This window comes from Semicossyphus pulcher, unplaced genomic scaffold (assembly GCF_022749685.1).
Source record: "Semicossyphus pulcher isolate SPU_LCO1_2020_fin unplaced genomic scaffold, fSemPul1.0.p SCAF_8, whole genome shotgun sequence".
In the NCBI taxonomy this organism is placed as follows: domain Eukaryota; kingdom Metazoa; phylum Chordata; class Actinopteri; order Labriformes; family Labridae; genus Semicossyphus; species Semicossyphus pulcher.
In genome coordinates this window covers 6,146,339-6,265,000 of record NW_027211759.1, presented here as the reverse complement: position 1 = coordinate 6,265,000, position 118,662 = coordinate 6,146,339, and the positions used below count along the sequence as shown (strand labels likewise).

The window sequence follows — 118,662 nt, the reverse complement described above, 5'->3', positions numbered from 1 at the left end:
ATTCTTGTCCCTCACAGGCTGCCATAAAGCTTTATTTACTTGACCCCTGAGCCTGGGGTCACAGACACTTTAAGGCAGAACAGCTCTCATTTGAAGTGGCCCACTTGTGGAATTCCCAGCAGACCTTTCATGTTGTAAAAATTCCTGTGTATCCTGGTAAACACCAGAGGAGTTTGACCTCGTCCTAACAGGAAGTTCAAAAGGTCGTCATGGATTTGGGAGGGGTGGAGGCTTCTCTCACACACACCTGATAAGCAGCAGATTACAGGCTCATCCTTCAGGGAAGGTCTTGGTGACCTTTGAACTCTTCTGCGGCTGACCAGAGACCACACAGCAACTAAAGAATGATGGTATGATGAAAATGCATAATTATTCATGTGCACAAATAAGTAATTTGTTCCCCTCACATGAATAATGTAATGTCATTCAATTAATCATATTAAGTAATTTGAGCATACAAATGATTAATTCATACCGGCAGATGATGGAGACTTTCACCCTTGGTAGCTGCTGGGGTATCACGTACCAGCAGAGGAACATGGCTGCCCATGAATACGGTCGTCAGCGGGGTCATAAAAGTGGCTCACTTTTAACACCTGGGGGATGAATCCTCACTCGACAGCGGAAAACTGTCCTTAAAGGCTATAATGCTAAACTCAAGCTTCCTGTGGCCTTTAAATAGGACCGTCATAAATCACAAGAGGGACTTTTTCGTGTGGCTGACTAAATCTGAAACACTCATCCCCTCTGTTTCAACCCTCCATCCACACTGAACCTTCAGTCGCACGAGCTCTTTCTGCAGCGAGCAGAGGAAGGAAAAGAACACTGTTGTTCAGCAGATGTATAATATTTTTTTCTTTGCTTCCTTCACCCACCTATTTTAACCCTTCTCCCAGCGCTGGCAAAATGATCCAAGACTGCTAAAGTCGAACATCTGACTCAACATGGCATCACTGCTCAGCGGAAGCAGAGGCTTGAGAGGGACTGAAATATTGATGCTGTGAAAAGAGGCGTGAGTTTCCAGGTTTTCATGTGCTCGGATATAGACCGCGGAAATGATGCACTTTCTACGATGCAGCTACGCAAACGGTTCTTAAAAAAAATGTATCCTTTACTCGGAAGTTGGTCATCTTTGACACCTGAAATTCTTTTACTGGCAAGAAACAACAAAACAATCTTATATTCTATTATAATTTTGACTTTATAAAGCAGCAAAGACAGTAAAGTTATGTGTTGCTGTCCAAGGCCCTAATAGGCCATTTTCACAGCGGACATATTTACATCCAACAGGAGGAAAAGCACAGGTGTGTGGCTGTATTCCATTTAGCTGCTTCAATTTCATGGTCATGGTTGTGTGCATGCTGACTGCCTGTCATGGCTTTCTCAGACACCTGAATTGAACAGAACAATTGTTAAAGCTATTATTAACACCTGAGCTTTTCCTGCTGTTGGATGTAAAAGCGTCCGCTGTGAAATAAGGCCTGGATCCCACAGGATCCGTGCCCGCCATGTTCCGTCTGCGCCTCGGTTCTGGTCCTTCAGGCGGCGTGAGCCTTCGCCCACAGGAAGCGCGTCCAATCGGAGCGCTGGCCCAAGCAGCTGGATTCGCGAGATCACAAGATTGCGCGAGAATTGCGAAATCACGCAATAACATCAATGTCAAACAAAAGGTCAGTTTGCACCTCAGAGGTTGACGATCGGCTCATTTGGAAATCATTCCATGATTTTTGTGCTTCTACCATGGAGGAGTGCACTACTTAAATAAAAGTGTTCTTTTTCGAAGATTTAAATGTTTTGTTTTTGTAAAAACTGAAAAAAACGGGAGTCTGTACCGGTCTGTACATGGTGTTTTATTTCGAAAATGACCGGATGCTGTATGCTGCTTTTGTGTGTGACTTCCTGTTTGGAGCGATCTGCTCTGTTCAGCTTGACGCGTGCTTGAAGCGGCCTCCGTCAAAAATAAACTTGGTGCGTATATTTAGCGGAGCAGAGCGGAGAGACGCTTCTGGGACACGCTGGAGACGGACCGCGGCGTGTGCTGTGGAATCAAGAGCATTGACTTGAATGGGCGCGATCGACTCCGGAGGTCACAGCGCACAAGTAACGCGCCGGAGACGGATCCTGTGGAATTTGAGGGTAAGCCCATTGCAAGGAATTATAACCTTGGCACCTCTAGTAATAGTATGGCTGAGGGCGTCTGTAATCTTTATCGCATGCATATCTGTCGTGTCTATAATATGCAAGTAAATATTGCACCACAAATTAGCTGCCATGTGTCAAATCATAGTTGTTGAACTCCAGCAACAGGGAAAACTTTCCCGACCAGCTGCTTACTAAGTTATAAGAGACAGAAGGAGGTGGGTGGAGTGAAAAACCATTGTCTGTATACAAACCTGCTTCATTGGAGTCCCCGTCACCTTGAGTCTTAAAAGCAAGGCCGAGACGCTCGACTGGATTTCAGGTTGAGTCTACAGAAACCAGCCCTTTACCTCATGACACCATGTGGCTGCAGTATGCAACTGTTCCTCCGGTGGTTGTCATCCAGCAGTGAGGCAGGAGCACTGCAGAGCCCTGCTGGTTGCGCCTGCTCTCCTGCTTCCCTCATTTTTCTCTAAAAGAAATGTGTTGCTTTTTTTAACCTTTTTTTTTTTTTACTTTTTCTTGGAAATTTTCACTCAAAACAAATGACTCAATTCACACAGGATCGGGATAAGATTATACTTAAGGCTTTCAAGTAGATCATGCGCTTATGGGAAGTTACGTAAAACACACTGAATGAGTCAGAGCAGCTTCAGAGGAAGAGTTAATGAAAACAGTGTGTGTTTTGTGTGTCTGTGTTGTAGAGTGAATGTGTGCTTCTATGTCCTCTGAAGCAGTATAAAGTATTGTAATGTAGCAGAACTAGTTTTGTGTTACGTGCAGCACACATGTATGTGAGTTGGACCTGCATGGAAAGTGGCTTCTGAAAGTGGTTTACATGTTTAGCGTCCATGCAGAGCCTCTCACGCACCCTCCACACAGTTACATCATGACTCATAATTAAAGCAAACGCCTTCAGCTGTCATACATGTTGCTTCTGTCCCTCCGTGTTCCCCTGCACTCCTGCAGATGTCTTCAGGTTATGCAACAGGTAGCTCCAACCGAACTATCTGATTTGTCAGAGCGGGAGCACACCTACATGCTGTTTTTGAGTACATACAATCAGGCTTTATGGCATGTAATTATGTGACACTACTGCATCTAGGTGCTGTAAAGATAATGCATGGGAAAACAGCTTCATGTAAATGTTTTTCTAACAAATGCATTTAAAATTAAAAATAAAATATAACATTAAGTCTGCACAGTTGGTCTGGTGTGTGCTTAGCATGTCATCCTGCAACTCTGCAATGTTTTAATCTTTGCTGCTCTTCACAATCAGCCTGCAAATGCTGCAGCCACTGGTTTCCAGAGTACATGTCATGGAGGCTATGCAGCCCAGGTAGGCGGTCGCAGCACGGAAACAGAGGTCGGTGGCTGCTCTTGTGAACCCAGATGGCTATTTGCATGTGCAATGTGAGTTAATAACAGCTCAACTTTTCTCCATTTGCTGCTGCGCACTATAAAAATATGTACCCTTCATGATTCAGTGGTGTACAAGTCTTGGATCTGTCACACATTTGTAAGGTTTACAAGAAGGTGTCCCTCAGGGGTCAGTCCTGGGACCCCTCCTATTCATTCTTTATATCAATAACATTGTAGTGACTATCCAACCCAATGTTCCAACCTTCAGCTAGTCACCATGCATAGGTGTATGAAAACAGGTCGTGACGCGTATCCAAATGATAAATGTCCAGATTGATATTGCATTTGGGTGATGTTCCCGTTTATTGCAATGACAGAACAGATGAGTGGTGATTACCAGTTGATGATGAATGTTTATTGCTCCAATGATGCTGTGATCCTGCGGTTATGTCTGTGTGTTACGGCAAGAACCGTATGTTCCCTCCACCTATACCAACTAACTTCCATTCACCTGTGACCTATAGACACATGACCTAGTCATGTGACCAATCACCCAACTCAAATACACACCCTAGTGGTCAAAGTAAATCATTATAACAACATATTCATCAAACTATTTACAACTTAAGACAACCATAACACATGCTCAAAATGGCTCCTACAAACATCAATCTAAAAGTTTTTAAAACTACTTTTCACCTCTACGCTGATGATACTGTAATGTATTACTCAGCATCCACTCCAGACCAGGCTCGCTCCCAGTTACAACTTGCTTTTAACAGTGTTCAACAACAGTTTTATAATCTCAAACTTGTTTTAAATGCAGAGAAAACCTAAGTCATGCTGTTCTCAAATACTAAAATCTCTACTTTCCAGGGTACACAGCTTGAGTCTGTGTCTCAATACAAATGTTCTCGGTATTTTAATTAATGAATCTCTCTCTTTAACACCACATATTCAGCAGTTGGTGAAAAGATTCAAACTTAAACTGTGTTTCTACTTCAGAATCAAATCCTGCCTTTCTTCCAAGTCTAAAAAAAGACTGGTTGTCGTCACTTTTATGTCCGTGCTGGACTATGGTGATGTTTTATACATGCATGCCTCTTCTCAAAACTTACATGCTCTGGACACTGTGCATCATGGAGCACTGAGGTTCATCACTCATTTTAAAGCCCTCACTCATCACTGTTTGCACGTGTTGGATGGTCTGCTTTGTCCACATGTAGACGAAACACTGGATTTTTCTTATTTCTTATTTATTTATTTCTTATTCTGAAGTCTATCTTAGGTATGCTTCCCTCATATCTTCATAGCTACATCAGTCAGAAGAGTGCAGGAGCTTATAGTCTTTGGTCCCAGGACCTGTTCTTACTGTCTGTCCCAAAGGTCAGAACTGAACTGGGGAAAAAGACGTTTAAGTTTGCTGCTCCGTTTACTTGGAGCGAATTACAAAAAGACCTGGAACTAAAGGAACTGGAGGCAGACACACCTGGCTGTAGATGTTCTGCCTGAGATATTTATGATTGTGGTTGTTTTAGACAAAGTATTACTGGTTTCACTTGTTATGTCTTTTATTGTATTACAGTCTCATATTCTGGCCGAGAAACTCTTGAAAAAGAGATTTAAAAAAAAACAAAAAAAGAATACTACGATATCTGATGCATCACAGATGCTATAGTTCATAGTCCACATTTGCTTTCTGCAACCCTTCATTAGAATAGAAGTTTTTTTACAACACACAGATTGCAGATCTGAGAAACCGCATGTTCAGGAAACTGCAAAAAAGTGAGAGACACTAAGAAATGTGATGCTATCATTTCACGTATCTGGCCCTTATCCTGAAAGATCTGTGGTGTGACACATTTATTTACGGAAAGGGAAATCATGTAGACTCATTTATCAGAAACGCTTACATAACAAAGTTTGTTTGCAGCCCAATCAAAACTTGCTAACTTCCCTTTTTTGCTGATACATACCAGTAAATCTTCCGCCAGAACATCATCATAAAGATGCACTACATATATAAAAAGATCTTTCGTGGTTTACGTTTTCAGGATGTTACAGCAAAACGATGCTGAATGTAATTTTAATCAGAGTTCCCTGAATTGTAGACGACACCGTTGCATGTAATAACCCAAACTGTCTTGCAGCAAAGTTTGACTGCTCGCTCAGGGCCAATAAACAATGTTACAGCACAAGTTATGGTAATGTGGCTATATTAATTGCGTCATCTGGAAAACCACTTCCTGTACTTTAAGCTGTTATTTCAGTACCTGATGAGATTACATTAGTGGGATTGTAGCAACCTGTGGTGGGAAGTTAACCTGTAATACTACCACTTTCAAAATAAAAGCTCAGCAGTATAGACATAGTTTGTGATGCATGTGTTGTTGCATCTCACAAAGCTTGCAAGATTTACCTTAAATAAATCTTTCATTCAGGAGTTCCACAGAAAGAAACACAGACTTTAATGTCTGACTGACAAACTGATAAATGGAACGAGCAGCACAAACAAAAATGCCACATCACGGCAGCTGGAGACGCGTTTTTAAACCCCAACAAACCCACTGCACGCCAGGCTGGTGTCGGTGTGAAAGCCTCATAACGGAGTCCACCCACTGTACCCAGCAGTCTCCTGCACCTGTCTAATTATAGTGCATGTAAACGAGGATTTGGCCGTGATCTCAGGGAGCTTTGGAACAATGAATCACATCGGATTGTGAAGAAAGATCATCATGTAAAAACAACAATTTAAAGATGGAAAGACTGAATCACTGAACACAGCTGTAAACATGTCAGGTGAGTCACTTCCTTTATAATCTGCCTCTAATCCCCGTCATTATAAAGTTGTGTTGTGCAAACACCTTCTGTGGCCTGCAGGTCCTAACTTTGTCCAACGAGGATGAGTCATAGTGCAGAAGTTACACCCTCGAACACGTCTAGAAAAAAAACACTGACTTCCTATTTGCTCTATAAAAGACTCTTTAATCTGTCACAGGAAAGGAAACACTGTGAGCATTTATCTATTGCAAAACAGCCTTGTGCAAAGCAGCTCATCTTAACTTTAAGCTGAGGAAGGAAGACAGTTTTGTCAGGATACTGAAGAAGAAATGTGTTTTTATTCTACTTCATTAAATTTTTCATTATTAAAAAACAACAGCATAAGAGCCCGATCAGACAGAACGCGTTTTAGCAGCTGGGGCTCTTTTGTCATTGTGTGCAATGAGAGGCTTTTTACGCGCTGCTCTTGCATTGCAGAGTGCCTCGCGTTTTTCCGCTCTGTGCCTTTTTGAGGAAACGCTCCGAGTGCCTCGAGTTGAAAAAACTTCAAGTCAAAGCAGAAAAGCGTCATGGGCCTTATCTTCCGATTGTCCAATCGGATGAAAGGAGATGCGGGCCCTCTGTCAGTAGACAATATAACGGTTAGGTTAATGACAGCTAATGATTCGATGGTTGCTTCAACAAAAAAGGCAGTGCGGCGCACCTCGCGTTTTACAGCCTTCAAAACGCGCTCTGTCTGATCGGGCCCCCATGCATGCACAAGCGCTTGAACAGAAACTGTTTTATTGTTGTTTTTGTCAGTGATTATTTAAAATATCAGTGTTGTATGATATTAAATTATTTATGAAGGATCGGCACAAATAAGCGTGGGTTTTACTTCTTCACACATTCTGAAGTTGTTCTGTCTCCTGCTGCATTGTGCTGTTTACAGTAAATACTCTGTTGCTACAGGACAGGTCAGAAAATGTGTGAAGGAATGAGGAAATGCACTGAAGTCCCTCCAAAGACCTGAATGCATTGAACTAGCCTGGGGATGTTGACTCATTTGTATAATAAACAGTGTATATACTAAATACTAATAATTGTGGAGGTCATCTGCGATCTTTATTCCTTTGCAAATCGTCCATGCCTGCAGTGTTGCATGTGCAAACGCTGCATTGCCTTCAGCTGTCAAACATTACAATGTTACAATGACGTTACAACAACGATCGAGACAGGAGGGAACGAAGTCAGTAAGAGCCAAGTAATCATCATCAGCAACATCAACAAGATCAGTACAGTCATCATCATCATCCTGAAAATCCTAGTCAGCATAAACTACATCCTCAATGTCATCATCATCAGTAGCATCAATTTCATTACGGTCAGAGGTGTTCATAAAGAGCTGGGTCTTTAGCTTCTTCTTAAAGGTGAAAGGGACTCTGCAGACCGAATGGAGATTGGTAGCTCGTTCCACCACCGGGGGACGACTGACGAGACATTACTTCTACGCTCTAATTTTAAACTTTCTCAGTCAAGGCCCCTCGGCTGTGGAAAAGCCTTCCATCCTCGGTCAGGTCTGCACCCTCTGTTGAATCTTTTAAGGCCCACCTCAAAAAAATACATGCACAGTAAATGCTAGATTTTGAATCCCTGTTGAGTTTCATTTGTTCAGTGTCATTGCTGATTTTTATTAATTAATTAATTAATTTCCCATGTATTCCTTCTTTTATGCTTTGTACAGCCCTTTGGTCAGCTGCTGCTGTTCTGTCCCTTCACGTTCCCCTGCACTCCTGCAGATATCTTAACCTTTTGCAACAGGTAGCTCCAACCAGTGTAACTATGTGACACTACAGAATCTAGATGCTCTAGAGATATTGCATGGAAAAAAGCAGCTTTATGTAAAAAGTTTTAGGCACAAATGCAGTTAATATTTAAAGTAAAGTATAACACGTCTTTGTCTGCACAGTTGGTCTGGTGTGCGCTTAGCATGTCAAAGTGACATCTCGAAAGTAGTAGATGGATGACATGCACAGCAGAATCAGGTTAAGAACAATTCGTTGAACTGGCTTAACAGTCTTTAAGTGCAGCCTATTAAAAAAGGAAGCTAATTTTACATGAGAGCATATCAGGGTCAATGTGAACACACAGCACCAAACTCACATATGGGGTGGGAGCTTGAGGTCTCCTTTAATACCCACAAGGCTTTACTCGATGGAACGTCCTTTGACTGTATCTTTAAGATCAGACCTGATTGAACCCACTCAGCACCGTCAGTCCCAAACCCAACACAAAACACCTGTATCAGGCTGTGGGAACAGAAGTGTCTGTTGTATTGTCTGTGAAGGTTCCCAGTCATCCAGGTCATGCTAATTCTAAGCTTAATCCAAAAGGACTTGGTTGATGTTCTTGAAGACGTTGGAGAAGCCTTTCAGATGAAGTTCTTCAAGAACTTCAAGCTTAGAGTTGTAAGTAAACCAAGGTTAATTTTGGTCTTTCCTTTTAGCGCTATCATTAAGTTTTTTGGTTTTAAGTAATATGTCTCCACAACTAGACTTCAGTTTACCATTTGAATTTGATTGACACATTGCTGTTCCCCTTGTGACAAACAGCCGATCCTACAGCTGCTATTTAAAACGGCATCATCACGTCACTGAGTGCTTGAAAAACTAATGACACTCTCAACCTCAGCTGTACTTTGTCAACATTTTCTTAGCATGCATTAACACTAAATTCAGAGGGTGAACATATAGTGCTAACATACTGATACTCAACAGGTGTTTACTGGCTTTTGAGAATGTTAGCATTTAGCTTATAGCTATGCTGTGCAAACGTAGGTCTCACAACAACCAGTTAGCATACATTAGTTTGAAAAATGAGGACAAAACAAGCTGATATTTAAATGTAATTCTTGTTCTCTATGATGATTTTTTTTATTGAAGTGACAGCATTACCTGAGAGCCGGTGACTTGCATGCACTTCCTCCAGAAGACTCTTGATGCTGTCATCTAAAAGGCACCCATACATAATGCAGCCTCCTGCTCACAGTGAGATCAGGTCTGTTCCGCTCTGACAAACATTAGTAGAAAGGAAAACACATTTTAAAAATCACTTATGAGTTTTCAATGATCTGCTGCGTTGCTGCTGAGGCGACATGCTGAGCCAGCTTTTCGCCGCCGCGTGTAAAGTGTGTGTGTTCATCCGTGTGTGTGAGTGTGTGTGTATGTTGTAAGAATGGTTGATAACTATCAAGCTGCTTGGATGCACCTAAAGTCAACAGTAAGACTAGGAAATGAGCCTGTTTCATCCTCCGTGCAGTTTTACTAATCTCAGGTCAGACTTGTTAATCTGCTCAGTGTGTGTGTACGTGTGTGAGTCAAACGTTGGGTGTTTCCTGCTGTCATCATGTGGTCTTTGACGAGCAATTTAAGGGCAATTAGTGGCCTCAAACTTCCTGCTGTCTTATTTAGTCAGATAATATAAGCAAATGTTTGTAAGCAGCTGTAATTATCCAAATGTCTCTTCTTTCACATCAGCTTTTTTTTTAATTCATAAGGGATGAATATGAGACGTGTGGGATCTGTGAGAGGACCTTTACATTTGAGGATGAGTAATGATCCCTTTTATCATTTCCACTTTGCGACGGTCACTTCAACCACCTGATGCAACTGCTAACCCATTTCAGGAAGTGCAGGGTTCATCTGCAAGAGGAAACACAGCATTCAAGTTCATCCTAGTTTTTTAATCAACCTTTAATATGAGTTTAAAACTGCATTTCGTAGTTTGGTGAGAGGAATTTGCACCAAATTTGCAAACAGTTAGCATGTTTCATTTGCCAATGAAGTCCACAGGGTGCAGTTTAAAGCGAACTCCTTCCTCTGATTAATGCTGAGTTATAAACTGTAACTGTGCCGCAAATCCAAACGGATACCTGTTGAACTTGCTTGCTGTTCTTTTAATTAGCTTGACGCTATTTATCACATCACAACACAACAACGGACACTTCCTGTTTTCAGTGTCCACAGAAGTGCTTCTTCGTGACCCTGTTGCTAAGCAACATAACAACACATTCTACATAAACTGTAGTTAGTAGATCTAGAGTTAAAGGTATAATAAGATTTTTCCTTACATTTTGTCAGCAACACATTTAAACTGGGCCCCTTCTCCTGGGCTCTTCATCACCAAAAGCTCACTCTCACTCTCATGCGAGAACACGCCCACCCCGCTGAGCTAACACCGACAGCATCACGGTTAGCTTTGCGCTAGCTTGCTAATTGCCGGTTAGCTTGTCCTACCCGGTTTGAGGCACCTACCAGTCCAACAGAAAGAAGGCCAACTCTGCATCAGTCTTTCGCCATGTTCGCCGGTCTGAATGGGGCCCAGTTGCTTCTTTGAAGCACTCCCACACTCACCTTTGCACTGTGATTGGCTCAGGGAACCACGACAGCGCCCCTCCTGAAAACGTCCCATGCAAAGCAAAACAACAGAATAGATGCAGAGGGAAGGGTCTCACAAGGGTCTGCACACACACTCACCAACACAAATTTATGGAGGCCCATAAGTGATGATTTATATTATATTTGTAAAAGTCTACATTTTATTTTTCTAGGAAATTCCTACTTATTATACCTTTAAGTTCTTGGAAATCTTTGTCAACTACAATTTCCAAGTTCACGAGTGACCTTTGATGCTAACTCAATTTCTATTAAAAGTTTCTCTAAGTAGAAATGTTTGTAAGAAGAGTTTCTGATCTTAAACAGATGCTATTTAAATCTTATTTCTGACCTATTAAACGAGACTCTGCTGACTTGAGCTCAGCAAACAACCAAGCCGTATGATCGAACGTCTTTGTGCACTGTCAACACAACTTACGGACTCGTGAGAACAAATAGAAGTTTTTTTCACTGAGACAAACTCACTGTAAACCGATAATGATGGACCATATACATGATGTATTGCCTTAAGATGAAAACTGTAGTGATAAACGGCTCACCACATCTGTTACAAAAGACTGATTATGAATTGGAAACTTACAGAAAGAATGCAGAGGTTTGGGGAAAGGAGGGCAGGACATACAGGGATGTGAAAGCACATGGGGAAGGGGTGACTCAGCCATGTGAGGGGGCTCTGAGTAATCGTGAGTGCTACATGACAGAGCCTGGAAAGTTTGTCCTGTCAAAGAATAATGTGACCGGGTTAATCGAGGCAAGGAACGGCCTAGGGGAATGAGGTTAGCAATACTTGAGCAGCCTTTAACCAGCCCTAACTGATACACTCATAACATCATTATTTACAGTACATGTCAGCATTGAAACAATCAGTTATATGTTGACAGAATGAGAAAAAATGTTATGTGGGTAAAATGGAAACACACTCAAGCAAGATAGACAAGACAAGTTGTTTGCGAAAATAAAATAACTTAAATATAAAATGATCCAGACAATCTGCCTTGCAGCTCAGATGGATCACGCTCTGTCTGTCCAATTTGGTCCATTGATTGATTGCACATTTGTTAGGGAATTTAAACCACTTAGGTCCAAGTTAAAAATGTCTTTAACTTACAAACATCCATCATTGTTCGCCAACTTTGCAAATTTCATTGCTCAAGCTTGCAGAAGGACTTTGTATAAATTAGCAGCAGTATATTTTTGCCAACTTAAACGTGAAAACAAAATACAAATTTGACTTGCCTGTTCAAACCGTGTGTCTCTTTCTTTGTCATGGCGTTTGAGCTGAATCATGACAAGACATCACAGAGCGGAGACAGTGTTTGCTGATGGCAAGCTGCGGCCTTTGAGCTCCTCATTACAGAGACACCAGATGTCTTTGGCCTTTGCTGTGGCGTTGGGCCTGAATGTAGACGTGGGTGGAGGTTTTTTCGTGAAACGCCTTTTCTGGACCACATCAAAGTCCTGAAGGCAAAGATGTTGCAGCCTGTGAGAACACACGGTCAAAGACAACCTCCTGCACGGGTCATCACTTTACACTTTAGATTGATGGTGAGGGCTTGGTTGTGGTTTAGGTTCACATGAGAAAACATGACAAGGATAAGGAAGGTTGAACGTCATAATAATGAAGCATTACGCTTATGTGGTATGGATTTATAATTTATAGCTTAACTGCACATGAGAACATTTCTGCAGAGTTTTCTCTGCAGGGTTGCTCAGCCTTAGAGATAAGGTAAGGAGCTCAGGCATCCGGATGGATCTTGGAGAATAGAGCCGCTACGCCTTCACATCAAAAGGAGCCAGAGGTGTTTCGGGCATCTCATTAGGATGCCTCCTGGGCGCCTCCCTGTGGAGGGATTATATATCCCACCTGGACTGGGAACGCCTCGGGATCCCACAGGGGGAGCTGGTAAATGTTGCTATGGAGAGGGACGTCTGGGTTAACTTGCTTAGCCTGCTGCCACCGTGACCCGACCCCGGATAAATGGAGGAAAATGTTTGGATGGATGGATGGAGGGATGGAGGGATGGATGGAGGCATGGACATCAGAAAATCAAGATTAAAAGGCAAAGAAAATAAAGGTTCGTCAATCCAACCAGTTGTGCTGGAATGGTCTCTTATTATAACATATCTGTTTTGACTATTGACCAAAGTAAAATCAAAACTAAATCTAACTAAGCCTTTCTACCTTCTTGGTACAAACAGAACCAACCAACTTATTGTAATTGTAAAGTGGTATTTTTAGGGGTTGACATTTCCACAACATTCAAATCACATTAGACCTACAAAGAAAAAGGTCTGGGACGACTAAATTATCTTAAACATTTGCTTACAGGACTGTGGTCCTTCTTTAAAATGTAAAGCAGGAAGCCTCACGTCACATTTGTTCCAAGAACGCTCATGAAGAATTCATACTTTCTGTCCACTCTTTGCTCCAAGCTGTGACTCCAGGATGGAGAACCGTGTTATGACTAAATATGTTTTCATGACTTCATAGAAGCAGATGTAAGATTTCAGAATGAGCCAACACGAAGGAATAATTGATGAGCTTGTGCTGGGCTCTGCTTAATTTTTTATTTCATTTCCTTGTTTGTACAAAGGCTTCAGTTTGCCTGTGTAGTGTGTGTTAGCTGGGTTAGGGTTAGCTGGTAGGGGTTTTAGACTCAGCTAACACAGGGTCTGTCTCCACAGGCCTCATTCATTAAAGCATGCATACAAAGAGCTCCTTATATGGGCGTCAAAACCACCAGTGGCCACAAGAAATGTAGTGTTTGTCACATGTATGTAAATCGTATTTACGATAACTTCCACACATTTTAAACGGCTGTTCATCAGCACAACAAGGCTCATTTACTAATAGAAACACCCCAACTCATCATGGTACAAAACCTCAATTCAATCAGGAGACACAAGTAAATGAAGTGAGGAAGAACATTTATTTTACAGTGATGATGCGGTAATGGATCACGGTCAGAAGTCTTTGGCCCTTGGACTCTACGCGGAGACATGGTGATCGAAGGGTGTCGGCCCTGAGCAGCAGCAGGTGGTGGAGGTGTTGGCTTAAGATGTCATCTTATGAAGCTGATGATGAAGACTGGGCAGTGATTAGGAGGTGGAGGGTTGCGCATAAGGATGGGTAACTGCATTATTAACTCTGGTTTTCAGTAAATGGACTGTTTACAAAGAGCTTTTTTAGTCTTCTGACCACATGTCACACTCACCCATTCACACACTGATGGCAAACTGATCTCCAATCAGATCTATGCCCATTCATACCCGGTGGCTACGCCTTAGGAAGCAATTCGGGCTTCAGTGTCTTGCCCAAGGACACTTATGTGTGTGAGCATATGCTGTTAACTCCGCCCCTTTTATGTGAATGCGTTCATATAATCCCTGGATGGACTTACAGAGTTGATAGCCTGCTTAGCAAGATCTCCTCTGTTAGGGTTCCTGAAGCCAGATCATCAAAAGATACCCTACAGGCCTCTGGATGACTACATCACTACTCTGCAAGATGGGTAACAACAGTCAGTGAGAAACGCTAACCAGCATCATACTATTGACAGAAAATGAATAGGTGCACTTTGACCTTTTTCAGACTTGTTAAGCATTCGGCTTTGGTTTCTTTTCTTACTGCCATGCATCACTACAGCAGGTTGTAGTCAGCCTGCTTCCCTGTGAGTTAACATGAGGTCATACGAGATCACATGTGTTTCTTCTTATGTGAGTGATGCAGACGGATTTTTAAATTGGTTAGGATTTTTTAAAAAAACGTAGTCTGAACCAGAGCAATGAAAATGTATAAGATCCCATTTCATCTATGCAGAGAAGAACACCTTACAAGACAAGTAATGACAAGTGATGATGGAGGAAAAGAAAGGGTTTGGCTACCCTCAGGGAGTCCGGCTCTAACCCTTAAAAAAAAATGTACCAGCGTGACGAACCTGTGATATCTCAGTTGCTCGAGATGAGTCGCTGTTCTGGCAGACTCTCACACGTTGCTGTAAGCCAGGAGCAGCTGCACTTTATCAGGAGGTTTATTTTTGTACATAAAACAATAAATCTGAAACAAAACAAATATTAACAAATGGATTTGGATGGAGAGAATTAAAAAGGTAGGCATCTGTCCAACATGCTGAGTGTACTGAACAGAATTCCTCTCGGCGCCTGTCACTTCACCTACATATGTGATTTTTAGTGAGAGGTCATGAAATGAGTGGGCGGATATGGTGTAAGTGCTGCGACTTCAGTGTGTGTAACTGTGGTCAACCATATACCATGAATTAGAACCTGTCTGTCAAGGGATGTGAAAAACTGAAGATGGGAATGTACTGATGGGAAGTAAACTTTACAGTTCAGTACAAACTCAACCAGAGTTTAACCAATTATGAATCCAAACCGTCTCATCATCTAATATACAGCATTTGGTCATCCAATGAAGATTCAACACGTGCCATCATCGGATCAAAATGTGTTCGTTTTATGACCAAATAGCCCCTACTTCCTTCAGCTTGTACTTTGTGTACTTTGTGTTAGCGTACAAACAAACTAGCACAGCATGCTAAGGATGCCCTGCAAATTTCCAAATTGATGTTAATAGGGCAGGCAAGAGTAGAAGGTTAACATATATACTGTTTCCATGAAGGGGTGTAGTTGGTCTGCAACAATGGCAGGACCCAAGGTTTCCCAGCAGAACATTGCCCAAAGCATCACACTGCCTCCACCCGCTTGCCTTCTTCCCATAGTGTATCCCTTGTGCCATGTCTTCCCCAGGTAACCGACGCACACAAACCCGGCCATCTACCTGATGTAAAAGAAAACGTGATTCATCAGACCAGGAGGCCTTCTTCCATCGCGCCGTGGTCCAGTTCTGATGCTCGCAGGCCCATTGTAGGCGCTGTCGGCAGTGCACAGGGATCAGCATGAGCACCCTGACCGGTCTGCGGCTAAGCAGTTACATATGCAACAAACTGGGATGCACTGTGGGATGCACACCTTTCTATCAGAACCAGCATCAATTTTTATTAGTAGTTTGAGCTACAGTTGCTCTTCTGTTGGATCGGACCGCACAGGCCAGCCTTCACACCCCACGCACATCAATGAGCCTTGGCTGCCTATGACCCAGGTCACCAGTTTTCCTTTCTTGGACTGCTTTTGGTAGGTACTAACCACTGCAGACCGGGAACACGCCACAAGAGCTGCAGCTTTGGAGATGCAGCCAGATCTGACCCAGTCGTCTGGCCATCACAATCTGGCCCTTGTCAAAGTTGCTAACTTCCTTGCACTGTCCCCTGGGAAGACTGGATTGAGGAGGCCAATGAGTGCAAAAGGGCCAAATATGCAGAGCTTGAAGCAGGACGCTGAGCAAAGGCTGGAGAGCCCGCTGTGAGCCTGTTGAAGTGTGCTAGGGCTTCACTGGTTGCTCACTCCAGCCTACACTTTAACTCCTGGGAGTGAAAGGACTGCAGTGCAGAAGAGCCACAAAAAACATCCTGGAGGCCATAGAAAGGGGCTCGCGGTGGCTGTGGATCCAGAGGGGAGCTCCATGGATAAGTGCGCCACTTGGACACAAGTTGGGGACAGATCAACCCTGGCTGGGTCGTCTGGGTGAGGGTGTCTGATGATCTAGGACCCAAAACACCCAATGACCCCGGGACTCATGACTGAGGATGTCTCCAAGTAGCACCAGCAGGTGTATATGTAGAACTAGTGGGTAAAGAATATACTACAACAAAGAGTAGAGAAAAAAAGTGAAATATTTCAGTTACAATTAGTAAACTAGAGAGACAGGCCAGCACATGAAATCTTATAAAAGTCTTAAATCTCTTACAAAGTACTTGATGAAGTCGTATCTTTATGCTACAGATAATATTGACCGAAGCAATTCCTTTAAATTTACAGGAAGCCTGCAGCCTGCGCCAGCAGCACATGAGGGCTAAAGACAAACACCTCGTCCCTTCAGAACACTGCAGAGCGGGAGACGAACCACATCAAAGCATTCTGCATCCAGCTCTGATTCCTGATGCTGGTAAACAGGACCGGCCTGAGCCAGGGGCCTGCATCATGTGTGGACCCACACCTGGCTGCCATGTTTACCAGGCGGTCTACATGCAGAGTGACACAGTGCTGCTCTTACATGGTTCAGTAAAATTATGGCATTTCCCATAATAGAAAAACTTTTAGCATCAGAAGTGATCAAAGCTTCTGTAAAGTTCTGGGAAATGAATTTCTGTTGCGCATGAACATTAGAAACATTAGATGAGGTTTCCAAACATGGTGGTCCACTCAGTCTGATGAAAGTTACTCACTCAGCACATATTACAAAGCTTTCTACTTTGAGCTCTTAACACCTGCTTCTTTCTCTGGATCTGCTTGGCTGCGTGCACTCACACATGGTTGATTACTGATCTTGGTAGCTTTTGTAGCTGTTAAAGAATATTGTACAATATAGTGTCTTCACTGTGAGGTTTCTGCATTAGTGTGGGAGCTACTTGTATACGTGATCAGTTACTTTTAGGTCCTTGTTGCAGACCTACTGTATGTTACAGTAGAAAGAAATCCTGCAGGAGCAATCCATCCAATATCCATACCGTCTCAGCGGTCATTGGGCGAGAGGCGGGGTACACCCTGGACTGATCACCAGTCAATCACACTGCTGACACATAGAGACAGACAACCTTTCACGCTCACACTCACACCTACTGGCATTTTCGTGTCACCAATGAACGGGGAGAACATGCACACTCCACACAGAAAGGCTTCCTACGCCTTTAGCTACAATTTGGTAGCAAGACAAAAAGGTCTTCTAAAAAAGTAACTGCTTTGAGCTTGGGTTTGGTTTGGGTCTGGGAATTTACAAGTGCATATGGTCTGGTTTTTTGCAAGTGCACACAGCCTGCACAGATGGAACCCCTTTTTTGGGGAGCAAATAATTATTACATATGATCTAGGTCTTTGTTTCATGTCTTTGCACACGTATTTCTTTGCTTTTCTAACTTAAGGATAATGAGAAACATCACTTATATAATTATATATTTAGATTTTTGATTATGTTCGCAGTTTGCCGACCTCCATCCTCGGTCTCTGACGCATCATCTGGTGTTTCCCATGTTTCCCTTAGACAGGCAACAAAATAAAATGCATGTTACCTGGAATAAACTTCGAGTTTGAATAATATAGGAAACATTTAGAAAGATGTAAGAACACAGCTATATAATATAAATATATAACTGGGTCTTGACAACATTTTGATGCTGATTTTTTGCACATGAAACCTTTAAAGTGAATTCCAGGGGAACTAAAGACAGAACTCCACTTTTGCTGCATGAATTTTTAAAGGACTCCCATTCATGAGCGAAGAGATTCCCCCGCATCACTCTATAAAGGGTAAGAGAAACGCAAGCAGAGAGGGAGTTTGACGGTAGGAGGTGTCTGATTCACCCACTCCCATAGGCTATTTATTTTGGTTGGATGGAGCAGAGAAATCCAAGAGGGAAGTTGGGCCGGCTCTGCAGGATGACGTAAAAGGGAAGTCTCTGTTTGGGAGGGTAGAGGAGTGGGCGACACAGACACAAGTAGGCCATCGTCAGAGGGAAACCTCAAGATAAAATACTGCACCGGAAACCTGACAGTACAGCACATTTAAGGTTTTACTGGAACTGATGCGGACTGTGTTGATTTTTCTGCTCCCAGTGTTTATTTATTAATTGTTATTTACATTTTTTTGATTGATTCTGCATGCAGTAATGAAATTAAAACGCTTTGCCTTCAGACATTTGCCCTACTTTTGTAACACACTAAATACTGTATGCGAACGCACAAAGAGATAACTAACTTTATTTACTGGCGTGTAATGGCCCATTTCTAAATGGGTCTTCATGGTGTACTTCCTGTTGATGTGGGACAGGGACTGAACTCAGTGAACTGACGGACACAGTTTGTTGCACACACACTCATTCCCTCTACTACAGTGTGTCAGTTTTATTGATTTTCTTACTTGTTCTTGTGTGAAACTTATTTTAGTAAATGAGCACCGAAAATGTATGTGTTATGCTAACGTGGCTAACATAGCATCGAGTCCTATAGAGACCTATAAAGGTCTTGCTCCTTTTTTTTATCTCCACAACCTGTGACCTTTTTAAACTTTGAACCTTGTAGTCTTCAGCCCCAGCACACACACGTGACAACACAAATAGGTCTTATCAAGGTGTAACTTTTAGCGACAGATTCACTGTTCTGTTGATGTGGTGCAAATGGACACAGACTGCAAAGAAGGGAAGACAACAAAAGAGCAATGTCCAAAGAGAGCTACAAAAAAGTACCTTTAACATTTGATAATGTATAAATTTGAAAGTTTGACATTGAAGAATGTCGCCCAAAATGCAACTTCATCACCGACAGTTTGACTGAAGATCCAGGTGTGTAATGCTAATAGCAGCTAACATAGCATTGGCCTTCTAAGCAGCTGAGTTAGAGACCCAAGCAGACACAAGTGACGTCACTCGAAGCAATTCATCAGATGCACCAAAAGCTTTACTTACTGGGAGTTCCCTCCAACACACTCTGATCTGTAGAATTAACCGAGTTCTGCTTTAACAAACTAAACACCCACCGTTAAGTATTTTTAAAATGATGTAACAAGTATGCGTCCTTAGTTCGGTGTCAAGGACCACAGTTACATGATTTGTTGGTTTAACCGGCCCTGTGGCCCTTGATGTTCACATAATCAGTGGCTCTGACCTCGCCAAGAACATGTCAATAGCTTTTGGTGCCGTAGGGCCCACAATGAAAACTCTGTCACCTACATTCAGCTGAATGAAGCATAATGTGCCAGTTCGGCTTTAGACCTGCCAATGTTTACCTATGAGGTAACTGATGGTGTTAGTGTGTTTGCAGGACTGGTGTGTGTGGTGGGCACAGTGGGAGGCTTACAAAACGGGGTTTTTGTGGGCGCTCGCTGACGAGCAATAGGAAGGATTCTCAGACTGGGTTATGCAAGACGTTAGTCATCATGGCATGATTCATCTTTTGGTTCACTCTGTCTCTTGAATGTCTCTTTTTATTCTCTTGTTCCTCCCCCCCACTATTAAACTCCCTCTCTGTTACATATCCCCTTTCAGCGGGGGGGGACAGGAGGTGGCACAGAATGAGACACTGGCCTCTTTTACTTTTTACAGTAGGTGGAAACAAACATTCTAGGTCAGGCAAGAAGCATGGGAGTAAATAAGTTGGAAGGGTCCAAGTTTCAAGGAAACCATTAGCTTATTACGTAGGTAACATGTAAACCATATGACTACATCTGCCTTCATAATGTTACATCTTTAAATTGTTCATGTTTTTCCCTCTTGCACAATATTCCATTCCACATTGCTTTGATCTTTCAGGCCTCTGAATCGCCGCCCACGTCTCCAGTTTTCTCAATGACTCAAAGATCTTGTGTTGCCGTCAGGAATGGCTGCTTCCCCTGGTTGCAGAAAGAGAGCAATTTAGCACATTTGTGAGTGGGACTAAAGTTGATTACATTTATCAAGTTGTGTTTGTTACTTTAACAGTTGAATCATTGTTCTAAAGTAGTTCTCATGATCTAACGTCGTTCCAGTCTTTGCATGCAATCAGGCTGCCTCTAATATTAGCTTGATGTGCAGTCTAGTAAGGACTAGAGGCGTGTTTATCATGAAGTGATAGCGGACACAAACTCTTATGAAGACTACACAGTTGCTGCCACGACCCCTCGATTTTTCTTCAACTATTCTTCAGGTCGGTCTCTGGATGAAAGTAAGCTAACGGTAGCTATGCTAAGAAGTTTACTAGCTTGTAAATGTTAGTCAGGCTAACCTATTAAAGGATTTCAACCTTAACCAAGTGATACTGTGTTGAAAATGACTGCAGTTGTTGCCAATGTTCTCTGCGTCTCTGGGGTAGAGCTCGGCAAAGCTTGACGCTGACGTAGCTGGTGCCCCGGAAAGCTAGGCCAAAACGAAGCGAAAAAGGCATCCTGATTATGAGTGCAGAGGACGTTATGGACGTGGATACTTAGCTGCGGGAAGTGTATGGTTGAAGAAAATCAGCAGAGCATGGCCAAAGCTGTAGCTGCTACACACACAATGCATTCTGGTATATGTAGGCAATGCTGGCAATGCTCTGCAGCAGGATAACTTAGCTCTAGTCATTATGGCACTCTGAAGACTGTTTTACTTCAATTGACTATATTAACAATCAATACTGATTGGGAATCCACATATAGTTTAGTGACAGTTCCCTTTAAAAGGGTGTTGTATGCAATCCTGGATAAAGTTGGATGATACCACCCTTCAGTTTTTCTTAAGAAGCTTCGCCCCCAGAAGTTCATGGACAAGCAATGCCAGGAAAACAACAAACGATTCTGCAGAATCCAGAGCGTCTGATGCCAAAGGGGCGAGTTAGCCTTAATAATGGGAAGCATTTTAACGCTGTCATGATGTTCCTCACGGGCAAAGATTGATTAGAGGGGGAGAGGCTGTTACCTGTTGCTAGTTCGCTGGAATCGTGTTGCGTGGCTCGCTCTTACACGCCTTGTTTCTCGCCCAGTGCTGTGTGCAAACCTCATATCATCATATAGAACAGACAGCTTGCTTCACCATGCATACCTCCTATTCTCTGCACCAAAAAAAGCAGATTTAACAAATAATTCAGATGTGTGGATGCAGGCTACAGCAGTTTCTCCACTGCCATGATAACATTCTCCTGCTTCTGTCCTTTCCATCTCTCTCTCTCTCTGCTTCTGAACAACCGTGCTCTCACTGAGGTGTCTGCAGCTGTTTGTGCACCGTTCCCACACGATCACAGAGTCTCTTCACATCTCACACAGTGTCAGTCATCCTGTGTGCCACGCCATCACGTGGATGCACACGTTCTCCTGCATCTCTTGCAAGAAGTCTGGTGCTGTGCCTTCATGCACTTGCACTGTGTGAAAAGTAAATTCCTTTGTGCTTTTTTTGCGCAGGACTACAGATCGGCACAGAGCTCACGCTATATTTTGTTTCAGTTAAAATGTATGCAGTTTTTTTTTCCCCCCGCGATGAAGCGCAGTGCACCACCATTACTCCGACATCATCCAGGCTGTATGCACCACTTCCCCCCTGCAGGTCTGTAACCATTGTGACATCACCAATCATCCTCATCATTCATAAGCCACACACTGATAGTGATGATAAGCAGGAAGACGATGGGGACGGGATTACTGCAGCTTTCTCCATTTTTCCTCCATGGGCACCCTCCTTCACCTGACCTCACCTCCTGCTGCCCCTCCCCCCTCCATCCCCTTTTTTTATCCCCTCTCACTCACTTACGTAACAGGGTGATCACAGCTATGCACCGGGCCGACGGCGATCTGAATGAAGAGGAAATTATGAATGAATAAGCAGCCATTCTTAATCTTGTCTCCCTCTCCTCGCTGCCTTCATATTCAGTCTCTCATCTTTCTGTTCATCTCCCTGTAACATTTATAGCTTCACTGTCTTCTGACATTTCCCCCTTTTTCTTCCTCCATTGCTTCCTTTTTCCTTTATTCCTTCCTCTGTCCTCTTCCTGTCTGTTTCCCCTCACAGTCAGCTCAGCCTTACATCAGCATGGGGGCTGTTGCCGTGCAGATTAAGTGCTGTAATCCTGAAGCGCGTGCATGAAATGAAGCGTGTGCTTGCGTGTGTGTGTACATGCACGATCGTCTGCAGAGGACCGGATGTTTCTTTTTTGCCTTATAACATGGCAACAGCAGTGTTTTATGACCGCAGCTCCCCCCTCCCTCCATCATCATCAGCAGCAGCAGCAGCACCGCCATCATTATCATCGCAGCTCCATCTTTCCAGTTTGGATGGGGGGGGAGGGGGCACAGCTGAGCCAATGGTGAGGTCATGGGATGTTTCAGCGCTCATTCAGGAAAAGCAGCAGCTGGATGAGAGAGGGAGAGGGAGAGGGGGAGAGGGGGAGGGAGGGAGAGAGAGCCTGAGCAGGAGGGGGAAAGCATGCCGTCATTAGAGGAAAAATCATTCAGAAAAACTGGATTTGACGGAGAGAGTGAGAGAGTGAATGAAAGAGGGAGAGGGAGGGAGGGATATAAAGATGGGTTTATAGCAGCAGCTAAGCTAGCATTAAGTCGGTGTAATAGCTTTGTGAACTCGCAGTTTCATGAATGAAGCAGATGTAGACGAAGGGAAGGTAACAGACAGACAGAGGAACACAAAGAACAAGGGAGGATGAAGATCAGAACATATACAAAAAGAAGCAATGAATTATAACAACACATTTCACAGCTAACGTACTGACCAACGCTACAAGACATGTTTAATCACGATGCTTTGATGGAGTGGACTGAAGAGGGAGAAAAATGCTGTGTTCGAAATGCCATACTAAACTAGCAGTACGTACTGTTGTGGCCTAAATGTATTATGCAGTATGACAAAAATACCCGGATGTCGTTCTGATTCAGAGAAAATCTCCAGTATGCATCAGACCAGTCTACCTCGCCTACTGTATCCCACAATGCAAAGCGCTGGAACGTCACAGCAGCAGTTGAAATGACGGACAAGAGCAGAAGGGGGCGCTATAGCTGAAGAAGCGGCAGTTATTGTTCTCTTCCGCCTGGCGTAGCATACTGCAAAATTTATTTGAAAAGCTCCTCCATTCTACAGACTACCGCCGAACGCAGTATGCAGTATATAGCATGCAGTATGTAGCATGCAGTATGTAGTATGTAGTATGGCATTTCGAACACAGCCAAACATTGAGAAAGCAAAACAACGAGTGAGAACATGTAGGAGAGAGGGCGTGATGACAGGCTTCTTCTCTCAACCTGATTTAAGAATACTGGATTGTTATAAGATACTTAACAAATCTCCACAGTGAAGTGAGCCGAAGTGAAACTTTCCTAATTACAACAACACAGAATGCTAAACACCCAGTGTTTAAAGGAAGTCTGATTTAAAAAATACATTTCTGGAAATAAATAAGAGACCTCATCAGCATCTCTCTCTACATGTCATGGTGCAGCCCAAACAAACATCGAACAAAGACGAGCTGCTACGTCACCCGGCAGCTCTGTGACAGACTGGTGGAGAGCACGCAGAGATGCATGAACACTGAAATTAAAAAACAGACTATTCCACCAGATATTGATTCTGAACTCTTCCTGAGTTAAAACATTAATATTCAGTTGTTGAAACATGAACATGGACTTGTTTTCTTTGCATTATATGAGCTCTGAAAAACATATTTTTTTGCATCTTAACTAGTCGTCATTTTGTGCAAATAAAAGACCTGAATGAGAATATTTGATTTGGAAGTATGGAGAAATGTTTACAATAAAACAAAAGTTCATTTTACACAAAAAAACCTATAAATAGAACCAGATAAAAATGATTTGCAGTGGTCTCTTAATGATCTCCAGAGCTGTATGCGATTAGCTTAATCCTGTTTGATAAAGGTTAAATAACATAAAAAAAAGCACATATTCCTGCTTTCAGCTGCATTTATGAGGCACAATTTCCTACAGGCCCGAGACTGCAGCTGTCTGAGCTGCAACAATAGAGGACCTGAAGACCTGGCATGAGACGTTCAATGTAAAAAGGCTGTCAAGATGAAGTTAGAGGACAGTCTCGGTGGATGTGATGGGTAGAGGGTTAAAAAAAACAGAACAATGACGTGCTGTATTTCACACACTGCCATGCTGCAGCTTTTGTAAGTAAATATTTTATTTCATGAAAATATTACAAATGCTAATGCCGAGTTTTAAAGTTGGTCTTGTTCGTAAACCAGGAGGACGTGTGAAGTTGTGCACTTCCTGCAACCTCGTCTCAGAATCAGTGTGGTTATTTGTGTGAGAGCCTGTTCTGTGCGGTTCACACCACGTTTTTTTCTTCAACATAAAATAAGGAAGAAATTACGCCACTCATGAATGTGGAAGCTTTTACATGTCTTAAAAAGGTGTCTAACAAGTGGCCTAACAAGATTTCGAAAGTTGTTGGGGCATTAAAAGTTAGTTTGAAGCTAAGTGGTGTTGAGACGTTGAGATTGAATTTTGCAGTTACATTAATTATAAAAGAGGTGTTTGTTTGTGAAGAGCAGCTTGCGGAACAAAACATGCGAGTATCACAACCTTTGGCTTTTCTCAGAGCTTGTTATCCATCCAAATCCTAATGAAATACAACTGCAACTGTTGACGACATCCATAGGCGGTAAATTAGGAAATGCTTGTGTGTGTGTATTATATCAACAAAAGAGCAGTGGGTCGGGGGACGTGCTGGACCAGAAAAGTTGAGGCCTCGTCCTGTTTTTCTGCTTCATTCAGCCTCGTTCATTAAACCCAGAGCAAGAAAAAGTTCGCTAAATGCCTGAAACATCAATGTAAACTGGGTCAGTAAAACTCAGTGAGGCCCGAGGCCATTAGTGCTGACCAGCGTTCACACACACGCACACATCATAGTAGGTCAGAGCAGAAGTCATGTGGGTGCGTGTGTGTCGGCGTTGGGGGTTAGATTGATTGTTCCATGGTCCATTTGATTGTTTGCGTCAGTATCGAGTTAGAAAGTGATGCAAGAGGAGAATGTGCTTCAAGATCAAACACCAGAAATCTGTTTGACTGGGAGTCAACGGAAAAATAAAACAGCCTGATTCATTAGAGGTAACATGTCAAGAGAAGCAAGTGAAAGTGTGTGAGTCCATGTTTTTCTGCCAAGTGTTTGTGATACGTGCGTGCGTGAAAAATCTGTCGACTAATGGACAAATTGTATCACACACATCCTCAATACTTACAGTCACACACAAACATGTAAGCACACACACACACACACACACACACACACACACACACACACACACACACACACACACACACACACACACACACACACACACACACACACACACACACACACACACACACACACACACACACACACACACACACACACACACACACACACACACACACACACACACACACACACACACACACACACTTCCTGTGACAGTGGAAAATAAGAGCACTGTTTACTGACACAAACACAAAGTCACACATACATGCCCCCATTTTTGCACATACAAGTGACGACCAAACACTTCCTCTCACACACATTCACTGAAAGCTGTGCCAACACACAGAACAGTCATTTCTTTATTTGAAAGGAGACTTTGCACATTAATAATAACCAGTGTTAATGTGCCTGAGAGGCTAATGTTCACATTCTCTTCGCCTGACGTTGTGAGGCATCCTTTAATATTACTCCATCATACACAACTAAAAACTTTTACATTACAGTCAAAAGCATAAACAATACAGATTAAATCAAATCATTAGCATGAAGTCCATTAATATGGTTAGCCAACCTGGGTTATACGCGAGGTGCTAATTAGCTTCATGCTACCCATGGTGTCAAATGCAAAGCATACACAGGCAAAATAGTGGACAGGTGAACTCAGCATTGTCTTATGAATCTATGCATATTTTAGTTAAGTGGATTTAATTTCCTGATTTTATTCACAATGTATTTGACCTACATCCATCCATCCTCTATCCAGGTTAGTCATGAGGGGGCAGGAGCCCATCCCAGCTGTCAGTGGGCGAGAGGCGGAGTACACTCTGAACTGGTGATGGGGCTGATACAGAGAGAGACAACCATTCATGTTCACATTCAGGCTATTTTAGAGACCCCAATGAACCTAACAGGCATGTCTTTGGATTGTGGGAGGAAGCCGGAGCATGCACAGGGAGAACATGCAAACTCCACACAGCAAGGCCTCCTACGTCCAAATTGGAATTCGATCCAGGAAGCTTCTAGCTGTGAGGTGACAGCGCTAACCACTGCACCACCATATAGTCTGCACTATAACTGAACGACTGCTAGTCTTATTTCTTTACACAGTGCCTGCACAATGGACACACCTAAATTCACAAGCGAAGTAACATTACAGCAGGTCTCAAGCCCAGTAAGGCAGAATCAGTGCATGGTTAACCCATCTTCAGTTCCACCAATATCTATAAAAGTGACCAAACATTTGCCCATTAATGTCCTGACTTTAAGCAAGGTGTTCAATGTCCTGACACATATCTGTAAAAGTGCGATAGCTGTTGTTTGTTCGTGGGTTAAAAGTGGTCTCTCTGTGTGTTTCTGAAGTTCTCACAGTCTTAAGTCATTTGGGTCACTGCTGCAGTCACTGCAGGTAAGGACAGAGTGATAGCCCACTTTTATGAATGGCTTAATTCTCCCAGGATCTACATGGTCTAAATCCAAAAGGTCTCAGTGTAGGATTACCTAAGATTATCTCACACTGCAGCAAGATGTAATGACCTCAAGGGGTTATTATTACCGCATATTAGGATTTACCATGTTTGTGCTGTGAATGCACCTTTGTAAACATTGCATGAATGGGGTGTATGTACTCAATGAAAGGGATTACAAGGGACTGAAACAAGCAGGCGATTTATGATACTCAATCTACTGGAGGAGCAGATGAGCGATTCCAGGAGTTTGGTGTTTTATTTGTAGGGGAAACATTTTCAAATCCTTTGCACTGCAGACACAAACAGGTGAAGCCAAATCAGTGACACCTGAGCAGAAGTCCAATCAGGCAAAATGTGGCAGAACACCTGCGAAGGTGCATCAAAACTAACGTGGAAATTTGTGGTTTGTGCACATTTTCGTATTCTGCTTCAGCACTTCTGTTCTCTCAACCTGGTGCCAAAGTGTTGCTGAACAATGTCTTGTAATCAGCAGTTTCTTTGTGTGTTCAGCCATTCAGGCAGTTTAGCAGAGGACTGTCACACCCTGGCTTAGGATATACCGCCATCTTGTGGACAAAATAATCTTAACTGTCTTAGAACCATAAAGCGATTTAATTTCACTGAATCCATTTAATTCAACATGGACACTGACCTTGGTACTAACACTTTTGCCTTCCTCCCCTCTCAAGACCCACTTACTGGTTAATAAGAGTGTCCCACTTCGAAGCAGGGTAGGCGTGCAGCGATGTCACCCTGTAAGAAGTGAATATGCTTAGTCTAAACCTGGATGGGATTGAAGGAAACTCTGGGCTGGGAAATATGAATGGTGTTTTGGATGAATGTTGGAGTTTGAGGAGCGATATAAGAGGCTGGGTGGAAACACTTGTCAAGGTTGGGAGTACAAGCAGCAGGGGAAGGACCCAAACACAGATGTAGGTAGACTGATGCAGGTCGACGATCTGATGTGCAAAAGATAGATTAAAGGCAAGGAGCTCAACAGATTCATGTGAATACAGCAAGAAAGGACATTGCAACAAGGAAGAACTTGTTCAGAGGAAGGAGGTGGTCTGGTATATATGGAGTGAGGCTGATGAGGGAAGTGGAGACAGGTGTGCAGGGAAGGTCAGGCCACTGCAGGACCGATTAGAAGTGGGAACAGGTGTGTAGTAGTTGAAAGGAGGGAAAGACAGCAGGTTAGTTATCGTGTGAGAATAACAAAAATTACACTGTATTAATAATCCGTATGGGTACACGAGACAACTTTAAGGTTCAAGGTTTTTATGCCAAGTGGATGTTTTGTCTATGATAAATTTATTGTTCATTATAAAGGCGGTAAGGACGACAAACAAAGTTGTGTAAAGTCATTGTCATTGAGAAATCACAAAACTGTTAATATCAATATTGAATTACTAAATCAATAGTCCAAACAGACGTCTCCACAGCTGCATACATAGGGTACACATTGGGAGTAAAAGCAATAAATATGATGCAACATAACTGTCTTTAGTGATGGACAAAGGTAGACCAAGTTACAATTGTGCTGTTCTCCTAAAAGGTTTCCTGCCACTTTAAAATAGTTATAACTTTGTTCCTTTATATTTCTTGTTTTATAAGTGTTATCTAATCCGCCTTAATAACTATTTTTATTATAAACCACACAAAATATGTTAACAGGTCATACCCCCATTGCATAACATGAGACTAACAGCTGACAAGCTAGCGGTAAAAATTACTATTACACAGAAAATGTTCTACAAAGCATGAAGTCTCAGGTCAAAACTAACATCCTATCAGCTCTTGGATCAGGCGACGTTCCCATCATGACAGGGGTCAATGGAATTAATTTCCACATGAACTGATCAACTTAGTCAACTAGTGTGTCACATACAGGAACAGTCAATGTCTTCATTACATCTATACAAAAAGACACATAAACATTACTGAATGACACACAATTTTACACAGTCATGTGGTCTCAGTGGTGGAAAACCTTGACATTGAACAAAGACACGCACAATAGTGTTGGGAATTACGTCTCTTTGAAGGGAGCCGGATCTTATGGTCATAAGATCTGAGGTGAGAGAGTGGTCAGACTCGCCAACATGCCTGCTTTATATTCTGTGTCAACACGCACACATGTTTAAAATTCTGCACTTTTATAATTTAAAAGGAAACAGCAAAATAATGTAGGAACAATTAATCAACGTAACTAATTTGCCAATCATTTATGATACGACTCTGTATGACTACAGAGAAGTCAACAAAGAACCAACAAACTTAGCGGAGGGTTGTGATGTTGCTCACCGTCAGCACTATGTTGTGGCGACATCAGTTGCAGTTGAAAAAAGCTGCCTTAAATTTTAGGCACATCCATAAAAAGAACGGCTCTCACCTCAACGACTCGGTTCCCCTCGTTCGCACCAAAGCGCCGTTCATAAGAATCGGATCGTTCGCAAACGTCTAGAGCACAACAAGTTCAATTGTTGTCATCTTGGCTTTCCAAAGGCTCATACGAAATTGATTTGTTCAACACAAGGTCTGACCCGGATCTTGTGGTGATTTATTTGTGCTGGTTGTTGATCAGAAGCCACCCATAATGGAACAGAATGATGTACGTCATTGCATCAAAAATACGCCACTGTTCTATCAACTCACGAGGGCTGCAGTTAGTTCCTAAAATAGGAACACCTTCGGTTGACCTTGAGTAGCTCTTCTGTCCTTATTCCACATCTGTGTATGTGACCCGACATGACCACAAGCTCTTACCGCCACACTACTTAGTGATGGCAAGTACATTTTAGCACCACTGAAACAAAGCCAATGTGAAGTGTATGTGGGAAAAGCATTTCTATTTGTGGTTATTGTTGTAAAACAGTTGCAATATGGTTAGATTTAGGCCTGACATGTGCTCTGAATCTACCCAACGCCTACGTAACTTTTAAATTTAGACTTCTGGACACTGTGTTTCCAACTAATCTAAGTGGCTTGTCAACATGTACCAGGTTAAGGTAAGCTTGGCCACATTCTCCGACAACAACTGATTTCACAATTGGGGTTTGCCGAGCTACCTCAATTAACCAGTGGTGCTCGAGCCTAGGGGCAGCATGGTTACTAATGGGATTATAGCTAACCTTTTTGATGTGGTGTTGTTAACACACTGCTGCATTAGCCTGGCAGCTGAGCAATGCCATGTATCCAGCAGGGTGACAGACTGGGCAGGGTTTTTATGCAGGGGGACATAACCAGGCGTAGCCCATTCACTCAGCCTCTCTGAGCCACACACAGGCAACAGCAGCAGCAAGGGTTGGAGTTGTCCAAGATAAATGTTTACACTTGTGATGATTACAGATTTTTTTCCTCTTTCAGAAAGATTTAGGCAAGTCAAGACACATTCCCAGCAGTAGCAATGAAGGCCAGATGTTGATGATGCCCATGTCTATAGCGTAGCTTCAACACATTCAGACTTTGGATAACAAAACTACTTGGTTATGTTAAGACAGAAGATCATGGTTTTGGCGATAAAGTAAAAGAGTTTAATTTACGCATTAATAGAAAAAAAATAATTAAAGGAATGGAAAGGGAAATTTGTGAGAACCCTATTGGAATTGAAGCAATCATTGCTACTTGAAGCAAGTAAATTGCATATCTGATTGCTTTAACAAAAGTCATGACAGTACACACATGCAGTGGAAGTGCAAGAAATGTACGTGTGATCGTGCTATTGTGAATGGCTGTAGCAGAATGCCTCCATAGCTAATTCAGCCAACCCAGCTGGTTTCACCTACATGAGCCAAATTTGGTACACATATGTATCACGTCAGGACCTACAAAAAAGTCTATTATGGACATACCCTAAACCCAACAGGAAGTCAGCCATTTTTTATTTTGTGGTCATTTTTGGCCTATTTTGCCATATTAACTGGGTCCATACTTTAACGAACTCCTCCCAGGGACTTGGCGGAAGGTGCACAGTCTAAAGCGCACGGCGCTAAGTGATTTAAGGCGTGTCTGATGCACTTTTGCAATTTACACGGCACACAATCTGGGTGCAAAGAGGTTGGCTTAAGTCCCTGGATTATGCATAGGCGTGTTTTCGGCATAACATGAATCAAACCAATAAGAGTGTCAGCTCTCATTCCCTTTAAGAGTCCAGTGCGCCTGCAGGCATGTTGCTATTTACACAGCAGATTTCGGTCATTCTTCTTCTATAAACCCGACCCCGGCTGGCGTATTTAACTTATTTCTTTCCACTGTGTGCTTGAACATGCAGAAAAAACACAGGTTACTGTACGATACATGTTGAAGCACGAATTGTTAAAGCCAGTGAAGCGATCCCACTGCCCAACAGAAACGAAAATGAAGAGATGTACATGTATGCTGTGTACATTTACGCACGAGGCACAGCGTGAATTATTTAAAGATAATAAGATAGCAATCACACTTGCGCTGCTTGCTTTGGTGCTTTGCACCAGGTGGACGATAGGGCCCTTAAAGTTATTAAAAGCTTGAGTTTTCATCAAGGGGTGTGGCCATGGCATGGCAAAGTTGGGGCAAAAAACTGAAAATCATTGTAACTAACTTTACGAAACTGGGTAGACATGGTCCCTGTAGGGAATAAACCAGCTTGGTTCACTTTGGGGAAACGACGCCTACCTGTCTGAAGTGTCAAAGTCAGATGCTTTGTATCCACTTTAAACACCTTCTTCGTATGACTTTTCTCTACGCTACCAGAACATCACGGTAGCCCACACTGTATCACTATAGGATGATGTAAACTGCCCTTGTGCAGAGGACATTGACCCTCGTGCTGACCGCTTCAGTCACAGTCGCTACTGTGTGACCTCCTTTTGTTTACAGGGACACAGAGTCTTCTTTATTTGTTTGGTCACAAGAGTTCATGGTTCATCAAAGCCTGGAAATGACGGTCTGATCAATTCTTTTCAATGCACGTTTACTCCGAGGTTTCATTCGTCACTGTCTACCAGGATCTGTAGGTTTGAAGCAGGTTCGACATCACAATGTTATGTTTGAACAAAAACAGTATTTCTGAGATCTTTTATATTGTATGTATTGAATGTATCATGTCTAGAACTTCATGATTCTATCGTCCTCCAGTAAATGAAGCTACATCTCGAAATCAAACTTTAACTTTAACGAAAAGGAAATATTCCCATCTCTGATTTCATCACGTGAAAGACTCACCACAACAATGTTGGAAACTCTCAGAGCCTGAAGGAACAAAGAATCCTTTCAGTCCAAGTACTACCATGTCCAATCCCTTCAGACACCTGCAGTAAAGAATCTCAACGGCAAACTTGTGGAGAAAAATCTGTGACTTTGCATTTGAAAGCAGAAGAAGTTGTATAAAACACAAAACGCAGTTTCAAAGACCTTCGGAAATACAGACCATGACTAAGGGGCCTCTTTGTGGTGAAGATGTAGGTAAATGAAGAAAGTGATAAACAAGAAAATCAAAGGGTCGCTGTTAAAGCCGGAACACTTACAGCCTTTGATTCTGATGCCTCAGAGATTTATCCTCACAGCAGGCAGCATGTGTGAAGCTCACAATCACAAACTGTCGTATCTGCTTTGACTCGGCTCCACATGATGCAATGACACACAATTTAGTGTCAAGTCTCAGTGGTGTTAAAAACCCAAAAGAACTGAACTGCAGGCGGTCCAGAACTGCTCTTACAAGCACAAGAGTATCAGTTTCTCAAGAGATGTCACGGACTCCGGTCTGTAGTCGTTCCAGAGCATGACGTCTCGGACAGTGTGGGGACTTTTTTCATTCAGGACTTTGTGTATATGTGTGCTAGGAGTTTTCCCTGTTGTAAACAGGGGCTCGTATAGTATATTCAAAATGATGGTGGTAAAGTCTTGTGCGTTTTAAGGTTTTGAACCATTAGCTAAACTAACGACTTGACCTTGTACAGCCCTGTCTCCTTGAAATTCATAGAAAACTAATTTGCAACAGTGAATATGTTTTGAGAGAAACCTGTCATTAGACATAACTTTTATTACATTTAACCGAAATGACGATATTCCACAAACCTTAACTTTAATGCTTTTGTTCCCTGAATCTAATCCATGTGAACCCTGGATTCCAGGTGCCGTGAGAAAGCACATATGAGAAAGTCTGTCATACTAAACGCTGTGCAACGTTTAAGGTTTATGCATCAATATTAAGGGCTCAGAATAACATATTTGATATAGACTTAAATACTTGGCACAACACCATACAGCAAACATTAACACCAATAGGAACATGTATGCATGCATGCTATAGCAGCTAGCTTACAGAGACAACAATAATGAGGTCAAGCACGAAATCTGCACAGAGATGATGAGGGTGTGACACGGCATGTGCACATGATGTGGCCTGTGACAAGTTAATCATGCAGCATGTTTATGGTAACACAGAGCACTGAGGATGCAATCAGTTACATGTGAGTATACAAGGATACCTAGCGCTTTCAGCAGAATTAAGACAGCATCAAGATGTTTTTGTTGCTGCACTTAATTGATTTTACTTGCGTCATAATTTCCAATGAAAAAAAAAGCAGATGATGCGCTGCTTCCTCGGACGTCACTACATTAGCCATTAAAGTGTGGTGGCCTAAAGTAAAGTAAATCAGAAATTAGAAATATAAATTGATTCTGATTGGCTGACTGGTGCCAATGAATTAACTGGACATCCCTGACAAATGTGCCTCTTTGCTGTTCTACATGAGAGAGACGATTTAACTGTGAGGATGTAACAGTTCAGCTTTCCCCAAAGCAACTACGTCGAATATGAGCCAGGTGCTTTGGAAGAAATCAAACTGTCCGCTCACAGAAGACGGCTAACAAAAAGGCATTGTGAGACGAAGTGCCATTGAAATCTAATTCTTGGATCTAAAATAAGATGTTACTTCAGACGCTGCCCATCGCAAATGAATGGTCATGCAAAGACGGAAAAGGACTCCAACAACCAACCAATAACCAGCAACATGGCTGAAAACGGAAAGTCTGTTTCCTCAGGGGAAGTAAATCTCAAAAGGGAGTAAAGCTTTATTGCTACCAGGGCAGAGGTTGGAGTGCAGCACATAAACTCAGTCATTGCTGAATGGCTGGAGTCGGCTTGTGTGACTCACTCCCAGCCATTGCCATTGTGCTGTAACAGAGCTGCGTACAAACACCTCAATTCCAGCTATCACACACCTCACCTTAAAAGACAGAATCTTTAAGTTACTCAGTTTGATATATTGTAGTTATTATGCATTAATTTCTTTCTACGCTACAATCTTCTGTGTGATTTCTTCTGCGTAAAGTCTGCTCGAATTCCTCAACATTTGTTACACGTGAGCGTATGAACATTTTCTACACAGCTGTTCCTACCCCAGCGAAACCTTCTTCTATGAATGCATCTCTCATGACGAGTCGCCCGAACATGCCGTGACATAGATGTGAATTGATTTCTCGTTTCGTTAGCAAGAAAATTGGTTCACATTGACACGCGGTACAGTGATGTTGACCTTGGTATTAGCAGTTGTATTCATACAAAGCGTGTCCAATTCTTGAGCATGCGTGGTAAAAGGATAGACTTACTGCTTCTGGGTCAGATGAGGTTTCAGCTGTAGTGACTTCTCAGAGATCTTAAAGATTTGAGAGTGTAGAATTAACAGAATTAATTAGAATGAACATTTAGCACCTAATGGATAAATAAAGTAACTTTAATAGGGGAATAAGACTCCAGACTTGCTAATTACATTTGTACTTTTTTAAAATGCATTAAACAGTACTAATAGTACTTATAGTACAAAGGTCGCTCTGAAGCTGTTTGTTGGCTCTTACTGACTGTGTTCCCTCCTGTCTTGATCGTTGCTTGTGTTGTATTAACTCTTAAATGTGCGTCGCTTTGGACAAAAGCGTCTTCTAAATGAAATTGTGACACTGTAAGTTGTTGGTCCATTAGAAGGGGTGAGTAAATTATATTTACTTCTTCCTAATAGTTTTTTACCGGCTGTGGCTCAGTGGTAGAGTCGGTCGTCTTTCAGTCGGAAGGTCAGAGGTTCGATCCCCAGCTCCCTCTAGCTACATGTCGAAGTGTCCTTTGGCAAGACACTGAACCCCAAATTGCTCCCGGTGGCCAACGGGTATGAATGTGATGACTGATTGACAGTTGGGCACTTTACATAGCAGCCTCTGCCATCAGTGTGTGAATGGGTGAATGTGATATGTATTGTAAAAAGCAGCTTTGAGTGGTCGCAGGACTAGAAGAGTACAGTCCATATCTACCTAGCTGTAACTACAGAAGGTGAAGATCACACATAACGGAAATCTGATTTTACATCCAGCAGTTCTGAACTCTGGGTCAATTTTTCAGTCCTTTCTGCTGCTGTGGTTTGGTGTTTCCCACTACATCAACTAATTCTCTGCTTCACGCCTCAGCTGGCTTCCCCTCCATGTGCATTAAAATATTAACATGCATATTGTGAAAAGATAAAAAACAGAAACGTTTTAAGTCTTTAAATTATTTAGTTTACATTAGAGAGTAAGTCCTTTTTTTACATTCTTTACGGACCTTTTTCAATGTTCTTCCACTTTGGTAGGTTCTGACCCCTGCAGATTGATGTGCACCGCACAAGAGCTGCAGTTTAGGAGATACTCTGACCCAATCGTCTATCCATCACAATTAACCCTTATCAGAGTCACTCACATCCTTGCGCTGGCCCATTTTTCCTGCTTCCAACACATCAACTCCGAGGGTGATTGGTGTATATTTATGTAGCAGCTGGAGCAGGCAGTAGAAGTAGCATAGAAGTTCTGTTTCACAATGTCTTCATCAAGATAAACTCCGGTCAGCCATAAAGCGATAACTGTGTCACGGGGTCTTTCTTCTCTAACCAACGTAACACAGAAGTCAGATGGTTTAATGTGTATCTATGTGTCAGCCCTGTGATTGACTGGTGACCTGTCCAGGGTGTCCTGGCTGCCTCTCGCCTGATCAGCTGGGATCGACTCTAGTCCCCTGGTGACCTTCTAATGATAAGCAGTATAGCATCCACAATGACACTAATCACAATGTCATCCTACTTAAAATATCTCAGTGTAACACGAGATCATTTGGTGCCCATTGTTGTAGAGGAGAACTTCTGTATCTTAAAATATATTGAAACACTAACGAATCAAACTAAACACAAGACGCTGATTAGTGCTTAAGGTCTAAAGTTTTGACAAGAGAAGAGCATGTTAATGGGTATGAAAAATCAAAGATGCATGTGACAAACGTGCTTGTCGTCACACAACAGCAGGCACATGACTGCAACTCAGAGTAACCAAAGCTTACAGTGCATTTGCTTAGCAGCAGACCACTTATGTCTTAGAACTGGAGAGGAGATTATAAAATAAGCGAGCCGCTCTCTCTTTTTTTTTGACTCAGTTTCCCCGGTGTGAGGTGGTCGTTCACGTTGCCCTCTCAGGTCTGCTGCCAGTCAGAGTTTTTCTCCCAACGTGTGTGCTTGTGTATCTGTGAGGAGCGCGCTTCGGTCCTCAGAAGCAACTGTGCGACACTTTGCCTGGTTCATCAGAATGCATCTCACTACAGAGGAGAGAATAGAGCTGGGACTGAAGGAGCAGGGGACAGTCAACCCTGCGTTTGGGGTAAGTTTTGTGACATCTTTATTAACAGTTAATTCTTCTGTTTGGCTTTCTGCCAGCACAAAATTAAAGTGTCAGTGGGTGAAAATCAAAAAGAGCTACAATCAAGTCTTCATTAAAATAATTACAATATAAAAGTTGCTTTTTATTTGTATGATTTTACTTTTACTTACAGACCAAGATAAAGAGATGTAGAGTGCTATTGCTAGTCATTACAGCGCTAAGAGCTAAATGTAAGCCTCAGTGGAATGTGTGCATGTGTTCCACAAACGACAGATATTTCAGTGGAATCGACTGAATGCTTCAAAACGTGTGGCCGTGCTCAAAATGAATGTAGTCGGGTCGGACGAAGACTTCAAGCTACAACTAGAAACTCTCTTGAATAAAATCTCAGCTAAGAGGCAGAAACGGGATAAAGGGCACGGGGGCAGGAATGTGTGGTTCGAGCATGTGAATTGTGAAACCACTGGCAGCGTGGGGCGTGCAAGTGTACACAGCTGAGCATGGGGGTTGATGTTTCTCATTCTCCCCCCCCCCTCATCTCAATTATCTGAAGAATTTGGAAAAAATAGGAATACCAAACAAACGGCACAGCTTCATCTACAGATGGGAAAACACGGCAGTCTGTCAACACCTGCAAAATAACACAGGGAAAGGCATCCGGCCTCATTAATTACTATTATCCCTGTATTGTACACTACCTGACACTCCTCGTCAGAAGCCCAATGAAAGACTTCTGCCAAACAATGAATTCAAAGATGTGGAATCAGGGAATATGTACTTAATAAATCCGTGTAGCTTTTGACATTGGCAGGCTGAATAAATGTTCATAAATCATGTTTTTGGCTTTGATCACTAACTTACATTTCACAATAACCTTTTTCTTTCGATGGATATCTTATTGGTATATCTATTACTACTTTGCAATGAAAGCACCCCATATGTAAGCTTTGCCACAGTTAAACCAGAGCAGTTATCTAGAACAAATGGGCGTTATGGTAATTGTGTTCCTTTCCTTTTTTTAGTGGTTCCTGCAGAGTCTACACATAACATCATTACACATATAACATGGGAGAAATCCCAGCAGGCAATTCTTCAGGCTACAAGTAGAAGATAACTGATTCAAAGCATGAAAAAAATCGAGGCGGAAAACTTCACATGATCTCGACAGTGAGACCAAACAATTCCAGCAAGTGCAACCGTCACGTTTAGATGGTTGAGATATCCGTTGGTGATGAAGCCCCCGGCTTGCAGAATACATTCCTCCTTCACTGTGCATGAAGATGCCTGTACGCATCGTGCACCTGATACACAGAGTGTCAGGGTTACATTAGGAACTCACCAGTGCAGAGTTTTGGTGCAGTTTTCTGGCTGATTATACAAGTGAGCTTTTGTTTGCCAGTGCAGAGGAAGTCCATTTAAAGTTTCAGGTGTCAACACAGGATACAGGCGTAACTCCAAAAACAAAGGCTCACTTCATTTGGCCGACCGTCTCCGGAACTCTCTCTCGCTCTCTCAACTTGTGCTTGTTTTTAAAGTTGGTGATGGTTAAAGGTTTTGTGGATCTTTTTCTCATTGTAAAAGAAGGGTGGAAACTTTGGTCTGTACAGTGTTTTAGTGCAAATGTTAAAAGGAAAGTGATGCATTCACGTGCAGAAAAGGACAGGTCGGAAAGAAGCAGCTGTATGAGGTTAATAGCAGAGACAGTGTTTCCACCGTTGATTATGCATGGCCTCCTCTCTTGTGGTCCCTGGATTGCAGGTAGATAACCACTAGATGGAAGCAAATGGCCATGTAATCACTGAAGCAGATGTCTGTGCGCTACCTGCTGAGAGCTAAGTGACATGAGAGTACATCAAAGACACACAGGAAATATGAAGCATGTGTGTGTGAGTGGTCTGTCCCATGTCATGGGTCTCTAGGGCCAGATGTAACACAATGCATTGGGGTGATGTGCAGTATACACAGTGTTTTGTTTTGCTGACTTTAAGCCACTTTCAGAATGAAGGCTGCAGCATCTGTAGTATCTTCCTCCTCATCATTTAAGGATCATTATCACAGGAGGAAATACTCCGAACCTTTGTTTCCTTTCTGCTGATTTCTTAACGTATGTCCCTGCAATGTCATCTCGCATAAAAGCTTATCTGCAATCTCGTTCACCTGTTAGACCACCACCATGAATACCTCACGTCACATTTCAAACGCTGGTGTCAACTTCAGACTCCCTTGCACATCAAACAGAAACACCCTCCAGAGAGTTTGTACAGTGAAAACCCTTCTGGAAACTGATCCGACCCATGTGGACCGTGTTAAGAGGGAGCTGACCTCTTTGCATTTGAAGGCAGCTCATGAGTCATCCCATAATGTACTGTAACCATAGACACACAAGAGAAAATGAACAATCCTGAAAACAGAAGGCAGATAGTTAATCGTGCGTCAAATCTGTTGCTCTGTAACTGTTGGAGCATTTGTAGCAATTCAAACTGACGTACTTACATCTCAAACTCGATGCTCGATAGAATCATTTGGAGTTAAAATAAATGTAACGCTCACGACTGCCACGATTATAATCGATTTTACCCAAAGAGTGTCAAAGGAAGTCCCTTAGGAGTCGGCTGCCTTCCCATCACAGGTATGACACACTAATAGGTATCTCTTCATCATGAGAGTTTCACAGGCTCTAACCTATGCAGAGAACATTTCAAAATGTATATAGATAAGTATAACCTGTATAAAAACAACAATGGACCATACTTTTGCATATATTTTGAACTTTAAAGCAGCTATGACAAACTTTCGTTTTGGGTTGGTTTTGGCGGCCCCTATGGACAGAAGCAGTACGACTGGTGTCGTAAAGATCTTTATATGGCTAGCGCGTGCAGTCGTTTGGGAACCGAGTTAAAGAAAGACACACCTGCTTTTAACTCCAAAAGAAGTTGTTAACGTTCCCTTGTCACGTTTTGTCTTTAAAACAATACGCCAACAAGAACGTGAAGCTTAAGTTAAAAGCCAGTTGTGTGACATTGATGCCCAGCGTTAACTTGTCTTAACTCTTCTTCTTATCCCTTTGCTTATCTTGCCTCCCTGTTTGTGTGAGCTTCTCTAGAGACAAATCTCCTCCTGCTTCTTGTTATCTGTCTGAGGTACTTCTCGCTGTTGAACTTTCCAGGGAAAAATGTAAATAAAATGTTTCCTGTGAATGTGTCCGCAATTCTTCTTTTAACTCCAAGTTAATCATCGGGGTGAAAAGCACTACAAATAACTGAGTTATCCATCTCACTGATGGTCGGGTTCGCTTTTGGGCATCACGTACAGGCAATCCTTCCTCTCTATATCTATCTAAGTACATTTTTCTCATGATGTATTGGCTGCATGTGAGTGCGAGTCGCGAGATACATGTGGACTTGGTTATATACATGGGTTGAGACTCGTGTAATGTCACAGGTTCACCAGATATGTGTTTGTGGGGAAAAAAAGTCTTGAGATGTAGAAATTAAATGTTTACAAAAGGTTTCATATCTTTTGACTGCTTCTTATTCTCTCTGTATTAAACCACCTGACCTATCTGTTTTTGGATAGAGGGAAGAAAGCTGTAGCCTTCAGTGTTACTCACCTGCAAACTAGAGGACCACACCTGACATCCATTTTTCTCACATTTAACTTGTGGTTCATGTGACCTTTATGATTAATATTGCAAAGAAAAACAAGTCTTTCCAGGAAAAAATAAAACCCTTTCAAGTAGAAGTACAATCCAGTAAGTGATGATGAGTTGGCCTCTCACAACATGGGTGGTAAGGGATTTAAAGGTACCATAACTTCAACGACCATATTGTACCAGCTTAACCAGAGAATTGTAAATCAACATAATGACAAGGGGGCCATTCTCCTCTGCTCACGCTGTGAGGTTCAAATGCTGTATTTAAAAGCAAAGATGAAGTGCTGCATTCCAGTTACCAAGTCATAAAACTGTAGGGAATCGGAAAAATATCAGTTAATCTCTTTGGTCAGCAAATGTAAAGACATTCATCACTTTAACAATGAGGCCCTGTTCCTCTGCCATCACACTCGGGGTCTGGAGCTGTTATCTTGTTGTAGGTTGCAAGTCTGCTAAAACAACACATTTGTGACTCATTCATTTTGACAACAGCTAACTTGAGCATTCAACCGCTTTCTAGCTAACGGTAATGTTAGCTTAGAATTTATGCCTTTCTTTTTTTCAGAGGAAGCCTCTTTCCACATTTCCAACGTAGTGGCGTTGGCCTTGTTCACCCGGGCTGTAGACAATTCAAGCATGACCACATCGAGGAAATTTTCCAATCACAATTTGTGCGGCGGCAGCCAGCGTTGTACTACTAGTTTTTTGGCTGCAGTTAGTCCCGCCAGCCATAACTTGCGCTGCTTCCCACTAAGTTCCTAAGAGTGAATCATCATTGCGTAAAAGAGGGATTGGTTCATGAGGTATAGCATTGCCAATTATCTTAGATAAAGTTGATGCCACTGTCTTCCAAACGTTATATACCTCTGGGCAGTCCCACATCATGTGTTTGAATGTTCCTGTTACATTAAGGGGACACGGGTCACAGTGTTTCATTAATTGGTGATTGGGGTTCTTTGAAGCCTGGAATGAATTCATGCCTATCTATTGAATCTAGTTACACTATCAAACCGCAGTGTTAGCGACTAGTGTAAGCAACTAGTGGTTGCCACTAATGGTCCTTTGTCACCTGCCGTGAAGCTCTCCGGCAGAGTCCCAAGTCCACCTGGCTGCCAGTGGATGGGGCAGCTCTCTCCCCCAGAACCCCCTTATTTATCCTTTTTTTTTAATTAAATTTTTTCTGTTCCTTTTTCCTTAATTATTTTTATTTATTCATTTTATTTATTTTTATTATTTTGTATTTATTTATTTACTTTATTTGTATTTATTTATATAATTCTTCCTTCTTCTTCCATTATGACAAGATTTGTACAAGAAATATCACTGATTTTGATTGATCTTTACTGACATCACCATAATTATTTCAACTTTTTGGACAATAATTACTCAACAATACTTACAATCCCACTACTATTTATCATGGATTGTCTCACCCTCCCCGACCTGACTGTACGCCACTGAACAAAGGCACACATGCACATGCACATGCACACATAACAAATGAACACGCAATACTACAATATCATTTGTATTATATAATGTTAAATGGCCTGCGTTCTGTGTTCCCTGCCCTGTTAGTTTTTGTTTTGTTTGCTGTTGTTTGTTGTTGTTTGTTAATGTCATGTCTGGCATATGGCAATAATAATAATAACAAAATAAAAAAATGTTTAAAAAAAACGCAGTGTTAGCTAGGCAAAAAACACATTTGATAATCCATTAGCTAATGTTACACAGCTAACGTTAGCCTTCAACCACTTTTTAGCCATCAGCACTATTTGAAAATGTCACACGATACAAAAGGAAAAGTTTAATTCTTAACATTCTTTTTTCCCACTCTTGTAAAACATTTCCTCACACATGCATTTTAAAAGTGCACAGAAAAAGTGTTGGGACGCTTCCTGGAAGCAGGCCTGTCTTGCTAGCTGTCTAGCAAATCATTACTGACTCAACCACAACACCTCTTAGGTCAATTGAGGAGACAGTTAACCTTACATATTAACTTTTACTTGCTTAATGTAAACGTTTACGAGACGTATCATGTAACACTATAGATGTTAAATGATATTGCTATCCGTTGTAAAATAAGTGGTTGACGTTGACATACAGCCCATTGTCCCTCCAGATTGCCATTAGACAAAGACTTGCGTAGTTGCTAATCAACCTGGAAAGCGGAGAAGCCACAATCGTTTTATGACCCATTTATAGAGTTGGCTTACAATACTCTTATGTCAGTTTAACTAAAAAGTGCTTTAGTACATACGTAAACAGTATTAATGCTGTCCGACCATCCACTCCTCAGGGTTTCACAGCTTTCACTGAGAAGCTAACCCCTCTCACCGAGTTGAACCCAGATCTCTGAACATACTGGGTATCGTTTGACAGTAATTTAGCCTCTGGGAACGTCAGTCAAATTTTAAGGTGTTAAAATGGAGCCTGACGTTAAATAGATAAACGATAAATCATTTCCAAGACTTCCTTTTTCATGCACTCGCTGTCATTTATTAGTCCTGCTTGCGTCTTGAGACCTGAGAATTTGTTTGGAGGTGAGAAACGGCTTCTATGACAGGATGGTTGGCTGAACGTACAGATGTCTGTTAAACGATGTTAATAAAAAAGTTATAGTGTCAGGTGATAGCCGACTGGTTAGGGGATCACATTAACGCTGATTTGTTCCAGAAGTTTTCATGCATACCTGCTGCAATGCTAGCGGACTTTGACCTTGAAACCAGATTGTTTCCGACACCCAGAATCTCGTCCCTTTCCGAACAAATTTTGCATTCATATTCACAATCTGTTTTGGAGATCAGCTGGACCCATACCCAACAAATTCTTCCTCCGCTATCAACCCACATGGATGCTCAGCACAGCATTGCTAGATAATGCCGTTATCTTTTATCTCTCTATATCTCAGTGAAGATAGGAGGGTTTCTCTGAACTACCCCCAGTTTCAAAGACGGAACAAAACCATTCAGATACTTTTGGCTTTACAAGAGTCTCTGGTATGTGCAACACATAGGCGAGTGTCTGGTTCAAGATATGCGAATGTGTATCAGAAAATCTAGCTCTGGGAGTTGGTGTCAGAATAGTCTTAATGGAGTTTAACCTGAATTGGTATGAACATATTGTGTTTTACTTTCTGTTGTCTGAAGAAATGTAATGCACTTGATTGATTGTCTTCCTTTGCTGTACTTCATGTCAGGTCAAAGACAGTGATGACCAGCCACAGCTGACAGTGGACATTGAGGAGCCACACATAGAGGCCCTGGAGGAGGCTGTGGACAACGGTGCAGATTTGGTTTACTCCCTTAACGACAGACCGCCCTGGTACCTCTGTATTCTTCTCGGCTTCCAGGTAAATTAATCTCACGCCTTGAACTGTCCACCGTTACTGGGTTTGAACCTGGTCTCTCAACCGTTTCAGAAAAAGTCCCGCAAATGAAAAAAGTAGTTTACACCAAACAGTACGAGGCAGTTGTATATAGAGCTAGAAAGTCCGCTGGGATAGTCGGGGGCCATCGATGGGTCAAACAAGTCAAACAAGGCTTCTGCCTATCTGAGGAATGTTACTCATTTTGTCTCTGTTTTGAACCAGCAACTCCTCAGCAAAATATATTTGTGTTAGCTGCCAGATGTTTCACCATCAGCAAGCTTCTTGCCAACTGTTAATCCAAGGCAAGTTAATGTGCTGCGAGTTTTTCAAAGATTGATTTCAGAAAGCTGCTGCCAGATGCCGCTGGAAATGTGGTTGATGACAGAAGGGAGGTGTAACGACAAAGTTGATGAAAGGTAATAAAACCTTTGAGGGAATGAGCTTAAAGATGATAAAGTAAGTCTGCCATGTTGGTGATAGGTCCCTGCAAAGGACCCTCACCAACCCACCTGCTTCCATGAAGATAGGTTGTTAAAAGACATGTTGTCACCATCCACTCTTTATAGGGATCAAATATTTAGCTTTGTTTGTTTCAGAGGACTTCACCCTGTTTAGTCCCAACAAACATTTTCCTCTTCTCAGTTGCAGCATTATTCTCCCATAACTACAATCATGTGGTAATAAACTGTCAAGTCATTCGTATTACAATGTTAGCCTGTTTATTGCTTGTTATACAGTACTTAAGAAAAGTTTCAGTAATTGCAGCAGCTGTCACTTTCGTTAAGTCGGTAATCTGGAAGACTTTGAAATTAAACCTTACATCCTCTGTTCCAGCTCTACTTAACATGCCACCATGAATTGTATTTCTAAACCTCATGTTGGAACAGAAAACTCTTTGTTAGAGTACTTTATTTTGTTTGATACAGGCACACGAAGGGTCAAGGATGGTGTTCTGCTCAGACGCATTAGCGATCAAGAGAATATGTTTACACTGGAGACCAATGTTGAGGAGAAAGAGCATAATAAAAAGTCCTACACACTGATGCTCGAGCTTACATAAGAAAATCAGAAGACCACAAGGTCATGAATTTCAATTCAGTGAAGAGCAGCCATGACATGTGAATCATGCAGTAAAATTAGTTGCAATGAAGCTCTTTAGAATGGATAAACTCTGAAGTGTTGTGGTATAATACAGTCTCGAGTATAATATATTCTGCTTTCAAAGGCCCCACTGGAGTGAACGCAGGTAAACGTCAAAGGACATGTGTTTTTCAAGTTAGTAGTTCTTTTTCACATATTGGGACTGTAATAAAACGGTGGTTATTCCTTCCAGCTGGGACTTTAAAACAAGAATTACCAGTTAAAAACAGCTGCAATAATTACAACAATTGGCTATTTAGCTTCTTGTTTTTTTCACATATACTTTTCTTTTGAGAATACAGTCAGAAAGGGAACATTTCCTTGTATCTTATACATTATTGCATTATATCTGTAAGTGACCCCTTATTTTTATGGCATATTTGCTTTGAAGCTCTCAGCTCTTCTGCACGTAGAAATCAGCAGGTTATCTCGAGAGGGTCATGGTGTTTAAATGCCGTGTCCCCAAACAAAGAGATCAACAGGCTCACTTCCCTGAGTTTAAAGCATGCAGGCGGAAAAATTAAAGAAGAAACTAAAAGTTTATTGTCCACCCAAGGGAATCGTCTTGTTTTCCATGTTTCCCCAGTTGAAGTTTTTACTTTGACAGCTGCAGCCGCTTCTTTTCCCACTGGGATCAATACCTTTCTACAACCCTTCAATTTTTGCAGCCCTTTACACCTCTTGTTGTCACCTCACTGTTTTGACTTGAGAACAAACTACATCTGTTTCCCAGAAATCAACATAATGACCTCAGGAAATGGGATGTTTGCTATCCATCCTCCAGAGATTATATTCTTTTGACAAATTATGTTGTTTTTTTCTCTTTAAAAGCGTATTATATCCTATGTTGTATTTTGGCTATTGTAGCCAAGTCAATTCTTTAACCAAAAATGCCAACGCGCCTGTGGTTCAGATTTCTTTAATAAACATATTTGTTTTCTCAGGTGTCTTTGGGAGTGCATTCTTGCGGTTTGAACAGTTGGTTAAACAAAACAAGACATTCAGAGATAACATCTTGGACTCATTTATCATTAGCTATTTGCGGAAATTTTTGCAGTCCATTGAAAACAAAGGGATTGTTAAGGATTATCTGATCACAGTGTTCCTGGAAGTGCTAGGAAGGCCCTGCAACTTTCACGATAAGGCTTTTGGCTGATACTGGATGGGATCTATTGACTTTATTGGTGTTATTGTTGGTGTCAATTCGTGTCTTGGTTCTAAGTATGTGATTTGGTCCTTAGAAGAATAGAAATTATGAAAACAACCAACTAATCGCGGACACATGATAGAGCCTGATAAAGTTTCACACCGTTGATCTCAGTAGGAGGCTCGTTTCACTTGACACTTTAAAGACAGTCTTTTGCAAACAAAAAATGTGTAAACGGAAGAGTCCATGAGCTGTAAATGTCCAAAACGGTTGCATATAACAAGCCAAAAGACCGCATGTCCATGCCGTCTGGGTCAAGTTACAGTCTTAGCAAAAGCCTCGACGTTTGACTTTCAAAGCAAGTTTTATAACAAATATCGCACGCTGTATTTCGTGATAAGTCTGCAGGCAGGCAGTACCATCCAATGGATGCTATAAGGCACGTCACCGGGTTATCAGGTTGTATCCTCCCTGCATGATTCTTCCAGAAAGTTCTGTAATTATTACCATCATTTGACCCACACTATCTCCCACCCACACTTACTGTAATACTCCCTCGCTCCCAGCATCAGGTCACTCATATCTCTTTAAACCTTGATTTCAACAAGCCAATCGGGCACCTTACTGATGCTGCGGTTACATTTTAATGTACTACAACTGTAAACTGATCAAAATGATCAATATATCAATATTAAACAACTTAACCTTTTTTCTGGAACAACTACAATTCCATTTAAAAAGTTGATTTAAACTTATAGCATGATACCAAAAAATTATTTTGATGCAACCACATCAGGAATTTGAAATTTTAAGTGTCATAATAATATAATTCTATGTTTCAGAGCAGTGGCGTGCACAGGCTTTTTGAAGGGCAGGGGCGAAAAGAAAAAAAAGGGCACATACAGCGCGTTCTCGCCACTGAAGGGGGCACTAAGTTCTGCATGTTTACGAGGGCACTTTAGACGTGTTTATATGTTATACAAATGGCACTTTATATAGCCTTAAAACAGACTAACTAGACAGACTACTCAAGTTTGTAGTTAGGATCAGCATCCACGAGAACTGTGTAGATTCAACGTTGGACTGTGAAGAACACACAGGAATAAATAAATAAATCCCTAGGGGGTCTGTGGGTCTTCCCCCAGAACATTTTCAATTAAGTAGATGCCATTTCCTGTATTCTAGTGCATTTTAACACCATATTAGCACCAGATAATCCAAACTGGTTCTGTGAGATATAGTTCTGGTTCAGTATAGATCAAAAAAGGGCCCAACATAAAAGTCATTGCAACAGTAATGTTTCATAGTATTTTCTTGGTCCTAATAGTCTTCTGGAGTTTAGTGTGTTTTTCCACCAAAGAGAGCAGTTGTGTTTTTCCTACAAGGAGTGCACTTAAGCACACGTTTTTTAACCACCCAAGAGGGCAGTTTATCATGTTTTAACCAGCCAAGAGGGCAGTTTAGTGTTTTTTCCACCCAAGAGGGCAGTTTAGTTTGATTTGCCAACCAGGAGGGCACTTTAGCACGCGTTTTTGCCTCCCAAGAGGGCAATTTAGCGAGCGTTTTTCAACAATTGGGCCACGAGGGGGGGCGACTGTCTCAACCGGGCTTTTATGCAGAGCAGAGTGTAGGTGGCTTGGTCGCTGGGTCTACTGGTTTTAACTGGGAGACATGAAAGGATGCGGAGGGTGTTTGGTAGCTTGAGGCGAACAGCAGATTTTCTCGATCTTGAACGGACCAAGATAGCGGGGTGAGAGCTTGCGGGAGTCTGTCTTTAATGGAATATTTTTGGAAGATAACCAAACTGACTGACCCGTCTGATACGGAGGGTCTGGGACTCTGTGCTCGTCAGCGGCTGCTTTGGTCTTGGAGGCTGTGTTGATGAGGCTGGCTTGAGTCCTTTTCCAGATGTTCAGGCAACGGCGTAGGTGATGCTGAATGGATGGAACAGCAAGTTCTTTCTCCTGAGAGGGAAACAGAGGTGGTTGGTAGCCTAGTGAGGCCTCAAAAGGAGATATACCTGTGGCAGAACACACGAGGGAGTTGTGTGCATATTCAACCCAGGGAAGTTGTGAGCTCCAAATAGGAGTTTGAAGAGGTTACACAGCGGTTTATACAGTTTGTCCATTTGTCTGTGGATGAAATCCAGAGGTTAAACTCCCAGAAGCTCCCAGGCCCTGACAGGAAGCTCTCCATACCTGTGACGTGAACTGTGGGCCTCGGTCTGACACGACGTCCTGGGGGATACCACGGATGCGAAAGACATGATTAGTAACAAGGTCTGCTGTCTCTCTGGCAGTGGGAAGCGCAATGAAATGAGCTGCTTTAGAAAAATGATCGACAATAGTCAGAATGACAGTGTTGCCTTGAGAGAGGGAAAGGGAAAGACCGGTTACAAAATCCAGAGCTAAGTGGGACCAGGTACGGCAAGGAATAGGAATTGGACCGAGTAACCCCGTGGGAGGAGAGTGTCTTGTTGCGGGCACACACAGAAGAGGCTGATACAAATGAACGAGTGTGTCTATCTACAGTGGGCCACCAGAAGTAACGCTTGATGAGAGAGATGGTTCGGTTAATACCGGGGTGACAGGCGAAGCGGGCCGAGTGAACCCACTGTAGAACCTCAGACCTGACTTTTTCTGGGACAAACAATCTATTGGGTGGACCCATTCCAGGATCGGGCTGGGAGCGTTGTGCCTCTTTAATGAGAGATTCCATCTCCCAGGAAATGGACGCCACCACACAGGAAGGAGGGAGAATGGATTCTGGACTAGAGGAGGCTTCTTCAGAACTGAACTGGCGAGAGAGAGCATCGGGTTTAGTGTTTCGAGAACCTGGCCGATAAGTGAGGGTAAAATTGAAGCGCCTGAAAACAGAGCCCAAGCACAAGCACAGGAGCTGAGGTGAACAGAGACTTAAGTTTTTTGAAAGCCACATCAGCTTCAGGAGACCAGGTGAACTGCACAGGGGAAGAAGTTAGACGAGTTAGGGGGGCTGCATCACGGATTAAATCCTTGATGAACCTGTAGAAGTTTGAAAGCCCGATGAATCTCTGCAATTGTTTGCGGTTATGGGGTTGAGGCCATTTAGTAACTGCCTCAAAAAATCTTGGAAAACGGCAGGAGCATTGGTTAACCCGAAAGGCATGACAAGATACTCAAAGTAGTCTTCCACTCGTCTCCCTCTCTGATCCTCACTAAATGGTAAGCATTGCGCAGGTCCAACTTATTGAAGATCATGGCGTCTTGTAACGGGGCAAAAGCAGAGTCGATAAGTGGCAGTGGATTTATTTTTTACTGTTATGTTGTTTAACCCTCTGAAATCAATGCATGGTTGCAGAGAAGAGTCTTTCTTGGAAACAAAGAAAAATCCAGCCCCCACTGGAGAGGAGGAGGGCCGGATAATACCTGCAGCCAGGGACTCTCGGATGTATTTCTCCATCGCCTCTCTCTCAGGTCTTGACAGGTTGTACAAACGGCTGGACGGCAGAGGAGCACCAGGAAGGAGGTCGATGGCGCAGTCATAGGGTCGATGAGGGGGCAGTGAGGAGACCTTACTCTTGCTGAAGACCTCCCCGAGGTCATGGTAATCCTCAGGGACACTTGACAGGTCTGGAGGCGAATGCTGGGGCATTGGAGGTGAGAATGCGCTGGGGAGCTGGGCGCGGAGACGGTGGAGACGGCAGGAGAAGGTGGATCTAAGCACAAACACAGAGTCAGCATGACAAATAAACGGTCCAAAAGCTTTCAAAAATCTTTCAAAGAGCAGCCTAGTCGAAATACCACATGTGGTGAACGGACGAACTGGCGAGGAATGACTGTCTCAATCGGGCTTTTATACAGAGCAGAGTGTAGGTGGCTTGATTAGCTGATGAGCGGCAGGTGTGGAGGCTTGTTCTGAGAATGAAGTCAGCAAGGCCATGCCCAGCTCCGACCGACACACAAAGAGAGAACATACAGGCACACAAGGGAGGGGAAACACAGGGAAACACGGGGAAGACAGACTATGACCCTGACAGGAAAGATCTGCTCCCTCCCTCCAAGATCCAAGGGACTTAGAGAAAGCAATTAAGATCAGACTTGGAAAATGGATATCCGGATTTTGTTTTCTCACCTGCTTCTCGTGGATGAGGCTGGCTTGAGTCCTTTTCCAGATGTTCAGGCAACGGCGTAGGTGATGCTGAATGGATGGAACAGCAAGTTCTTTCTCCTGAGAGGTAAACAGAGGTGGTTGGTAGCCTAGTGAGGCCTCAAAAGGAGATATACCTGTGGCAGAACACACGAGGGAGTTGTGTGCATATTCAACCCAGGGAAGTTGTGAGCTCCAAATAGGAGTTTGAAGAGGTTACACAGCGGTTTATACAGTTTGTCCATTTGTCTGTGGATGAAATCCAGAGGTTAAACTCCCAGAAGCTCCCAGGCCCTGACAGGAAGCTCTCCATACCTGTGACGTGAACTGTGGGCCTCGGTCTGACACGACGTCCTGGGGGATACCACGGATGCGAAAGACATGATTAGTAACAAGGTCTGCTGTCTCTCTGGCAGTGGGAAGCGCAATGAAATGAGCTGCTTTAGAAAAATGATCGACAATAGTCAGAATGACAGTGTTGCCTTGAGAGAGGGAAAGGGAAAGACCGGTTACAAAATCCAGAGCTAAGTGGGACCAGGTACGGCTAGGAATAGGAATTGGACCGAGTAACCCCGTGGGAGGAGAGTGTCTTGTTGCGGGCACACACAGAAGAGGCTGATACAAATGAACGAGTGTGTCTATCTACAGTGGGCCACCAGAAGTAACGCTTGATGAGAGAGATGGTTCAGTTAATACCGGGGTGACAGGCGAAGCGGGCCGAGTGAACCCACTGTAGAACCTCAGACCTGACTTTTTCTGGGACAAACAATCTATTGGGTGGACCCATTCCAGGATCGGGCTGGGAGCGTTGTGCCTCTTTAATGAGAGATTCCATCTCCCAGGAAATGGACGCCACCACACAGGAAGGAGGGAGAATGGATTCTGGACTAGAGGAGGCTTCTTCAGAACTGAACTGGCGAGAGAGAGCATCGGGTTTAGTGTTTCGAGAACCTGGCCGATAAGTGAGGGTAAAATTGAAGCGCCTGAAAACAGAGCCCAAGCACAAGCACAGGAGCTGAGGTGAACAGAGACTTAAGTTTTTTGAAAGCCACATCAGCTTCAGGAGACCAGGTGAACTGCACAGGGGAAGAAGTTAGACGAGTTAGGGGGGCTGCATCACGGATTAAATCCTTGATGAACCTGTAGAAGTTTGAAAGCCCGATGAATCTCTGCAATTGTTTGCGGTTATGGGGTTGAGGCCATTTAGTAACTGCCTCAAAAAATCTTGGAAAACGGCAGGAGCATTGGTTAACCCGAAAGGCATGACAAGATACTCAAAGTAGTCTTCCACTCGTCTCCCTCTCTGATCCTCACTAAATGGTAAGCATTGCGCAGGTCCAACTTATTGAAGATCATGGCGTCTTGTAACGGGGCAAAAGCAGAGTCGATAAGTGGCAGTGGATTTATTTTTTACTGTTATGTTGTTTAACCCTCGGAAATCAATGCATGGTTGCAGAGAAGAGTCTTTCTTGGAAACAAAGAAAAATCCAGCCCCCACTGGAGAGGAGGAGGGCCGGATAATACCTGCAGCCAGGGACTCTCGGATGTATTTCTCCATCGCCTCTCTCTCAGGTCTTGACAGGTTGTACAAACGGCTGGACGGCAGAGGAGCACCAGGAAGGAGGTCGATGGCGCAGTCATAGGGTCGATGAGGGGGCAGTGAGGAGACCTTACTCTTGCTGAAGACCTCCCCGAGGTCATGGTAATCCTCAGGGACACTTGACAGGTCTGGAGGCGAATGCTGGGGCATTGGAGGTGAGAATGCGCTGGGGAGCTGGGCGCGGAGACGGTGGAGACGGCAGGAGAAGGTGGATCTAAGCACAAACACAGAGTCAGCATGACAAATAAACGGTCCAAAAGCTTTCAAAAATCTTTCAAAGAGCAGCCTAGTCGAAATACCACATGTGGTGAACGGACGAACTGGCGAGGAATGACTGTCTCAATCGGGCTTTTATACAGAGCAGAGTGTAGGTGGCTTGATTAGCTGATGAGCGGCAGGTGTGGAGGCTTGTTCTGAGAATGAAGTCAGCAAGGCCATGCCCAGCTCCGACCGACACACAAAGAGAGAACATACAGGCACACAAGGGAGGGGAAACACAGGGAAACACGGGGAAGACAGACTATGACCCTGACAGGAAAGATCTGCTCCCTCCCTCCAAGATCCAAGGGACTTAGAGAAAGCAATTAAGATCAGACTTGGAAAATGGATATCCGGATTTTGTTTTCTCACCTGCTTCTCGTGGATGAGGCTGGCTTGAGTCCTTTTCCAGATGTTCAGGCAACGGCGTAGGTGATGCTGAATGGATGGAACAGCAAGTTCTTTCTCCTGAGAGGTAAACAGAGGTGGTTGGTAGCCTAGTGAGGCCTCAAAAGGAGATATACCTGTGGCAGAACACACGAGGGAGTTGTGTGCATATTCAACCCAGGGAAGTTGTGAGCTCCAAATAGGAGTTTGAAGAGGTTACACAGCGGTTTATACAGTTTGTCCATTTGTCTGTGGATGAAATCCAGAGGTTAAACTCCCAGAAGCTCCCAGGCCCTGACAGGAAGCTCTCCATACCTGTGACGTGAACTGTGGGCCTCGGTCTGACACGACGTCCTGGGGGATACCACGGATGCGAAAGACATGATTAGTAACAAGGTCTGCTGTCTCTCTGGCAGTGGGAAGCGCAATGAAATGAGCTGCTTTAGAAAAATGATCGACAATAGTCAGAATGACAGTGTTGCCTTGAGAGAGGGAAAGGGAAAGACCGGTTACAAAATCCAGAGCTAAGTGGGACCAGGTACGGCTAGGAATAGGAATTGGACCGAGTAACCCCGTGGGAGGAGAGTGTCTTGTTGCGGGCACACACAGAAGAGGCTGATACAAATGAACGAGTGTGTCTATCTACAGTGGGCCACCAGAAGTAACGCTTGATGAGAGAGATGGTTCAGTTAATACCGGGGTGACAGGCGAAGCGGGCCGAGTGAACCCACTGTAGAACCTCAGACCTGACTTTTTCTGGGACAAACAATCTATTGGGTGGACCCATTCCAGGATCGGGCTGGGAGCGTTGTGCCTCTTTAATGAGAGATTCCATCTCCCAGGAAATGGACGCCACCACACAGGAAGGAGGGAGAATGGATTCTGGACTAGAGGAGGCTTCTTCAGAACTGAACTGGCGAGAGAGAGCATCGGGTTTAGTGTTTCGAGAACCTGGCCGATAAGTGAGGGTAAAATTGAAGCGCCTGAAAACAGAGCCCAAGCACAAGCACAGGAGCTGAGGTGAACAGAGACTTAAGTTTTTTGAAAGCCACATCAGCTTCAGGAGACCAGGTGAACTGCACAGGGGAAGAAGTTAGACGAGTTAGGGGGGCTGCATCACGGATTAAATCCTTGATGAACCTGTAGAAGTTTGAAAGCCCGATGAATCTCTGCAATTGTTTGCGGTTATGGGGTTGAGGCCATTTAGTAACTGCCTCAAAAAATCTTGGAAAACGGCAGGAGCATTGGTTAACCCGAAAGGCATGACAAGATACTCAAAGTAGTCTTCCACTCGTCTCCCTCTCTGATCCTCACTAAATGGTAAGCATTGCGCAGGTCCAACTTATTGAAGATCATGGCGTCTTGTAACGGGGCAAAAGCAGAGTCGATAAGTGGCAGTGGATTTATTTTTTACTGTTATGTTGTTTAACCCTCGGAAATCAATGCATGGTTGCAGAGAAGAGTCTTTCTTGGAAACAAAGAAAAATCCAGCCCCCACTGGAGAGGAGGAGGGCCGGATAATACCTGCAGCCAGGGACTCTCGGATGTATTTCTCCATCGCCTCTCTCTCAGGTCTTGACAGGTTGTACAAACGGCTGGACGGCAGAGGAGCACCAGGAAGGAGGTCGATGGCGCAGTCATAGGGTCGATGAGGGGGCAGTGAGGAGACCTTACTCTTGCTGAAGACCTCCCCGAGGTCATGGTAATCCTCAGGGACACTTGACAGGTCTGGAGGCGAATGCTGGGGCATTGGAGGTGAGAATGCGCTGGGGAGCTGGGCGCGGAGACGGTGGAGACGGCAGGAGAAGGTGGATCTAAGCACAAACACAGAGTCAGCATGACAAATAAACGGTCCAAAAGCTTTCAAAAATCTTTCAAAGAGCAGCCTAGTCGAAATACCACATGTGGTGAACGGACGAACTGGCGAGGAATGACTGTCTCAATCGGGCTTTTATACAGAGCAGAGTGTAGGTGGCTTGATTAGCTGATGAGCGGCAGGTGTGGAGGCTTGTTCTGAGAATGAAGTCAGCAAGGCCATGCCCAGCTCCGACCGACACACAAAGAGAGAACATACAGGCACACAAGGGAGGGGAAACACAGGGAAACACGGGGAAGACAGACTATGACCCTGACAGGAAAGATCTGCTCCCTCCCTCCAAGATCCAAGGGACTTAGAGAAAGCAATTAAGATCAGACTTGGAAAATGGATATCCGGATTTTGTTTTCTCACCTGCTTCTCGTGGCTTCCGTAGACAAGCCATGATCCATCCATCCGTCCTTAATTTATACCGCTCATCCTGCTCAGGGTCGCAGGTGACTGGAGCTGATCCAAGCTGTCACTGGGCGACAGGCGAGGTGCACCCTGGACTGATTCCAGTCACTCACAGGGCTCAAACTATAATCGTTTTCTGTGTTAACATGACTTTACTCAAAACAGAATTAGCACATAAAATGTGACAGAGGCTTTAGTCATTTGCTGTCCCACCAAGAATTACTCTTTTGTGTCCTTTTAGAGGGCAACACTGTCAGTTACCACACTGAAATTGGAAACACATTGAGTTCAGCTGCAAGGAGAAGCTTCTGTCACTGAGTCGAACATATCATCACTGGAGAAAGCAAGAGGCCTAACAAGCAGGAATCCTCCTCCGTTTCCTCTTTCATGACACTGACCTTCAGCATTTTGATCTGACCTATGGGAGTTACACGTTCGAAAATACCCTCATAAATCTGCCGAGGCCTATCAACATCTGTCTTTAATTTGTTGTTTCATGGCAATCTCCACCAAAACAACCGTTCCCAACCCCATCAACACACACGTGCACACAGACATGAGAAAGAGTTTGCTTTTGTTTGGGAGTTAAGCGATTGGAAGCTGCAAAAGCACAACTATGTCCCACTTTGACTCATTAACCTCAAAATGATTTTCTCTCTAAACTGCATGTGTCAGAATCCTTCAGTCATATAAACATGCGATGCAGTAATACAATAATATAGAATGGACCACTTCTCATACAGCCTGTGCCGTGCCTGTGCCCAGACAACGGTTTTAAGCTCTGCACTTGAGAACTGACAGGGACTGGACGACATTAAGCTCCATTACCTCTTATATAATACTAAATGACAACTGGTCGGGGTGTCAGAAACATTTAAAGTGTACTGAAATTGTTCCCTGGTTCAATGTTTGAGTGACAACAAAGAGGTAATTGTCAGGTAAACTTTGGTTTTACTGAACTGCGAGAAATATTATCCATATAAGAAAACTGCCAAAAGTTTTCACTTTGTTTCACTTTGAAATTATTTGGTGATAGCAGGATCAGTCAACGCTGACACCTGGTGTTATTTATGGCTTTATTTAGTAGCCTTTAAAAAGTGAGATTTTTTTTCTTGCCTTTATTTGACAGGACAGCTGAAGATAGACATTATTATATATATATAAATATATATATTGGAAGTAGAGAGGGGGGTGGCATGCACCAAATGATCGGCAGGTGGGGAGTCCGCTCTACCAACTGAGCTAAACCAGCACCCCATAATCTCTTTTTTAAGAGTGACCTGAGAGTGGTATATTGAGCCTCAAGCCAGAGCTTTGAGTGTTACAAGCTTGCTCCCTTTTAACCTTTTACCCTTGTAACAATTCTTTTCCTGGCGATATTCTCTGGGACGGATAGTTTTACAGTTAATAGAGTACGTTATAGAGCAGACGCCGACCTGTGGCCCCTTGGTGCAGTCTCTTCCCCGTGTTTCCTGTCCGTCTTCAGCTGTCCCGTCTGATAAAGGCAAACAGCCAAAAAGAGAATCTATAAAGCTCACAATTACTCATCCAGGTATCAGCTGTTAGTGTTTTAGCATCTTATTTCATCCATTACATTGCGTGATATTTTACCCAAATAATACCCAACTAATCAATGATGAAATTCGTTGCCAACTATTTTAATCATCGATTTTAATTGATTTCCTCGATTAGTTGTTGCAGCCCTGGAACAGTGCGATCCCTTTGTTTTCAACGGACTGCAAAATTTTCCGCAAATAATGATAAATGAGTCCAAGATGAAGATCGCCTTGATGTAATGAAAAATGTTTTAGCCCTTTAAAGAGATCTTCACTGTCTCCACTTTTATCTGTCTCCACAGCATTACATCCTGGCGTTCGGCGGCATCATCGCCGTCCCGCTGATCCTGGCCGAACCCCTCTGCATTAAAGACAACAACGTCGCCAAAAGCCAGCTCATCTCCACCATCTTCTTTGTGTCGGGATTATGCACGCTGCTGCAGACAACATTCGGCATCAGGTAAATCCCACAGTGCCAGTAAACACAGGCAGAACCAGGCGAGACAGAGATGCTGATGGAGTACTTCGGAAGTGTCCCACACATGACCTCGGCTATGCTTGCGTGTGAATCTTATAGGCACTCTAACACTGTGGTGAAGAATGATTTTGCATGTGTACAAGTGTGTGTTCAAATTTCAGTCAGGTTTGAGATGAAAAACAGGTTCAAGTGAAGAAATGATGGAGGTGGAGTCCCATCCATCTGTATCTACAGGATTTAAACCAGCTGTGTGCAAAGCTCACTGAACCGCACATGATCTTTGGGTGAATATTAAACTGGAATCATAATATATAATAACTTAAAATGCATAAACCTTGAAAATAGGCTTTGTTATGTGTTAATGTCCCGTCTTATTATGTTCAAACCAACGTCTGTGTTGAGACTGAAGCCTGCAGTTACAGCTCAGCTCATGCAGTCACCCTGCGGTGGTTCAAATAGAGTTAAACAGTGAGTAAGCCCACTGCTGAGCTCCACATGACTCTATCAGTGGATATGAGATTTACCTCTTAAGATAAGAAACTGACGCTGTCCCTTAAAGCTTTATGGTCAATAGTTTGCGCAGCCTGCTTTGCGTCTTCCGTTTTACAACAGAGAGGTGGACAAGTCCTGGGAGCAGCACTTTGATAGGAAAATCCTTCTGAAAGTGATGCATCAATCTCTCTGCTCTAACACAGTGCCGCTGCCACCCACACACAGTGCAGAACAAAACAGTGCAGGGCTCCACACATACTTTCCTGCCCCCTCAGCACTGCTGTAACATTAAACCTAAGCAAATAGCTAATGCTTTTGTTTCAGTTCTCCACCTACACAGTTTGGCAACAGCTTAAAAGGACAAAACTAAGATCCCTGAAAACCCTTTGACATTGAATAATAAGTTATAATCTTTATTTTTATTGCACCCTTCAACACTGTGAAGGTTTTCAACACTGGCTTTAAGAAAAAAGGGATACAGGGATCGAAACAAAAACATGCAGACAAAAGTGCATAGAGACACGTTTGCTGCAAAACAACAGAAGCTTAGAAAATAATACGCACATGCACAGTTCCCATTACTTCATGCAAAAACACTGTGAAAAATGTAATTCCTCTGAGGGATTAAAATAATTCTTCAAAAGTATGAAATGATGTACAGCCGCAGATCAGTTCAGTAATCAAGGGTAGATTATCTTGTAAATGCGGTGATAGGTCTACATGCATGCATGACAAAAAATTGCAACGTTGCAAAAAAGGGGAATCAGAAAATATTCAGAGAAAACGAGGAGTTTTATAACTGTGCAGAGGACAGGATTAGTGCAGATTACAGGTAATGTTGATGTCCTGCAGAGGATGATGCTGCACTGGTTCCCAATCTGAGATGTCCACAAGATGGATTACCAGAATCCCACACAGGATCAATGGTTAAAGGGCAAGTAACACATTTTTTCCCCCTATGCTTCTAAAAATAATGTGCTCCGATGCTGACCTGGTCAACATACCAGAGTAAACTGTTCTGTTTGAAGGGTTCCCAAAAGGTCAGGTACAACCGCTGTAAAGCTGCTTTATTTGGTTTAATTAGAACCTAAATCTCTGTAAAGTGTTAGAATATAAATTCTGCTCTTGTGTTAAATCGTCATGTTAAAAAATACCTTCCGTGAGCTGCTTTGGGTCACCTAAAAAGCACTCAGACTACCACTGTATTGTTTTGCTGCCTGGTTGGACTCATTGACCTCCCATCTGCTCATCAATGTTTTAACTTTATCTAGTCCACAGAGACATCATTAAGTCTAGTGACATCTGACCTCTGACCCTGTTACCTTACTGACTTGCAGGTTACCAGTCCTCCAGGGTGGGACCTTCAGTTTCATCACACCGACCCTGGCCATTCTCGCTCTGCCCAAGTGGCAGTGTCCGACCCCGAAAGCATCTGTTATGCTGTCCATGCAGCTGCAGAACAGCTCCAGCCCTCTGCACATGGAACACTCTGATGAGGTGTGGATGGCAAGAATGCGTGAGGTATGTTGAATACTCACGTGAGCCAGGAGATGATTCTCTATTCCCAATGTTCCCTCACAGGGATTGTGCAATTAAGCTGTGCTAACATATGAAAGGGGAACAATAAAGATCCTGTATGGTATTTTCAAACCTTAATGATTGTATGCTTTGATGCTTTTCAAATAAAACTGTGTTTGTGTTTAAACTTAGGAATAATGAGGTAAAACAGCACCTTTTAGTTTAGTTTAAACGTTCAAAGCTCTAATAAAACCCTGTGAAGTGTGGTACAGTGTAAATGGAATTTGTGTTCAAAAGAATAATCCAGAATCTACAAAAGAAAAAAAACCTAAAAAAGTTTGATGTGGTCAAACAGGACCGAAAAAGAAGACTAACAGCAGACCCTAAAAATGTAGCTAAAAACACAATAATATTAAAAGTCAAGTGAAAGCTCAAAAGCAAATGTGAAAATGTTTTAAATGCAAATATTTCAGGTAAAGGTTAAATGACACTGACTCAATATTAATAATTATGTCACTCGTGCATATCAGGTATTCTCCACCCTTATATCTCCTCCTCGTCAGCAGGCTTTTACGCAGCATAGCTTCCCCCTCTGGCAACATTTACATCAATCAGAGATGTGTGTTGACGTCTGATGGTGAATGATCACGATGTTACCACGCCTTTACATAGCTTACGGTTGGAGAGATTTATGAAGTGCTTCAGCTCTGCTGGTTTCTGTTGTAGGGTATGTTTCGCTTTCGCATGCACATGACTCTAAAGTGAAAAATAGTCTGACAAGACTTACAAATGTGCGATTTCAGAAAAGAATAGTTGAGAATTGTACCTGTGCAGGTTGAACAGGTTTCTGTCACACTTTTTGCAAACATGTCAGGTATCGAGTTTCACATCCGAAGTTAGATTTTTCACGTCTGCAATTCTTCTAAGTTTTCACACAAATTAAAATGTTTCAAACGGGTTGCAAAGAACTGGGATAAGGTGGAATTTGAAATTGATTTAGTATCATGTTCATCCTCCTTTTCAGCCTTCCTCGAACAGATTTTCACTACAGGGCGTTTTATGTTGGCACAGTTCTTCCTGAGAATGGAGTTGGCAGACGCGGGAAGATAGCGTGCCAAGAGACGTGCAATATGAGATATCACATACAGCAGGGCTCTGCATTTCTACTGTAGCCTGACTGTATTCATTGAAATTATAATACAACGTTTTAACAAGAGAAAACATTTGTATTTAAGTGTTAGAATATTTATTTTGAGTAATAAACCTTCCTGAAAGGGGTTGGACAGTAAATAACCAGTAAAGGCACAGTTTTTTTCAGTGGTTAGATTATGCTGTTGAGTGTTAATAGATAAGATTCCAGATTCAAGATGTTTATTGTCACTGTGGTTATAAAAGTACAACTGTGTGAAATTCTTATGCTGGGAGGCTCCAATTAAAAGGGTTACAATGAAATATAAGGGACAAAAGGGATAAAATATATTGACAAAAAAAGGATGCAGTAATAAAACACGAATTATTTGGTGTTTGTTTTGCTGCAAAATGTAAACTTGTGTCATGTTTAAACTGATTGAACATTTGGAAAATATGTTAAAAAACCAAGCAAGGAATAATGATGTATGTATTTTGCAAAATACTGATTAGCTTTCATTTAATATAATTCCATGTTTGCCATTTAGATCCCATTCACACCTGGTATTTAAATGTGAGCTGTATCCTGAATCGTTCTGCGGATAACAAACGATCCAATCTTGCTTTTGTGTTTACACTTCATGCAGATCTGAACTCTGTCCTCCAGAGGCAAAGGTCAGAGAAGAATGTTGACCTATGTTACATTTTTCCAGAATTTACATTTTACACCTGCTTAAGATCCAAACACGATGACCCCAGTTACACCTGGTATTAAAATCCAATCTATATCTTAAGAAGCTATCAGGCAAAAGGAAAACTTCGTCAACAGAATTTTTTCAGATTTTATGTAGATGTAAAAGCCACCTGAACAACATGCTGGCGTCCATGCCTACAGTATAACATCATACTGCACTGGCCTCTGACTGCAGGTTCTTTTTTCTGAGGGACAGAGATCAGATCTCACAGAGGATAACAAGAAAGCATTTGATATACAGGTATGAATGCAAAAAAAAGATTGTATTGTTTGTTATCTGAATAATGAGTCCGGATACAGATCATATTTTAATACCACACTTTCTTCTAACGTGCAATTTTCCTTATCCGGATCATCTGCTCGGATAGAGATTTAATACCACGTATAAATGGGAACATGAAGCGTAAACACAACTTGTTTGCTGCTTAATAACTGAATGCAGATCCGGATAACTCATGCTAGGAAGGAATCCGAGGAACATCAGAGGAACTACATCTTGGAACATGCAGCTTTATTTTGGTTCTCGTACCTTGTCGCCCTCAGATCCAGGGAGCCATCCTGGTGTCGTCTCTGCTCCAGATCGTCCTGGGCTTCTCCGGGCTGGTGGGCTTTGTGCTGCAATTCATCGGCCCACTGGCTATCGCTCCCACCATCAACCTCATCGGCCTGTCGCTGTTTATCGAAGCTGGAAAGAAATCAGGAGGTCACTGGGGAATAGCAGCTCTGTGAGTGTATTGTTTGAAATGTATATAGGGAAGGACATACTGTATGTGTGTATGTGTGCTGCAATGCGTCTACTCATCGGTGACAAATCAAAGGAAAAACCAAGCAAAAAGAAGCGTCATGGATTTCCTCTAGAACAGCTTCGCTTCTTGGCATAGATCGTCTCTGAACTCTGAAGCAATGCTCCATTCCTGCAAGAGATTTTTTTTCACTTGGTGATTTTATGATGGTTGTGGAGGTCCAAAATGTCCCCTTGGGTTGAGATGTGGGGATTGGGAGGTACATAACATATGATTCATATCATTTACATAAAACTTTTTATGACCCCTTCGCAGCCTGTGTGGAAGTATCTGTAGATGTTATGTTTCTCAACACATTTATTTACCTTTTTTACAAACACCTTCAAATCGTAGCTTCATGAGGATTAAAATGTTAAAGAGAAGAGATGAATGAAATCAAAATGTCTAATTTTGCATTAAGTCAGAATTGTTTGCCTTTTATCCAGCCCCCCTTTATTTCTTTTATCAAAGCAGTCATGCCCAATATTCAAATCCATATCCACTGCTACTCACTGACCACTTTACCTTTGCTCCCACTGCGTCCAACATGAAATCTGTCTTCATTTACTGCCGCCATGTCTAGATAATGCAGACTAAAGACATTACATTGAGGGATAGGGTTTTAAAAGGTTAAGCACGTCCACGTCCCGGTGCCATATATGGATGGTAATCGGTCATATCCTTCTTAGCCCCAATGCCTTGCCCTATTGGCCCCTGCTCAGCATTCTCTGCAGAGGATATCCAGCAGCTTACAGGAGTGCAGCCATAAACATGGCATGGTTGTAATTCAACCCTTGCAGTCTGCCAGAAGGAGATGAAGAAGACCATTTACAAAACACGATCAATATAATCAGCTGAAGAGCTATTAGTTCAAGTTCAGTGACCATTGTTTAACTCATGACTGGAAATTGTAACACCACTGTACACCCAACTCGGGCCCCAAAATGTGAAGCCAAAACCTGTCGATGGCATCCTGGGGGAGTGGCCGTTAGTTAAGGGAGCGTTTGACTTGATCTGCAGCAGTTTTCAGCAGAGCACGCTTCTTAAACTGCAATATCCCAGTCAGTCATGTTTATTTAATCATGGCAAGCAAAAAAAGTTAGTCATTGATATTACATTAACTGTGCAGCCCTACTTCTTAATTTTCTTATAAAGATTGTCGCTGAATTTCTGTAAACTGATACAGGGTTTTAATTGGCCGTGCATGGTAGTATCTTTATTGCATCATTCATGAATGAATGATACTAACACAGCAGCTATTCGGCAGTTAACACCCAGCATGCGGCCCTCTGCGAGTCATTACGGTTTTCATTGTCGGTTGTGGTTGGCAGTGTTTGGCAGCGGGTGTTTAGTGCCGGCTCTTGATGATATATTTTCAGCAGCAGGTGTTGAGTGTCAACGAAAGGCGTATAGCTCTGTAATAAGCTAATGCTACACAACAGTAATTTAGCATGGCAGTCATAGCTTTAAGAAGAAATAGGGGCATCTCAGCTAATGTTGCATGTGCTAACTGCTAACTATGATATGCACAGGAAGCATTTTGTAATACGAGACTTCCATCAGTGGTTTTATTTGCTGTTTAACTGTTTTAAGCTACTTTTCCTCAGGCTATGAAATCCAAAATGACCGCAGGAACTTGTTCTTTTCTCTAAAGGCTGCAGACTCGTGCTTTATAACACTCATGTTGGTGCTGAATAGTAGTTCATGCACAGCGAGCAATGTTTCATTCACAGCATGCAGTGATTCCTGCTCCACATGAAGGGCCATTCAAATGCAACCAGCTGAGAATTTTACAATCTTCAAATAGCCCCTTTCGCCACACTTTCACTGTTACGTACCCATAATGCTTTCAACGATTACAAGTATCATATGTGCATGCCTACTGTGTAAAATTACATGTTTTCACTTGCTCCCCCAGACTGTGATGTATGGACATGCCATGCTTAAGCACAATTACACAAGTAGCCGTGAGCGAAGGCCAGGCCTTGGGGGAAACGAGTTTGGCTGACACATTTCGCTCTGTCTTCTGTTTTTTTCCCACAGCACGGTCTGTCTGATCCTCCTGTTCTCTCAGTATCTCAGCAAAGTCGATGTCCCAATGATTGCCTACAAGGATAAGAAGTGGAAGGTTTTCCAGTACCCGCTCTTCAAGCTCTTCTCTGTAAGTTGCCGACATCATCAAAGCCTCGTACATTCCTCTTGTTTCCTGCCGTTGAAAAATTCAGAAAATCTAAATTTTGAGAACTATGCCTCATAACACCTGTTTGTAACCTCCACTCCTGGCTCTGTTACTACAGATTTTAATGTAGATGCACTGAACATAATCATCCATTATCAAATCAAAGTTTGCCACTCTAGACCGCAACTACTGATGTAAAATCTGTGCAGGTTAAGTTTGAGTTTTGTTTTCTTATCTTGTGTCTGTGCAGATACTGCTGCTCTCATCTTATATAACAGTAAACATATTGTGCACAGTGACTCTTTAGTCACACTTCATTCACAGAATCAGAATGGACAGACGACAGGTTTTCAGAGAAAAAAGGGGTTTCACAGCGTGTAACATCCTCATGTCAGGGTGGGCCTGGAAACGGAAACCCTACTCATGTGGAGAAGTTGTACTGAAGGGTCTTTGAAATCTTTACTATACAATAACAATCGTGTGGATCAGGCAAAATGCTCACCCTCAAATAACCATCCATGTGACTGAGAAAAACTACTTGAGCCATGGCTGGAGTCATTGTGTCCGTAAGTCACTCCCTTTCTTGTGAAAGCGATATTTCAGAAACAATTTGAGGACATGTAGAACAAATGTCCACTTTGACTCAAGGATGAAGCTATTGGCTTTCGTTCAAGTTCAATGTGACTGTTGTGTGTGTGATTTTGGCACAGACTGTATATAAGAACTCTGCGTAACCTCTTGGTTTTAAAAAATGAATAATTCAAACATCATAATTCAGCAACACAAGTGGAAATGTGTCCATATTTCACGTTTGGTCAGATACTGAATAAAACTTATCTTGGGTGTGCACCTTGAAACAGTGGTGACTGTATAGATCTCCTAGTTTATCTGGGGTTAAAAAGTCAAAGCCTCCATTGCAGCAACATAAGTATTTAAGGCATAGTTTACTGTCATGGCTACAACTTGGTAAATTACCAGAATCTGCTTTGTTGGTCAAGCATGCTTTTTGTTTCCCTCAACAAACTTAGACACTAAAAGACCTTCTGTAGGAAAGAACAACCAACTTTAACAAAGTCAAGTCAAATAAATTACATTTTATATATCTCTGTGCCCCTTGAGGCAAACATGAAGAAAGACAGATGCGGAGATTATCACAAACTTGACTAGGCATCCTTGAATCTGAAAAAGTTTATGTTCAATTGTAAATAACCCCCCTGAAAAAACAGATATCTAGTAAAAACTGAAAACTTTTGGATAATTCCAAACAGATGGTGACACAAGGCTGACCTGTGTTTGAGAAGAAGAAGGGACTGGGTCCTCTTTCGTTGGTTTCTATGTCGAGGGTCTTTGCTCGCCTTGCGTTCAACTTAAGTAAACACAACCTCAGTCAAAGTCTTTTGTGGGATTATTTGAGCCCAATTTCTAACCCCCTCAACTGTGACTACCTTGTGATTACAGTAATTCTCTGTCAGGTAGAGATTGCCCCTGGTGATGGACACACGAAGAGAATTGTTTTTATGTTTTTTTAAGCTTTACCTAAGGATGGCTTTTTAGTCAAGCACACATGCTCTTTTAAACATCCGCCCATCCGCTTCACATTTGTAAAGTTACATACCTTAATGCGCTGACAAGCACAACCACAATCCTTTACCAGTCTGTCAATCAAAACTCAGTGGATGCTTTTGCTGCTTTGCGTGCAAAGGTTATTTACACTGTTACAAGAGATCCATATAATTATGACCAAGGAGTAATGCAAATTAATACAAATAATAATATAATAACCTTTAAGGTAAATGGGGTGAATATTAATAAATGAGAGAAAAGCAACAGATAACAGTGGAAGAAGAGATAAAGTGTCTGTTAGCAATGCAAATATTAGCACTGTTGCCTCACAGCTAGAAGGTACTGTGGGTGGTCTCCAGGTACCCACAGTCCAAAGACATGCTTGTGAGGTTAATTGGTAGTCTGTCTCTGTGTGTCAGCCCTGTGATTGACTGGCAATCAGTCGAGGGTGTACCCGGACTTTTGCTCAATGAGAGCTGGGATTGGATGCCACTGGGCAACTTTATCAAGTGTGTTTTTAACCAATTAAATGGGGCAAGAATTCATCATCTGATCCTCTCAGGCAGGGCTTTACATGGTCTACGGGCTCTAACAGCAAATCAGGAGTAGGACACTAGGCAGTGTGTTTCATCATATTCGAGTTCAAGAAATTATTTCCTATGGGGAGAATAAAGTGTCGTACCGCACCGTACCGTACCGTACCGTATCATACCGCATCATACCGTACCGTATCATACCATACTGTATCATACCGTACCAAACCGTACCGTATCATACCTACCGTACCATACAGTATCATACTGTACCGTATCATACCGTACCGTACCGTATCATACCGTACTGTATCATACCATACTGTAGCATTCCATACCGTATCATACCGTACTGTATCATAACATACTGTAGCATTCCATACTGTATCATACCGTACCAAACTGTACCGTATCATACCGTACCGTACCGTATCATACCGTACTGTATCATACCATACTGTAGCATACCGTACCGTATCATACCGTATCATACCGTACTGTATCACACCATACTGTAGCATACCGTACCGTATCATACCGTACCGTACCGTATCATACCGTACTGTATCACACCATACTGTAGCATACCGTACCGTATCATAAAGTACTGTATCATACCGTACCATACTGTATCATACCGTACCGTACCATATCATACCGTACTGTATCATACTGTACCATATCGTATCATACCGTACCGTATTGTGTCATAGTGTACCGTATCGTATCGTATCATACTGTAACGTATCATATCATATCATACCGTACTGTATCATGCCATACAGTATCATATCATGCTGTACCGTACCGTACCATACTGTACCGTATCGTACCGTAATGTACCATATCGTATAATACCGTACTGTACTGTGCCGTATCATATCATACCGTACTGTATCGTAGTGTACCGTATTGTACCGTACCGTACCAAAGTGTACCATATTGTATCATACCATACCGTATCGTATGTGACCAACAGGGACTTGAAATTTTAAAAAAAGATTCTTAAAGATGCAGGTTGACAATGTAAAAAAGCTTTGGAGTAGACACATTTTTTAAACACAGTTTAAAGCTGTGCTGCTGCAGGATTTTATATGAGTTGGAGGCAATGGAGAGACTATAAATTGTTTGACAATTGTCCATGTAGAAAGAGGACACTATTTTTCTTTCTGTTCAACATTAGCCATGAAATTGTTGGCTGCAGCCTTGGTGGCTGTCCGCCATGCTTAGAAGCTCCTGGGTATGAATTTGTATTTCCCCCAAAGTTAAGAAGGATGGTGAGGAATGTGAATATAGAAGCAAAAGACCTGTGAGTCAGTTTGGCTCCAGAGCTTTATCTTTGGAATGCTTTATGGATAGCAGAATGACTCACATCTTGTGAAATCCAGCAATATGTTAAAAGACAAATAACCCCCCCGTATCCCAGCAACCCCTACCAAAGGTCTCTTTATCTCAGAGTAAACACAGTTAAGTTTTTACAATTCATAAGGATTAATTGTCTATCATCAAATAGAGCTATAAAATTTCAAAATGCCACGGTTTTTAGCGTTAAGGAATGAAGCTTATATAGCGGCTCAGAAAGAACCCACCTGCTCTACAGAAGTACACACAGTCTCTTGCCAAGTCCCATTCATCATTAATTAATTTATAATTCATGACGCACTTTGGCTTTTAAAATCACATTGGATGAACATTTGTGGTTTAAATATGACACCTACGGATCCCACTCAATTTATCTTCCTTGTGGATCCTGGGGAGATAACATCAAAACAGAAATCAAGTAGTTACAAAGAGCACTTTTTTTTGGCATGTTTTTCTGCCCTCAAGCTACTGTCTGGCTTTCCTTGAAGAGTCCTGCATATGAAAAAAGCTGCCTCTCTGCTCCAGTGTAAAACCTTTACTAATGCAAACAGAGCTGCACACATGTGCCAGAGGTGTGCTGTACAGAGATGCTCAGATTTGAAGCAAATGATGAACAGCTCGCTAATGGAAGTCAGTGCTAAAACACTCTATTCATAATCCAGTCCAGTGAAGTTGCCCTGCAGAAACCCCTGCTCCGCAAGATTATTTCCCAACAGCTGCGGTTGCAGTTAGAGGTGGACTAATACATAGTTTTGAAGTGGGTTAAATAAAGGTAGGTATGAGGGAGAGTAAAAATCTTACTCAATAGCTTCTAGTTTCACTCTTCAAAACAGGCAAGATAACACTCCCTCTGCAGGCCTGTAAAGTTCCATAATGCAACTCTAACATTATATTTGCACCGTTTATGTATGTCCTCTAAATACTAACAAAATTCCTCTTTCTGTCACTGCTACACACGGTCAGATTCTGCTACTAGGATGAAGTAACTGCCTCAGCAAACACTCTGATTGGCTTAGCGCAGATGAACTCATTAGGCGGCCTGGGGTCATATTTTGATGGAAGGATACTGTAAAAATCTGAGCCCGGAAGGAAGGAGACGATGCACAATAATTTCCTGTATCTGGATTTTGCCAAGGACCTGCCTTTTAACAGACATGAGCAAGTCTGAATGTGAGCAATAGATTATTATGAGTGATTCTTTTGCAAAATAAGCAGCACAGTAAATAGTGGACACATTTTTCATACGCCACATATCTTCTGAACATAAAGGCGGGACAATGAGGGGATAAAAGGGCCCATGCCTACTTAGGAGACAGGAATTGTATTGCATCATTAGCTCTAAATTTAACGCACTACAATAGTCATCAGAAAGTCCTTGGCAATATCACTACAATCAGCAAAATGTATCTACACACAATTCTGAAACTTTGCCAGAATGCTTCATTTATTTTCACAGTGAAATTTCAATCACAATATTCATGTTTAGCTCCCCAGCTCTGAGCTGATCTGAGCCCCTCTTTCTGCTCTGACTGCAGCCACTCTTCTAGTTTATCGTTAGCTAATAGCCTGGACACCGTAGCAGGTACCTAAAATTATCAAGACCACGATCTTCAACACAACACATCAACACAACTGTATATGTTTTTCATATCCAATTGTAGGCTCTGTTCGGGATGTGTGGTGCCTGGCTGGTCTGCTTCTTGCTGACCGTCTTTGACGTCCTTCCTTCAAAGTCTAATGAGTACGGCTTCTCAGCCAGGACAGACATAAGCCTGGATGCTGTGACCAACTCCCCCTGGTTCCATGTGCCTTACCCCGGTAAGTGCATAAATATCAGACTTGAAAAGATTACGATTGAGCCTGGAAATGGATATATTCCACAAAGTCTTTAAATATACATATTCATTAATGATTGATGCACAACCCTCATATGTAGGGATGAACCAATACCACTTTTTTTTTTTGTACAAGTACAAGTACTTACATTTGGGTACATGCCGATACCGAGTAGCAATATGAGTACTTAATAATATCGTTACAGTTCTCATAATGACTTTAAAAGCGTGTTTAGTTTTCATCAGTTGGTCCTCACTTTCTGACTGTAAGAAAGTAAATCGACAGAATGATGCAACTGTTGCTGACATTTGTTTTACTTAACAAACAAACAAGACACTGCCACACATTTTACTTTTGTGTAACCTATAACACGTTCAGTGGATTTCAGTATAACACAACATACCACATATAGTGTTAAAAAAAGGTCACGCGATGACCGCACCTGAACGCAACCCTACACAGCGCATCCCTCTGAAACACGGCAGCGAGGGAGACATGCCCGGACTTGTCTACTGCACTTACTACGGAGACATCAGTGATCGCCAACGGACTTATCGTGTGTGCATCCCTGAATATGTAAGTTAGTTTGTCTTAATGTTTATGGTACACTCTGTTAGCTTCAGTTTGGCCCTGAGTAGACATGTTAGTGCTGTCTGTGAGGACGAAGCCTTTATCTGAAAAGTGCTCCTTCTCCGCCTACCTGCTTAGATAACGGGAGGCTAACGTCAAGCCGTAAAGTGGTATTCGGCTGCGGTACTCGTCGTAATTTAACGAGTACCGAGAACGCGTACTTGAGCTCCGATACTGCCCGATATCCGATACTGGTTTCGGTATCGGTGCATCCCTACTCATATGTAAAAAAGATACATCTTATTTTAAAGTTTGGTCTGAAACTAAATATTCTGAACTTTAGTAAGCTCCCCTTACGAAAGCACTCCTTTTTTTTCATAGTCATCCAGCAAAAAGAAATCAACAAGATTAGAATCATTTCTCTAAAAAGCACACCCCTTTTGTCTTCATAGACAGGACAATAAAACAAAAATGAACCTCATTCTTAATTTCACCTCGCTCTAACAGCAAACACGTTCCTGAACACACCTGAGCACATTTAAATTATACTTAACATGAGGTTCTACTCTGAAGCTGTTTTATATCAGACGTTTTTAATTCTTCATTATACCATATAAAATGTTATAATGTTACAGTTTCATTTAGCAGACGCTTTTATCCAATGCGACGTGCATCTGAGAGTTAATACGACACAAGCAACGATCAAGACAGGAGGGAACGAAGTCAGTAAGAGCCAACAAACAGCGATCAGCAGCAGTGTATAGGGAGTTTTTAAAATAAAATCATCATCATCAGCAACATCAACAAGATCAGTATAGTCATCATCATCATCATGAAATCCCAGTCAGCATAAACTACATCCTCGATGTCATCGTCATCAAAAGGGACTCTGCGGACCGAATGGAGTTTGGTAGCTCGTTCCACCACCGGGGGACGACTGAGGAGAAGAGTCTAGTTAGAGACTTTGGGCCCTGTTGTGATGGGAGTACCAGGCGCCTTTCATTGGCAGAGCGTAGTGGGCGGGACAGAGTGTAGAACTGGATGAGGGCGTTCAGGTAGGCAGGAGCCGTTTTTGTTGCTGTTTTGTAAGCGAGCAACAGGGTTTTTAATTTGATGCGAGCGGTGACTGGGAGCCAGCGGAGGGATATGAGCGGTGGAGTGACGTGCCGTTTTGGGTTTATTGAAGACCAGTTGCGCTGCTGCGTTCTGGATCACCTGCAGAGGTTTGATTGTGCGTGCAGGAAGGCCTGCCAGCAGGGAGTTGTAGTAATCAATGCGTGATATCTTGGGAGCCTGTACATGCAGTTGTGGTGCATGCTCTGAAAGGTAGGGTCTGATCTTCCTGATGTTGTACAGGGCAAACAAACCATCTGATACAGTAATGACTAATCATTTCATAAAACAACTATTTGCAGATATATATTTGTATATAGGATGCATTTTACAATGATATGTAAACATTTGCTGTGAAGATTGTCAGTGTATACTTACTGTCAAATGTTGTTTGAAACTGAAAGGGTTGTGATCTATTCATTTTTATGTAACCTGCTTTCTGCTCACCCTTAATAGAATGTTTGTCAAACATCCAGACCACATGTACACAGAGGACATTTTGTTGCTCCGCTGAGGGTTGCACAACTGCCCTTTAATGAACTGCCAAAATGTTGAAGTGAAGGAAATTTATTGCCTGATATATCTCTTAAAATCTTAGTCTATTAAAAGGGATGATACGGGTCCAGTGGGCTCATGAGAACAGCCAATTTGCGATGACTACACAGACACAACTGGTGCAGGATGTACATGTGGCGCAGGAAGGGTTTCATCTTGTGACAGTAATGAAGACGTGCATTAAATATTTGACCGAAGACAGAAGATGTACAGAGATTTGTCTGATGTATGTGTGGCAAGTTTTTAACGCTGAGGGGCAGAAATGGTGAGCTGATTTCACAGTGAAATTAGGTCATTTAGTCATCCGGGATGAGTCATGCAATAATATTTACAAGTAAAACTAAAGGCAAATTTTGCTCTCTGAAGACCTAATATCTGAGGATGGTTGATGAACATAAACTGATGTAGTTTTGATCATGTGTGTCTCGGTGTTTGTAATGTTTTCTAAGGTGGTGGATGTAAGCCATTAAGAAAAAATGAGGAACTGCCTCATCAACCATAGACGTCAACATATGTGCTTGAAGAGATTAGATGCTATCTCTTTAGGAAGCTTAAACAGTTGATGCCTGTCTTCAGGAACATTCTGGTCTTAAGCTTTAAAATGTATTTTTCTTTGAATGTGCTGAAGGTAAGATTAGGATATACTACTCTACAGAGGGGAAACTGTTCCTGCAATGACATGCATATAAAATACCACTGTAGAAAAAGATTGAACATGTCAGTATTACTCAATACACATCCTTTAACACCTGATTCACAGCACAGCGCCTCAGGATAGATAAGACACATGCCAGCTGGGTGATTCAAGTACTCTTTATGTATGAATGTATGAGCATTGAATGTTCACATGGGTGGGACGATGTTTACATTTGAGCTTCCAAGACTGTAATGACCTCCAAAAGAAACTTGTTAAGCGTGACGGTCTAAAGGAGCTGTCTTGAAGGAATAGCATGCAGGAGATGAGTGTGACAGGAGCCTGCATTAGAAGTGCTCCAGATTATCTGAATGTCATGAAGCAGGAACATGCAACTGCAGTTTTTTTTTTTTAAAGATTATATTCTAACAGTCATTTTAAGACTGTATGTAAATGAGTGACTCGTTGTAAATGTGTTTGATCATTCTGCACTCAGTTGGCATGTCGTCAACCAACTTTTGAATTGGTTTAATTTGTACATAGAAAATAAATAATGTGTTTCACAATTACATTTTGCACTTCAGTGAAATAGAAAGTTGATGGAAAATCAGAGGGAAACAACAATCTGATTATTCATTTTCTGCAAAAAGAAAAAATGCAAGAATGTTTTTTTCAAGTTTTTGGTTGTCTTTGAGAAAAAAAAATTTTATCAGGTAGGGGGAAAAATTTTGTTGTTGTTGTAATATGTATTTTGGCCACAAGAGGCTGAAATCCAACACCGCATGTTCTCAATAGAACTTAGAACAGAATTATTTTTCTCAATGCACTAAAATACCTTTATAGCAAAAAGATACAAAGACACAATACACAGTTGGTAGCTACCTTGTGTTTAGAGAGCATGGAGGAATAAACTCATCGAAACAAACAAAAACACAGGAATGCTTTCAGTCACATTTAGCACATCGGGTACTGGTGGTAAATGTGACTGCAAAATAATTGTACTATCAAACTACTTTTTAACCTGCTTAAAAAAAATGTCTTTACCTGTTGTCACAAATAAAGATAGTAAGCAAGAAAACATTTTCACAATGAAAAGGAAGACCACGCTGAGGGCTTCCATAGAAGGGTTTACACATCAAAAAATAAGATGCAGTAATCACTCTTCAAAATACATGTGAATCCAGCAAAGACCATTGTTAAACCTTATTGAGTTTCTTGACATATTTGTACTATGATTCAGTGAAAGTGAATCACTTGTGCATCAGAAGAACATGAAGCCCCAATGGTTTCCTACGCAGATATACAGGGGCTGTTTGAGCCAAAAGCATCTCCAGGCATTTCAGTCTGTGTTGATGCTTCCGATGTGACCAAAAATCATTTTCATCATGTCAACGAAAAAACAAAAGACTCAACTACAGGTTAACCATGTATCACGCTTCCTTATCGAGATTAAAAATTTTAATGCAAAACAAAATCTCTTTATTATATATTGTGTGCTGAGGGTCACAACTAGTACGTTCAATCCTTTACAGCTGTTGAGCTGAAAACAAAAAGCACCAGAAACAGAGAACAGCCACGTGGAGAGCCATCGTCTCACATTCACTTTTTGAGCTCTTCGTGTGAAGCTTTCCGTTTTCCAGAAAATCCGGTTTCTGCTGTGACTGCTGGGATGAGTTCACAGTATTTAAATCTTTCAAAATATTAGGAAATAAAATCTAGCATGATTGGTCCAGATGTCTGAATAACAGAGAAAGTCAGCACGGTGTCATGTACACCTTTGGTCAGGCAGATGTCTATAAATCTGGTCAGGCAGACAACAAAAATATTTGTCTTGTAACATGGGAACCCTCCTGGTGTCTCCAGTCATCTGGTAGCAGTCTGACAGCCAGTCCTTCACAATGAATATATAGGCCATCCAGTTTTTGTGTCAGCCAGAGCTGGAAGAAATCGACAAGATTTAAATGCAGCAGGACTTTTGGAAGTACATAAATCAGGCACATTCTTTAAGTGTAAGGTTCTGTCTCTGTTCCCGCAGGTCAATGGGGTGTGCCCACAGTGAGTGTGTCTTCAGTGTTGGGCATGATGGCTGGCGTCTTGGCATCTACCATGGAATCAATCGGGGACTACTATGCATGTGCTCGCTTGTCCGGCGCCCCTCCTCCGCCGACTCACGCCATAAATCGAGGCATCGCCGTGGAGGGAATTGGCTGCATCCTGGCTGCACTGTGGGGAACCGGAAATGGAACCACCTCCTACAGCCAAAACATCGCCGCACTTGGCATTACCAAGGTACGCATCAGAATAGCCCCGTCTTCTGTTTTAGGAAGCCTAGCAAAGTTTGGCTGGGATCAGACTACAAGACTTTTAAAATCCTATCCAGTTTGAAGTTTAGCACATAAATAGAAACTTTACAATTGTTCTTCTCTCTAATCCCAAACATGCACACACTACACGATTTATGATGCATTACACACTACATGATATTAATACGATTATTCTGGGGCCGGATTCATAAACATATTCTTAAGATAAAACTATCTTCTTAAGAACTGTTATTTCGTATGAACTTCTCTAATTTCGTACTCACAAACTTATTAGATGACATGATGTAAATTAGGCCTCGTCTGTCATTAAAGGACTGAAATGTTATTTGAATTTATTAAAATAAGCATGCGTGTCAACAATATATTACAAATAATAACAATGAAAATAATAATAATAAGATGATTTATCTGTCCGTTGATTCATAATAGAAAGTACAGCTAAGTACCTAAGTACAGGAAAATATTCAAACATTAGTTACTGGCTTTGCTTAAAGGCCCTTTAAATGTTAACTGTCAGGTTTGCTAGCTTTACTTTAGTAGATATGAGATGTACACAATAAACAGTGACATGCCAACATTCTAAATAAATGTTTAACTAAATGCTAGGTACTGCTGTAAGTGAACCTACCTCTAAATTCAGTGAGTTGATTGTCTAAAATATGTTTAAATGAATGAATGTAGAGGCCTTACCTTTTCACCGTCACAATTTTAAGACATAAAAGTTTTCTTAAAGTTGTGAAGAAACTTAAGAAGTAGAAATTTAAGAACGTTGCTTTCAAGAATCTCATGTATTCTTAAGTTTTTTCTTATGAAGAAACATAAGAAGAAAGTTAGGGGGGAAAAAAAGGCTTTTAATTTTGTCAGAGTTAGCATGCTAGCTAACATTAGTGTAAGGGCTAAAATGTTTCCTGTTAGCGAGATAGTAAGCAGCTTTGTTTCCCCCCTTTAATTTACTGTGTTTACTGACTCCAGATTTGAATCATAAATATCAAACACATTTGAAATTGTGTTGCCCAGATGTCTCTGCGGGCGGTCTGCGAGTATTAAGACCAGATCCGTAAAGTCCTCGCACAACCAGACAATTAGGGGCATCGGAACTGACCAAGGTCTCCCACCAGATGTCTTTCAGACTGTTGGTCAGACATTCCTGTGATCTGAGCACTTCCTCAGATATTAAGTAGTGCAGCTTTGATATAATTTTGTGAGAATCCTAAACTCTGGCATCATCTGGTAGTAAATAACATTTACTCAGTGGCAAATATAATTCAGATGAGTAAGATGAAAGCAACACAAACAAAATAAAATATTATGCCATCACAATAATTCAAAAGCTTTTATAATCACTTTCAAATGTTCACAGTATCAATGTAAACAATGTGATGTGTCCTGACTCGGACCACTTTACAGTATCCTGACAGGCCAATGCATGTCACTCCCTGGCATGGCGCTGTGCTTGTTTACTGCCCTTTGGCTGTTCTCTGAAGAACCAGCTGTCTCTGTCTGGATGTATTATACTGTAAAACTCAAGTGGACTTAAGTGAGCTCAACCTTTCGATGGCCTTGTCAGAGGGAAGCTTTGTGATCTGAACCTCTGAAACTTTCCAAACACGAAGATCAAGTGATAAACGATTGTAGGTCATGAAAAAGACGCACAGGTTTAGATAATCGGATAAAATGTTTGGATAAGTATTATTCAACATTTTCTGAGTAGCAGTAACTTTTCTAGATTCTTCAGCCTGTTTGATGGCAACTGTGATCGTCATGCTAATTCCAGACTTTACCCACAGTCACACTGTAAGAGCATGTGACATACTGTCGTACCTCTGCACATGTGATGCACACAGTTACGTACCCTGCGGAGGTGAAGGAGGGAAGACTAAATTACTTTTGGAATGCATAAATAATGTTGATTTATGGGGAAATCACGTCTGTCTGGCTGAGGGCTTTGCATGCTGTGTGGCCCTCCTTTGTAACGACACTGATTTTATGTTTAGGGTGTAAAATACACATGATAAATGTATCTGAGGCATCATTAAGAGTAATGATGTTTAAATAAAATGCTAGCTAAATCTCAATTGAAAAATTACATCAATGTGGATTTCCTTGACTTTAATGATCATTAGATTGGGATCGTTGGAACTCAGGCAACCGCATGTGTTTCCTGTCTCTCCAAAAGCTATTTTATTTGTTCATTAAAACCAAAATCAAGATACTTACAGCAAGACATTAAACTGAAACGATTGATTTGATCAAGGCGTTATGGATGAGTGAACGGATCAGACTGACTTTATTACCCACATGAAATACAGATGTCTTAGAACTTCTTTTCAATGCGTAGAACACTTCAATAAAACTTGAATTGAATCATGTGGGCCAAACATAATAATCACATTTTAAATTAAGTTTTCCAGTTTCAATTATATTTAAAAACTTTTTCTGATCTGTTGTGTAATACTGCACATTATAAATGAAACATTCAAATGCATAGAAAGAAGTTTTATTTTCTCAGAGATGAAGAAGACCGATAAAGTCAGATAAAGGGAGTTTGAGCAGCCACAGGCACAGGATGTTCATTTAGAAGCATGTGGTTTTAAGAGGGTGCTTTACAAAGGAGAAAAGTTCCGTTTTTATTTTAAGTGGGTTTTTATGAGGTACTTCTCAAAAGCCAGTACATTACCTACATAAAATAATGGTAAGCCTTCAATTTGACATTAGACAGCCCTGTGCTCTGGCACTGTTTTTTATATCTGTCACATCCCACACACTGTATCAGATCAGCTGTTTGGGTCAGAAAGTTGTGAGCTCAGAGTTCATTCAAACTTCACTTCACTGAAGATGGTTTTTGTAGGCTCTTGAGACAAAAGGGGCCCTATCTTGCACCTGGCGCGAAGTGCTGCAGCGCGTTGTGCAAGTGTATTTCTATTCTATTTCTATTTCTATTTTCCACCTGACGCAGTCGTCATTTTCACGCCCAGCACCCACATTGTGTAAATAGCAAGTGATCTTGTGCCCACATTAGCGCCCATGGGCGTGTTGGTCTTAAAATGAGGTGTGGTCAGGCAAACGGGTGGCGTGTTGCTATCTTGAGGACGCTGAAAGCGACTGCCCCATAGACCAAAAAAAACCTGGTCTAAAGTCTATGGCGCAGTCGCTCTCTGCCATTTAGAAGGCGCATCATCGCCATACATCTGCGAGTTCACAACACGAGTCTCTGCTTGTCACTTACATGGGGACACACAGCAGCGCTTCTACTAACAAGGAAAAAGCAGTGTGTGTTTGTTTTTGTTGGGCAGTGGGATCGCTTCGGTGGCTTTAACATCAAGTTGTGCTTCGACATGTATCGTACAGTGACGTGTGTTTTTTTCTTTGTGTGCAGAGGCACAGAGGAATGAAAGGAGTTAAATATGCCGGTCCGAGCTCAGTTTATAGAAGAAGAATGACTGAAATCTGCCGTGTCAATAGCAACACGCCTGGCTGCAGGCGCACCTGGCTCTTAAAGGGAAAAAACAACAGGTTTTCAGTGTTCGACTGTCAGTTTTTCCAATGAGAGCTGCTGATGTGCATGAAAATAAATGTTAGTTATTATAACAAGTCACCTTTAGATGTGTACTGTGTGCCCTCATTACTGTTTCATAGTTCTCTGCCAGCCACTTGACCTTACTCTGATACATTCCTCCGTAAGGAAACTTTGTATTAGAACAATCACAAAGTCAATGACTTTGTCATAACTTCCTGAAATGGAGAAAATAAACACACCGATTTGTGAAACCACAAAGCTAAACCATCTGTTTAACACCCGCACTTCACAAGACAAGGTAACACAAGCAAACAAAAGAATCATAACATTACAGAAACTGCATTTGGATAAAATGACATAAGCCAACATTAGCATCACACAGAGAGCATCGGCAAAGATACTTCCTGTATTCTCTTGGCAAACACGGATGATTTTTTCCCTGCAGTAGTGGGAGACTTTACATACAGTATTGACTGGAATGGTATGTGAAAAGTATATAGTACTGAGCAGAGGTGTGACACTTTGATGTTTTGAAGCCTGTCTAAAATAACAGCCTGTCTATGGACAGCTCAGCTTCTCCTGTAGATAAAAGACAATGCTACCGCTGTGTGTTTTATGGGCTCAGCAGGCCTTCTCTTTCTGAAGCCAATTACTCTGTTGTCTCATGCCTGCCTCCAAACAATCACAAGAAGAGATTGATAGTGTCCTCTTTAGATCCTCAGCATGTTTTTCAGAGCTTTTCCACAATCCGCATTCTTGTGAACCCAAAGCTGGCACGGTGTGAACGATGGAAAAAACAATCTTTTATGCACTGGATAATGAATCCCTGTTGTCTTTTTATGCCAGGTTGGCAGCAGACTGGTCCTCCAGACAACCGGCATTCTCATGATCGTCCTGGGAATCTTTGGGAAATTTGGAGCTGTTTTTATCACCATCCCGGACCCGGTCATCGGAGGCATGTTTCTCGTTATGTTTGGAATGATCGCAGCGGTGGGGATATCCAACCTCCAGGTAAAGACAAATAAAGATTTTATTTGGTGAAAACTTGTCTCAGGCACCCGATGTATGGAGCATCGAGATAGCTTCCTTTTCTTTGAAAGTCGAAACCCTGAGATACAAAACATCCTCCCATCTAAGGCATTCCTTCATTGAACTAAACACTGATTCTAAAGGATTTTACACAATCTCATATCAGATATTAAATACCCTACCATTGCTCTCTCTGCATGCATTCATGGCATTTGTAGAGTGGGAGTTACTTGGCCTTGTTGGGAAAGTTTGCCATTGGGAAATAGTCCACGCAACATGCAACAAAACGAACTGCCATCCAACACAGACACGGGGAAGTTATTTAGAGCAGCGTTCCAGCTCTCTTTATTCCCTTCATAAATAGCAGTTTGCTATTTTGTTTGTCAGCTGCTCCTTAACTAGCTCAATAAACATTCAAAGTATGTCTGTTAAGGGTTATTCTGATGTTAAGCAGAAGGCAGTTTGAGGAAGAATTTGGAAATAAAACGCAAAATACATAAATTTTTTCTTTGTACTGAACAATGCCACTTAAATATTCCATCAGTCATGAGTACAGATTTACTGTAATTACTTTGTTTTCATTCAGCATGTGCTGCTCCCTTGACGTAAAAGTGTCAAAACGCTGTGGTGTTACAGTATAGTATATTACCAAATTAATGGTTGCCATGACGAGGTGCTCAGACTTTACTCCGATTATGGACGGATAACGCCTGTATCACATTTCAGTTTTTTCAGACAGACTTTGATGTGCTCAGAGATAACATGACAGAAACTGATATACAGTACGACTGGAATTTGAACCTGTCATGACCAGATAAATGTGAATCCTTAACCAGAACGTAAATCAGGTTTTAGTGGAGTGACAGATAATGTTTGATATCTCTATTCTCTTTCTCTCTTTGCAGTATGTGGACCTTAACTCGTCCCGTAACCTCCTCATCCTTGGCTTCTCTACCTTCAGCGGTCTCGTATTACCTTCCTGGTTTCACTCTAATCCCGGCATCATTGACACAGGTGATTTTCACAGACATACACTCACTCTTGAACACACACAGTAAGAAGTGCATTTTGCTAATGGCCCACATTCCAAAAAGTAGTCTGAATATATAGAAGTCTATGAGAAAATTACCTCTGTTGATTTATCGCGTCAGTAGACAGTCACTCGTTTCAGGTCTCTGTCATTACAGCATGATGGAGTAATATAGATGATAAAACATGGTATACTTCAGGGTGTGGCCATCTTTTTTTTAGATAATTTTTTGGGCCTTTTGCAGAGGAAAGTGCATAGTGTTGGAAACAGGGGAAGAGAGAGTGGGGGATGACACACAGCAAAGGGCCGAGGGTAGGAGTTGAACCCTGGGAGAATTCTAGCCTCTGTACATGGGCCTCCAATTTAACCGAGGAGCTAAACCGACGGGGGCGTGGCCATCTTGTGATTGACAAGTTGCTGCCAAACTAACCGTCAATCTGGAAAGAGGTGCAGCAATGCATATCCTCCGTCACGTCCAAATATGGTCACTTCCGGTGCCAAAAAAATAAATACAAGATGGCAACCCAAGTGCCGACAAAACAATAAATGACGTCACGATGGCTTTGTCCTCTTTTATTTACAGGCTGTGAAAGACTCACATACAGTTCATGTGCCTTCACTCACTCAGACTCTTACACCGGGAACGACCACTAACATTGTTATAATAAATCTACACAAATGACATCTGTTTGTCCATACACACCTGATGAATTAACTACAAGATACAGTACAGTACTACTTTTTTTGGCAGGTTGTAAACTTTACAAAACAAGTAAAGTCAAAGTTTTGTATTACACAGCCAAATCTGTTTCGACTGACACAAGTCTGAATCAGACAAAGCCCAAACATTTTTTGACCAACTGTTGACCAACTGTCTCGTATGTTCTGAAAAAAGGTTTATAAAAAGAGACACTGCTCCACTTCCAGATTACCCTGGAAAAGATGGCTGAGGTTCTGCCAGCCTAAGCTGCTATAAGGTCAAAGTGTTCCCAAATCCCACAGGCCTGTGTGGCAAGCACTTGGGAACCTTTAGTCTGGATTTAAAAGCAACAAAAACAGCAAAGCCCCTTTGTAATTGTCTTATTCCTAAAACCTAAATTAGTTTGTTTGTGTCACCCTAAAGCGTGGAGGGATTTGTTGGACAGTCAGGTCAAACCAGATAGGGTCAGTTAGGTGTAAGAAGCTATTTAGCCTGTAGGGGGCACTGGTGGGGCTTTTACACTCTTGGTTTTAATACTCATTGACACATGCCCTTCAGCTGGTTATCACTTGGGGTGTTTGTTTGATTTAAATAGTGTTGGAGTTGTCAGTCCCTTGGAGAGAGTGACTGTAAGGGCTTGTTTTGATTATACATGTGCTGGGAAATCTGCAGTAACACCACCAGGGATGTGCAGATTGTTAGGGAAAAGGAGAAGTTCCTGGAGGTGTGTGTGTGTGGTGGTGGTTCGACACTCATCAAGTTATGTTTTTCTGCTTATTTGTCCTTCTTTTGCCTTAATGGCTTGGCATTATAAACCCATTTGCTACAGCTGTATAAAAAAAGTGTTTGTGAAACTGATTTATAACCTGGCAGTTCTTGAGAAGGGTTCAGGGGAGAAAACGAGGGTAAACGTGGGTCAGAGAGGGCAAAATTCTCACACTTCGCCACAGGGTTGAATCCTGTTTAATCCGGGTTTAGTGGCAACACTGGGTTGGTTACAGTATGTGTTCTAGTTTACACAAATGGCAGTGGTTGTGTGAGAAAAGCCTGTGGATTATGTCTTTGTCACTTCATTAGCGTTACTTCTGGTTGGTTAGTACGAAGAAGAAACCAGAGGAAAACTTTTTCCACTTTGCATTACATAAACATACATACACACAGAAACGGTAGAACCCATTTACACTAATCAAGCCATGACTCATTGCAATTAGACAATGTGAGGCTTTTACAAATACGTACATAAGTCTGATCGATCAGAGATCTTACAACCAATCAGAGATAAATCACTTCCCTGCTTTTGAAGAGACATCGATTGTCTGCAGGGCGTGTATGCGGCCACCTCCTACGAAGCACCATCAAAAGAGCAATCCTCAAGATTAAACGGCTCTTCTCTGCAGACATAAGACCTTGATCCCATGAGTCATGTGATGCGAGTGTCTCCCAGGAAAGTGCTAATTAAGTGCAACACCGGGCATGAGGGCTTGTCTGGTTTTCGCAGGTCTAGGCTGCTTACCTCCCAATCCTCTTGGCTAGCCCCCATGTCACTGGCTGTAATCTGCCCGGCTCAGATAAAGCACACTGGCCCCTGAGTTTTTCTCCAGCCTCAACACTCCACTGATAGCTCAACACAAGAGGGGGCCTGTCAGCATACAGTGTAAACAAACTGCTGCATATCCAGACTTCTTAGATGTACAGGCTGTGGGATTTAAAAATCCACTCGGCGGGTGCCTTGAACTTTTGACTGCTGGCTCACTGGGCAGGAAGTGTGTGTGTGTGTGTGTGTGTGTGTTGGGATAGGCTCTTTGAACAAGATTGTGTTCAGAGTCAAACAACGTCAGGGCTGTTTGCAATTCTTGATTAGATTCAATACAATTTCATTAGGAAATTTGTTGCCCGAGGGGCATTATGAAAGCAGGGAGAAGCAGGCATCCACAGATTCAATGGCGCTCTGTGTTCGCCCATGTGCTGGTTAGCACGTATGCCACATGAAAGGCCAGATCTTACCCAGGGAAATCACTCTGCCACGGTGGCCAAGTGGGTACAGAGGCTGCCCTCCTGTTACCAAACCCTTTCATAACTACAAATATTGGTCTGTCTGTTTGTGTTCCTGCAGACTTTACATGACTCTCCTGAGAAGTTCTGCTGCCTTGATGCTCCACACTTTCACAGCTAATAAAGTCTTCCAGGCCTGTCATGTGGTCATTAAAGGGAGCTCAAATTTCCAGCACATGTTTTATTTTTATTGTCATGTTATGTGATTTCTTTACTCGTGTACTTTAGCAAACGAGGATATTTCAACGTACGTATGTCAGGCTTTAAGGTAAAGGGTAAATTCACCCACTTTAAAGTTATTATTTTTAACTGATTTTTTCAATCTTTTTGTGAAGACAAATACTTTTGTTTAACAACACAGACTAAGAATATCAGAATATCTAAACTTTCAAAAAAAATCTTTAAACTAAAGTTTTTTTATAAGACAGGAAAGGAAGTTTTAGGCAACATCTGTGGCCACACGTTGGAACTTTAGCCCTTTTAACATAGCACTTCCGTCACAGTGCCGTGACGGAGCTCCGCCGTTATGCCACCTTTGCAAGCAAAACTTGCTTGAGGTGTAAACAAACAGCGTGTGCTACACAAAACACACACACGGCGATGTTACTGCCTCCGATGCCCATCGTCTGCGTTTTACATAGAAGATGAGGCATACCAGAGGGGTGATAATCCCGCCTTGAACTGGCAGTGTAAAAGGGGCTTTTTTCATATTTTCTTGTTAAAATTGTTTGCATTGATGTTAATATTGAATTTGTACTGTAAAAAAGGAAGGTTACTTTAATTATATATTAATAAATAGTATGTATTCTTCTATTCTAATTCTATGTATACATTAAAATAACAGAAAAACATTTTCTGTTATTCTGAAGTGACTCAAACAGTCTTGAAATCATAAACAAGTTTAAACATGTGGATGGAAAAAAAAGTTTAAAGTCAAGAGGCTTCAAAACACAGAAATTTGCGTTTTACAGCCAAGGAAGCCAGACAGCATGTGACATCAATCCAACAGATGGATCGGAGCCGGATTGGCAGTTATTCTGTCCTGCGTGATTTAGTGTTAGGATCCTGTCGCTGTTGGTTTTGCTTTGATGGTTTTTCTTTAAGTTTTAATAGACAAACTAACCTCTGACCTCCATTTGAAAACACACGAACAAAGAGACCTCTCCACAATATTCATTTGCATTTCACAAGCAACAAATGACACTTCTGTGTTCTCATCTCTGTTTGCAGGAATCAAAGAGCTGGACCAGGTGATCGTAGTGCTCTTCACCACGCACATGTTCATCGGCGGATTCTTTGGGTTTATCTTGGACAACACCATCCCCGGTATGACAGAATACTCACGTAGATGAGAACAAACTAGCCATACCATCATTATCAGCTAACACCGTCTTTCCTTTTCCCAGGTACTGACAAAGAGCGAGGCATCAAGAGCTGGACGGAGAAGGTGCAAGGGGAAGGCAAAAACATGTGTGACCAGTCCTGCTATGATATCCCTTTCTGCAACGGCCTTTTGAAAAGGTTTCGATGCTTCCAGTACCTTCCCTTCCTTCCTTCTTACAAGATGAACCAACAGGGGAACTCCAAGTAATGACGTGTCAACGTACAGGGCAGCATTGGTGCCAGAAGTAAAGCAAAAACAGAGAGGTTGATATGTTGATTGGGTTCTCGTCCACTGCTTTCTGTAGGTATGAAACCTCACTGGGGAGTGATAACATTAACCAATGAGAAGCCGTGACTGTGTGCGTGTCCGATGTAGTAAAAACTGTTGAAACTTTTAATCTAACTAAAACTTTTATTCTTTAAAACACATATAACCGGTAACTAATTGCCTTTGCCGTGTTTTTCTACAGCCTGTGGTCAACAGGCCGTGTTGTTAACCTTCCAGTATGTGTTGGAAGCCTTCATTAAGACTGCACCTGCAGACATCAGGATGCAGATGTGCGACCTGGCCTGGCTCTCTTACCCATTTGTAACACACTAATCTAAGGGATTAAAGAATGTAATAATCCACGATGAATAAGGCTGTATTAAAAAATAGTATATAATCTAATCCTTATTTGTTCTGTAGCACCTAGACAGCATTATTGTTTAATAGTGAAACACTGATTATATTTCTATTCGTAGTGATACACGGACACGCAAAGAACAGTAAGATACACTTCTATAGTTTTTAAATCAATTTTAACGTGCATTTTTTACACATGTAATGTAATTAATTTAATATACATTCAATACACTGGTGCACTTTTCCAGAACAAAGTCGGACCTGACTTTAAAGCTGGTGTAAAGACCGGGTCGGTGTTTAATTCATGCGTCATGAAGCTGCACTGGAGCTTCTGTTCAGGTGGGATGGATGTGTTGTAACCCCTGCGTTTTCAGTAGGATCACTGCTACTTCTTTAATAACAGTACCTCACAGAAAGAGATTGTTAAAATAACATTATGTGATGTTATAACATTACTGCTTTATACATATAATTGTGTTTTGTAACTGTATAGAAGTGCATTTCTAATTTAAACATGATACTTTAATATTGTGAATATGCGATTTGTGATTTTACTAATTTTTATATCATCATTTTAATCAGTCGTACACTGTGACAATGAAGGGTTGTTGTTGAAGACGTTTTGAAGTTAATAAAGTCTTTTAATATTTTAAATTATCTGAACGTTTCATTCTGAACTGAAATACTGTATTCAACAGGAAAGGTCGGGGGTCATCAAAGTCAGAAGGCTTGAAGTCTGTTCAATCAATTCAGTCTAAAACATGCAATAACTGATTTTTGTCTATGAATGCTCTGAGAGTGAGCCCAAAAGTAGTTAAGTAAAGTTGTAGGTCTGACAGCTGAAGCTCTATGGACTTGACTCCATAATGCAGACTCTATGTTCATCACCACAAGCACTCATTAGAAATGCTGTTCTTTTTTAAGTATCGATACCGGTTGTTTAAACATCTGGGTGTGCCGATTGTCTCTGCAAAGCAGTTTTGTAGAAGGAAGTAGTTTATAGCCAGCGACAGCTGTGTGGCAAGAGGGGCAGGTTGGCGGCGCTGGTTTACCTCAGTGGGTGCAGCAGGCGCCCCATGTCCGGAGGCTACAGTCTGTGGAGCACTGATCCCAGGCTCGACTCCTGGTCATGCGGTGCGTGCCATCCCCAACTTTCTCCTCCTCACGCTTCCTATCTCTCTTCAGCTATCCTATCCAATAAAGGCAAAAGCCAAAATAATAATCTGAAAAAAAGAGGGGTAGGATGGATTTCTTTCAACATTCGTCAGTGCTCTTCCTGGTCTGCCTGATCTCATCCCTCCGAGCACACCTGCTGCTCGGCACCCAGCGCGCCCAGTTGAATCATTCATCCACCTCTGTGCAGGATACCGAGACAAATTGCGGACCATGTTTACACTTTGTTAAATGTGATGACAGATTTGCTGCTGAACCATCAGTGATGAGGAGTATAAGTGATGGGGCAACAGAAATACATCTGGGAAATGTGAGACTGGCTCGCCCACCTAGAGGCCATCCCAAATTTATAATATAGGCAATAACTGTAGGCCAGGAAATTGACCTGTAGGTGCCGGCCCTCTTGAAGTACACAATCCTAAAACAGTCACGAGGCTACCAATCCTCTGGTGTAGTGGTACCCACAATCATCACCTCCCCAGACCCCTTCCATCAGATCCATCTAAGGGCCAAGAGGAAATTAGTCAAACATAAATCAGGAAAGATGACGCCCACCACTAGCTGTCATCATTCTAGTTCATATATTGGCAGAGGAGAGGGTTAAATTGGTTCATAGCTATGTTAATATGAGGCTTCTTATGACGTGTCACTTATGAAGTGTCTATGTGTCTTTACTCACTGATGCATGAGTATGTGTCTACATGTTCTGGCATTTCCAAATTCTCCCCTCTAAAAACAAGCTTTGAAGTTCATGTTTGACTGATGTTTTGTCTCGCTCTTCATTTCTCACTGATATTGAAAATCTTGACAATCTCCCCCTTTCTTGGGATTAGGGTCTGCAGTATTTCCGACACCACAGATTATCCTGTAGTTTAGCCTCTCGTCTCTTGATCAGGAACAGCATCATGCAACAAAGTTCACAAGTTTAATCCCCTGTGGTATTTGCTGTCTGTCTGTAAGGGCAGTGCGCCTTTGTTGTATGAAGACAACAATGCAAAACACATTTTTTTAGACCATTTTGCTTACAGTGAAGCTGGGGCCACAAAGGGCACTGACATTAAACTAAGGTTTTCTATGAAAGAAGAAAAAAAAAGAATTCATTTTTTCAAATATTAAGGGGGAATTCACTAAAGGATTGCGATGCTTTTGAGCCGGCTAAACCTGTGCAAATGACACAAAAAGACACCGCCTCATTCTCGAAGCACACAAAGAGGGTTAAATGCACCCCAAGGTGTGCTCCGGTGCTGTTTGCACGTATTTAAATGAGTCATTATGCAGACATTCGGGGCAAATTTTGCCCCTTTCTATGCAAATGAGCTTTGTGGCAAAAAGCACCTAATTCACAAACGCCAGCACTAACAGCACCGCGCAGTTAGAGAGAAACATTACTTATTAGTCTGCAGAGAGCTGGTAGTAACTGTGGCGCAGTATTATAAGGGCTGTCACGGTCTGAGTTTACACCAATCATGACGACAATTCCACCTTCTGTGTGATCAAAAAATGTAAAAAAATCAGTCTGTTAATAATATATTGTCTTTATTATTATTATTATTATTATAAATGGGAGATGAATCAGTCCAGTGCTGTGCGAGGCTCAACCCCGGCACATGGGCACACTTTGTCCACATGTGTGGAGACGGTCTGGAGCGGTTACGCAGGACGGGGATTATTATATGGACGAGCTGCTGTTGCACGCTCGTTTAAAAAAATGAAGCAGAGAGTGAAACTTTACAGAGAGTGAAACTAGTAAACACCTGTCGAGTCTGGACTTTACAGTAAACTGTTAAAAGAGCTGCCCCCTCCTCTCCCTGCTCATCAATGATCTGTGCATGGAGTTGAGATCCGTCAGTGTGCGCTCAACTACTGAGAGCGCAGCTCCGTTCAGCAGTGAGTGGAGCTGCAGACAGCTTCTCTCCACAATCAGACACAAAACAAGAGCAAACTGCACGGATCTGCAAAACTTAATGGGCGTGTTTGCGCTTACAAATCAGCAGTGCAATTTGCTTTGTGAATCGGACCTTGAGACGGAGCAGATAGCGGGGGCAAATGATGCGCAATTTAGGGTGCTATCAGCAGGCGCAATTCAGTCTTAGTGAATTACCCCCTAAATTCTTGCTTACCATACAACTCAAGAATTTGGCAATTTATAGTACAGAGCAGTTAGATGTCATTTACACACTCTACACAGTGGAGTGCGACTATTTATCGAAGGTGCAAAGTTCCGCATTTATATGTAGGATCATTCACTGGAATGGTACTTGACCTGGGGGTTTGCAGTGTCTGACCCCTGACTCCCATGAGAGATTAAAACAGCAGGTCAAAGGTGGCTAGTTACCTGTGAGTTTAAGTATTTCAATATGTTACACATATTCATTCACAAAATCGCTCTAATTATTGTCAGAAACCACCAAAGTTAGACATACCATGTCCTTACCTTGATGTTGGTCATATGCCTCGTCTGCCAGTCTTAGTCCCATCGCTGAAGTTGTTTGTGTTTTGTCTATGCTCACATTGATCAAGCAAGCTAAAGCTGTAGTTTAATGTAGGAAGCTGGCAAGTTATTTTAAAACACTTTACTTTCCTTCTTTCAGGTTTTCTATATAACAATGTTTCAGGTGTCAGTGCATGAATTCTAATGTCAGCTAGTTTCTCACTTTGGCTGCAAGTTACTGCTCAGCTAATGAATATAAGCTTACCTTTTCCTTACCTAATGCTAGCTATGGTTCGGCATTTTTATTACCTACATAAAATGTCACAAATTATCTAATGTTAATGGACTTAGATGTCAATTCACTAATACACGTGGCTGGGCAGCACCACGCTGGGAAAAATGAACCACCCTTTGATTGTCTTTGTGCAATTGTTACTCTGAACCAAGGCTGCCTGCTTTCACAATGACACATTTGTGTTGCTATAGAGAATGCAATAGTGATTCATTGTGATTTGCATGTAAAAGCAACAAAGGTGTTATGTCCAAGCACCTCAGCAAGCGTTTTGAATGAAAGTTGATACTAACATTAGTCCGCGGTGGCTGAAGTGGTTCATGGAGTGTTTTCTTCATTATGTATATTTTTGTTTGTTGCTCGTCATGTACACCTCCTGCTTGTTTGCACTCACAATATGACAACATAATATGTACATCGAAGCTTTTGTGATGGAGCATGTTAGAATGGGACCCCACACTGTGAAAGCCATGTGGCATGGCCAAGTACCAATTTTGACACTAAGACCTTCAGCAGGTCAAGGAACAGACCAGTTGCTCAGATACACATTTAAGTCCGTTGTCTAGTCTCACAGCTCGGTTGGCATAAATCTAACAGGATTACTAAATCCTAATCAGGATTGAGTTGTATTGACAGATGCGAGTGTTCATTTGATGAAGAGGCACCTTCAGCCACAATGTTCTGAACGTGAGGCATTAGAGAAAGTCTGTCAAGGCATTACCAGCCCTTGGTTTTATCATCCACTGGAAACGTGACTCATCTTGGAGAAGTGCCAACTCCGAGCTGAAGGTCTTTTATCTGTGGGCGGAGAAGTAAAACTGTCAACCCCACACATAGAATCTAATCAATACGACTTAGGAAAATCAGCTCTGGATGTTTCATTCATTGCAATTAATACCAACCATGCAAAAAAACGTATATCTAAGCTTTAAAAATTGCTTCCTACTCGTTAAAAAATAAAAGCAGAAAAATCTAAAGTATATATTCAAGATATAAAGTTCATTTTGCTACAGCGCCCAAAACTAGTCAAAATTCGAAACTGTAATACTTTGAAATCAAATACTGGCTGTTGTGTTTTATTTAAAACAAAGTAACATGAAAGTAAATTATATTTCTGTGCACTATTTGGAGTTGCAAGAAAATCAGGGAGAGTAAAACAAAATTCTCCAAATGCCACTGCGGAACAACAAATCAGGGATTAGAGCAAAAGATGGTACAGGTTTGTACCTCTTACTTAAGCTACTTTATGCAGCTTTACTCCAAGGTTCACCATATTGAATTACAGCAGTCCATGTGTCCCAGAAGGCTGGGAGCTGTTATCTATCAATCTTAATTGGGTCATGATAGTAATGGAAGGTCTCCAAGTTGGTCAGTATCAAACAAGTTGAGGAGAATGAGTTCACTCCCTGACACTGGGAATGTGTTGGAGCTCACAGTCCAACATCTCCTCTTGACTTTGCCAACTAATTCACTGACATATTTTCAGAGTTGACCGTTTTTTCTACAGACAAAGTAGAAGTATATTTAAGGTTACTTCCTGGTGAGTATACACAGTACACTGATGTAATTGTATAGTACTAATCTATTCTTATAGCAGGAGCTTATACATCTGCTATGTTCATGTAAACCTGCTTCTACAGATATGTCATGATATTGCTTACAATATATGTTATTGTTTTACACCACTGTGTAGCCAAAGCAACCTTGACTCGTATTAATTACATTCATATGACACTAATTTGCATTAGCTAAATGTAATGCAGCTTGTGATATGTTCACTTGAACATTTAGCATGATTTTTTTATAGCACAGGTCATACAAAGAGGTCAATGCTAGGAGCATTAGTGGGACAGCCTCCCAGGCAAATGCACATAACTGAAGGATATTAATGATTTCTATTATTATTATGAAATAATATTAATACATATTTTTATTGATTTCAAAAGTTCATAAAATGAATGACTGTGGTTGAGACCTTGGCGACCTCAATGAAGGCTACAACAGCTACTTTCATATATATTTTGGCTAGTCCTGTCCTGTCAGTGGCTAATGTCAAACTTGCACGGAGCTTTGCTTATCTCTCTTAAGAATAACTGAATTTTTGGGCTTTTTTTTTTTTCAGAACGGGAATCTGCGTCAGACTTCTTTCTTTGTAATTCCACTCCTGTTATTTGTTCCATGGCCTCTTTACAAAAACAAAGACACTGTACTTCAAAAGTTACTCATGAGTAAAATAACAAGGCTGTAACTGTGTTTTAACAGAAGCTTGATGGGAAGCCATGTGTCGTGAACTCGGAGCTCATGCCAAATTGTTGCGATTACGGGCAATGACTTACCTAAACCACATTGTATTGCGAAAGTCCAACGTCTTACGAATGATACTGGACGAACCAGTATACTGTTGGAGGCATGCCAACAAAAACATGTCTCTGTTCCTGGCCAAATTCTATGTTTTTTTATTAAATTCAATTTTAATTTCACAGCACATATCTTACATTGATAGGTAGCCAGAGAAACAGAAATGCTTTACAAGAAAACATTTCTCAAAGTCCAGTTATTCATGATGTACACATACACGGGTGAATAATTGAGCCAAGAGGGAGAGTCAAAAAGTGCATGTTTTCTGGAGAATTTGTTCTCTTGTTTAAGAAATTAAATTTCACCATGTATTTAATGAATAATCTTTAAGTAAATCATCAGTGGCCATCAGCACTGTGGGAGCAGACAGTAATGCAATAATGTGTAGGACATTCAAACATTTGAACAATTGTCTGGGCACAATCACATTAAATGCAGTGTGCCAGTTTGAACAAATATATTGTGCGGCTGAACTTTGTTCACTCTAGATTTTAACTACTAGTAGGATCAAATGTGTCCTCGCCCCCTGGGAGTTTCTGTTTGAAAAGGTACAAATATTGAATATTCCCCACAATTAGTGTTTGTGTTACCTTTAAAACATACTGGCCATAATTAGAACAAAAGTGTGTATTGGTCTCCTACAACGCAGATATCTCCTGCTCTCACTTTTCTCCTGCAAATTTAAGGTTCTACTAAAGAGTTGATACGGACTCATCTGATTATGGTGGCCCAGAGAGCTCAAGACACAACAATTTTAGAAAACACATGACAAAAAACACAAAAATACAGAAAATCCAACCAAACAGACAACACAACCAAATACAGACAACACAACCAAATACAAACAACACAACCAAATACAGACAACACAACCCAAATACAGACAACACAACCAAATACAAACAACCAAATAATGACAACACAAGCAAATACAAACAACACAACCAAATACAGACAACACAAACCAAATACAGACAACACAACCAAATACAAACAACCAAATAATGACAAATGGTAAATGGTAAATGGACTGTACTTATATAGCGCTTTTCCAGTCTTTGCGACCACTCAAAGCTGCTTTTACACTACATATCACATTCACCCATTCACACACACATTCACACACTGATTGCAGAGGCTGCTACGTAAAGTGCCCAACTGTCAATCAGATAACACATTCATACCCGTTGGCTATGCCACCGGGAGCAATTTGGGGTTCAGTGTCTTGCCCAAGGACACTTCGACATGTAGCCTGAGGGAGCTGGGGATCGAACCTCCGACCTTCCGATTGACAGACGACCGACTCTACCACTGAGCCACAGCCGCCCCAACACAACTGCCGACAACACAAACCAAATACAGACAACACAACCAAATACAAACAACCAAATAATGACAACACAAGCAAATACAGACAACACAAGCAAATACAGACAACACAAACCAAATACAGACAACACAACCAAATACAAACAACCAAATAATGACAACACAAGCAAATACAAACAACACAACCAAATACAGACAACACAACCAAATACAGACAACACAAACCAAATACAGACAACACAACCAAATACAAACAACCAAATAATGACAACACAAGCAAATACAGACAACACAAGCAAATACAGACAACACAACCAAATACAAACACAACCAAATACAGACAACACAACCAAATACAGACAACACAACCAAATAATGACAACACAACCAAATACAAACAACACAAACCAAATACAGACACAACCAAATACAGACAACACAACCAAATGCAGACAACACAAACCAAATACAAACAACACAAACCAAATACAAACAACACAACCAAATGCAGGCAACACAACCAAATGCAGGCAACACAGTCAACTACAGACAATATAATCAAAGATAGACAACACAGCCAAATACAGGCAACATAACCAAATAGCTAAATAACAATTAGTGATTATGACAGAACTGGAAGAAGAACCAGAGTCAACTGATGCGTACGTGTGATCCATGTACCAAGGCTGTGTCCTTACAGCACGACCCGGGTTGTGAGTGACGCAAAACATATCTTCCAGTGGCTAACAGCAACAGTTTCAGTATGCCGCACCAAACTCAACAGGACATGGAAAATAGCCTGCCATCAGTTACAGCAACATTGTTATTTATACTTCTTAACTTTTTTCCGTTCCTGCAAAAGAACAATGACGCTCCTTATCAGTTACACCCATTATGAAAGCGATCAGTTTGATAAGAGCTCATAAGCAAAAATTCTGCAAAATATTTGAACTTGTGACTGGAAAAACTGAGACTCAGATGGCAGATCACCACGGTTTTCCCAAACCACATTGGGTATGGTTCTAAAGTTCTAAAGGTTAGTCAGTCAGTACAAATTAAGCAACAACTCAACAGCCAAAAAAACCCCCTGTATCATTCTTACAAGAGTAAACAGTAGCTCTATTCCATGAGCAGAATAGAATCCAGACTGAGATGTGACAAAAACAGACAACATAACATTAGGGATTGCAAGTTCCACCCTGAGTTACTGTCCTAATGGCAGACATCTTTTTCTCAACAATATAGCAGTTTGGTAGCCAAGATCATTTTTGAAATATGGACAACAAATCTTTCAATAGCTGACAGCACGACTTCGGTTTGCCATTAAAGGGTCATTTAAGGATTTATCAAAACCATACTGAAATCCATCTGCTGCAAAAAGACATGAAGGAAGTCTGATTCCAAACCTCCTGAACACAGTGCTAACAGGCATGGATGATGATGAGGTGTGACTCCTCGATTGATGTCTTAAACACAAGGGTCAACCAACCTCCAGGGGTGAGAAATAAAGCCAACACGGAAGTGCTAAAAACTAGGTCCCAAACTTGTCAAAGTTACCCAGAGGTGTCGATCGCCTGCTCTCCCGGTGGAGATGTAGCGAGCGAGTGTTCCACTCCACCTCTTAGCTCATAATGAATAAACAACTCCCCTCAGCCACAACCACAAATGGAATCTCATTCTTGGAAAAACACAATGGTTAACTAGCTTGTTGCCCAGCTAATGAATGAGCCACATATAGGGACAGCATAGCTTTGATAAGTTGGCGTTTGCCGACCCGCCACTCGTCTCCAGTGCCCCCCTCTGGTCCAAATATGGTCAGGCGATTTACATTTTCACAACACCTACAATCCTTGTTCCCATCCATCCATCCATTATCTATACCACTTGTCCTGTTCAGGGTCGCGGGGGGCTTTAGCCTATCCCAACTGTCATTGGGCGAAGGGCGGGGTACACCCTGGACTGGTCGCCAGTCACAATCCTTGTTTGTTTTTTTAAACAAAATAAACATTCACTATAAGGTGATGATATCCTACTAATTTGTTGAGACATTCAGGTTCGTACGAGGTGATACCATTAACTGGAGACATTTTAAAGGTTAGATCCATCATCACTACTCGTGTCTGGCAGTCTTCAGGCACAAGCCTGACCTCCACTTGACATGGAAAATGAAAATATGTCAGTTCAACAGTGCTTATAAGTGTTTCCTCATTTTTGGTATCTCTATCACAAAGAACCAAGAAATTACATATTAGTTACATCATTGCAGATTAGTTTGACTGGAGCTCATGAGCAGAAGTGCAAACTTTTGAACTCATGACAGGAAATAACTGGGGCAGAAGTTTGTTTAGATCAGTCAAAGAAAAGTCACATCTGTAGTCTGAAGTCTTTTAACCTTTAGAATCTTTTCTTTTTTTAATTATTCTGGTGAAAATTGTGAACCTGTGCCTTACGGTCAGTTCCATAAAAGTATATGATTTATTTCAAGTCATTTCAGGTCATTTTAAGGACCCCCTGCTCACTTTATTCAGTCTTTAATTTGCTTTCAATAGATTTTGCTCCCTTGAAGAAGCAAAACTACAAGTTTTTGTCAATCAGCTTCAGTCTAATTTGGCCAGCTTTCTGGTTTCTTGTTCCTTCTTGTTGCTTTCTCAAGATTCATGATAAATGACAATAGCAACAGTAGCATTGGTATCGACTTTGCAAATTACATTTTAAATTTTTCTGACCCCCTGAGAAATGCTTGATGCCAAATCATGCCAACGCATTGTCTTGTAAGACCTTTTTTTTTTTAAAGGTCTCACATGTTGATGTCTCGACAAAGAGAGTTCGTTGAAGCTTTCTTGTGATTTAATGTCTTCATGTACTTCTATCTAGAGAGCATCTTGAACTTACTCTATTTCAGTCCAGGAAGCGCTCCTATCCTTACATTTCTTTGTACATTTTATGTTGATTGCTTGTTGTTTATGTTTGTATTTGTTCATGTTTTAAATTGATGGTTGTTGGTTTGTTTTTATCTAACTTCCTGCAAAGCAAATTGTGGGCCTGCGTCGACTCTGCAAACCATTTGAATCCATTGTGCGGACTGACAATGCAAACTGCTGTGTAAAGAGGTAACTGCTGAGTGTAAATGGCTTTACATCTGAGCATGTTTCAGCTTATCCTTGAACATTTAAGAGCGTGTTATAACTGCAACGGCAAGTTCAGTCTTAAACCTGTGGAGAAAAAAAAAAAAAAAGAATAAATCAGAAAAAGTCAAATGTCTGAGTTACACTATCTGTGAGCTACTTTAAAGTACATGAAACTTTATTCTGGACTTTATACTAGACTGAAATGGACCACCTGATATTGTGTTGATATCTACATACTGTACTGTAAATCAATAAATAGCAAAGGATATTGTTTTTGCTATTGTTAGCATCAAATCTTAGATTGATCTTTGGACTTTTGGACCTAAGCATGCATTAAGTAATCAATCATTATAATCAATTTATTGCATTATAGCCCTGATAAATGCTCATTCCCCCAGAAGCCACTTTATCTAATCAATCAGGCTCCAGAGAACTGCATGTCTGCAATGCCTTTGTAAATACTTTTGTGTTTTACCTGCCAGTTTCCTTTAAATCACATGCTAATGGCTCTGGCAGACTGACTACATCAGATATGGATCCGGTTCCAGGAAACTTTTCTTCGGTGTTGAGTTAGCCCATTAAAGCGGTCGTCGCCGGCAAAGATTTAAAATCAGGAAACAAATACGAGAACTTTTGAGTTTGGATTACCTAAAGACTCAACACGCTTTAACGTGTCTGTACAAATCCATGTAAGTTATCCGCGGCAAAAAAATGAGTCTTTTTGAAAAAAAAAAATCACCATTATTTACACAAAAGATAAGATCAGTTTGTTGATCCCACACTAGAGATATTAGCTTGTAACTGCAGCTCTCTTCTTACAGTGCATTAACAGTTGAATTTATCTCACAACTTCTTTTAAGTCTCTGATAAAAAAGCTCTGTACAGTACCTGCCCAGCAAAAACAAAGTCAGTGACCAGCTGCTGATAACAAGGCTTTGTTAACACCACACAGGGACTTTTTCCCTAGAAATGATTCTGCCAGAAATCTTGGTCATAGTGCTCGCTGGGCTACCCGGTGAGATTCTGTAGGATGTAAGATAACCAAAAGCCTTCTTTACTTCCTCGTGACATTTAGTTCGCCAAAACAGGGAAGTAAAAATTGAAGACTGGGAGGCTACAATGTGATTTAGATATCAAATAAAGTCATTAAGTGTCTTCTCTAGGGAAAAAAATAGACTTGACCTATAAACCAACCATGGGATAACTCATTTATACTGAGCAGACCGATACGGAGGGTTACTAGAACATTTTTAGCTAAATCCAAATGTTTTCTCAGAACGGTTACCAAGGTGACACAAAACAACTGATATTATGGAAGCATCTTACACCACCAGTAACAGTTTAAAACACAGAACACAAGACACAACCAATACTAATCTCTTTGGTTTATCACTTTATAAAAGTTATTGCTACAAAAAAAACTTGCTAAACTATTTCATAACCACTGTTCCCAAGATCACTGAGCATGTTTGCCTTTGTAATATGAGAGAAGTAGATGAAGCCCATGATTTATGACTTGTTATGTTATGCACGTGTTTTGCTCCGTGTCAGAGGTCACAAGGTTATTGTCTGAATAATGTTAGCTGCCATGTTTGGTCACTTTGAGTCATGAATTTGACCCGTATTTGGAATTTCCTGCTGGCAAAAAAACCACAGCCTGTGTAAACTGGAGGAAACGGGTAGGTAGGAATCGATATGACTGCTTGAGCAGAACAATAATGCTCAACTGTTGGAAGAACTCCAAAAAGCCTCCCTGTGAATAGCTTACATGGTGTTCACAGTGCATGCAGCATCTGTCAGTCTTACCAACGTAAATGACACATAAAAACTTGCCTAAGGACATGTACATGTGGTACCAGTTTGTGTAAAAGAAGAATTGCTACTAGGCTGGCACCTTAAGTAGTCTTCACTCTTCAGCTGCTCTGTATGAGCTATAGCTGCAGTGACTGATAAATGATGGGATATAACACCCTTGTATTATCAAACATGCAGAAGTTCCGGTTAGTGCTGTTGTAAAAGTGTCAGGTGCCTAAAGCTTCAAGGCAAACTAACCCTGAAGGTAAAAGGCAGAACACCAAATACAAGAATATGGGCATATCCTGATTATTAAACAAATATATAAACTGACAGAAATTCACTTTTATCCTAGATTCCCAAAAGCAGACACAACGGGAGGCACATTTCTGGAATTTCACTTGTTTCGGACAGTGCACAGAGAAGTTACATGGTACTTCTCGTCCCCACATGATGGTACTAGCCAAATGCTAATCATGCATTATGTTGCTATACATGAAGTGTTGACCACACACTCAATCGGACAATACCTCTCACTAATAGATGGCGCTATGACTATGACTGAATCTTGGCATGTAGAGTTGATCAGGTGAGGGCTTTTGTAAAACATGTAAAGAACTGTGCAGATTGGATGCTGTATGTTTTATTTACATCAACTTATTGTTTTTTGGCGAAGATTTTGTTTTGCCACCCCGGCCAAGCCCTTCACCAAAAAGCTCAGATGTGGACAAATTTTTCAATACGCTGACACATTTCAGGTGGGTAGGATGAAGCCCCTAGGAGGAGCACGTTAAAGAACGTCTCTTGTAAAAGTCTGAAACATTGTTTGGTTAAGGGTATGGCTCTGGTTTTTTTGTAGGCTGTAATATGCTACATGGCTTTCAAATTCTAGGTGAAACCTAACCTGGACAAACTTTTACTGTGACATTTTCCAGAGACACTATTGAGTCATTTTGTCATGCCTTTATCTTGGACCTATATCAATGCAACCAACAGCTTTCAGTGAAACTCTGAATCATTCATCATCATCAAGCATTATATTTCCTATTAGTTTGATTAGAATGTGTGATTACGCCTTAGGAGTAGTTGTCACTGTCATTTCAAGACAGTTTTGCTGTTACGCACATACAGTGTCAGTTAAATCACACCCAGTGTGTCAAATTAGGCAAAAAATTTTGATTTAGATGCCAGTAAGTGTGTGATCAACAGATAAAGGCTGTTTAATGTAATGGAAGCCAAAAAAGGGCGAGCCTGAGATACAGAGAATGTTCACAAGGACAAGGTCGGTGAGCAGGTTAAGAATGCCTCATGTCATGAGTCACAAACCGTTGTTAACTACTAATCTTTGAATTGGTGGAAGATTGTTCTATGTTGGCGGTCACTAAAGGTTTGCTTTTTATAAGGCTCTGTTCAACTGCATGTGAGAAAACATCTGTGCGCAATAATTATTGCGGAAGGCATGGAAATAGAAAATCTAACATTGCCGGTGTCCTTGGAACAAATGAAAAGAGATGACAACCGGTATGTGAACATAAGGCCCGAATTATTCTGCAAGACAGACTCCGAACTTTGTCAAAAGCAATGAAAGAGTATGAAAAGAAACAGTTTCCTTTTCGAGGGCTGGAAAGAAGAACAAAGAGCTTTCTACTTAAAATGTTAGCCTCTGTAGAAAAATGTGGCTGACTGTTTCAGGTCAGTGTGTGCTTTTGTGGGCAACACTGGAAGCATGGCGGGTGCATGGCAGGTGCGTGCCAGCTGCAGGACGTGATCATTTTCATTTGAAATGCATGAAAACAGATAAGTCTTCATGCTGGTCTTGATAATAATAATTTTATTTATATAGCACCTTTAAAAACAAGAGTTCACAAAAGGCTTTGACAACGAAGCAAAGCAAAACAGGAAAACAAGCAAATCATAAAACCAGCAGTTCACAAAAACACAAGAACACAAGAACAAGCAAATCACAGAACCCAACAATAGGAGAACCCACACAACAGGGCCAGGCCTGACACCGAGGGGACAAAGCAATAAAGAAGTAGATACAATAAATAGAAATAAAATAGCTAAACAAGATAAAAGAGAGGAAAGGAAGCAAAAAGAGAAAGGGCTGTAAAAGCAACAAAATAATGATAAAACTATAAAAAGGACATAAAATAACTAAAAGCAAATAAAAAGATGATAAAGAAAGAATATAGTGAAATAAACATTTTGAAAAGATAGATAAAAGCCAATAAGAAGACATCACATACAAGCAATTCTATAAAAGTGAGTTTTAAGAAGAGATTTAAAAGATGTCCCTGATTTTGCAAGCCTTACCTGATGCTGGTGTTTGCCTATTTATTGGCCAAACATACACGGTGAAAATGTTTTTTGATGCGTCCTATTGATCTCTGACAGCAATATTAACATGTCTTCCTGTAGTAAATGTCACAGGCATGGAGAGTAAAGTCGTCAACACTTCCGGTATGCTTTTTCAAAGTAAAAGCCCGAATTAGAATTGTGACCCCCCCCCCCCCTCGTTTGTGAACAATGCTTTTATTTTGAAGTGTTTCCTGGGCCGTTTTGTTGTTTTTTTTGTTTACTTTATTTGGTTCTGAAAGTACCGTCACTCACTCAGCAGATTCGTGTAGGGCTGACCCCGGCGATCAGCCTAAAATAAAGTTGTTCTCACTTAAAATCCTTTAAATTTCACAATTTCATATATTTTTATACAGTTGCAGCTAAAGCCATAATATCTAAGTTCTGTTCCTGTTTAAGTAATTAGTATACCTGAGGAACTATTATTGTGCAGTAGTTAAAAAAAAATAAAAAAATATATATATAATTTGTTATAATAATAATAATAATAATAATAATTTGTTAAATATAATAATACGATTTTTTTAAAGCTGTGTAAAGGCTCTTAAATTGTTGAAGTTAATCAATAAAGTTTTTCAAAGTTTATCACACAAGTTATTATAAAACTCTGTTTATCACTTGTTAGAAGGGAAACTGATACTAATCAATTTTCATCTTTTAACTAGACATAAGTAAATAAAATAGATCTGGTTCTTTAGTTAGTGAATGCTCCTTTTTTGTTAAAGGTTAATAGCTACATTATTTTCCTTTAGTGTGTTTGATGCTAATCAGTTAGCATACAGTTCAGTTGTCAGAGATTGTTTGCTAAAAATAGCTTCCTGGTGCTGCGTGAAATGAGACTAATGACAGGAGTGAAATTGCATCAATATGAATATCATGATGCTTTAAAAGGCTAAAGAGCTGCAAACTGTGAATGTGTGAAACACTTGTTTTGCTTCACATGCACATGAAGTGACGCTTTAACATAATAGCCAAATGTTGTGTTTCAAAAACCTATTTAAGAAAATGTATCACGACTAATCTTCAGATCTATTCCCTCAGCTTTGATGCAATTGTCGAGTTTGGCGATCCCATTAGGTTTGCTTTCATGATGCCCGGCATCGTTAACATGTGATTGTGTGCAAAGATCCAGAAAACATCTGTCCACTATTATAGCTTTGGTAGGCATGATAATAGAAATTGGCTGTGAGATAAAGGAAAGCAGATGATGTATGAAGACAGGTAGCACATTAAAGAACATAAACAGCTTCAATGACCATTGATTTTAATTCTACAAGTCTCTGGAAGAATTCCTCCAAAAATTATCCAATTCAACGAGCACAGCAAAGAAAGCTTCGAGAGCAATTTTCCTAAAGCCTCAAAATGCAACTTGTGCAAATACACAACACACAATAACAGTAATATGAATGTAACCACACCTTTAAGACTGGTATTTTAATGACATGCTAGAAAGCCATGGCACATAAAGTCTAATAGTTTCATTATGTGTGGTTTACTTTTTACAATTTCATACTGCTGTTAAACTTTCAGTCACTGGGTTAAAATTGGACAGGTGCACCACAGCTGAAACAGAGCGCCGGTAGATGTCCAACTGGACGGACCCGCCCTGCCTTTACATCATCCTTTCAGAGGGGAGCAAACAAGGCACAACTACTGCATTTCTGTCCACATACTCTGTCTTTTGGTTGTCTTTTATTTTCCATCTGCAGTCTGTTTTCACTGAGACAGTACTTGATTAAGATGCGTCTCTGCTTTCTATCTCTGACTACACAGAAATGTTCTGACAGTTCATCTCTTTATACGGCCAGATGACATTACACTCTACTCTGCCTTTTACTTTCTTCTTTCCTATACGTAAAAGGGGATTATTTACAATGATGCATAATTAAATACAGATTAGGGTTAGAGAGCATTGTGCCAGTTTTAGTTAGCGTCAGTACAAACTGAGCTTCAGGCCTACAGTTATGATTGTTTTTGATGGCCACATACATTTAAATAATATCACATGTACATTTGCGCTCCTCCAACTTCTTTCTGTACTTCTACTTTTCTAAGTTAACACTTGGAAAGACAGCCTGCGGCACAAAGGACACATTATTGCTACAGAGCAGCAGCGGATGTTTCCCGGGTCAAAATATATGAGCATCAGGGGGCGTTAAGGTGTGTCCTAGTTGCAGGGTTCATCAGCTGCATGAGTTGCACCTGGGCCCGGTGCGCTCTGCCTCGTAAAAACCTCCTAGCTCTGTCTCTCACTCTCTCGGTCTATATATCTCTCTGGTTATCTGACAGAGCCGGCAGGATGACCGGACGAGCCCCCATTTGTCACAGCCCGGCTCAGAGACTGTAGGCTCTTCTCATTTCTCAATTCGTACCTCCTCGATTCCTTTCCTCGACTCCTCGCGTCTTAGTCCCTCCCACCAGAGATGCGAGCGGAGGAGAGAGGAGTCGAGGCCACAGACATTTAACAACATGAGACATCCCTGCTTCAGAGCCGTCATTTAAAAGCGACGTCAATTAAATATGATGTTTGGCACAGCTGCACCATCTGTTACAGCCTACTGTTTTTTATGATCTCTGTCAGCAGAACAGTGTTTATGACAAGTTACCTGTCCCGGTATGTTGTTCCCAAAAAGGTGAGGACCCAGATGCGGACTTATATGATTTAAAAAAACACAAGGAGCCGGGCAATCCAAAATCCAAAACGATACATCGGCAAACACAGGAAGACATGCATAAGGTTTTCACAGACAAAGACAATGTACCAGCACAGAGACAGGGGAGCACAAAGACTAAATAAACTTAGGAGGTGAGGCTAATCAGACACAGGTGAGACAATCAAGGGCAGGTGAAAACAATCAGGGCAGGGCACACAATCAAACAAGAGGGAAACACAAAGGCAGGAAGTGGACCAACACGAGAGACAAGGTGACAAAGTAAAACAGGAAATAATCTAACCAAAGAGACACAAGTGAAATACTTAACTAAACAAGACTAACTACTGACAAGAACACAGAATAAACTAAATACAAAACTAAACGACGAGAACTCATGACAATAGACAAAGTGACAATGTGAAACAATAATAACTTAACACTGAAATACAAGAAAACCAGAACCAAACTAGAAACTCATGACATTACCTTTAATTAGATTCACAATGTGGCATAATGTGACGCAAATGTACGGATGTCATACATGTTTATTTTTTAATTTAACACACACACTCAAATAAGAGGAACATTTATTATAATCCTCAAGCATAACTACGTGGCACCAACAATCATGCCCACAGATATTAACTGTCCAGTGTCCGTTTTATGCACGCACGTGAGCACACAGCCGTGTGATCCAGCAGCAACAATAAGTAAATAAACATTTACAGCCGACCTTTCTCTGATGGTCAGCACACAGAACTTTAATAAACAAGAGATCCTGTCCGGACCTGATGGCGTGTCTGCAGATTTAAATCATTAATGAGCTACCTGCTGTGTCTCGTGCGAAAATGTTATGTTTTGTTTCTGCTCAAAAACAGTCAATACATGAACATCAGGCTGTGGAAGCTTAAAATAAAAAGTCCACGCCTACACCAGTCCTTGTTTAGTAGGAGACAATTTGTCTTCTGGTTTTGATGAAGAAATAGCAACATGTGGACATGCTGTGGGTTAGTCTGGTGTGCACTCTGTTAAATGTGAGACACGCCACGGAGAATACCTGCTCAGACGGAACAGGTGTCCCAGGAGCAGAGACATGCAGCAAAAGGCTCCCGCCGTGGTTTGTATACTCCAGCTGTGTTTCATGCCTCTTTTTACGTCACAGGTGCTGAAAAGGCAGCCGGAAAGGATACACCGGTGTATCCTCGCTCATAGCTCCTCCGGCAAGCCTCCTCGATCCTCGAGATGCATTTTATGAATTGAGACATCCTTCAAGATGGCGTGCTGAGATCGATTTCTGGGTCACAGGCAGGAGGAGCGAGGAGACGAGGAGACGATGAGGCACAAAATAGAGAAATAAGAAAGGCCTCGTGACAATTTAGGGAGACAACACGAACCAGAGAGATAGACAGAGAGAGCGAAACCCAGGCGCAACTCATGCAGCTGATGAACCCTCCAACTAGGACACACCTCCCCTGCAACACAATACAAAACAGCACCAGACAGAGACACCCAGGGGCCAGGTGGAGGGGTCGTCACGGGGGTCAACTTTAAATCAAATCCAAATGTTTTTGTGGTTAAAGTTGTAATTGATGCCAGACCGAGCCGATCTGTCTGCAGTATATTGTCAAACTTACCCTCAGGTAAATAGGAACTATTACAAATGTATCTCTTGGGGCAGTATTATCAGATTATACAACGTGGGGAATGGTGACAATAAAGACAGAAAGAAAATAAAAGAAATACAAAAATAAATGTGATAGATGGCATCTGTGAATATCTCACACATCAGCCAATGTTTGAAAGTTTACTGCCATGGTTAATTGGCCCCTGCTGCAGAAGGTTAGATGAGGATGAGAGTCATCACCTCCAAGTCTGAGGCCGTGGTCCTCTGCCGGAAAACGGTGGATTGCTCCGGTCTCTGCCTCCAGCGGAGGGGTTCAAGTATCTCGGGGTCTTGTTCACGAGTGATGGATGGATCATGACATTGACAGGTGGATCGGCGCAGCATCAGCAGTAATGCAGGCGGACCGTCGTGGTGAAGAGGGAGCTGAGCCTGCAGGCAAAGCTTTCGATTTAACATTTGATCTACATTTCAACCCTCACCTATGGTCATGAGCTTTGGGTTGTGACCGAAAGAATGAGATCGCGGATACATATATGAGTTTCCTCTGGAGGGTGGCTGGGCTCAGCCTTAGAGACAGGGTAAGGAGCCTGGGAACGCCTTGGAATCTCCCAGGAGGAACTGGAAAACGTTGCTGGGGAGATGGATGCCTGGGTCACCTTGCTTAGCCTGCTGCCACCGCGACCCGGCCCCAGATAAGCGGACGATAATGGATGGATGGATAATTCTGATACACACAGGGTGCGCAGCATTTGACTATTATTACATTTACATCGTTATATAAGATAAGATAAGTCCTAGTTTTACAGGTCTGACGAATGAAGGAAATGTATGTGTGAAATCAGTGAGCATACAATTAGTGTCGTATGAGGAGTAGACAGTAGCAGTGGCAACATGTGGGGTAAATGAAGCAGAAAAATGTAATACTAAGAAAAGGCTGTGTGTTATAATTAAAATCTTTTGGAGCAGATTGGAATAGTCGTTGGCAGATGTTGAAATGTCTGCTTTAAGCGGCGTGTATTTCCTCCCATTATCCAATAAAGGATGAAAAAAACATGTGGATCATTTGGGGTCAAGTGCAATTCTCCACAGTGTGGCTTTTCAATCACGGCAATTGCAATTCACAATTTCTTCAGTTTCACAATACACAACTTGCCTTTATAGTAGCTTTCCAGGGGAATAAAAACACTGTAAAGCAGCAGGATCAAACGGTTTTAAAGGCGGATTATCTTGCAGAGTGATATAGGCCAATAAAACTGTTTGTTATCTTACCGGTTATAGACACGCTGCTGTGGTGCCAGAACAGTGTGTGTACGAGGAAAGAGGGCAGACGGGATATTTTCAAAGGCCATGTTAAAATGATCCCGTAAGCCTTATCTACTAAACAGTGTCAATCGATCAAGATTATATCTGTCAGCAACAAAGACTATTCATATTTGTGGCCTTGATTCTCTGTCTCTATTTTATAAATGTAGGTAATACATTTTGTTTTTGAGTTTTGTAATGTCCACTAGAGATTTTTCAGAACATGTGATTTAAGCATAGAAGATCATTGCGTGTAACCGAATTAAGCTTCTCTCTCCAGGTCTCAGAGCTTTAAGTGCATGTCAGGGTCTTTATGCTGGCTTGATCGACAAGTTCATGTTATCAATTATGCCTGCATTGTGATTGCTCCAAGAAATGGTCCATTCAAGGTCAGGGAAGACAATGCCATGAGTGGCCATCTTGACTTGCTAGCGACAGCTACAAGTGCAAGTGCTGCATTCATGTGATCCGTTGGGTGTCAAATACAATTTATTATTATTATTATTATTATTAAGATGTGCTGTATTTAACTGCTGAGAACGCTTTGGCAACATGTGGATAGCTGTTTCCAGTATTTGTGAATTTGACGATATATTGTGATTTTGTGGCTTGTTGCTGCACCAGTACATTCAATTAAACTATTAAATATGTATTTACCTGCCATATTATCAGGGTTCATGATAAAACTTTTTTTAATCAAAAGTCAACATGGCCAGGTGTGTACCAAAATCGATCTTTTTCCGTGTTGTTGATCTGACTTGGGGCATATACATGAAAAATACTCATTATGTAAATGCAGGGAAATTGATGTTTCGTCTTGTGCTGATCTGTTTGTCTAACACTTGAATGAGATCTTTTTCCAACAAGATACAGACAACGTCCAGCAGCGCTGTAGCAAATTTGTTTGCATCACAAAAACACAACATTCTGTGTGTATTTAAACCTGGCATTAACACGCATTTTCAGGACAGCCAAAATACAGATTGAATCTAGTCCACGACACGGACGGGAAAAGGCCTCCTGAAGATTAAATAGTTCCTGAATATTCTAAACTTTAAACCATCCTTGAACTGAGACAGGTCACGATCTTCCTCCACTGTAATTTCACTGAAAGGCAGTGGCTTACCAGCAGACAGCATTAGTGCCTTACCGGGCCAGGTCAGCTTTCCAAAATAATTCCAGGAATTCAAAATAACCAACCTCAGGTGTCTCACAAGCTTCCCTCGGGGAAGGGAGGTTATGAGAGTCTTGAGAGCAGCCAGCATTATCTAAAAGCTGCTTTGGCTGCACAATAAATTGCCGATTGATCTTTGGTTGAGTTTGGGGGATGCACTTAAATGCTAATCTTAAGCCTCTGGGGGGCTAATTATAGATTTACACACTGGTGCTGAGCTGGAATTTCAGGTCCTTCTGCTGCCCTAAAGGTAGTGTGGTTTATTTTTGTTCACCTAATCCTACAGCTTGACTAGCCTTTGCCACTCTGGCACTTCGACTTCCTGTTGACAAGTGAAAGTAGGTTATAATCTGGCACAGTTATAGGTAATAATTGTATGGCATCAATCTATCTGTCCACTTCATTTTCCTAAGTTAGAATGTAAGTAATGTAAAATAGTTTACAATCGCTTTGATAGGATTGAATGAATACATTGTAGGGGGACAGCCTATTGGAAGGCACAAGCGCCTGCAAGGCTTGAACAGAATGTGGTGGCTGTCTTGACTAATAGCCTTAATTGATTGTAATGGGCTCAAATTGGACCTCCAGTCTACATAACACATATGCAAACAAGGCCAACACTGCATCCCTTTGGCTATATATAAATTGCAACTGCATTACCACGCAGATCATTTAATCACTTTTGAATTGGATCACTTTACAGGGTAATTCCTACTTGGCTTTTTGTTTCCCTGAGTCTGTGGCGTATTACGCCTCAGCCCTGTCTGGCCTGTGCATATCCACTTGGCATTTATCCTGAGACAGTGAGGACACGAAATACTATGGGTAGTGTAAACTTTTCTCATAGTAAACGAATAAAAAACAGTTAGCTGTCTGTCTGTACTTCCATCCAACCCATTTTGTAAACACTATGTGACAGGATTAGAAGGGGGGGATTTCTTCAAACTGGAAAAAACACCAACTTGGACTCAAGCATTGCCCGACCAGATTCTTGAGGTCAAAAGTACACTGTGATCTCTCCAAAGAGTTTTAGGCTATAACTTCGGCTTACCTTTTTCCCTTTGGGAAAGCACCGCCATTCATGATTCATTAGTGAACTTTCTCTGCTTCATACGTAACTCTCCGTTTGGCTTTCGTGACATAATCTGAAAATCACATGCTCTGCAGAGAAACACAGAAAGAGAGAGAAAGTCTCTGGTATAATGTCCCTCCTGTAATAATTTGTGGTGCAAACTCAGTTACACAGGTATATTCTACTGCAAACACTGATGTGTTGTAACCTTAACTTTGTTTTTTTGGTGGAAGCATACAACCACGATGCAGTAATTCTAGTTTCATTCATAAAATTAAAAGTAAAAAATAAAATGGAATCAACCATGTCCAGTCTGATAGGGCTACATACCAGCTTCTTGCTTACCTCACATTTTTTGAACTGCAATGTTGTAAAGAAGTATTACTAAACAAACTTTGACTGAAGCAGCATTGAGTGTAGCTGTGTGTGCATATGTGCGTATCATATTGCCAGCTGCTGTTGAGGATTACATGAATACTAATTGCCCAAATTCTTTTTGACATGAGAACACCCCAGTGTCAAACTCTCCTTGCGGCACAGCCAGAGGGCTGCATTTCATTTCATAAGGTCGGTTTTTACTGGGATTTAATACTTGTAACAGGTTTTTCATATAAGAGATTATATAAATACATGATGTGCCATACAACAATCCTTGAGTCAGAGCGCAGTTTCACTGAGGAATTAAGTTTGGCTTCTAAAGTAAGAATATAAACTCAAAAAGCAAGAGGGGCCATCTGTTTGGACAGACGGAGTTGGCAGATATATATGATGAGAAAGTTACTGCAGTCTGACAGGCTGAAGGGTTCAGAGTGTCAACAGAAGCAGTTCAAACTTCTAATACAATATTAACTTTGAATGCTTATACTACTGTTAACTGGGCTCCCGTGGATGCGGACACACCTGTGTGATGCAATGCAGTCCAATACGGCTTCCATGGCAACAGCTTGTGGATCCCTTTTAGTCTTTTGCCTTTTTACTGTACTGACCTTAGAGATGCAGAGTGTGTGACGTCCTGTTCTATTGGGAACAGACATTGCGATGTATGCAGTGGACCTGCTGTTGAGTTCTGTGAGATGGGGTGCGGGGAGACAGATTATCTGAGCAGCGGTGCTTTGGCCCAGTTAGCAGTGTGAGAAAACAGGTGGAACAGTACAGTAGTATGGGCTGAATGATACTCTGGTACAGTAGTAGGAGGAGATGGTGTCATGAGTTATTCTTGTTTGTTATGTTTTTGACTTGTTTTACCATGTCACTTTGTCTCCCTGTCATGAGTTCTCATTGTTTAGTTTTATGTTTAGTGTATTCTATGTTCTGGTCACAATTTAGTCTTGTTAAGTATTTCACTTATCTTTTTGATTAGATCATTTCCTGTTTTACTTTGTCACCTTGTCTCTGGTGTTGGTCCACTTCCTGCCTTTGTGTTTCTTGTTTGATTGTGTGCCCTGCCCTGATTGTCTCACCTATGTCTGATAAGCCTCACCTCCTAAGTTTATTTAGTCTTTGTGCTCCCCTGTCTCGTTGCCAGTTCATTGTCGTCTATCCTGTGGAGTCTGTCTTTGACTTTCCTGGTGTGTTTTTGTTCCTCGTGTCTCCTCTGGATTATCTTCGTGCCTCCCTTGATTTCCTCGTAGCTCCTCGTTCCCTTGGATAACCTGTTCCTGATTTTGTTTGTAAGTTTTTTGCTCTGTCTTTTGATTTTCCTTTTTGTCTTTTGTTGGAGTTTAGATTTTGTTTGTGCATTTTTGCCTTTTATTTAATTAAACCTTATATATAAGTCTGCTTCTGGGTCCTCACCTTTTTGTTTTAATCGGAAACTGTGACAGATGGGGGGCAGCATTGAGTCCTTTGAGCTTGCCGATGGCTGACAGTCTGTGTTGGCTCTTTTTTATTATGTCAGTGATGTGTTGAAAGTGATTTTATTGTCCAGACTCACTGTGTCATCTGAGTATTTGAAATACGTTGAGATGGGGGACGGACTGATGTCATTGGTGTATAGTGTATACAGAAATGGGCTCAACACACATCCCTGTAGTGCTCCAGTGTTAGTTATGATTACAGGTAAAGCAGAGATGAAGTCCACGAAAAAAATCCTTCATTTTTTAACTATTTGTTCGTCATTCTGACGCTAGCCCCATCCTGAAGCCTGAAGGCTTTGTGCTTTTCCTTCAGGTGTTATTTGGGGAGGGATCCAGGGTTTGAAGTTGGCGTATATTTTCAGTGTCTTGCCTGGGATGGTTGTGCTTACGCAGAGTTTGATATAATCTGAGATGAAAGAAGCCCTGTCATTCAGATCTCCATCAAAGATGCCCCAGTCAGTGCTAGCCAGGGAGCCTTGGAGTTGAGTGATGGCATCCTCCAACCACTGTGGGGCGCTGTGGTATAGTGACTTGTGACGTTTTAGTTCTTTGTAGAGTGGAAGTAAACAGATGACGAAAAAATATGTTTTTCCTCCTGGTGGGGATATACATATACCGCTCAAATGATGGTAACACGCAGTCCAGTCTACAGTTGTTAAAATCTCCCAATATAAACAGTGGAGCTCCGGGGTACTTAGCCAGCATAGCATTAGCAACCTTGGCCACCAGCTCCGCTGCGGTGTTGATATTTGCACTGGGGGAAATGTAGACACAGCTTACCACAACAGTTGGGAATTCCCAGGGGAGAAAGTCGGGGCGCAGCGACATGGTCAGCATCTCTAGGTCGGGTGTGCACATCTTACAGTGCACCTTGATGTTGTTACACCACCTGTTGTTGATATAGACACACACCGCCACCCCGTGTTTTCCCCGATTGCCTCATCTTGTGGGACCTGATGATGGTGAAGCTGTTCAGACTTAGCTCCGCCTCGGGGACCAACTCATCACGCCAGATCTCGGTCAGAGCGATGATGCAGATGTCCCTGAAGGCCCTTTCCAGTTGACATCTGGCAAGTAATAAATCTTTTTTATTGCGTAATAAATAAAATGTAATAAATCTTTTTTATCCCTCTGGGTAGAGTTGGTTTAAATGGATGCCTCCTTATTCTCCTGCGAATACCTCCACAACTTCCTCTTTTTCTTGGTCGAAGCTCCGATGGTAGCAACACAGCAGGCCTGGTGTTGCTTGGCAGCGAGTAGCAGGAGTTCATCCCAGTTGTAGGTAAGTAACCTGTTGCCGGTATCGGGCTGAAGCTCAAGGCTATCGCAGATCAGCCATAAAACGGCGAGTACAATGCCGATCGCTTTGTAGGGTGTAAACTTGTTGTATCCGCTGAATACACTTTACAGAAAACTTGCACAGAACACTTAACAATACACGAGAACGCTTAGACAACATGCAGCATGAAGTCAAACAGCTGAGCATGCGCCAAAGGGGCCAAAATCACACTGACATTTGTCAACCAAAACTCAGCAAGACGGTCGTCTTACTCCGTGTCATCATCCAAGATAAACCACACTGTGGCAAATCTGAATTTCTGGATCTGTTTGTGTCATAGAAAAATAAAAACTGCTCATCTGATTTCAAATCTGTTTAAACAGTGTAAATTTTTGTCGTTGTTATTATTAATACTAATGTTATAACTGGTAGTAATATTATTAATTTTATTATATTACTATTATTACTATTATTATCATCATTATTATTATATGAATAATGAGTGAACATGGGGGTAGGACCCGACAAGTGTATGCTTCTTCCTACTCCTTTTGGAACGTGTACAATCAGTGGAATCACACTGGAGATGTTTTTTTTTTATTTCTTCAATTGTTTTTGTTTTGTTGTCTTGTTTTATTTTTATTTATTTCTTTTGTACATGTTCAAAATAAAATAAATAATAATAATAAATAAAATTGTCCTTATTATGTCCTTATTACTGTCCTAGTTCAACATTATGTTTGGTCGTGTGTCAGAAACTGTGCCCAAATAATAAATCATATCATTCTATTGGGTGAAATATCTAATTTCAAAGCTCAATCTAGAATTAATCTAAAGTTTAGTAAACATTGCCGTCATTTCTTTTGGAAAAAATATAATTGCTGCAAACTAGAAAGAAGCCACACAACAGAATATGAAATGGAATATTTTACCTGTAATGAAGTACATTTTAAAAAAGGCCATTTTAAAAGTCTACACGATTGTTCAGGGCAACGTTTCCAAAGAGAAGCCGGGTAGCAACTTTAACTTTGAATTACATTGTTACCCAGTTGCCCCTGCTGCTGCCTATGCCTGCATTTCAACCCATCTGCACACTGATTCCAAACATTTAGCCATCATCCTCTGCCAGATTGTCCGTTCGGCCATCCAAGCCTTAAGGTGCGTCAGACCAGATTTCGTTTGAATCATATAACCATGTGTACTTGTATGGCAGGTGGGACAGGAAATAGCATAGTGAGGGTTGTAACAATAAGCTGCAGTAGTCAGCGTGTAACCTCTTTACTCACTTTCCTGTCTTATTCAACCTCTGGCACTCTTCTTGCATCTAGTGCAGCCCATGATCATTCCAGAACCCGCCATTCCTTCTCCTTCTCTGCTGCTTGGATCTTGTCAACAAGCAGTTATATAAACAAGGATTCCAAAGGTCAATGTATTGGAGAGGCCTGGTCCATCAAAGTCGATGCAACTTGTCCTCCCAGGAAGCAATGGGGAGCAAATTCCAGTCTGACCACACCTTAAGCAACCAAGCCAGATGACCGTCCTTCCGGCTGCTCTGTTATAACTCATAGTAAAAATAGTAGCATTTGTAATTTGGCATTCCCCTGGTTGTTACCAATGCATGCCTTTTTGAAGCGATTTCCTGTTCTGACTTTTATCCTCTTGCCAAACCATGACATCCAAAAGCCAGACATAGTCATCCTTCTCTGGCATGGAGCACAAAGATCACAATGTTTTTGCTTCTGGAAATCACTCTGATGTTAATTTGGTATGGATGGAAGCAAGCGGATGATCTTTTAACCAATAAATCATTGGCCTAATCAGATTGCAAGTTTGATTATGACGCCCCACCCTAAGGCTACGTGTTCAACGATACACAACTGACCCAGATATAACCATGTGAACACCTTAAGACACACATGGGATTTATTATATGACAATTAAACAACCAAATTATTAACTGAAAGCTAACAAAAGCAACTAGAACACAACACAAAAGAGGCGGAACCACCGCAGTCCCACACCCTTAATGGAGTTTTGGAGCAATAGAAAATGATTCACAGTTCCATCCACATAAACTTATTTTGTTTCACGGACTGTTTTGAAACTAATTGACAACGTGACTTCACTTCATACCAATGCATGTTAGCAATAGAAAACAAGACGTGGCTGACCGCATCAGGTCAATGTGCGCTTCTGTGGGCAATGTTACAAGGACTGTCCTCATGAGGCCGATGACAACGTGTTTGAAAGCAGGTGTGCACTGAGGACGTAGGTGAGGACAGCGGACGAGCAGCGGAGGAGCAGCACCGCCTACTCCCCGAACAAAGTATCCAGAGCCGTATAGACTCTCCGTATAGAGAGTCGCGTCAGTGGAGGTCCAATATGCTCCATGATCCGCCATTGCGATGTCGTAACTCTCTCTCTTTACGGCTGTGAAAGTACCGTCACTCACTCACTCACTCACTCCCTTAGTCAGTCAGTCAGTCAGTCAGTCACATACAGACCCATGTGTTGGGCTGACCCCGGCGGTCAGCCAAAAATGATGTCCTGGGGGTATGGACCAAGCGTTACAATGACAAAGGTATTAACAACTGTTGGAAGTTGAATATAATTTGGGTCTTTTCAAACTCACACATGCTAAATTTATTCTGATACGTTCTAATTCCTCAGTATGGTGATGATTTAAACTTGACATGCTGGCAGACTTTCATTGAACTATTTAAAAAAGAATAATAAAACATGCGAAGGCTCTCGTAGCATCCTTAATCTTGCATATGTGTCTTATTAGGGACTGGCTGTGATCTTACACATGTAACACATGTGTGTCTGGTGCCCTAAGTGCTTAAATGATGGGGAGGTGAGGGGGTGCAGGATGCAGGGTAGGGAAGTGCTGGCCTAGTCTATTATACAAGCTGAGATAGAGATCATTATTAAAGAAGACAGTACCTGGGGGTTAACAGAAACAAGCTGCTGCTTTCTTATTTGCCTTTTAGCAAAATGAATAAAAAAGTGACATTCCAACACTTCAGACTGTCTGCTGAACAGCCCCGAGCAAGCGTTAAATCTCAAGCATTACGTTCATTTGCAGGTGGAATGAAATGTGCTAATCTTTGCATACTTTTGTAAAGAAGTGACAAAACAGTTTAGTGCCTTTATAAATGACAATTAACTCTCTTTCAGAAGTCAGGCTGCACGTGAATCAATTAAAAAGACCTGATTCAAGAATATTAGCTCAGATTTTTGTGCACTTTCGCCCCTGATTTAACGAAAGTGTCCAAAATATTTGGTGACAACTGAAGTTGCTCAACAACCTCCTTAATTGAATGATATTATTTTTATCACAACTGTTACTCTACTATTTTGGTAACAGAAATCTGTGAAATTACCACAACTTCTTAACGCATTACAGCATTTCCATGGGGGCAGCATGTGATCAGCTAAAACTACGTTCTGGCACCACTGATCTAATGGGGAGTCAAATTGCTTGTAGAAGAAGAAAAGGGCCCTTTTATAACTTAAGTAATGCTGTGAGAAGCTGGCAGTTTGGTTATATTTAGGCACTACAACGACTTGGTTGAGTTTGGAAAATACTGTGGTTTATGTTAAAATATCTACTTATATCAGTAAAGTTTGACAATGTACTTTATGAACATTATGATATGTATGTTGCAAACAATTACAAAGTAATGTTAGGCACAGAAACTGCTTGATGAGGTTGTGTGGAGAAAAAGATGGTGGTTTAGGGTAAAATAATACTTCTGTCAGTAATGTTATGGAAGTACATAAATATATGTAATGTACATGACTGATGTAACTTACAGGTGATAGTCTTCTTGTTAAATGTCCTATTGTGTTATCCATCCATTGCCCACAACTTCAACCAACATTAGACTTTCTCACCTTCATTAAAGTGTGCATGAGGTGATACTGACAGCATGAAAGCCTTGAATGGTCAGAAGGCTGGACTGCAAACTTTAAATACAGTCTGTTCACCAACTGATGTGAATGTGTGATGTTTGAGTATATATACATAATCGACTTGACTTGACAAGTGTTTCACTTGAGAGATATTAACTGTAGAGTAGGTGTCGTCAGTTTTTCAAAGGATTTTATTGAGGCGCTGTGCAGTGAAGCTTGCAACTGAAACTGACATTTTAAATGTTGTGTTTTCAAGCATTTCATATGACGGAATGTGCACACCTTGGAGGCCTGTATAACAGTAGTCTCTGACTTTGCCTCAGTTGTGTATGGGAGGCAATGGCAATTAAAAGCAAGTGAAGTGTGCAGATGTGGAAGTACTACTCATAAACTTACGTAACATAGTAAGTACACCCATTTTAAAGTATAAGCAGCAAAATAAACTGCAAAAAGACATGATACGATATGAGCTTTGTTGCTCATGAGGCCCCTCTCTTTCCTCACAACTCCTGTCTGCCTCTCTAATGTATATAAAATAAACAGGAAGTGTCAAAAACAAACAATCCAAATTAGTTTAAAGGAAACAGCTAAAGCATTTTTACACTTTTTAGCTCACTGTTTTGGTTTTGGTAGAAAATTTATGGTGAAGCATTTATTTCAAAGAAAAGGTCCGATATACCCACTGAATGTTACTCGCCTCGCACCAAATTGCAGACGTTTAAAACTAGCTGGTTAAGAAATTAGAAAATCTACCAGCTAAAGAGGAAGCCTTCTGTTGGAGGAGACAAAAACAGAGTTAAACACTGAATAGTACAACTTGAGGTGGAAAGAAACAGAATTGCTGACAACCTTGCTCTGTGTCTGCAAGAAAAGGAAGTGCAAGTAAGCTACTGTTTGCCTACAAAGTAGTCATGTCAGCTTCACAAAATAATAATATGTCAGGGTTGTGTTAAGATGCATGTTTTAGAGTGTTTTTTTCCAGCCCCCTAGAGGCCAAAAATCAATTAATGCAGCTTTAATGTGGATACAGAGGCCGGATTCTTCAGACATTGGACCAGGGACCTTGTAAGTACAGGAAATCCTGTTACTTGCAAGTCTGGATTACATTCATTGATAAATAGAGGGGTAGTTTTCTACAGACAGATTTGCAAAATAAGCCCTTTATGTAATTATGCCTCTCAGACAGCGGCGCTGTGTGACGGGCAGGCGGTCGGTGTTTCTCAATTTAGGTTTTGGTCATTCGGTAAATCTCTGATTGTTAATCCTATTAGCTCTCTGCAAACAGTCCAAGGTGCAAATTCTGTAACCACACCATAAAACAACTACAATTAAATCTTTGCAGATCATTAGCACAAAAACACACCACACACACACACACCTCATTCTTCTCTGATCAGCTACTGACAGGCGGGTGATGACAGGATTACCCTTAAAGCGCTGACATGTTATAACTGTCGAGAATAAATGACCACCAAACCTGCTCGTTTGCTCTAATGACAATGATTACTCCTCTCTCTAATGCTTCTGTTAGAAATCCTATAATTTGTGGTTTCTCCTCTGGTGCAGCGAAGAGGCCACCATAAAGACACACACACACACACACACACACACACACACACACACACACAAACTTAAAAGCAATAATCTTCACTTTGGCATTTGTCTTTTTTTGTTTGTGCATTTGACTCTGTAATGTAGCTGACATTATGGCAACACTGTATGTCTATACAACCACAACCATAGTAAATGATGTATTTACATGTGTAAAACACTGAAGAAAGAGGCCACTGTTACTTCTATGTCAAATTGAATCTTTAAAAATTGTAACTTACACAGGTAAAGACTTTTTGCAGCAGGACTTGAGGCAATGAGGCGATGCTACAGCACAGAATTTAAATGGAAATACATCATGCACAACTCGAGTCTTGGTGAATAACAGTGTAAAGGTCATTGGGGTGGACAGAGCTACATGTTTTTTTTGTTGTTATCTACCTATTTCAAACTACTGCTGCCCTACTGGGGCAGCTGTTGCTCAGTGGTAGAGTTGGTTGTCTCTCAATTGGAAGGTTGGGGGTTCGATCTCTGACTGCTACAGTCACATGTGGAAGTGTCCTTGGGCAAGACACTGTACCCCAAATTGCTCCCGGTGGCATAGCCATCAGGTATGAATGCATAGATCTGATTGAAAATGTGCACTTGGGCCAATCAGTGTGTGAACGAGTGTGTGAATGGATGAATGTGACATGTAGTGTAAAAGCGCTTTGATTGGTCAGACCATTAGAAAAGTGCTATATAAGTACAGGCCATTTACGATTTCAAACAGAGCAAGACTACCTTTTCCACTTGTTGACAGCCTTGATGCTAAGCCAGGCTAACAGCCTCCAGCTACACAACTACCACACAGGCATGAGGGAGGTCATGATCCTCTTATCGAAATGTCAGAAAAAGTGCATTAGAATAATTTAAGTATTCCCTTTTAAGACACAGCTAAAACTTCTACAGGACCAGCGGTTGTAACACACATTTGTGATGGTAAGGCCCATTTTCTTACATCAAATATTATGAGCGTTTTTCGAACATAAATAACAAAGGAACTGACATAAAAAAACTAAACTACTGAAGAAATAGTTTTTAAGCTTAGCTAAGGTGGGACAATTGGAATTACAGGAACACATTTTTCTTCCATCCTTCCTGGGTTAATAAAAAAATGACAGTGTAACTGTTATAACTTCATTTGTAGGACACAGTATGGATCCATTTGAAAGCTGTATACAGAAGAGTCTGAAGAGTGGGTGGAGCCATTCACCAATCATGGCAGATTAGGGAGGCGGAGCTAACAGGTTATATATGGGCTGGGTGTGGTCATTGCAATTCTCTTGTCTGTGACCATGTAAGTTTGTTTGGTGTGTATTTTACTCGCCGACAGATAATTCTGACAGACAATTCTGTTTACAGCTGATGTAAATTCTGAAGTGTATTGATGAATGAAGTAAGTTGGACAAAGGGCAGTCACCTGAGAGACGTTTCAGCCTTTAAGCACATTCTGCTATTTAGATTTGCATGACAAAGTGGTTGTTTATGTTGTTATGTTGAAATAAAATGATGTTTCTATAATAGGAATGGATCCTTGTGTTTGAATGTGGACCCCACATAGAGGTTCAACAGTCCAGCAATCGTTATAACCGAACTTACTTAAGAGACTAAGTTCAAAAGAGTCTTTCCATGTATGTGAACTTTGACACCATTGAAGTAAAGACTTCCCAGTGTGCAATGCCAGCACATGTTGTTTACATACTGAACATTGTCAGTGCGTCAGCCAGGATTTCAATATTTGAATCCGCTCTTCTCTGCCTATTACTGTCAGCTGTAAACATGTACGCCTCATAACTATCATGACAGGCTGACATTTGCTCGACAGTTAAAAAAAATGCTGAAGAATAATTGGCCCTGTGCTTTTGGCAAATACTCTGCGAGCTTTCACGTTTCCCCCCCAAAGCACCTGCAGCCTGAGAAACTCGTCGTTTCATTTTAGTCACCTGGCCCCGAGGAGACGCTTTGATGATGATGATTCATCCGGGTCTTGTGAAACTGAAAGTTGTTCTTATCTGAGTTTCCAAGTCACAAAAAAAGGGGGGTAAAGATCCAACCGAGAGTGAACCAGATCAGGCAGTGGGATAACATGCAAATTTGAAAAAGAGAGGCAGTGTTGATCCCAGAGCCTTGGTTGCTAACCACTGCACTGCCGTGTCGCCCACATGAGAACATGATGAATTGTGATATAACCATGAAATTGACTGGTGTCACAAGAAACACAAGGATGCCACGACAGCTTAAATATATCTCTAAAACAACCAGAGGACACAAACAGGAAAGGCTGTGAAATTCAATTAGATGAATATTTGGCATTAAGTAGAAATGACACATTAACACAAAAAAGAAGAGAGATTCTTGAGATGGGCGATTAAATCTCTAGTGTTGAATGAATGAGATTTGGCCCCTCCTCGCATGACCGATGCTGAGCACAACCTTACTGTCCGTTTTGGAAACTCTGACAAGCTGCCACACCGCAGACATCTTGCACCCTTCTTCACGCTTGACGGAAGAGGGGTGGTGCACGCAGTGAGCACGCACACTCGCGCAGAGTTAATGTCGTAGCAATCATCGAGCATTTAGCATAATTCATTTTTAGCATAATTAAAGTGTTTTATCAGCGGAAAATATCGACAGAAAAATGGCACATCTGTCAATGCCAACCATGCCGTCATTTTCAAGCCATAATCTGCAGATACCGATAACGTCCCAATAATATCGTGCATCCCCAAAGTTAATGTAAAATTAAAAGTCTTTCTAGCTTCCACACTTGCTAACTAGCAGCTTTTGTGTGGAGTGTACAGACATGACATGTATTAAATCTAAAAGACAGTTGTGTTTACTATTTGAAGAAAAAACGTACAAAGAAGAAAATATGAAATGCCATCCTGCATGAAAAAGCGAATGTCATGCTGCACAAAGCGAATGATAAACGAGTCACATCTTGTTACTCATCACTGAAACTTCACTTTTTTTTTAGTGGTTGGTCACATTGTTCTGATTTTATGCACTTTATTGTGAAAACCCTCATGATGCTGTGACACACACTTTGACTCA

At 41.6% G+C, this 118,662-nt stretch overlaps 1 protein-coding gene across 1 annotated transcript; it reads left to right on the top strand.

Moving 5' to 3' along the window:
- The first annotated feature begins 36,320 nt into the window (after nt 1-36,320).
- Nucleotides 36,321-83,856, top strand: LOC138613066 (solute carrier family 23 member 1). Its single transcript, XM_069686642.1, is given in 13 exon segments — nt 36,321-36,491; nt 36,493-36,606; nt 43,458-43,610; nt 56,419-56,576; nt 58,424-58,607; nt 61,030-61,211; nt 63,312-63,429; nt 68,567-68,723; nt 73,649-73,902; nt 78,301-78,465; nt 79,389-79,497; nt 83,496-83,591; nt 83,672-83,856. Coding segments are annotated over 13 exon segments (2,046 nt in total).
- The last annotated feature ends 34,806 nt before the right edge of the window (nt 83,857-118,662 follow it).